Source organism: Myotis nattereri, assembly GCF_964212035.1.
Source record: "Myotis nattereri genome assembly, chromosome: 14".
NCBI lineage: Eukaryota > Metazoa > Chordata > Mammalia > Chiroptera > Vespertilionidae > Myotis > Myotis nattereri.
Genome location: NC_138089.1, coordinates 41,042,816 through 41,186,994, shown reverse-complemented (window position 1 = coordinate 41,186,994; position 144,179 = coordinate 41,042,816). Strand labels below are relative to the sequence as shown.

The 144,179-nt window shown below is 41.7% G+C and overlaps 2 protein-coding genes across 2 annotated transcripts; one reads left to right on the top strand and one right to left on the bottom strand.

Annotated features, from left to right (window-relative positions):
* Positions 1-32,205: 32,205 nt before the first annotated feature.
* SGO1 (shugoshin 1) lies at positions 32,206-45,825 on the top strand (the record flags this gene model as incomplete). Its single annotated transcript, XM_081106138.1, has 8 exons — positions 32,206-32,365; positions 34,616-34,764; positions 34,846-35,042; positions 37,553-37,629; positions 39,669-39,727; positions 40,832-41,635; positions 45,309-45,498; positions 45,717-45,825. Exons 2-8 carry the CDS (start codon positions 34,623-34,625, stop codon positions 45,823-45,825), a joined length of 1,578 nt encoding a protein of 525 aa, XP_080962264.1. The 5' UTR covers positions 32,206-32,365; positions 34,616-34,622.
* A 9,052-nt stretch (positions 45,826-54,877) lies between these two features.
* On the bottom strand, positions 54,878-143,486 carry KAT2B (lysine acetyltransferase 2B; the record flags this gene model as incomplete). Its single annotated transcript, XM_081106137.1, has 18 exons — positions 54,878-56,932; positions 60,702-60,786; positions 60,881-60,944; positions 61,190-61,226; positions 63,160-63,274; positions 66,082-66,225; positions 69,174-69,284; positions 75,972-76,098; positions 77,132-77,340; positions 77,687-77,823; positions 79,268-79,393; positions 83,695-83,801; positions 88,436-88,627; positions 94,151-94,332; positions 95,907-95,999; positions 100,110-100,255; positions 118,531-118,657; positions 143,172-143,486. The coding sequence occupies 18 exons, from the start codon at positions 143,484-143,486 to the stop codon at positions 56,739-56,741; spliced, it is 2,511 nt and encodes an 836-aa protein (XP_080962263.1). The 3' UTR covers positions 54,878-56,738.
* Between the last annotated feature and the right edge of the window lie 693 nt (positions 143,487-144,179).

Sequence of the window (144,179 nt, the reverse complement as noted above, 5' to 3'; positions counted from 1 at the left end):
AAATATATCTTACTAGCAACTGGCCAGTATCTTACACTTTCATCCTAAATTAACTTATTCTTCATTCAATTCCATGCTTGCTAATTCATTTTCAATTTTGTGCTTCACTGTGACCTCTATATTCTTTTCTTTTTTCACTCTTAAGTCAATATGAGCCATTCATGATAGAGTAATGTAGAATTCCATTCCAAATGGAAACAGATTTTTAGATGTTTTATGACCAGGTCTGCCTTTCTCTATGTACACATAATCATATTAGCTGTATATAAAATTCTGTTGTTTTGTTTAAAATAGTTTATCTAGAACCATATTTTTTATCATTTAAAAAGCTTTTTGGTACCATTTTATACTTGCAGAGTATTTTAATTGTTTTAACTGGCTTTTTAAAACAAGGTACTACACAGTACAGGATGATTTTTTTTTTATTTTTTTTTTGCCAAGGGGCAACTGGAGTTAGAAGCAGAATTGGCAGTAAAATCCTGTGCTATTAAATCACAACTTACCCATCTGTTCCTTAATCCACACAGCAGCATGGACACCCAAAGGTTTAAATAAGCAAGAGAACCAGATAGTCATCAAAGGGGTAAATTTCTCACTTAACTTTCCTCTTTGAATATGGCACATTATCACTGATGCATTGTACTGTTAGTCATATAGAAACATATGAAACTAAAATACAACAGCATTAATTTTAGAAAATACCTGGAAGTGAAATGCATAGTAGATTATGATGCTAAAACAATATGTTGGTGTGGATAGCTTTTCTTTAAATGCATTTTTAGAGTTTGGTCTACAGTGAGTAAAAGGATTATAGTAAGTAAATATTGACAGATTTTTTTTTTTTTTAGTTCTTATATAGATGTCGTAAAAGGGGAGGAGGCATTGGCATCATTGGATTAATATGTTTTTCTTTTAATTTGTTGCTAACATTTAACTATAAAAGAATTTACATAAAAATCCAGATTTCCAGAATCTTTTCCATTATAAGATCCAGTTACAATGAGCACCATACCCCACATAGCTGAGTATATGTTGTCCCCACTAGACAGAGAGCATATTTCCAATTTAGAGTCTCCCCTCACCTGCTTCACTAATTTATGCTACCAATTTGTGTCTAAGATAGAATTTGTCACTTTAGAAGAACTTAATGGGCTTCAAAAAGGTATCACAGAAATTTGAGTCAACACAGTGAAATATGCTGAGTCTGGTGATACATGGACTAATTACAAAATCTCAATAAAATCCATTATGCAAAATGTTTAGCCTACGCCCAGACTACTTAATGGTCTAAAAACATAATCCATGGAAATTCTATAAGAACAAGATTTGCCTGACCCAAGACAGGCTTTTTCCCCCCTTTAAAGGTATAAAAACAAGATCAAGATCAATTGAGAAATCATAGAGAATTTAGTTATTTAGCATGTCAATAAATTTTACCTGTTTTCCAATTAGGTCTGAAAATCTTCACTATATTATCAGCCTACAAAACTGAGTCATTTTAATACCTAGGGAAACTGCAAAATGCATCTATTCTTAACAGAGTCCCCTGAACTAAGGGTGACTGATGGAGTAAATATGGACTCCAACACTGTGCCCAAGAATTAGAAGGAAATCCCTAACTCTAATCCCAAACCAGATTATGTCCAGAGAGTTTCTCCAAGCAAAGGAGAGGAACAATATAAAAAGAAACTTCTAATAAAGAAAAATATTCTCATGTGTTTATTTTTATACCATTTGTGAAATAAGAAATATTCATTAGAAATAACTTTCTGGAGTCTTTGGTAGATACAATGCTGTATGAAACCTCAACATGATGTAAAATTGTCAAGAGTGAATAGGATTTGACCTAACTGAGCGAGAGGCTCTTTATCATGTTGGCACTGATTAAGGACTTAGTTTACATTTGGGGAATGCCCGCCTTTGAATGGCATTTCTATTAATCCATCCTATGTTGCTGACAGAAAAGCTCAGTCATAATGCATTGTCAGACAGTTGTATTTCATGCAAGAGCTGGCTCTCATGAGCAATTATAATCTAATTAAAGCCATTAATGTTTACTCCTCTGGGAAATAAAGTTATTCATAGATATCAGAATCTTTTTATGTTTTTCCATCTACCGTACAATTTATATTTTGTTTCTCACTTCTGAGACTCTTCAGGAGTTATTTTCCTGTCACCCTAAAATAGAAATGTACCCTGTGGCAATGTTTTCAATATAGCTATTTGCAGTTAAATTGAATAAAAAATGAATAATGTGTTTATTAAGAGTATCGGGAGCAGAGATGCACTTTTCTCATTATGTTATATTACTGTTTCTGCTGAGCTACAAGATATTAATAATTTTATAACATAAATAGTAGATTAAGCTTTGAAAAGTCATAACATCTACAGGAACATACCTGGACTAGAAATTCTTTCACATAGTGGCATTATCCGTTAAGTCAACGTGAAATATAAATATGATACAAACTTTTTAAATTTTATTTTCCTGGGAAGTGTTTTCATGTTTTTAAAACTAGAAAGGATTTTTATATTGATATTATAATATTGCTACGAACACATTTTCCAATATACCTAAGGGTTCTTAACCAAATAATATATGTATTAGAAAAGTAACACTTTGACTTAGCATCGCACACGCCACATACTCTATTTTAAAGGACAAAGAAACTTAAACATAAGTGGACAATATCGGCTTACACCTTTTCCAGGGTTTACTATGCATGGCACTGGTTTAAATGCCTTCTATTACATCTCATTAAATCCCCACACCTTATTATCTTGTCCTCTTTCAACAGAAGAGGAACTGAGGCACAGAAAGGTTAAGTAACTTGCCAAAAGTCAACCAGCTAGTAAATGATGGAGCCATGATACACACGCTGCCAGCTGATGTTGGTGCTGGACTTCAACTGTCCTTTCCTATGCTATACTCTCTCCTAACTTGAAGGCTTCTCCCTTTTCAAAGATGTAGTCATTTGAGTGGTATCTGTGAATGTCAAACCCCACTGCCTTCCTTCATGCTTCTATGACAATATTGCAAGATATATTTGTTTAAGTCTCTGTTTAGACACCAGGCCTGCCACTTAACAAACTGCATGGATCTAGGCTTATCATTTAAACTCTCAAAGCCTCAGTTTCTTCATCTGTAAAGTAGTACCTACTTTAATCCTGTTTTGAGGATTAAACAAAAAAATGCATGTAAAGCAATTAGCTAAGTGCCTGACTCCTAGCAAGCACTTGACAAACATTGACTATCACTATTACTGTGGTTTTAATGTTCAACAAAGGGAGGGATGCATAGGGTGCTCTATTCAGGAGTCAGGGAATTTCCCTACAGCATCAACCGAAAACAATTTCATATTTGAACAAGGCTGTGTTCATTTTGGTTTTTTACTTGAACACTAAAAGGGGAAGTCTTTCAATAACATAGATATGCTCCATAAAATAAATAATTTTACTGCTGTAGTTAGAAATCTTTTGGTAGATTAAGAATATAAATTAGCCTGGCTTGGCTCAGTGGTTGAGGAATGACCTATGAACCAGGAGATCACGGTTTGATTCCTGGTCAGGGCACATGCCCAGGTTGAGGGCTTGATCCCCAATGTGGGGCGTGCAAGAGGCAGCTGATCAAAGCTTCTCTCTCATCTTGATGTTTCTATCTCTCCATTCCTCTTTGAAATCAAGAAATATATATATATTTTAAAATAATATAAATTAAATAACAAGAGCCCTAACCGGTTTGGATCAGTGGATAGAGCGTCGGCCTGCGGACTCAGTGGTCCCAGGTTCAATTCCGGTCAAGGGCATGTACCTTGGTTGCGGGGACATCCCCAGTGGGAAGTGTGCAGGAGGCAGCTGATCGGTGTTTCTCTCTCATCGATGTTTCTAACTCTCTATTCTTCTCCCTTCCTCTCTGTAAAAAATCAATAAAATATATTTTAAAAAGTCATCCAACTTGAAATAAAGAAATTTAAAAATAAATAAATTAATTAATTAATTAAATAGCAAGAAAGTACATATGCCTTTTAAGCTATATTTTTAAATTATATTTTCTAATGGCATACCAGGTATAGAATGAGTGAATGATGGTGAATAAAAAGTTAAAGTCTTTATACCTTTATTTCCTTCAGTACTCTTTACTAAAACCAAGAAACAATTCTTAGAAAACTTCTTAAAGTAACATGCCCTATGTGTATGTTCTCCTCATTTAAACAAGAAATATTCTTTAAAATATTTTTACCTAAATTTACCATCCCTTCATTTGTGAGCATCCTTTGTGTTAGTGGTTTCCAACATTTTAGTCACCCTAAAGACAATGTCAGTTTTAACCAGGTGAGGTACATCATGATAGAATGATTTTTTTTAAAAAGGTAGCTTATGGAACTAATGAAGTTTACATTTCAGGACTCCTCATTTGCATAGGGCCTTTCCAGAGCCCTGGGATGTTGAGTTGGAGATACATTTAGTTTGAGTTTAGTGGGAGTTATTTATGTGGTTTGCAGTCACTACCCTGTTATTACTGGCATTCCTGAGATACAAGTGGATTCCAAAATATTCCCACTGTGCACTGTAGTAGATTATCCAGCACTGTTTTACTAAGGTGAGAGACAGAAGTCATATAATGATAAAATTGGAGTATATAGCCCTGACCAGTTTGGCTCAGTGGCTAGAGCGTCAGCCTGTGGACTGAAGAGTCCCAGGTTAGATTCCGGTCAAGGGCATGTACCTTGGTTTCAGGCACATCCCCAATGGGGGGTGTGCAGGAGGCAGCTGATGGATGTTTCTCTCTCATGGATGTTTCTAACTCTCTATCCCTCTCCCTTCCTCTCTGTAAAAAATCAATAAAATATATTCTAAATAAATAAATAAATAAATAAATAAAAAGAGGGGAAAAAATGGAGTATATAGATGTCTAATCACTATGTTGTATACCTGAAACTAACACAATATTGTATGTCAAATGTAATTGAAAAATAATTTTTTTAAAAAAGAAGTCCTCTAGTGACATGAACATGTCTATGGACTCCAACACTAAAATGATAGGGGTCATAGAGAAGAAACAGGATTGCAAATATATGGAGCAGAAGCTAGTCTGTGGAAAATTATTACGCAGATGTGTTAGCATTAAATTTAAAAACTATATTTCTCTGGATCCTGTGATGTTTTAGGATTCTTTTTAGCTTTTCTAAATTTTGAATTTGTTATTTTTTTCTCATTTCAAATAAATGTGGACATTTGTGCCTAATCTTGCATTTGTAATTTTGTGTCCTTTTACATACATGAGACCAAAACTTCATAGGGCTTCAAGGTCAAGTCCCACAAAACCTGAACTACCCTGACAATAATGTGTCACAGAAGGCTAATTCTCCAATTGTGAAAAAAGAAAAAATGAGAGTATAAGAGTTTTATAACCAAACTAAACTAAGAAATCTTTAAAACCCTCAATTATTCTTTTTCACATGTCATTGTAAGTGTCCATATCTACATTAATTTTATCGTTCTATTTGTATATTCAAGAAACATGTGTCTTAGCTAAGACCTCTTAAGTATGAAAAATATTAATCTTATTTTAGAATTGATCCTTCTGAAGTATGTCTACTATTTGAGAGGAAAAGTTGGTAAAATGTAACCTAATAAAGGGACAAAACTCTCCCTACCCACACATAAAGGTAAAAATAATAATCCGTCTTTGAATTTTCAATTTGGGGTACATCAGTATAAGGAAGGCTCTGATCCAGAATTTTCCAAGAGTTCAATTCATTCTCGGGAAAATTTTCTTAAGGCTATCATAGCCTTTATTTAATGACCACCCTAAAATTTCATCTTAAAGGTTTTGATCCATATTTGGAGTGACCCTAAAATCTCCAACCTTGCTAATGAATTCCAAAAGCTGGTATCTACCAACAAGCACCAGTGTAACATCATTTGGGTGTTTCTTCCCAGGCATCATAAAAGCCCACATTGATTTTACAGTATTTGATTTAGCAAGTGAAATGATTGTGGGCTTTTAGGTACCATGTAAAATATGCTAAGATAGCATTGAATCACTAAAGGATATACCTATTTAATGACTCCTGGGGGGTGAGTTTGTAGTATTGAATTCAGCTTGATGAAAATAAGTAAAAGATCTTTCTGCCCAACAAATTTGGCATTTATTTAAACTCTGGCACAATAATGAAGAAAGCCATAAAAATTGGTTTCCTCAAAGGCAGCTGGTATATTAGTCTTAAATTTTGCTATAAAATCATTTTTCTCAAGAAATCTGCTGAAAGAGTATAATGGAATTGCACAGTATTCTAGCTCCACCAAGTGACAGTTTTATTTTGTTGCTATGTTGCTGCAACTCATCTGCTAAACTGTGAGGAGACTACTAACAAAATAATATATTGTACATAAAACATGCTCGTCCATCTGATCTAACTTAAAAAGATTTCTCTCTATTCATTAATGGCTCCAAAAAAGAAACTGGCATTTAATCTTCTAAACTTCTATCTTTCCTAAAATATATCAGTTTGAAATAGAAAAATCATGTAATAGTATTTTTTGAAATTCATTATTCCACATTCTACTCTGAGTTTATGATTACTTTTGTTGAGAGAATAAAACATATGAAAATTTCTTATTCTACTCACATACTGTATTTTAGAAATTAAAGTTTATATAACAGTAGTCATTTTATTCTTTAAAAATTCTATCCAGCACATAAGAAAACATCTGGGAGAACCAAGATGGCGGCATAGGTTAACGCCGGAGTTTGCTGCTTTGAACAACTACTTCAAAAGTGAAACCAAAAAACGGAAGGGACATCACCTAGAACCACAGGAACGCTGGCTGAGTGGAAGTCCTACAACTAGGAGGAAAGAGAAACGCATACGGACACTCAGAGGAGGCGCAGTGCTGAAGTCAAATTCTGAGGTGCGGAGTGCGCGGAGCGGGCTGGCTGCGGAGGGCGCGGTTGGCGTTTTCAATCGGGAGGGAGTCGCAGACTCTGAGCTCCAGATACAGGCGAGTCTTTAGGGACCCAGACTCAAATGGGAGAAGCGGGACTGTCTGGCTTCGGTCAGAGCGAGTGCAGCTTTCTCTCCGAGCTTTGCAGCGGGTGCTGGGACTCAGAGAGACAGAGCCCCTGGGGACAGGACTGAGAGCCGCCATAACTGCTCTCTCCGGCCCACCCTGTTGATCCTGTGCGACCTGCCCCGCCCAAGCCCTGCATAGAGGCATTTGCCGGATAGCCTCAGGCAAAGGCTAGATTAGCACCTCCCTAGAGGACAGAAGTTCTCTCACTGCTGACACAGCTGATTCTCATAGCCACTTGGCCTGGAGGTCAAACCCTCCCTGGAATTAGCTACAACAATCAAGATTTAATTATAAGACTGCGAACAAAGACCACTAGGGGGTGCACCAAGAAAGCATAACAAAATGCGGAGACAAAGAAACAGGACAAAATTGTCAATGGAAGATATAGAGTTCAGAACCACACTTTTAAGGTCTCTCAAGAACTGTTTAGAAGCCGCCGATAAACTTAATGAGATCAACAAGAAAACTAATGAGACCCTCGATCTTATATTGGGGAACCAACTAGAAATTAAGCATACACGGACTGAAATAAAGGATAATATACAGACTCCCGACAGCAGACCAGAGGAGCGCAAGAATCAAGTCAATGATTTGAAATGCGAGGAAGCAAAAAACACCCAACCGGAAAAGCAAAATGAAAAAAGAATCCAAAAATGTGAGGATAGTGTAAGGAGCCTCTGGGACAGCTTCAAGCGTACCAACATCAGAATTATAGGGGTGTCAGAAGATGAGAGAGAGCAAGATATTGAAAACCTATTTGAAGAAATAATGACAGAAAACTTCCCCCACCTGGTGAAAGAAATGGACTTACAGGTCCAAGAAGCGCGGAGAACCCCAAACAAAAGGAATCCAAAGAGGACCACACCAAGACACATCATAATTAAAATGCCAAGAGCAAAAGACAAAGAGAGAATCTTAAAAACAGCAAGAGAAAGAAACTCAGTTACCTACAAGGGAATACCCATACGACTGTCAGCTGATTTCTCAACAGAAACTTTGCAGGCCAGAAGGGAGTGGCAAAAAATATTCAAAGTGATGAATACCAAGAACCTACAACCAAGATTACTTTATCCAGCAAAGCTATCATTCAGAATTGAAGGTCAGATAAAGAGCTTCACAGATAAGGAAAAGCTAAAGGAGTTCATCACCACCAAACCAGGATTACATGAAATGCTGAAAGGTATCCTTTAAGAAGAGGAAGAGGAAGAAAAAGGTAAAGATACAAATTATGAACAACAAATATGCATCTATCAACAAGTGAATCTAAGAATCAAGTGAATAAATAATCTGATGAACAGAATGAACTGGTGATTATAATAGAATCAGGGACATAGAAAGGGAATGGACTGACTATTCTTGGGGGGGAAAGGGGTGTGGGAGATGCGGGAAGAGACTGGACAAAAATCGTGCACCTATGGATGAAGACAGTGGGTGGGGAGTGAGGGCCGAGGGTGGGGCGGGAACTGGGAGGAGGGGAGTTATGGGGGGGGGAAAAAGAGGAACAAATGTAATAATCTGAACAATAAAGATTTAATTAAAAAATAAATAAAGAAAGAAAGAAAGAAAGAAAACATCTGGACATTTTTTAAATATAATTTTGAAGAACAATAGTATTTCTAGCTCAAAATTTCTATTTATAAACTACAGTATAATGGGGAAGGCTTTTTGTCAAATAAAAAGTATATTGTATTTCTATTAATAAAGGTAACACATGTTCATTAACTAAGGACACGGAAATGCTAATATGTTTTTAAAAGAGAACAAAAAGTAGTAACCATTCATAATTCCTCTACCCTAAAGTAACTAATATTTACACTCTGGTAGATAACATCAGGCTATTTGTTCTATACATATTCACATATGTATCTAGGGAGTACAAAAATAGTATCACTATAATACAAGTTATTTTCTAGTTTCCTTTTTTTCTAAAAGATTAGAAGATATAATATTATGTTATATAGATGCACTGTGTTCCAAATGTGAATATATTACCTTTTGTATATATCCAATATCCTAGTGTCAAACATTTCTGTTGCTGCCAATTTTTCTCTATAAAAGACAACTATAAATATAAAATTAGCAAAGTGCAGCTAGATTAATATCCAATAAAGGAATCTTTTAAAAAGTATTAGAAAAAAAAGAATGACTACTTCATGATTAAAAGGGTCATTTCAGCCTGGCCATTGTGAATCAGTGGTTGAGCGTCAACCCATGAACCATAAGGTTACAGTTCAGTTCCGGTCAGGGCACATGCCCGGGTTATGGGCTCAATCCCTAGTAGGGGTCATGCAGGAGATAGCCGATTGATGATGTTTCTCTCTCATAGATATTTATCTCTCTATCCCTCTCCCTTCCTTTCTCCCTAAAAAAAATCAATGAAAACATATATATTTTTTAAAGGGTCACTCCACTAAAATGATACACAGATTTTAAATTTGATCACAACTGAAACATCCTATCTAATAAAAGAGAAACATGGTAATTAGCGTACATCTGCTACCCTTCCCATTGGCTAATCAGCGAGATATGCAAATTAACTGCCAGCCAAGATGGCGGCCAGCAGCCAGACAGCTTGAAGCTAACATGAGGCTTGCTTGCTTCAGTGACGGAGGAAACCAACGTTCCGCGCCTGCCGCTGCTGGCCTCTGAGCTTGCAGTTTGAAACATTGTTACAAATATAGAAGCTAAACAAAACCCCAGAAACCTGCTTTCAGCCCGCCGGGATCTCAGAGCTGGAGTTGATACAGTGTTTCGATTATAGAACCCAAACAAACCAGATACCTGCTTTCAGCAGCAGAGGCCGCAGAGCTGGAGCCAGAGCTAAAGCTGGCCCAGAATAAAAAAAAAGAAAAAAAGGAGCAGTTGGAGCTTCAATCACCCGCCAGCCTGAAAACAGCCCTCAGCCCCTCACCCAGACTGGACAGGCACCCCAGTGGGGACCCCCACCCTGAAGGGTGTGTGACCAGCTGCAAACAGCCATCATCCCCTCACCCAGGCTGGCCAGGCACCCCAGTAGGGACCCCCACCCTGATCCAGGACAACCTTCAGGGCAAACCAGCCGGCCCCCACCTGTGCACCAGGCCTCTATCCTATATAGTAAAAGGGTAATATGCCTCCCAGCACTGGGATCAGCAGAGCTGAGAGGCCTCCTGGCACCAGGATCAGCGTGACAGGGGGCAGTGCCCAAACCCGATTGCCCTGCGGCTCTGTGTGTGACAGGGGACAGGGCCACAACCTCCCTATCCGCCCTGCTCTGTTCGTGACAGGGGAAGGCGCCCCAACCCCCTAATCGGCCCTGCTCTGTGCCTGATAGGGGGGAGCTCCCCAACCCCCTGATCACCTTGCAGCTCTGTGTGTGACAGGGTGCGGCACCCCAACCCTCCCCCCCCCACAGGCCCTGCTCTGTGTGTGACAGGGTAGAGCCATAACCTCCCCATCGGCCCTGCCGTGAGTGTGACAGTGGCGGCGCCCCAACCCCCTATCGGCCCTGCTCTGTGGGTAAGAGAGGGCGGCGCCCCAACCCCCTGATCTGCCCTGCTCTGTGCGTGACAGGGGGCAGCACCCCAAACCCGATTGGCCCTGCTCTGTGCGTGACAGGGGGTGGCGCCGCAACCTCCCCATTGACCCTGCCTTGAGTGTGACAGGGGGCGGTGCCCCAATGCCCCAATCGGCCCTACCCTGAGCGTGACTGAGGGTGGCATCGCAACCTCCCGATCCGCCCTGCTCTGTGCATGACAGGGGGCGGCGCCCCAACTCCCCAATCGGCCCTGCTCTGAGCCCGACCAGGGGCTGCACCTAGGGATTGGGCCTGCCCTCTGCCACCCGGGAGCAGGCGTAAGCCAGCAGGTTGTTATCTACTGAGGGGTCCCAGACTGCGAGAGGGCACAGGCTGGGCTGAGGGACTCCCCTCCCCCCCGAGTGCACAAATTTTTGTGCACCGGGCCTCTAGTAGCTTTATATTTAAAAACAAAACTTGACAGAAGAAAAATACATATGTTGACAATAGAGAAAGAATTTATATGAGAAGTTTAATAAAAGATAATGAACCTAACAATTAAAAAAATACCTACACTTGCCCTGGCCAGCTTGGCTCAGTGAATAGAGCATGGGCCTGTGGACTGAAGGGTCCTGGGTTCGATTACGGTCAAGGGCACATGCCCGGGTTGCAGGCTCGATGCCCAGTAGGGGGCGTGCAGGAGGCAGCCAATCAATGATTCTTTCTCATCATTGATGTTTCTATCTCTCCCTCTCCTTTATCTCTGAAATCAATAAAAAAAATATTTTTTTAAAAAAACCTACCCTTTTTGAGAACAAACAGTATATAAAAATTGACAATTTTCTACACATAAAGCAAAATTCAACAGTTTTTAATAATTATTTTCATATGGACAATAATGCAATTTTAAAAGGATGTTACAAAGAGAATTTTTAAAGTACATTTGGAAATTAAGAAATTTTCTTAAATTCAGACTAAAAGAAACCATCAAAATAAAAATTAGAGATTATGTGGAATTGAATTATAAAAAATAATAGTACCTGTAAAAAAATTATAATTTAGTTCATTAGGAAAGAAGAAAAGCTTAGCATTAATTCACTGAGCTTGCAACTTAAGATGTTAGAAAAAAACAAAATAATAAAGTAAAAAATAAAATGAAATAGAAACTAATTTACTAGGGAAAAAATAATCAGAGAAAAAAGATCAATGAACTACAAGTTGACTCTTGAAAAATACTAATAAAATAGACAAGCTTCTAGCAGTTGATTAAGAATAAAAGACAGACACCTTCCCCAAAAATGTTAAAATGAAAAAGTAAACAGCATGGTGATTACAAGAGGGAAGGGGGATGGAGGCAGATAGAAGAGGGTAAAGGGAGGAGAAATGGTGATGGAAAGAGACTTCACTTTGGATGGTGAACACACAATACAATATATGGGTGATGTAGAATAGAACTGTAAATTTGAAACATACATAATTTAATAAACAATCTCACCCCAATAAATTCAATAAAAACTTTAAAGAAAATTCAGCATTTATTTATTAATTTAAGATGCTTTAAAAACTCTTTTACCAAACTATAAAAATAAAATGTCACTGCATTAAAAAGAAGGCTTCAGGGGAATCACAGACGGCAGATGAACAGAAAATAAACCTCTTTACCTGAGAATTGACTACATTCAACCTCCTAAATCAACTAGAGATATGAAGAGCTATCAAGACACTTAAGGCCAGGAGACTGAAATCTGCAAGCACTAGTGAACGCCAGCTGGAACCACATTTTCTGAATCTCCATCATAGCTGCACCACATCAATCCCCCTGTCCCTTACTCACAAACGGATTGCCTCCCAAATGTGTTTTAGTCCATTCTTTGGAAATCAGGATACATTATTCTCATAGAAACAAGGTTATAGACAGTGTAGAATAGACCTCAGAAGTCCACTTATCCCATCTATAGATGAATTATGTTACTAATGGGCCCGCAGAATCTAACCATCATTGACAGTATTATTTCTCAGGGAAAACTTCTACCCCAAGCACCATAGTACTTGTTTCTTCTTAATGTTGCTCTGTCCAAAGCCACAGGGATGAGATTCTGGTGGCTCTATAAGCACCAGAAAGAAATTTTAATAAATAAAAAGCATCCACGGTCCTAGACCCCTTCCACCCTCTACCCATATCAAATCTCCAGTTAGACAGTCTCAGACATAACCAGTGACAGCATGAAAGAGTCCTGAGAACACCCAGAAGATACCGTGATTGGAACCTTTGATTCAATCCCAGCAAGCTTTGTAAAGTGGTCTTATGGCAGCCAGACTTAGAAATGAGTCCTCTGGTCAAGGTTCATGTCTAAGGTAAGTTTTTGAGTTCCATATTCAATCAAGAGCTGTCTGAACTGTAGCAAGTAAATATTATCAATAGGAGGTTAGGGGATAATAAGCACTCCCTTCCCTAAAGCAGAAGAAACCAAGAACATATTATTGAGCCAGAGAGGCCCATTGGCCCGTCAGTCACAGCACAGCACTGTGGATAAATGGACTTCCTGTAGATGCTCTACAACAACCTTGGGAGACAAATGGGTGACAGACACAGTTCCTTCCATTTTTCATGAAGAAGAAATGAAGCCCAGAAAGTATAAGTGGCAGACTTCCAGAAAGCTTTTAAAAAATAAGAAGCGAGGAAGACAACTTGACTTGCATTGTGAACATACAATGCAATATACAGATGACGTATTATAGAATTGTGCCCCTGGAACTTTTATAATTTTATTAACCAATGTCACCCCAATAAATTCAATTTTAAAATAGAAATAAGAAATGAACCTTTCAAAGTAAGCCACTTCCCCCCTAGGTGAAAAGACCTGCATCAAGTACAAGTATTTCCTGTTGAGACCTCCTAAAAAGTCTTTTGGGATTTGTTGATAAAGCATCACTCGGGTTTCATGGAGGAAAAAATTGTTAATTTATAACTGTGACATTTTGCAAATGTTTCAACTTCATAGCTAATTATGCTTCCTAGGACTTTTCCTAGATTTTTCTTGACTATTTGAATTAGTGATGAATTACTTGGCATATTTCTTCTGATTACATATGAAATTAAATCTTATTTCTAGTGGGTCCCTCCCCTTCTACTTCTTTTCTAATTATCTGGACTACTCAAAAAGAATATTTATGTCTACTCTCATTTCTCACAAATATGTGCTATATGTTTTATACATATATGTCAAACTTGCCAAATTCATCTTCCAACTCTAGAAAAGATAATCTTCTAGTCTACTTTATGCTCAAATTATCTTTATAAATTATATTTTATTATGCAAATCCATCTTTCCATCACAAATAAGACTTCTCAGAAATTTCTTTGGACTGAACGAGATGAAGGGTTTTGAAATACAGGGTTTTTTTAAAAAAAATGTGACAGATATACAATATAGAAAAGGAGAAAAACTGAACAGGCTGGTAACAATAGATGCCTCTTACTCTACAGTTACATAAGCCTCAAGAAATCCTTGTTACACTTTCATCAGGCATCTCAATTGAAGTTTTTCTTTAAGGCATTCGGCATGCCACCCTTCACAGACATTTTTCCCATTCTAATGAAAAGATTAATGTACTCTTCAGACGATTCATTTTTTAAAAATTCATTTCTGCAAATAGATGATACCAGCCTTCTCTGGCTTCATCTGTAGTCAAATGTAAGGCCCTTCACATTCACTGTCTCCCAGGATAATTAGCAAGAAAAAGTAATTTAAAACAACACAAATGCCAAAGAACAATAAGAAAGACTGGCCATCTTCCCTGCTTAAGTTATACTTCCTACTGTCTCTGCTGTCATTTGGGAGGCGTGAACCATACTGATAAATAGATGAAAAAGCTGTAGGTGGTCACACAATCACAATGGTCAGTGCAGGACAATGGATAAGGGAAAATGAGCCAGACCAAGGAACAAAAAAAGGGACTAGAGGCAAAATAGACTTCTTTCTTTCCATTAATCACAAGAGCCTTTGCTTCTGTCTTCCCCAGGACACACAATTCCCCTCCAAACCTGAAAATTATATCTAAGAATAAAAAGTGCATTTTAGTCTGGAGTCACCTTGTCATCAACCAAAGGAACAATCACCCACAGCAACTGGGCCAGAGACTAGATGGAAGGGAAGTTGCTGTTTTTATTCTCCTCCAGGGGAAAGGACAGCTGCTGTCACCGACATCTCCAAGTAGCAGCCACAGCACTGAGAATGGGACGACCCTACACAGAGCTAGAGAGAGATGCTACTATATACCAATGACAGATTACAAATAATTTATATTTTTTGTCAGTTTTATCAAGATATAATTGATATACATCACTGTATAAGTTTAGGGTGTACAGGATAATGGTTTAACTTACATATATTTTCTGTGTATTGATTACACAATTAAGAAAAGAAGTTATCATAGGGAACAATTTTAATAAAGTCTTAAAAGAAATCCAAGCTATCCTAACCCCTCCTCCTCCACCACAGCTATGAGGAGGTTATGCCTTGCAAGCCACAGTCCCCCTCCCATCAAGGAAGATAAAAGATAATTAACAGCATCATGCAATCCCAAGGTCAGAGCTCACACACAGCAGCCTGCTGTTTGTTAGAGCCAGTCTCTCCAGTGATTTGCTCCGGCAGATCCAGGGACTTGCCATCTAGACTTGTGAGTCCCTCCTGACTGATTTCCACCTTAGACACTACTCATCTCAACACTGACCAAGCACCCACTACCAGTGATGTAATCTCTGCCACTGTTAGTTCCTAGCCTAGGAGACTATTATTACAGTAAGCTGTAATAGGGATATAACCAATGTCAATACAGGGTGTCCCCAGAAGAATAGCATTGAGTATGTGGAAAGAAAGATAAGGAAGTCTTTCCAGGAGAAAGAGGAGGGGGGGTGGGCAGGAGAGGGGGAAGGACAGAGATGCCTGAGGTCAATCTTAAAGGATAAGTGGGACTGAGGCAGCAGGATGGGGAGGCAGACAACTTGACAGAGAAGATGGCTTCTGCAAAGACATAAAGGCAGGAGATACACATGGTGCTTCTCGGACAGTCAGGTGAACAGAAATCCCTGGAAAATCTTGTTAAAACGTAGGTTCTGATTCGGGAGGGCAGCGTGAGACCTGAGCTTCTGCATTTCTAACAAACTCTCAGGCGAGGCCAACGCTGCTGATGGGAGGACACATTTGCTGGGTGGAGAACCACACTTGGAGTAGCCAGGGGATACAGCAGTCCATTTCCAAACTCTGCTGCATATTGGAATCATCTGGAAATTCCAGAAAAGAACTGATGCCTCGCTCCACCCCCAGACATTGCTGATATAAAAGACTATGGGATGCAACCTGGGCATCAGGATTTTTTAAATCTCCCCCACATGTTTCTAATATTCAACAACATTTTGAAGTTTCTGGCATTCAAAGGGCCAAAAGAGGGCCCAATGTCTACGGAGAACTGGAGGGAAATGTAATGGGAGAGGTCAGCAGATGCCAATTATAAAGAACGCACCCCCCCCCCCTTCGAATTTCCACACTAAAAACTCTGGATATATATCGATATAAAGACAGATAAATAGATATAGAAAGAGACAGATAGATAGATAGATAGATGATAGATAGATAGATAGATAGATAGATAGACAGACATATCCCACTGCCTGTAAAGATGTCATTTTTTGAATAGCTAATAGACATGTCAAACTATTCTGTAAAAACCCAAACTCCTGATCCACTCTCACTCCCACCAAAAAAAAAGCTCTTTTCCACCTTTAGTCTTCCCCATCTCAGTCTCAGCTCCATCCTTCCTGGCACTCTAGAAATAACCCTTGAATCTCATACCCCATATATCTAAACTGACAGCAAATCCTATTGGTTTTACCTTCAAAATAGATCCAGAACTGTTTGGGATTTCTTCAAAATAAAATATTAGGGGAGAACTGAGTAGGTTATAGATGAAAAATAACTAGACCTAAGCTTATCATGTTTTAAAGTTGGAGGAATTGATTGTATTCTCTCAATATATAATATATTCAAAGGTTTCCACCATGAGAAGTTTGCATATAGCTTTTCACTGCCTTCATCACCACCTTAATGGTCTAAGCCAGCAGTTCTCAACCTGTGGGTCGCGACCCTTTAGGGGTCGAACAACCCTTTCACAGGGGTCCCCTAAGGCCATCGGAAAACACATATATAATTACATATTGTTTTTGTGATTAATCACTAGGCTTTAATTATGTCCAATTTGTAACAATGAAAATACATCCTGCATATCAGATATTTACATTACGATTCATAACAGTAGCAAAATTACAGTTATGAAGTAGCAACGAAAATAATTTTATGGTTGGGGGTCACCACAACATGAGGAACTGTATTAAAGGGTCGCGGCATTAGGAAGGTTGAGAACCACTGGTCTAAGCAATCACCAGCTCATACATGGATTATTATAAGTGCTCTTTAATTGCCTCCAAAGCCCTATCTAATTGATTTTTAGTCTTGCTCCATTTCCATCTAGTGTTCTCAACAAAGCAGCAGAGGCATCCAGTTAAGAAAGTTCATATTACTCCTCTGCTCAAAACTCTCCAACAGCTTCTCCCTCGCAGGAAAAATCAAAGACTTCATCGTGGCCCATGATCTGCACCATCCTGTCCCCATTTCTTCTTACCTGTTTGGTCTTATTTCCTACTTATTCCTCTCTGTAAACACATTCACCTTCTTACTTTTTCACCAAAACATGCTGCACAACCCCTCCTTACTGACTTTGCAGGTGTGTTCCCTCCACCTGCAAACCCTGTCCTCACCTCCTTTGGGTCCTCCCCTCCTTCGGGTCCTCACTCCAATGCCATTTCCTTTGTGAGGCTTCCCTGACTTCTCTGCTTTCCATTTAAAGATTTGCCTCCAGCCCTAACTGGTTTGGCTCAGTGGATAGAGCATTGGCCTGAGGACTGAGGGGTCCCAGGTTCGATTCCGGTCAAGGGCATGTACCTTGGTTGCGGACTCATCCCCAGTAGGGGGTGTGTAGGAGGCAGCTGGTTGATGTTTCTCTCTCATTGATGTTTCTAACTCTCTATCCCTCTCCCTTCATCTCTGTAAAAAATCAATAAAATATATATTTAAAAAATAAATAAATAAAAAATAAAAAAAAAATAAAGACCTGCCTCCAGCACTTCCCTGCTTTATTTTTCACACATACTTATCATGTGCTGACATATCTGTTACTTTCTATCTCCTCTGTATTGCCTTCTATCCTGCCTGCCCTACCATACCCAACTAGAATATAAGCTCAGTAAAAACAGTGATTTGTTTATTTGTTTACTACCTGATTCCAAGCCCCTTAAATAAGTTGTCTGGTCAGTGGTAGTTGCTCTATATATATTTGTTGACTGGCTGGATGATTCAATTAATCAACTAACATTCACCCTGGCCACATTAGATAAGAGGGGTTTTTTTTATAAGATTGTTTTTGTTGGATAAGATTTTTTTTTTTTTTTCACTCCACATAAAGTACTTGGTATAGTGTGCCACAATATCAGAAAGTGGTGATTCTTACATATTTCCCTATAGCAGCAGTTGGCAAATTTTTTTTCTATAAAGGACTAGCCTTTCCTTCGGAGTCATACAACCTCTGCTATAACTACTCAACTCTGCTATTATAGCAAAAAAGGAGCCATAGACTACAGAGAAGCACAGGGCATGGTTGTGCTCCAGTAAAACTTTACCTACAGATTTGGCCCATGGCTTGTGGTGTGCCAGCCCCACCTTGTAGCAGAGCTTCCCAGTTTTGTTACTGAGATTAGTGCAAAAGAATTGCCTATCTTATGTCAAACAATGAAACCAAAAGCAGTAGAAATAACCAATCACTCAAAATAAATGAAAACTTCAAAACAATAAGAGGCTAAAATAAGCAATCCACTCAAGATTCAGTAAGGTATTTTGGCATAGTTTGATAGCACTTTGAATTTCTTAGAAATAATGAGGCATCTGACAGTTGATAAAGTTTTTGGGGGTTTTTTTAATCCTCACCCAAGGATATTTTTCCATTGGTTTTTAGAGATAGTGGAAGAGAGAGGGAAAGACAGAGAGAAATAGCAATGTGAGAGAAACACATCAATTGGTTGCCTACTGCATGCACCCTGACCACGGCCCGAGCCAGGAAGGAGCCTGCAATCCAACCAAGATACATGCCCTTGACCAGAATCGGACCCAGGATCCCCTCGGGCTGCAGGCTGACTCCCCTCTGAGCCAAACCAGTTAGGACTGATAAAGTTTTGATGAAATATGGTAAATTCTTTTCCCCTTAAAATACCTACAATAGTTTCTAGTCCTTGCACCTTGACTAACATTATGCGCTTTTATCTAACTTGCCTAGAAGAATTTGTGTATATTCCGTCTATAACACTCTTTTGATCTATCAGTAAATTAGAAAGAAAGATAGATAGATAGAATAACTTGCTCTTTTGAAACAAGGTTAATTCCTGAGTTTCTTAATATAATCTACACTAATAAAAAACAAACATGTAAACTGACTGTACCTTTGCTACACCTTAAGCCATGCCTACCAGCCAATCAGAGCAACTATATGCAAATTAACCCAAACAAGATGGCAGCCGGCAGCCACAGAGCTGGAGCAAGCAGGAGGCTTGGTTGCCCCAATGATGGAGGAAGCCAACTTCCCACCTGCCGCGGCCAGCTCTGAGCTCCACTCAAAGCAACAAAGTTTCAATTATGGAAGCTAAATAAACCCCAGATACCTGCTTTCAGCCGGCCGTGGCCATGGAGCTGGAGCGAGCAGGAGGCTTCCCTCCCACCTGCCCTGGCCGGCTCTGAGCTCCTCTCAAGGCTAAAAAGTTTCAATTATAGAAGGTAAATAAATCCCAGAATAAAAAAAAGAAAAAAGAAAAAAAGGAGAGGCTGGGAGCTTCCGTCGCCAGGGGGGCTCAGCCTCTCACCCAGACTGGCCAGGCACTCCAGTGGGGACCCCCCACCCTGAAGGGGGTGTGACCAGCCTGCAAACACCCATCAGCACCTCACCCAGGCTGGCCAGGCACCCCAGCGGGACCCCCCACCCTGATCCGGACACCCTTCAGGACAAACTAGCCAACCCCCAACCATGCACCAGGCCTCTATTCTATATAATAAAAGGTAATATGCAAACTGACCCTAACAGCAGAACAACTGGGAATGACTGGTCACTATGACACACACTGACCACCAGGGGGCAGACGCTCAATGCAGGAGCTGCTCCCTGGTGATCAGTGCGCTCCCACAGGGGGAGCTCTGCTCAGCCACAAGCAAGGCTGACGGCTGCCAGTACAGCGGTGGTGGTGGGAGCCTCTCCCGCCTCCTCAACAGTGCTAAGGATGTCCGAATGCAGCTTAGGCCTGCTCCCCGCTGGCAAGTGGACATCCCCTGAGGGCTCCCGGGCTTCCAGAGGGATGTCTGATTGCCAGCTTAGGCCAAATCCCCCGGGGAGCGGGCCTAAGCCAGCAGGTGGTCATCCCCCAAAAGGTCCCAGACTGCGAGAGGGCCCAGGCCAGGCTGAGGGACGCCCCCCCACCCCACAGTGCACAAATTTTTGTGCACTGGGCCTCTAGTTGTTACTATAATTCTTAATGTAATTGTTTAAAATTACTTTATCTTGTTTAGAATCTTTTCAGGATAGTGAGAAAATTTACATTATCTATTTTTATAAAATCTGCTTTATCCACTTTTTTTAACCCCAGGACTAATTTGCCTATCTCTAGTTTTCTTATTTCCCTTCAGGATAACCAATACTGGCTCAGCGATCTAAACTAGAATTTTTCATAATATTGAAAGAAGCTGTAATTTAGATCACTGACAGCTTCGTTCAATATTATGAAAAATTATCCTTTATCAATAATAAAGCAGATTCATTTAGGATATTAGAGTATGCAACATGTAGGACTATCTCTCGCAAAATGGTCTACTCATAGCAATACATACTGAGAGGGGAAGAAGCCAGAAATGCATGAGATTTGTGCACTGAAGCAGAACAAGGGTTGAGGGAATAACTCAAAACAGGCTTTCACTTCAAATAACCAGCCAGATGTCCAAAGGCAAAATGAAAGTAACCACATCACAATTTCCAATTAAATCTATCTTCCAGTGTATTAATTCTGTCTTCAGAGGGGTCAAAGCTACTTTTCAATCTGTCCACTGAGTTTTTAATGTCAGGGCTATATTTTCCATTTCTAAAAGTTCTATTTGGTTGTATTTGTTTCTTTTTCTCAAGTCTTCTTGGTCTTTTTTGTGGGTTCTGCTTTTTGGGGTTTTTGTTCATGGTTTTTGTTCCAGTTACATCCTTAACTATTTCAAACACACTTATTTTTATCTTTACTACCCAGAGTTCTTTTATCTGAAGTTCTTGATAGTATATTACTGCTGCTTATTGTGTATGCTGACTCTCACTGGTGGCATATTGTTTTCTTCGTGCTTTGTAATTTTATACTGTGAACTCTTCAGCAACCTTCAGAACTCTACTGCTGGGAATTTTGTACTCTCTGGATTAAGGGAGTTCCTCCAGAGAAGTTTTACATTTACTTTGCCAAATGCCCAGGGTTTTCACAACCTCACACCTCTTTCATGTTAACTTATTGGCTGAAAGTTTCCAGAACCATATAGATAGAAATATTTTAATTTCAACTCAATAGGAATATAGTTATAGATTTTCAAGAAAGATTTTTTTCTATCTAAAATCTAAAGGAAGACATATAAATATTCTTCAGACACTATTCTGTACCAGTAACTAGATGGTTTTGCTGGAGTGACTCTTCAAAGGCCCCAGCTTTCTAAGGGGATGTCAAATGCAATCTTAAACTCATGGAATCCCACAGCATTATCTCCTATTCCTGTGTAGGCACTAAGATCTAAACATCTGTGTGATGGAGACAGGATTCCATCTCCCGCTCCTGAACCCGCTCCTCAGCTGTCACACCATCCAGCGTAGTTTGGCTCATGCTTTCTAGCAGAAAATTGTATTTCTTTTCTATTTTATCTAGCAGGTGTGTTTTATAACAGAAAGATTTCTGGGTAATCTGGTTTGCCATACTGCCAGAAATAGCAGTAGCGAATGTTAGCATGCTGCCATAAATAATAGTAGGATGCATTAAAACTAAGCATCTCAAACCTGAAGAAAAGCCATTACAATTTTTCAGGGATTGATAAAGTCATGCAACACTAAATATAGGATTTTACAAAGTGTCATGAAATGTGGTAATAAATATTTAGAAGCTTCTTTTGAGGTTTCTGATTTTAAAACAAAGGTAAAAAAGCACAGCCACGTCCATTGGGGAAACACTTGCTCTGTCACAGTTAAAATGGCTGAAATAACACCCCCAAAAAAACATACGGTGAGACCTAAAATATATATCTTTGTCAGGAAATATTGTTGGATGATATATGGAAAGCATTATAGAAGAGTGAAGAAACAAATGTTGGAACAAATTGCACAGTGTTGAAGGTTTGCTGTATATGTGGATGAAGAACTAATGTTTCTAACACATTTCACCTATGGTATTCTCTGGATTCTGTTTCCAATAATAAAATAAGAGCACAAGAGAGCAAAGTGCTCCAGAAGATCATGGGTGAGGTTAACTTTATAAAACAAGACATTTAAAAATATAGGGGGCTCCTTGCAGTCCTTCACAGAGGGCAAATTTCTTAGATCAGGTTCCCTGGAAAGCAGATGCTGAGGAGAGTTGCATATAGAAATTTTACTGGAGAGTGCTCTCAGGATCAACTATCTGAGAAGTAAAGTAGGCAGGATTAGGCAGAGGGGGAAATTGAACTGAGATACCACCATGTCCTCAATCGATCCCCTGGAGAGCTCTGGAGCTGGGGTAACCCTTCAGCATTGTCCCGCCTTGCAGCAAGCTGACCAGGCCTCCTTTATTCCAGCACCAACCAGTTATGGAATGAGAGTTGCACTGGGGTGAGGGAGGTGACCTTGGGTGAGGCATCTTTATTCCACTGAGTGCAATACCTAGAGAAGACCTATCAGCCACCAGCACAGTATGAAGGACTGTGAGCCGTGCATCACAGCCATCTGCTAAAGCAATGAATGACACAGAGGATTGCAGCTGAGACTGTGGCAAAGTCTTTAAAAGAACTGGCAGACTTAAAGATGAGTTCTTCATTTTTCCTGTATAAAAAATTAACTGACCCAAATGTGCTAACCTGTGCTATACTGACAATTAGCAAGAATGTGACACAATGAAAAAAAAATTCAATCTAATACACCTGTAGAGAACATAGTTAGGTTATCTGACTTGCTGAAACAATAGAGAACCCACCTCTATGGGGCATCTCACTGAGAAGTAATAGAAGGGACTTCTTATAGGATTTGTTAGGTGACTTGGGGAAGAGTTCAAGAAAGAGTTCAATCCAGGGTTTTGCTCTGGATTGGATGTTACTCTTATCTAGAAGGTGAGAAGAATGGAGTGAGACTAAAGCTGTCATTGGCAGAGAAGCAGCAGTCATTCATATCAGCCAGGATATGGGGAATGTTTGGTCATGTTTGTGGATTAGTCATCATTATCCTCATCTGGCTGCAGGCATAGATGTCTGCTAATGATGCAGAGTAATCATAGCTGGAATCAACTCATGCACCTATTTCCCGGGATACACCGCAGGGTTATTCATTAGCACCTTCACTGCATGAATGAGCAGGGCCAGGTTGACCTGCACCACATTCACATTCCCTTTTTGCCTCCTCTGTGACAGTTATAATTTTGACTTCAGGCCTGAGAGAAATGACAGGTTTTGAAAACAAGATGTCTGCCCCTTTTCCAAACACCATGCCTTGGAAAGCATTTATAAATCCCAGTCTCAAACTCTGCACTCAAGTACTGCTGTTCAGATCTACTACACCTGTTTCCTAACTCATATAACCTTGGGAGATATACACATATACATTTACACATATAATATACCTGATGCCAGAATTTTCATAAATATTCCAGCTACTGTAATAATTGGTTCCCCTTAATTGCTTTAGAAAATTCGTGCAATGTATTAAAATCAAGTGTTGGGAAACTCCATGGTCCCACCTACTTTTATTTTGGAATTGAATCTAACTCTGGACTACAATGTAATTATACTCAGTGCTTCTTAAACCTTCATAAAGCAATTCTCCCGTGCTTAAAAAAAAGTGAAAATATTTTGTTGTTGAAACCAGGGCTGTGAGTTCTGACCTTTCACTGACAAAAACCATAATAATCCCCTTTGGGTGCCCGCACTCCCACCTTGGTGTCTTATCTCTTGCCCTTTCTCCTCTGAGCCCATGCCCCTTGTTCCCAGGTGGAGACAGGAAAGTAGAACTCTCTCCAAAATGGGGTTTAGAACCTAAGTGGTCAAGAGGGTGAGTGGCCAAAGACCAGGTGTCCTACAATTGGTCACGTACTGCAGTGGTCCTCAGACTTCACTGCATGTTACAATGACCTGGAAGCTTTTAAAAATCCCTAGTATGTGGCTTCACTCCATCTACCTACTCACCAAATCAAGCTACCCAGGGATGGTACTAACAGTAATTTCTAAACTCCCCAGGTGATTCTAGTGCGCACAAAGTTTGAGAGTCACTGTCTTAGACAAGCAGCACTGGCAATACCTGGGAGCTGGTTAGAAAGACAGAATCTCGGGTTTACCCTCAAATCTGCTGAGTCAGAGTCTGCATTTTAACAAGACCCCCAGGTGACTGGCATGCACATAAAGGTCTGGTTAATATCAATCAGAATCCCCTGGTGAGCTAATAAAGAGGCGAGGCCAGGTTCAACGAGATAAGCTAAGACTTTTGCCTCAGTGTCTTTACCAAGTTCCCCAGTGAAAAAGTTTCAATATCTGACCACCCCAATCTGTCTCTTCAGTAAGGCAAAACTTACTTCCTCAGCACACATTTACATTCTCCCAGTCTGACAGAGTTAGCTGACCACTGTTAACAGGAATAATTCACTATTTAATGTTCTGCAACAAGTCAATTTAATTGTATGATCTACAGCTAGAGTTAACCATATTTTATTTTAATTACAACTCCATACTATATTGTGACCAAAAGCAGATGCTATTAATAAACACTGCATTTCGCCAAGCCAGTGTGTCTCAGAGGTTGAGTGTCGACCCATGAACCAGGAGGTCATGGTTTGATTCCCAGTCAGGGCACATGCCCAGGTTTCGGGCTCGATCCCCAGTGTGGGGCATGCAGGAGGCAGCCGGTCAATGTTTCTCTCTCATCATTGATGTTTCTATCTTTCTCCATCCCCCTTCCTCTCTGAAATCAATAAAAATATATTTTTTAAAACAGAAATATAAACACTGTATTTCTATTTGAGCAACGTAATATTTAAAACACAAAAATGCTGGAAAATAATAAATTCTCATTTTTTTCCTATTGTTACACACTGCACATGAAGCTGATACATTTCCTTTGTAACTAGCCATGCTAATATAATAGGACTGCCATAGAAAATCTAAAAATTAATTAGTTTGGGATTGTGCAACTGTGTGGGCACCTCTTGACTACTTCTAGAAATTATATTCTAGTTGTTGCACCTCCTTTGCAATTTGCCTCTTTCTCTGACACACAGTGCCATCTTAAGGCAAAACTTATCTTCTCTCAGTGCACATTTCCATTCTAGTCTTTCAGCAGTTCTAGGGTCAATAAAAATTCTGTTTATTTGAAGAAAGTTGTTCACAAAAGAAATTAGAAAATAATATCAAAAGGATAAACTACAAGGTAGATACTTGAGGATATCAGTATATATAAAAGCCTAATATGCAAAGTGTCCCCTTGGGAGTTCGACCGGGAGACCGGGAGTTAGATCAGTCGCTATGACGTATGCTGACCACCAGGGTGTGGCACGGAACAAAGGAAGGCCCGGCCTGATAGCTGGCCAGTCCTAGGGACCCTACCTATGCATGAATTTCATGCACCAGGCCTCTAATTTTGTATAACAGAAATGAACATAGAATAAATGTTTCTAAGCAAAATATATAATTGAGTGTCTATGATTCACAAAGTTTTTTTTTTAATTTAATGAAAAGCTGTATCAGAGTTTCGATTTTTGTATACTTACAATTAATTTGACTTAATTAAAAATGATGTGAGAGGATACTGGAAGAAGAGAGCAAATGAAACTTCAGACTCTGTTGTTTCTATCTCTCCTTTGTGCTAGAATAATTAGCCATACAGCTCTGTAATGAGTAGTTAAATTAGGTGAGGTAAGGTAGTTAATAAGGTGAGGCAGGAACATGTTGAGGGGGAGAGAATACAAGAAATCACTTCAAGAAACTGTGAGACTTTCAATAAATCACTTAACCTCCAAAATCTATAATTTGAAGGAGATTGAACTAAGCAAACTAATTTTATTCCAAGTTTAACATTCTTATTATTCCTTTAATGCTTTTAATTGTTTTACTGATACATAAGTGTTTACTAGTTCACTAGAGACCCACTGCATGAATTAGTGCACCAGTGGGGTCCCTCGGCCTGGCTGGCAATCAGGGCCGATCGGGGCTATCTTTCCCAGTCCCAATTGGGGCCGTCCAGCAAGGGAGTTGAGGGGAGGGACTGCTGGACGTTGGTCGGCTGTGGGAGGTTGGCTGTGGGAGCACACTAACCACCAGAGGGTAGCTCCTGCGTTAAGCGTCTGCCCCGTGGTGGTCAGTGCATGTCATAGCTACCAGCGGTCATTCAATTGTAAAGGTCACTTAGGCTTTTATATATATAGATTACATCAACACATAAAATCAAACTCAGCATTAAAATAGCATAACATTGCCCTGGCTGGCTTGGCTCAGTGGATAGAGCATCAGCCTGAGGATTGAAGGGTCCCAGGTTCGATTCCGGCCAAGGGCACATGCCTGGGTTGCAGGCTTGATCCCCAGTGGGGGGCGTGCAGGAGGCAGCCAATCAATGATTCTCTCTCATCATTGATGTTTCTATCTCTCTCTCCTTCTCCCTTCTTCTCTGAAATTAATAAAGAAATATATTTTAAAAAATAGCATAACATTATGTTCTGTGTTAATAGCATAAAGCTTTAATGGAAATGACCCATCTCTGGCATGTGTGTACTCCCTGCCCTATGGCATACCTATGACAGTCACAATAAATTGACAAGGACATTATTTCCCTTGAGATAGTACTAACTCAGAATCCTTCTCAACACAAAATTCAACAGTCAATACTTCATTCATTCATACAACAAATATTTATTTTGTGCCTCTTCAGGGATCCCATATAAAACAAAACAGACATGGGTCCTGTCCTCCTAGAACAGTGGTCGGCAAACTGGCCCCTTGAGTGTGGCTCTTCCACAAAATACCACGTGCGGGCGCACACATGCAGTGCGACTGAAACTTCGTGGCCCATGCCACAGGCAAAAGAGCCACATGTGGCTCACGAGCCACGGTTTACCGACCACTGTCCTAGAACTTATGCATTTTAGGAAAGACAGACACTGAAAAAAATAAGTTCAACATGATAAAATGTGGCATGAAAAATAAAACCTTTCTTTTTTTAATATATTTTATTGATTTTTTACAGAGAGGAAGGGAGAGAGATAGAGAGAGTTAGAAACATCGATGAGAGAGAAACATCGATCAGCTGCCTCCTGCACATCTCCTATTGGGGATGTGCCCGCAACCCAGGTATATGCCCTTGACCAGAATCAAACCTGGGACCTTTCAGTCCGCAGGCCGACGCTCTATCCACTGAGCCAAACCGGTTTTGGCATAAAACCTTTTTTTACTATAGTTGGTTTCAGACTTAGACTCTGCTTAAGCTCCAAGCTTAAGAAAATATGTCCTGGAATTTACATATTTTCCTATACAAGGCCTTCCATTTACATTAACCATTCCTGTGAAAAGGAGGTTTGAAATGTTTATTATAACCGAGCACATTGCTACCTTAACAATATAAAAATTCCATTATTAAGGGAAAAGAGAAGAAGGGATATCAGGTAGGCAAGAGTAGTCTCTATCTTAGTGTTAAAAAATGCATTTGTTCTGTGAATGAATAAAATCTTCATTAAAGTCACTCCACCACTTCAATTTCCTCACCTATCAACATTCATTTTCTTTTTTTTCTTCACCCAAGGAGTGAGAATATTTTTTTCCACTGATTTTTAGAGAGTGGAAGGGAGGAGGGAGGGGAAGCAAGAAAGAGAAACACCGATGTGTAAGATTCCTGGTCTAGGGGCGGGATCAAATCTATAAGCCAGGTAGGTGCCCCTGACCCGGAAATGAACCTGCAACCATCTGGTGCAAAGGCCAACCCTGTAACCACTGAGCCATGCCTGCCTGGGCAAAACATTCATTTTCTTTTATTTTTTTAAGTTCTGTGAAATAACTTTACTTTTTAAAATGTATCTTTATTGTTGAAAGTGTTACAGATTTCCCCCTTTTCCCCATTGACCCCTTCTAACTCACCCTCCCACCCCCCCACCCCCCCCCCTCCCTGCAACATTCATTTTCTAACTCTGTCTTAGCAATATTTATTTCCTTATTATCTTAGGTCATTAGCTTTTTTGACTATTAAATAATTGTTACATAACTTTCTGTTATGTAACAGTCTATACCTTGTTTTCTCAACTAAATTAAGTCCTATGTTTACCTTTTCCTCTTTACTTATGGAATATTATCAGTGTGCTATGAATAATTTCTCTTAATATGTGTGTTTGTTCATTCAGGCTACTATACCAAAATGCCACAGTGGCTTAAACAATAGAGATTTATTTCCCAGAGTTCTGAAGGCTGGGAATTCCAGGACCAAGGTGTTGACAGATTCAGTGCTTATTGAGAGCTTCCTGGTTCATAGATGGTGACTTCTTGCTGTGCCCTCACATGGTGGAAGGGAATAGGGAGCTCTGTGGAGTCTCTTTTATAAGCGCGTTAATCCCATTCATGAGGACTCTGCCTTCATGACCTAAGTACCTCCCAAATATCCGACCTCTTAATACCATCACATTGGGCATTAGGATTTTAACATGTGAATTTGGGGGGTGGGGTGAGGGTGGGGGACAACCATTCATACCATAGCAAGAAGTAATTTCCAATATTTAAAGAGAATAACATACTTCAGAAAAGAGATAAGGGGAATAACCACTTTCTATTGTGATGATTAATTTGATTGACTATATGTCTCAAATTGCTTTAAGTGTACTTCCACTATGGATTTTTTAAAGTATAGTAGTCCCCTTTAAGTGAAGTGGGGGAGATATGTTCTAAGACTCCCCAGTGGATGCCTGAAACCACAAATAGTACCAAACCATATATATATAGTTTTTTCCTATATATACATACCTTTAAGAGGTAGCATTGCAGATGAGCTTCCATCTAAGTAGAACTATGCAGTGTGAACATTCAGGTATTCTGTGGAAACAAGAGAAAAAGTGTTAATAGTTGCAGCAAATCATAAACTTCGTTTCCAGGTCTAAAGATCAATAGTCAAGAAATTTTCTAGGTTTGAGATCAAAGCATCTTTTTATTTTAATTTTACTTTTAGCCTATAGATTTTTTAAACTATCTTTTTTTTTTTTTTTTTTTTTAGATCAAAGCATCCATCTCTTCAGGTGGTAGAATGATGACAGTTTCAATCTGATGAATTTTCCTGGTTTGCAGTTTGAATGTCTGGTGATATCAGGGTGTTCTGGTGAACTCTCTGAGTGGCCTGCACAGACATAGGCATGAAGAAGGCACATATATGATCTGCTGTGGTGATGTCTCTGAAGTTTATATTGAGTGGTTCCCCTTTAGCTAGTTAGAATATGGAGAAAAGGATAGTTTTAGGTTTTAGTGATTCTAAGTCTAAAAGGTGGGAGAAATTTGGAAATGTTGGTTTGAAGAGTTGTAGCCAGATATTAGGGGAAACTAGAAGAATTCAGGATCCAGTCCAGTTTGCAGGTAGATAACAAAACCTCAAAGACAGTAAACAGGACTAGAATCTGATAATGGGTACACAATAGTTTTCTATTGCAATACAATTTTTCTCTCTACAGTCACCTCATTTTTACCAAAGATATTCACAGTAACACTATTTCATTTGTAAAATAAGTCCTAGTCTCATTAAATTTGGCCTAGTTTTAAACACATATAGCAGGAATAGTAATTTTATGCATGTTTTTAGAGATGATATTTCACTTAAAGTTTTGCTAATATCCAAAGAGCTTTATTGGCTCCATAAAGTCAACTTTAGTTTCTTAAAATTGTCTGGTATTAAAGAATCTCAGATTAGATTTTAATAGTTTCTTGAGGCTAAAAAGCATGAAAGTTCAATGGGATTCAAAAGTGAGTACACAGTTCAGCCCTGGCCAGTTTGGCTCAGCGGATAGAGCGTCGGCCAGCAGACTGAAGGGTCCCAGGTTCAATTCTGGCCAAGGGCACATGCCTGGGTTGTGGGCTTGATCCCCAGTGGGGGGCATGCAGGAGGCAGCCAATCAATGATTCTCTCTCATTATTGATGTTTCTATCTCTCTATTCCTCTCTCTTCCTCTCTGAAATCAATAAAAATATATAAAAACAAGTGAATACACAATTCAAAGATAAAACTGTTAAGAATTACAAGAAGGCCATAGACTATTAAACCAAGTGTGAAGCCCTTCTGAACACATGGCCCCAAGTACAAAGTAAGTGTATCATGGAAGCCATTTAGTGAGCATCCTGCACACTGTATGGCAATAAGGCAGCAAAAGGCAGTTACAGACACATACGCATCTCATATATTCATGTGCATGTTCTACTGTCTCATCAGACTTCACTTACAAGTCACAAGTTCAAGGATAAATGATTAAGCATTTCAAGATGGCAAGAGCAGAGCATTAAACCAACTGCAGGGCCTTTTGGGTGAAAACAGGTCATGCGCCCATGAATCCAGCCCTGCTCTCACCTTCCACTTCATACCCTCTGGCCTCAAGTAATTAAAAAACCTCTCTGCTCCTCCCTTCTTCTGCACATAGGCGTCACACTGCCCAGGTGTAGCAAACTGAGGACTAATGGAGGTAGTCTGGTGGATGACACTGGAGAACAGGTTGTTGTTGGATGTAGAGAAGGATATTCTAATCTCTTCCACTGAAACTAGGAAGGAATGAGGTGAGGCTTAGACTAGGGTGAGGGTGTAAATGTTATCTTTCTAAAAATTTCTTTTTACTTAGAAAATAAATAGTATACAATCTTATATTGGTTATGTCAGTGTGCGCTGTACAGATTTAATATTTTTATATCTTACAATGTGATTACCCCACTAATTAAATGTGGTTTTTTTTAACAAACAAAAAAAACCCTATAACTTTCATAAATTGAATGTCTAAATTCAAAGCACTTGATTAGGTTGTTTATCCATTGCTTTATTGTCCCAGTGAATATTTATCAACTTACTTCAAATTGCTAAACAGATGTTAAAGATTTAACTATGAACAGGTAGATAGAGTTCCTACCCTTATTCAACTTGAATAACCAGGCAATGGATGACAAGTCAGTGCCACAAGGTAACCCAGGGGAACATGCATGGCACTAAGGAAGCACAAAGCAGGGCACTTAATGGAGCTTTGAGGACAGATAAGGCTTCTGCAAGAATTTACCTCGACAATGACACCTGCAGCATGCATAAGAGTTAAATGTTACATGGGATGCGGGGGGGGGGGGGGGGAGGGGCGGGGGCGGGGAAACCCTTCTTGATGCACAGCACAGTGTGGGCAAAACCAGCAAGAGGAATTCCAAGGAAACGCAAGAAAATTCAGACAGGTGGAGCCAGGAATCATGGGGATCTTTCAGGACCAAACACCTAGGAGCTCTTAAATGCCGTGGGCAGCCTTAATTTACGAGTTTCCTAATCAATCATATCTGCTTGGTCCAAATGTCACCATGAAGAACATAAAGGAGTGGAGCCAGCGGTCAGAGTAGGCACCTGCGCGGCTCATGGAACGAGACCGGGTAGTGGGCTGGCTTAGGGGATGGGAAATAGCGACGTTTGGACGTGGGAAATATTTAGAAAATAGAACTGGGTGACTGGACGTTGAAAGGCTAAGGGAGAATAACGAATCAATCAGAAAGATTCCCCAGACTCCAGTGGGGAACTGGATGGACGCTGGTGCCATTTCCTGCCGGTTAAAGAGCCACAGGTAGCCGGGTTAAGAGAAAGAACCCGCCGCCGAATATCTCAGGTATCTGCAACTTCCCCAATAAGATCCTGTGAATCCAAAATGTGCTCCCTACTGTTCTTCCTAGAAGCTGCCTCGGTGCAGCAGTTCGACTGCCTGGGCGGGCAACCAAACAAGGAGCTTCTTCTCGCAAGAGGGAACCCTAGAGCACAGCCTCGAAGATGGGACGCCGCAAAACTAAAGTTAAAACAGGAAGCTTCTGAGCCCTGAAATACCCACCCTTCAAAGGACTGGGAGCGGCTCCACCCCCAGAAGCCAACAACTCAGAGCGCAAAAGTGCCGGCAGGTCCACCCGCTTGACAGCCGGCTCCGCCCTCCCGGGACTCGGGCGGAGAGTGCCCGGATGTGGATGCTTGACGACAGTGCGTCACGTGAGGACGCCCGAGGGGGCGGGGCTCTGCCTGCGTCGGCGAATGCGCCGCCGCCTCACGTGACCGCCACCCAGCCAGCCAATGGGCGAGAGCGGAGGCGAATTTCGAATGTGGCTGCGGTAGTCGGCGGGTGACGGGAGACGGGGCTGGCGGTCCGGGAGCTCGGAGCACGCTCCGCCGGGTGCTGTCGCGGAGCCTGGGGATGTGAGGAGGAAGACAGACGCGGCAGAGGTGGTGGCCAAGGTACGGCTGCGGGCGCGCCGGTGGGAGGCGGGTCTCCTGGCCCTTTTCCGGCAGCGCGCCCCCGCCCCCCTCCCCGCCCGCGGGCTTTCCGGAAGCCCCTCGGAGAAAGAGGAGGCCGCACAGCGTTCGCATGGGGATCGGAGGCGTCGTGACCCCGATTCCTCTTCCCGCTGGGTCTCTCTGCCGTTCTAAGTTCGGCGTCCAAAAACCGAGGCTGCGGAGTCAGACTCACCGGGTGCCTTTGTCCTGGCCACCCGACCCGCGCTTCCCGAGGATCCAGTTTCCTCTTCTGTGGAATAAACGGGGTCCGGAACCTCCTGCCCCGGAGAATTGTGTGAATCAGGCGATGTGTAAATAAAACACTTAACGATCGTTCAAAGCCAGGCTCGGCATAAAGCACAGAGCCAGGCAGCTGTGTTTTGTGCTTTTGCTTGGCCGGTTCCCCCGGAGAAGCCGGCCTGACAGTGTCCCGGTGCCCTACCTGGGCGGCTGGAATGATGGAGGAATTGAGATGCAGGTCAGATATTCTGCGTCCTTTTCAATCCAGAGCGCGACTGTCACCCCGCGCAGTGACTTGTTTTCATTCATTCTCTCCACCACGCTCCCTGCTGTGCCATCATCGGCCTAGACAGGAAATGAAACTGACACGGCATTGTTGTATGATTTTAAGTTGACTACGTGTGATAACTACATTTTTTTCCGGGGGGGGGAGGGGTTAAGATAACACTTGGTTTTTAAAATACCTTCACTAAACTAACTTGGTCCATTACTTAATCTGTAATCAAACGTCTCCAGCTCCAACTTCAAAAACGACACTGTGGTACCTTGTGTTATACAACCCACTTAACATAAGTGCTTCAAGAAATAGTTGTGCCTTCCCCGCTGGGGACATCCCAGGGTATATTTTAATTGATGTCGGCGGAAAGGAAATATGTCAGTGAGATCTACAGTATCTATACCTAAGACCCCGGACACTGCAAAGGGGGTGAAAAGTCCTCCAGAAAATGTAAGTTTCAGGAGTAGATGTGACAAAGGAGAGGAAGGTAGCCTCTGTAGTGAAATTGTTTGCCTGGATTGTTGTAGGAAAGAACTACTTTTTGCGATTTTAAGATCTGCACAAGTGCAGTCTGAGGTAAAAGATGTTCATGGGAAGTAGTGTGACAAGCTTAGTAGCAGAATGCTGAAGCCTGTCTGGTTTGCCTCAGTAGGTACACTTATGTGCTAATATACTCACTAGCATATTCCACTGTCGATGCACGTTTTGCTAATTTCTGCTTTGCTATATTCAGGATGTCCTGGGAGTTAGCAGGTCTGAGTTTTAGAAAACTTTGAGGACACTGGCCTGTTTCTGTGCGCCAGTTCCTGCTGGTTCTAGCTCTGTTGTTGTTCTAATAGCCTATGAAAATTGTATATAGTGCTGCATAGTTTAACTATAAACCTCAGGTCACTTTGACTTTAGTGAGAGTGTATGCATGTCTAAAGTAATATTGAGTTAAAAGAATGTGGAAGAGAAAGAATTAATCAAGCGACCTAATCGGATAAACAATAGAGAAAAACTGGAAAACAAAGCCCAGATGTCTGATTGCCTCTCATCTGATGCTGCAAGCCGAATAAACACTAAAAGCTGGTCGTAGGTATTGCCTGTAGGAGACATTAGTAATAATGACATCAAAATATAATATTAAGCCCTAACCGGTTTGGCTCAGTGGATAGAGCGTCGGCCTGCGGACTGAAAGGTCCCAGGTTCGATTCCCGTCAAAGGCATGTCCCTTGGTTGCAGGCACATTCCCCAGTAGGGGGGGTGCAGGAGGCAGCTGATCCATGTTTCTCTCTCATCGATGTTTCTAACTCTCTATCCCTCTCTCTTCCTCTCTGTAAAAAATCAATTAAAAAAATTTTATATATATATATATATATATTAAGCCTTTCCAGTAGTGCTTACTATATGGTAAGCCCCCAATGAGTATTTGTTAAAGAATAAATAAGTGGCATATTACAGTCTTTGGGTTGGAAATCCATATTAAACCTTGCCTATAAAGTACTTGAAGAGGATAATATGCCAAAAATATCAACAAGATTTGAAAGCTGCAAAATCTAGGTTATTACCAGGTGAGCTATGTACTTTGAGCTAATTTTTCAGTTACTAAATCTCTGTTTAATGATTCCTTATGAATAGCTTCTGTTTTCACGCTTGCTTTATATTTGATATTTTTTAAAAGTGAAATATTTTTTATTGTTTTAAATTCCTAGGCAGAAGATGGCCAAGGAAAGGAACCTCAAAAAGTCCTTTCAAGAAAGTCTTGAAGAAATAAAGAAACGAATGAAAGAGAAAAGGAATAAAAACTTGGCAGAGATTGGCAAACGAAAGTCTTTTGTAGTTGCACCATGCCAAATAATCAGTAAGATTTTCATGCTGTTCTTTTGCATCACTTTTTAAGTTTAAATTTAATAACTAATAAAAAAAATTTATCCTCTTTTAGCCAACACTTCTACACTGCTAAAAAACTACCAAGACAACAACAAAATGTTAGTTTTAGCTTTGGAAAATGAAAAATCCAAAGTGAGAGAAGCCCAAGACATCATCCTACAGCTGAGAAAAGAATGTTACTTCCTCACATACCAGTTATATGCATTGAAAGAAAAACTTACTTCACAACAAACAGAAGAACCTGCTCAGGTATTTTCATTACAAAAGCTCTTAGGGGGGAAAAATGGTAAAGCTATGAATTAGTAGTTTAAGTCACTTATGCTAGTTTAATTAATTACTGATAACTGTAAATCAGTACTATAAATCTTAGCTTTTTTATGTAGTTTTGCTACATCTAGTGGGGTTTTATAAAAACTGTTAATTTGCGGGTGGGGAGCATTTATGTGCTTCTAGAGAATCATTTTTATCTACTAGGTGGCTAAATAAAGAAGATTATTCATTAATTCCCAAACAAGAAATATCCTGAACATTTTTCTGTCCACATTTTTAATTGGATTCTGTTTGTATCCAAGGTTCTATAAAAGGATAAGCCAGACTATAACAGACATGGAAAAAGCTTGGTTTAGAATATTCTGTGTCTCATTGAAGGTTAATCCTGAGAAGAGTAATGATGAGCCAGTTTCTTCTTTTTCCCAGAAGCCACTGCCAGGGAAATGCATGGGGCAGAGACAGAGAAAAGCAGTGTTGAGGTTCTAGTGTTAACAATTACGTTCTTCCCTGGTGGCCGTTTGATTGCTATGCCAGTGGAGACAGTTGTGTTAGCAGGAGACCAGAGAAGAAAGCCAGACCATAGTGATTAGAGTAGGGACATGGACCTGAGAAAGGAATTAAGGTCACCTCTCTGTTGACAAGAGTCAGTGAAAGAGTTCTTGCTTCCCTGCAACTAAGGTGATTCCACATTTTTTCTATGTGTGATATATAGAATGTATGTGTATATTATATTCCTATCCAGTGTAGTAGAGAATTTTCCTTATAAAGGTAAAATATGATTTCTTTACCTTTATGTGAGGTTGGATTATTTAATTAAAATTTTTTTCCTTCAAAAATGCATCTTTTCTAATTTTTTTCTTTTCCCTTTTCTGGCAAATAGCTTTAAAATACTGCCTATCGCCAAAACCGGTTTGGCTCAGTGGATAGAGCGTCGGCTTGCGGACTGAAAGGTCCCAGGTTCGATTCCGGTCAAGGGCATGTACCTGGGTTGCGGGCACATCTCCAGTGGGAGATGTGCAGGAGGCAGCTGATCGATGTTTCTCTCTCATCGATGTTTCTGACTCTCTATCTCTCTCCCTTCCTCTCTGTAAAAAATCAATAAAATATATTTAAAAAAAAAAAAAAATTAAATAAAATACTGCCTATCTGCTAATAACTTACAAATTTATAGCTCAAGACCTACACATACACAGCACAACTATTTGACATAGCCACTTAAATATTTATAAAGGATTTCAAACATATTCTGTAGGGAACAAAACTCTATTTCCCACCCTATCAAAGATATTGTGTACTTCTACCTCCCTCCTTAAGTCACGCATCTCAATAAAACAACCTTCCCCATTTGTTCAACTCAAAACCTTCCACTTGGCTTTACCGCCATAGCCACAGAATTCCAGTCCTAGCTAATATCATGTCTTGTTTCGTTTACTATGATGACTTCCTAACTCCTTGGCCCTTTTCAATCCATGTTTCACAGTGGCCAGACTGATGTTTTTGTTGTCGTTGTTAATCCTCACTCGAGGCTGTTTTTTCCATTGATTTTTATAGAAAGGAAAGGAGGGAGAGAGAGAGAAACATTGATGTGAGAGAATGCCCTGACCAGGTCCTGGGATCGAGCCTGCAACCGAGGTACATGCCCTTAACTGAAATTGAACCTGAAATCCTTCAGTCCTCTGGCCAGTGCTTTACCACTGAGCCAAACCAACTAGGGTCAGACTGATCTTTTTAAAAATTGGGTCATTTGTACTTCCCTGCTTAATATTTAAGTGACTTTCCATCACACATAAACTAAAATTTAAACTCATGGTTCTCAGAGCCCTACATTATCTAGCCAATGGCTTTTTTCTAAACACACAAGGTTTTTTTGTATATCATGACCTTTGTATTTGCTATATCCATGGCTTTCTCTTCCCCCAGCTCTTTCAGTGGCTGGCTCCTTTGCATTCTTCAGATTTCAGATGAAAATCACCGTATCTAAAAGAGCCCTTCACCTCAATTACTTTCTGTCACTTCACTGTTTCCTTTGTAGCAATTAATACACTGAAATTATTTATATATCTGTCTTTTAAAAAAAAATTCCCTACACTAGAATGCAAGTTTTAAGAAGGTAGAACTAAAAAAATGTTTAGACCCATTTTCTGGAACAGTGCCTGGCACCATGATAGACTATCAATAAGTGTTTGTTATTTTTTTAATTATATTGTTATTGATTTCAGAGAGGAAGGGAGAGGGAGAGAGAGAGAGAAACATCAGTGAAAATCTTTGATTGGCTGCCTCCTGCACGCCCCCCACTGGGGATCAAGCCCGCAACCAGGGCATGTGCTGTTGACCAGAATCAAACCTGGGACCCTTCAGTTCGCAGGCTGACGCTCTATGCACTGAGCCAAACCAGCTAGAGCACTAAGTGTTTATTTTTTAATAAATTAATGTTTTGGGATGAATATTTCAGTTTTACTAATGTTTTCTTTCTTTTAATACATTCACAGAACCATGAAGTAAGTTCTTCTGGAATGAACTCCAGTGATGACAACAACTCTGAGGATTTATTTGTGAAGGATTTACCGTTAGTATCAAATTCATTGTTATGCTTATTGATATCAGAGGAGATGTAATTTTGTGATCCATTTATGGAAGGATATTTGCATCATATTGAGCCCTATTTTGAGCCTCATGTTCTCTCTACTGAGCATATAGTTAAAAAAACTGGATGTGTTAAAATTCTGTTATAAATAGCCAAACCAAATCTTTCTTATAGTTACTTTTTTGATGTCTAAGAATAAGAAGCTTTTCTAGAATTTTTAAATTACTCCCTTCAGTTGTATTTTTCTAATGCCAAGTTTTTATTCTAAGAAGGATTGGTTATTCAAATGATGGTATTTTGCTAGTACTACAGATAAGTCTGTTTTAGAAAAGAAATATAATAAAACATATTTAATACCACTGTCACATTGCCTTGTTAAACCAACTTATTCCTTAATACAATCAGATTCCATATATCCTCTTGTCCTCTTGGATCAAGTATACTTTGTTTATGAATTATTGTGATATAATTACATACAGTAAAATGCACAGTTGGTAATTATACAGTTCAATGAGTTTGACTAATGTATAGTCAAACCAAGATCTCAGTTAAGATACAGCCCTAGCTGGTTTGACTCAGTGGCTAGAGTGTCGGCCTGTGGACCATCAGGTCCCAGGTTCGATTCCGGTCAAGAGCATGTACCTTGGTTGCAGGATCCTCCCTGGCCCAGGCCCTTGTTGGGGCTCATGCAGGAGGCAACCAATCAATGTGTTTCTCTCACATTGATAATTTTCTCTGTCTTTCCCTCTCTCTTCTACTCTCTCTCTCTAAAAATCAATGGAAAAATATCCTCAGGTGAGGATTATAAAAAGAAAAAACAAGATACAGAGCATGGCCATAACTCGAGCCTGAAGTTTCTCAGTCTTAACACTATTGACTTTAAGCCAGGTCATTCTTTGTTTTAGAAGGCTGTCCTGCCGAAACCGGTTTTGCTCAGTGGATAGAGCGTCGGCCTGCGGACTGAAAGGTCCCAGGTTCGATTCCGGTCAAGGGCATGTACCTGGGTTGCGGGCATATCCCCAGTAGGAGATGTGCAGGAGGCAGCTGATCGATGTTTCTCTCTCATCGATGTTTCTAACTCTCTATCTCTCTCCCTTCCTCTCTGTAAAAAAATCAATAAAATATATTTTAAAAAAAAAAAAAAAAGAAGGCTGTCCTAAGCATTCTGGGTATTTAGCAACATCAAGTGGGAACTATTGCCATAAGCCATTTATTTCCTCATATCCCTTTGAGTCTGTGCCCCAGTCCTCATAGAGATAATCACTAATATGATTTCTATCCCCATATTAATTTTAATAATTAATTCTAAAACTGCTGAACTTTAACATCTGACAAAATATTTATGTAATGGGCAAAAAGTAAAATGAGATAATTGGGTCTTTATAAGATTTTTTAAATTGTTATTAGTTTGTTACCATGACTGTGTTTCCTAAACCTGTATTTAAATTTTGATGTCTAGAGGTGAAAAAATTATCTACACTAAATTAAAAACAAAGTTATAATTAAAATGAAACGGCCAATAATAGTATTAGAGCATAGAGAAAATTCTTTTTCCATGCACCAAAGAGGGACAGGATTTTTTATTTTTTTAATGAACAGTGTTAACTTCAGAGTAGTCAGTAGTTAAGCATCATAAAAGCCAGTACTACCAAAAACTCAGCTAATGATAAAGCAAGCTCCTAAAGAGTGGAATAATCACACCACATTCCTTTGGTATATTTTATGTCAATTCCGATTGGCTGTTTCTCCAGTTAAATGAAATTATGAGTTATGTCATGTTTTAAGAAAGAACTGTCCAATTTTATATATTAGTTAATCCAGTAAGAATTGAATGTCAGTCGTAACAAATCGGCCTCCATGTAATCAGTACAAATGTTGTTTGGTTTCCTTTGATGTAGAATAGATGTACAGACTTAGAATGAAATTATGAAATATAATATTCTACTTTCAAGAAAAATCTTAAATTTATTTTTATTTCATAATTGTTAATTAAATTTCTATTTTTCAATGGTATTTCTAAGGCAAGCTCCTCTTCAGGAAGATCACCTTCCAGAACAAGGAGAATCGTTCCAAATAGAAGGTAATTCAAGTGAAAATCTGAAAATATGATGTGAAGGGTAAGATGAGGTCTTTGAAAAAAAGTAACAATTAAATTTCTCTAATTTTCCTTTTTAACTTTTTAATCTTTTCGCCTGATATTCTTCTACTTAAAGCATATCTGTTTATTTTACAAAAAATAATAAGAGTTTTAAAGTATATCCATTTATTTTGCCAAATCTATAATTAGAAACCTTAGCTATAACTGTGGCTGCAATTTCCTGAACCTGACAACATATTAAGATCTGTGTTAGGCATTTTACATATATTATCTCAACCATCACAACAACCTTGCAATATAGGTACACTCAGTCCCATATTATATAGACTCAAAGAAGTAACCCAGATGGTAAGAATCAAGCTTTAAACTCAAAGCTAACCTCCAAAGCCATGCCCTTCTTTCTACTTTTAAATCATTGTGTCCCTATTCTCAAATATCAATCCTCTACTTAACTAAGTTCTAAAGAAGGGAAAGCATTTGAATAAGCAGCTCCAAATTTTCCCACTTTAAAATGCAGATTATATTTCCTACCTGAAATGCTTTCCAGTTATTCCAATTTTTCTCATTTTTCAAATAACAACTTAGTTTCACTTTCCTTGTGTATTTGTCCTACTTTGGAATATGAGATTCCTTTTCTCTCAATCCTATACACATAGATACATGTAAACTACTAGTTCTTCTTTAAATGAGGGGCACATAAAACCCCAGGTTAGAATATTTTTGAATATTATATAAGATTCTTCCACAGGTGATATATAAGCTATCAATTGATCACTGCCAAATAACCGGATGGTAATATTAATTTCTCTACATTTTTATTTACTTACTAGAGGCCCGATGCACGAAATTCGTGCAAGGGGCTTGGCCCTCGCAGCCCTAGCTTCATTCGGAAGGACGTCCAGAAGGTCATTTGGCTGTCCCATCTAATTAGCATGTTACGCTTTTTTACTATAGATAGGTTGTAAATGTGGAGAAACTACAGAATGACTTCACTTATTCCATTTTTAACTTTGACTCCTAAGATCCTTGAAATTAAAATTTCCATAAAGTAAAACTATTTTTCTCATTTGTTTTTTAAATTCTCAGAGCAAATGCCTACTATTCCTCAAGACAGTCTGGGATTTGATTTGGATTCAGGTGAAGATACATCTACTGATAATATCTTACCTAGAACTGTATCTCTCCGCCGCAACTTAAAGAAACATTTTAACAATTTAGGCCAATTCAACACCTTCGATAATTTTGAAATCAGTCATATGTCAGAGCAGTCTTCTGGGTTGGAAACAATTAGATTTGTAGACCCACTAGTAAACATGCACATAACTGAAAATGTAGAACAAAATATTTATCAGTGGAACAAGGATCAAATTAACATATCACCAAAGCTGACTCACCCTGGAGGATCTGCTAAAAGAAAAGAAAATATTTTAGAGTATAAATCTGAGCAAACTAAAAATAAACAAAGAAGAAAAAGAGGAGAGAAAAGAAAAGCTAACAGAAGGAGAAAATCAAAATATGTATGTAAGTATAAAGGAATCACAAGTAAAAATAGAAAACCTGTTTCCAAAAAAAAGGTGGATGATTTTATCACTTCCAATGATGCTTACAATTTTAATTTGGAAGAAGGTGTTCATCCTTCTCCTTTCCGACAAAAAATGAGCAATGATTCTAAAAAAGAAGAAGATGCCAATGTATCCGAAGTGAGCAGCTATGAATCAAGTAGTTCAGAAGAGGATTCTGATGACCTCTATTTGCCCACTTGCAAGGACAGTCCAAGTCTCACCAGCCAATCAGATAGGAGCCCAGCCACCAGGCCTCGATCTACAAGAGCACTACGACGTAGGGATGAAAAAGAGATGGAGAGTTCTCAGCCAACAAAAACTCCTACCAGTAAGTGATCTACTTGTTTGCCTGCATTTTTAATGTTTATGATAAATGATCACTCCTGATGCTTATATACTATACTTACCATCTGTTTCTCTGGGGGAGGTTAGAGACTTGCCATCTGTCTCTTTGGGAGAAATTAACAGTCTGATTAAATAATGGAGGGTCTAGGGGTGGAAATCACAGTACTATTGCTCTGAACTGCTTTAAGGTAATTTAGGTTCTCTTTAAGAACAAATATGGGGGGAAGTAGAAGAGGTTAAAATGGGGAATAAATGGTGACCAAAGGAGACTTGACTTTGGGTGGTGAACACACAATATACAAATGATGTATCATAAAATTATACACTTGAAACCTGTATAATTTTATTAACCAATGTCACCCCAATAAATTCAATAAAAATTTTAAATTAAAAGAACAAATACTACTTGTTGTGGAGGAAGCATTTCTACTTTTAGTAAATGAAGCTTTTCAAGGCAAGGAAAAACTTTTTGTGGAGTTAGGTTGAATTAAAACATCTTTCATAAACTCACCTGAAACACCCCTTAAAATGAAATCAACTTAAATCCAGGACCTGTCATTTTAATTGCTTCACTTTATATTTGATTTGACAGGACCTATGATTTTAAATTATTTTCTAGTTAGTGAATGTGGCCTAATAAGACCAAAAAACTCTTTCCTCAATTGATGGGCTTAGTATTCTTTTGTAAGACATCTAAAAACTGGCTTAGGCCCTAACTGGTTTGACTCCGTGGATAGAGCATCAGCCTGTGGACTGAGGGGTCCCAGTTTCAATTCCGGTCAAGGGCATGTACCTTGGTTGTGGGCACATCCCCAGTAGGGAGTGTGCAGGAGGCAGCTGATCGATGTTTCTCTCTCATTGATGTTTATAACTCTCTACCCATATCCCATCCTCTCTGTAAAAAAAATCAATAAAATATTAAAACATTAAAAAAAAAACTGGCTCGCCGAAACCGGTTTGGCTCAGTGGATAGAGCGTCAGCCTGCGGACTGAAAGGTCCCAGGTTCGATTCCGGTCAAGGGCATGTACCTGGGTTGCGGGCACATCCCCAGTAGGAGATGTGCAGGAGGCAGCTGATCGATGTTTCTCTCTCATCGATGTTTCTAACTCTCTATCTCTCTCCCTTCCTCTCTGTAAAAAATCAATAAAATATATTAAAAAAAAAAAAAAAAACTGGCTTAGAAGATCTTGCCATTGTTAGATCAAAAGTCAGCACGATTCAGAGGTTGAGGATATAGCCTGCACCTGCCCACAAAGATTCTCATCTGGGAATTTAATTAGTTTGGAAAAAATAACATACACAGTCAGGTTTTATCATTCTCAAAATTGATCCTAAGAACAACTCTGTGAAGTAAGGGTGTAATCATGCTTGCTTGTTTGTAAGGAAACTAAAGCCTAAAAGACTTCCCAAGGCCAACCAGTTAGGTGGGATAGCTTACAAATACCTTTTTTAAAAATATGCTATGACTCGAGGCCCGGTGCACAAATTCGTGCATAGGTGGGGTCCCTCTGGGTGGCCTGCAGGGATCAGGCCGAAACCCACAGTCCAACGCTGCCTTCAGCTCCTACCTGCTGCTCCTGCTCATCCCAGCCCCACTGTACCTGCCGCGGGCTCAGTCCCAATCAGGAGAGACTTGCGCTGCCGCAGCAGTGCTCACCAGCTATGAGCCCTGTGTCTGGCGCCCTCCCAAGGGGAGTGACCTGCAGAATCAAGCTGAAACCGGCTCTCTGACATCCCAAAGGGTTCCAGATTGCGAGAGGGCACAGGCCAGGCTGAGGGACCCCACCAGTGCATGATCGAGCTGGTGAGGGACTGCAGGAGGGCTCCAGGGCATGTCCAGCCCATCTCGCTCAGTCCCAAACAGCCAGACCCCAGCAGCAAGCTAACCTACTGATCAGAGCATCTGACCCCTGGTGGTCAGTGCATGTCATAGCAACTGGTCGACCAGTTGATTGTCTGCCCCCTGGTGGTCAGTGCATGTCATAGTGAGCTGTTGAGCAGTCTTAGCATATCATTAGCATATTATGCTTTCTTGGTTGTTCTGCCATTCGGTCTATTTGCATATTACCCTTTTATTATATAGGATGATGCTAGAGTCAATCACACAATTTTGGCAAAATGTTGATAATTATTAAAGCTTGGTAACTATACTATTGTCTCCATCTTTGTGTACATTTGAAAATTTCCATACATTTTTAAACGAAAACATGCACATTCTAAATAGTGTTACTCAGGGTGTGGTCCCTGGACCTTCAGCATGAGGGTTACCTGGAAATTTCTTACAATTGCAGAATTTCAGGCGATACTCCTTAATCTTGAGTCAGAATCTGCATCTTTTTTAAAAGTTCCCTGGGAGATTTATGTATACATTAAACTTTACAGAATATAACAGTTGATCTGATGTTTTTACTTAACCATATTTTCCAAAATGAAAATTAGAATAATTAGTATAGTACAGTATGCTCATGTGGGTACAAAAAAAAGAATATTTGTGCCCTAACGGGTTTGGCTCAGTGGATAGAGCATCAGCCTGTGGACTGAAGGGTCTCAGGTTCGATTCTGGTCAAGGGCATGTATCTTGGTTGCAGGCACATCTCCAATAGGGGGTGTGCAGGAGGCAGCCAATCGATGTTTCTCTCTCATCGATGTTTCTAACTCTCTATCCCTCTCCCTTCCTCTCTATAAAAAATCAATAAAATATATTTTTTTAAAAAAAAGAAGAATATTTGAAACCCAGATAATCCTAGAGAACAGGGTTACTAAGTATAAAGTCATTTTACAGTCACAATGTAGTTAGTCGTTCTCGGGAAATGATTTGCTTTTCAAAGCTATTTGAAAAGATTGTTTGTTTTGGTGTTTCCTTACTGTGTGCTAGGTATCTGTCCCCCAGTATAGATATTGTTCCAAAGTAGAATAATGTGGGTACGTATGATAGGAAAAACACTGGATAACTCTTTAACCTACTAGCTTTACTAGAGGAAACTCCATTTCTCCTGGTTTACACAGAGGCTGTGATTTAGAGTTCTCGTTTACATAAGAGAATGAGTTTAAGTGGCTTTATAAGAATATAGAAAGCCACTTGATGATAAGTTTTGGCACTGAAAGAGATAGAGGCCTTGATGACTCTAAAGAGCAAGATGTGACTAAAATGGCCCTGACCAGTTTGGCTCAGTGGCTAGAGCATCGGCCTGCGGACTGAAGGGTCCCGGGTTCAGTTTCGGGCAAGGGCATGTACCTTGGTTGTGGGCATATTCCCAGTGGGAGGTGTGCAGGAGGCAGCTGGTCGATGTTTCTCTCTTATCGATATTTCTAACTCTGTCTCTCCCTTCCTCTGTAAAAAAAAATCAATAAAATATATTAAAAAAAGATGTGACTAAAATGAAATTCCATAGTTAATTTTCAAGAATTTTAACTTTTAGTAAACTATCGTATCAGTTTTTCATATCTACAATACTTAGCATTTCAATGTCATCTGGGATGAAAACCTGATAAACAGGTTTAAAAATCTGTATTATAAAATGCTGGATTCTGTATATATTTCGGATATGTAATTGCATACAATTTTATTTCCTATGGGGTGTGTGTGTGTGTGTGTGTGTGTGTTTTGTTTTGTTGGGTTTTTTGGACTCATATTCAGTAAAAGTTGTTTTTGTAGGTGCAGTACCTGAAACTCACCAGTCACCTCATTTTAGCCTGAAGGATATCACCAATGTCCCCTTGTATACTGAAGTGAAAATTAGAAAACTTTCTCTTTCTCCACAACAGAAGAAAGAAAGCCCAGGAGGGTCTCTGCCTAAGCGTAGGTGCACAGTCAGTGTGAACTATAAGGAACCCACACTCGCTTCGTAAGTATTTAATGTGTGGGAACTCACTTTTAATGATACAGTTGGGGGACGGGGGGAATAGTAATGGAGCTTTGTACAAGAGTGAATCTTACTTGATATATAAAATTTTGATTAAAAAAACTGAAATGGGAATATTAACACTGGCCTATTTTACAGTAACTTTATCCTAAAGAGTAAGTCAGTATTGGGGTGCTGAAGAGCTCTTTTTATCTTTATAGGAAACTAAGAAGAGGAGACCCTTTTACAGATTTGTGTTTCTTGAATTCACCTGTTTTTAAGCAAAAAAAGGATTCCAGACGCAGTTCTAAAAAGAAAAAAAAAGTATGAAGCAAATACAGTAAAGCATTTGTTGGACATGGTTTAAATACATCCCGAAGAGAATAGAAAAAATAAATAAGTAAATTCATCCCGCAGCCCTTTCTATTGCTCCAAGAGAGAATCTATAAGATAGCACACAAGTGGGGTGGACTGTGCCATAGAATATTCTCTTGATGGGACTTTAGATCACAAATGTTTTTTAAAAACTATACTTCAAATGTGATCTTTTTGCTTAAGCCTTTAATAGATTTGGTTTATTTTTTATTTTAAATATAAACTGGACTGAAGCACTATTGTAGTTAGATTTCTTACACTGCCTAACACCTATAATTTTAGTCAAAATGTATCTTATGCCAACATTTTGGGAATTAATGATTATTCAAATAACATATTGTAATTAGAAGCTTCTGGCCCTTTTACTTTTCCCTTTAGTGGGGATTACGAGAATGACTTTTGAAAACAGGCTGAGGATCTTTTGAAACTCCTTATATAATATTTGAATAAAGTAAATTCTTGATATTCACAGTAGGGTATATTCTATTGTTTGTGTCTCCCTTATACCATTGTTGTATTTAATTTTTCAGATAAAATGTGCATGAGTTCATGACATTAATTTAAAGTAGAAAGAAGTGCATGGCTTTGGAGAAAATTGATATTAGAGTAAGGGACTAGTTAAGTAACTAATTGAACCCCAAGCTAAGCTCTGGATATATACTGTTCAAAGTGATACCTCAACAAAATCACAAATTATTATGTCATGGACTTTCAGGATAGTTACTTATTTAGTCAACTCATATGTTAAATGACTGAATGCCAAGGATTTGTTTGTATTTTTGATTAACCAATGATAGGGAATTAGTTCAGTTCTGAAAGTTTGAAGCCACTGCTTGTATATACCTCTTTAAACTTTAAAGTACTGTAGATTATCGATTTTTAAAGAGCAATAAAATTTATATAATATAGTGTTTGTATTTTTCTTATTTGTAAGATATTTTTCCTTTTTTGGCGGGGGGGGGGGGGCGGGTAATCCTCACCCAAGGATATTTTTCTATTGATTTTTAGAGAGAGTGGAAGGGAGAGAGAGAGACAAACATCGATGTGAGAGAGACACATCAATTGGTTGCCTCCTGTATGTGCCCTGACCAGGGCCAGCAATCAAGCCTGCAACTGAGGTACATGCCCTAGACCAGAATCGATCCCAGGACCCTTCAGTTCTATCCACTGAGCCAAACTGGCTAGGGCTGTTTTTCTTCTTTAAATAGCAGAGTATGCCTGTGATCATCTTACTTTCTAGCTTCACTGTTCTCATCCTTCTTGAACACTTCTCTTCCTACTTAAGTTTTTTTCTGTAGTCACTACCATGAAACTCTTAGCTCCCCCACCATACTCTCAACATTTCTCTCAACTTTTCATTGTGGAATCCCAACTTTTCATTGTGGAATGATCAACGAATTCTATTTTAGTGGAGGATTCTTCCAATCCTGACCGCCAGTTTTCTTGACTATCTCCATACCTCCCTGCATTCTGTATCAGGCACACCCCAAATCTTTTCATCAGCCAAAATTTTATTTCTGACCTCCAAAGCCATGCACTTCTTTCTACTTTTAATGTCCCTGTTCTCAGATACCAGTCCTCACTGATTTGAATGTTCTACTTTCCCATTACAATCTCTTCCCCCCCCCCCTTTATTTGTTCAACCAGTCCCCTTACACCTGTTCTTTAAATTCATAAAAACTCTTGAATGGCTGTCTTAATGTAATTAAGATTAAATCTAATTTAGAATTTTTCAATCATAGTAGCCACATTTCAAATGTTCAGTAGCCACTTATTGGGGACAATGCAGACAGAATATTTCCATCTCCACAGAAAGTTTTATAGGACAATGCTGCTCTGGGCCAGCAGTGGGCAAACTACAGCCTTTGGACCAAATACAGCCCTCTGCCCGCTTTTGTATGATCTGCAAGCTAAAAAATGTTTTTAAATGGGTGAAAAAAAATGAAATCCTGGCTATTGATTTAGTGGTAAAAACACTAAATTTGAACCCAGTAAAGCACTTACATAAAATCTTTGATTTCACCTTTTTGGCCTGCAACCTAAAATATTTATTTTCCAGCCTTTACCGAGAACATTTGCCAACTCCTGCTCTAGATATTTATTGCCTTTACTTTGGTAGATTGTTCTCTGTTGACATTTTCTGATCTAGTTTTGATCCTTCATCTTCAAAATCATCATTCCAAATTTGGTGTTTTTGTTCTTTTAATATTTCTACATTCTTGCTGTAATGTTTATCCATAGACTGTTAAGGATTGTTTTAACATTTTACATGAATGTTATATTGTATTTACCTCTTTGCAACTGACTTGTAACTTAACTGTGTGAGATTTATCCATGTTGGCAAAAGTAGGTTATTTTCATTGTACAATATTTTGTTATATAAATAAATCAGACATTCTTCTTTTGAGATATAATTTGCTTCCACTTTTTCATTACTACAAATTATTACTTCAGTGAATATTCTACATCCTTGTACACGTGTTAAGTTTCCATGGAGTTGATTATCTAGAAGTGGCTCTGCTCTCTAAAGTGGTTGTACCCATCCTCCTGACACCGGAAGTGTATCACTTTCCTAATACCTTAAGTTTCCAGTTTCCCCATCACTATCACTTGGTGTTACTGAACATTAAAAAATTAGCCAGACCAATAAATGTGAAACGGTTTATGTTTTAATTACTTAAAAGATTTTATTTTGAGAATTCATGTGTTTATTGGTCATTCTCATTCGTTCTATGAATTGCTTATATCTTTGGCCCACTTCTCTACTAGAATATCTTTTCTAGTACAGTTTCTTTATATATTCTAGCATTCTTTGTCTTTATTTACATGGGTTACTCCAGTTACTGGTTTATAATTTTCTTGTAATGTTTTTTTCTGGCTTTAGATTTAGGATATTTAGATTATTATACTAGCCTCATAACATGTTTTCTGAAAAATAACCTATTTTCTGTGTTTGTGTAGGATACTTTTTCCTTAAATATTCAACAAATTAGTGAAGCCATTTGTGCTTTGAGTTTTGTTTAAAAAAAAGGTTTTTCATTATAAATTTAGTTTAATTAATACGGGGATGTTTAGGTTTTATATTTCTTCTTTAGTCAGTTTTGCTAATCTATCACACAAGGTATTATTCATTTCATCTAATTATCAAATGAGTTGGCATGTTGTTGTTTATCCCCTTATCCTTTTAATATCTTATATACAAGAGCTCTAGTTATGTCCTCTCTCATTCCTGATACGTACTGGTAATTTGTACTTTCTCTTTTTTCTTGATAAGCCTAGCTAGAAGTTTATCTATTTTAAAGAACTGGTACTTACAGTGAGTTGACTTTCTGTTCATTCATTTCCTATTTCATTGATTTGTACCCCTTCATATTCTTCCTTCTACTTTGGGTTTAATTTGCTGTTTCTCTACTTTTTTAAGGTAGGCTGAATTCAGACCTCTCTTATTTTAATGAGTATTTTAATGCTATGTTTCCTCTTCAGCACTGTATAAGCTGTATCCCACAAGTGATATATTATTTTCACCTTCATTTAATGAAAGATATTTTCTAATTTTGCTGTGACTTTTTGTCTTTTTTACCTCTATGCATTCTGGATAGCTTGTAGTGCCATATCAAGTTTACTTATGTTTCCTTCTGCTATGTCAAATATATTGATCCCATCCAGTGAATTTTTCACCTCTGGAAACTCCCATTTGGTTCTTTTTAATATATGGGGTGGGCAAAAGTAGGCTTACAGTTATAATACAATAGATAATAAATATAAGGATACAGTATTTCACATACTCAACTGTAAACCTAATTTTGCCCCACTGTGTATCTTCTATTTTCCTCCACATTGTACTCGTGTCTTTTTTATATCCTTGAGCATACTTATGTTTATAAATGCTGTTATAATATCCTTGCCTGCTAATTCCACTATCTCATTCAGATCTGGATCAGTTTTTATTGGTCAATTTTCCTCTTATGTATACTTTTCTTAAGACATGACGTATCTACAGTCTCCACTGAATGTGCCATGTGTTTAAGAAGGTCTGTCTGCTCCAGTTTCTGGGTGTGAATGACTCCCAGCCCTGTGCAAGCTCTGAGAGTTGTGTGGCTTCTCGGTAATTATTCTTTACCTCACAGCTGTTCTTTCCCTAACTTCGTGAAGTTTCACCCTACACATGTGCAGGTTAGTATTTCACTAAGACTCAGGGACCCCTAAGCAGATTCTGGAGCTCTCTCTGCATAGCTCCTGTGCCTCCAGTACTCTGCTAGCAAATTCTAGCTTCCTCGAGGATTCTCTCTTCTCAACTCAGTGGTAGTACTGGACTCCGTTTGGATTCCCTCTTTTGAAACTGCCATGGGAAGAAGTATGAGCTCACTCTGCTGATTTTCCTTCTCTCTAGGATCATAGCCCTATTATACCTGTTGTCCAATTTCTGAAAACAGTTTATTAATATACCAAGTCAAATTTTCTCATATTCACTTCCAGTGTGTGAACAAGTGCCATAGTAGTTATACCTTCATGGGCAGAGGTGGAAGCCAATGATTTACAGTGAGGCCTTGACTTAGGAGTGTCCCGACTAATGAGTTTTTAGAGATACGAGCCATCTCTCTCTCTCTCGGCCGATTTTTTGCTTAGAGTTGCGAGCTAAAATTCGGGTTACAAGCCAGCTTTAGATACTCCACCGCTGGTTGGCGCAGCGAACGTCACAGTGAACGCCACAACATCAGCCCAGCGTCACGTGTCTCACTCGTTCACTTTTTGATTTGACATGCGAGTAATTTGAGTTACGAGCTCCGTCACAGAACGAATTAAACTCATAAGTCAAGGCCCCACTGTATTCTGCTTTGGAGTCACTGATTTTTATTAACAGTCATGCCTTCTATTGATTGCAAGAGAATTCTTAGTTTCTTGAATATTGCTTTTTCCTCTGTTCTCTCCTTACACAACTTCTAATAATTATTCGATTTTGACTTAACTAAATTCAGTACCAGGCACTGTCCTAGGCATTTGGGATACCTCGGTAAGCAAAACAAATATACTGCCTGAATGGAATTCACATCGTTTTACAGCCTAACCTCTGTCTCTTAAACCCTTTTCCCTAGTTCTTTACCTGTGTTCTTTGTTCCATTTCATCAGTTCTATGTTCCAGGTCACGCATTCTGTCCTTGGATGTATCATACATAGCCTATTTAGCCCATTTTGCTATTTTTAACAATTATACGCACTTATTTTCTTTCAGAGTACTGATGTTGTTTTCACATGAGGTGTCTAAACTTGGTATTTTTTTTGTTTGCTAAGTTTTATGATTTGTTTGCTCATGCTTACTAGTTTTCTATGAACTCATCCTTCATGGGACAAAAATTTGATCATGCTTAACAGCTTAACTTCCTACTAGTATTTCCCTTAGAGTCCAGTATTCTCAATATGACATATTATGGCACTATACCGTCTCAGACCATTCCTCTCCTGTTGGGTTAGCGCATTAACGTCATTCTTGACTGCTTCAGGGATTTCTCAGCCTACACTGTTTCTGCCTGCCTGCCTCCAAACTTTGCCTTAGTTAGTGCCCATTCACATTTGCAGCACACAGATTAAATCATTTCCTCTGGGAAGCTTTCCCTAAACTCCCACTTACCAGATTGTCCCTTTTTTTTTTCTTTTTCTCATATATGAGCGTTTATTCCAATACTGCCAGCAGCAGGGGAGAGCAGCAGATCATCCACAAGTATCTGCTCTGCAGCCCCCCGTTAGCCAGCTGCTTATGTAGGGCAGGATCGCCTCTTCCTTTTTATAGTCAGCACTATAGCCATGGAAGCTCCAGAATTCCCTTACAGACAAGATCCTGTGATGGTACTCGTTTGAGGTTGGGGAAGGGAACAAGGGAGTGCTTAGGCAAACTTGAAGCTACAGATAGTGGATAAGTATCTTAATTTAACTTGTATGCTGATGAAGCTACCCTTGGTACCACCACTGTAAGCTCTACCTTCCATTGTAGCCTTCTTCATAGTTGTAATTATTCAATGTCTGACCTCCCCATGAAAATGTATACGACTGTGATCATTTTTTACTAGCACACACTCTACGTTTCGGTAGCTCTTGTGGGCCTGTTAATAACGCCCAGGCTCCTTAGCAAGGTGTTTCCTGGCTTTCTGCAACCTGATCCCCACAACACATCACCAACCTTCACCCAACCTCATAGTAATCTCTCACCTCTGAATTCACAGGTGTTACCTTGTCACATGATTCACATTTCATTTCCAGTAATAGATTTAAGTCTTCAAAAGCTGGCAACTCATATTTATAAAATATTTTAAAAGATATAGGAGGGATATAGCACAACGCTACAACGGTGTGTGTTTGAGTGTTGAGAGGAGCAGTGCTGGCACACTTACTTAAAAGCAGTCTGTGGGAAAAAGATTTGAATTAGAGCTTGATTACAAGTTTATTATAAACCAAGTGTACTCTATCCAACTCTGAAACAGCCTACAGCAACCAAACCCGAGGACTTTCTTATAGCCCTTTGCCATTCTGTTGCAGATCTCTGTTCTTGCATATTTTAAAGCATAAATCAGATGCCCCTCTATTAACTGTAGAAAATGGGAGGTTAACGGAGAACAAATGAATTTTAGGAAGAGTCCAAGAACCAGGGTAACATGTAATGAAAAAGTGCACAAAGTGAACATGTGCATTATTTTAAGAAGGTCCTTAGCTTCCAAGTTCTCCAAGGGATTTCTTTTAAAGAACTTTAAACCTAGATACACTAAAACTGGCAACCTTTGGTTTAGCTCAGAAAATCACACACACACACAAATTACACATGTTGTTTCTCATCTTTTAAACTAACTGCCAAGATCATATTGGCCTTCCCAATAATAAGAGGGAGCAGGAAAGTTAACTTGCTTTTCTCTGCTCTGTTGAAATTATATTGCTCTTTAATAAACCCGAAGAAAACCTCCAGCTTTGTCACTGTTACAAGTTCCTTTTTGCACAAAACAAAAGATGCTCCCATGAAGAATCCAAGGCATAAATATCCATAAAATGCAACGGACTTTTCATGATGCAAGAGTGTTCTCACCTCCTCAGCACCTTCTGTTTACTTTATTAAAGCTCTTTCTCCAAATATAAATGAAAACCTGCTTGCTTTCTTTTCTTCTCTTTCAGTTCATTTTTCATCTCTTTACCTGTGACATTACTAACACTATATACGCTCTGCCAATCTCCATCTTAACTTGTACTAATAGCACTGATACACCCAAAGGAGAAAGTAAATAGCACCACACCACCAAGAGCCTTAAGACTCAAGTAGAGCCATTGATTTCAGTCCCTGCCACCACTTTCCTTACCCCCAACCACCACCCTCTACACACTCTCACCTTTTTCTGCCAGGGGGGGAAAAATGTTTAAATAGTCAAGAAATCTAAAAATGTCTCAATATGTGGGGGTTGGGGGGTGGGGCGGAGAAGCCAACTTAATTACTACCTCTTGCCGTTATGACTTTTGATATTCCAAAGTAGCTGCCCTCTTTTCTTTGGGGTTTTTGCTTTGCTAAAAGGAGAATGCTAGTTAAGGGGCAGAGCAGAACAGCTCAGAACATTATGGAAAATGCCAAGGGTTGCCACAAGGAACCCTTCCTTGTGCAGGTTTTAGACTCAAACACTGAGGGTTGGTCTGAAGAGTATCAGCTTAAAGGGGATGGATGACACATTAGTAACCTGCTCACAGTACCTCAGTCTGATCCTATTTCTACTTTTTAGGCTCCATAATTACAAATTTTGCTTCCAGGTAATATGAAGGCCTCAAAGTCTTCTTTCCACTACCTTCTTCTAATGAATACAACCAGTTCTTAATTGTGTATTGAATAATCAAAAAAATTAGAGCGATTTTTGACTATGAATATATGGGGTGGGGGTGAGAGAGAAACTCACCTCCACTGCAGACATTTCCTTTCCTGTAGAAGGACATCCTTCATCCCCTGGCTTCCTCTGCCCCTCACTCATTCCTCCTCAGGAGGGTCTTACCTAACTGGGGAGCCAGAGTGAAGCACTGGACTGGGTTGTTCTGTTCCTTCCTCACCTGCGCCTCTTCAGAATTGTTCTGCCTTCACACAGCACCATTGCTCTTGGCCGTGTACTGGGCTTAATGATAAAGGCCATGCCCTTGGATGGGGAAGTTGGTAGTGGTGCAGAGCTGTTGGCGATACTTGGTAAGAATGTCTACCGAGAAAATAAACTTCTACAAGATACCAAACAGTGCCTCAGTACAAAGCACTAAAGCCGGTCCAAGATACTTGTAACATCATTCTTCATTAGAAATCTAGATGCCAGTCAAGATTTTCTTACAGTTGAGGCATTTTTTTTCATTGTGAGCATTCTGAGCATCTCCTCACATTCTAGGATTCATTATCAGAAAGTCCACTATCCCCAGGTACATAAGCCATAATCTCCAATACACACTTTATTATTAATAAAGATATTTTGGCAATCATATATGCCTATGCTCTTGACTTCTCAGTTCAGAATTCAGAAGAGGAGAGCTCCTTGGTGGGTCCTCATATACCCCAACAGGACACAGTGTTATTTCCTACAGTCCGCTTTTTTTGTAATAGAAGCTCATATGGGAGAAACGTAAAAATCAGCTGTATTTGTATCTCTCTGCTCACTCCTCTGTTTCACTGATGCAAAGTAGAGGAGCTGGGGGGAATTTTTTATTTCTAAAGCAGTAACAGTCTTCTCTAGCTGGACTGTATTTTTTCTTATTTAATGAGTGACGGTGGGCAAAATGCAGTGGACAACTCAAGAGACACAGGTACAGTTAGCGTCCCTCCTCCTGAAAACCTCTCACTGATGAGCTGGAGATTTTCATGAAACTTCCCGCAAACGCAATGCTTCTAAACATCTTCACAAAATGCGTAAGAACTAAGAATGAAGGATACACTCCTTGGTCATCAACCAGATCTTTTTTCCCCTGTTAAAGTCAATCTGCTAGAAGAAGAAAACACACCACCCGATTTGAGAGCTTTTTAAAATATAATTTAAAACTATTTTGTACCAGTACAATATATTAATTTTACAAATGTAAAATTTTTATCAGCTGTTAAAGCATTTGCAAAAACCACACATTCTACTTCAGCTTTATTGCACAATATCTATAAGAAAATATTAATTTTTAAATTAGAAAACATAAAAATGCTTTCAATATAGAAGAGACCATCTGATTTTAAAGACAATACTCTATAAGAATGTCTACCCAGAAAATAACGAACTTTCACAGGATACCAAGTTGGACAGATGCTTCGGCAGATCCAGTACAAAGCGCGGTGTAAAACCGGTCCAGGATACTTTATCCAAATTGTATCATCATTCTTCATTAGAAATCTAGATGCCACTCAAGGTGGCTTCTTATACTTAAAAAAGTTGAGGCATTTTTTCATGTGAGCTTTCTGAACTTCTCTTGCCTTATTAACAAATAATACTTCCAATTTAACAGCCATTTGCAAGTTTTTTTCCCTTTATGCAGATGATCTCTGGCAATTGTTTTGAATGACTATGAACTGATCGTCTTTATTCGTTTATGCTGATAGAAAACATCAAGTGAAATACATTTTTAAAACCCAGTTCTTTACAAAAATCAGTTTATAAATGTGTGTCACAAAAATTAGTGTCGAGACATCAAGAATGGACTTCAATTGCTTTATGTTAGTTGGTTCTCCCAGAGTTGGGATGGCAGATGTCCCACTTATCTATGTAGTGTTGATCAGGAACAAAATCCAAGCACTAGGATGGAATCCCAAGACAGATTAATAAGGCTGTACGATGGGCTTTAGTGGGATATTACCCTGGGTCTATAAACCGATGTAGGTGTTAAAATACTGACAGCAAATCTTGGTGGTAATTTAAGTCACCTTAGACAATATACACAATCTGAAGATGCAAAGGGAAAAATGTCCATACATAACATTATCAGTGGGGTGTTGTGTAGAAAAGAAACCCCTATTTATTAGAACAAGAATCCAGCATGTTTGATACATATATAGATTATACCTCTTTTCTTATTAAAGCATGTTGATTCAATTAAAAGTGTTTTCAAATGTATGCCTTTGTGGCCCAGGAAATTGCCTTTTGGAACTTACGGCCTGCATAAGCAACGTCAAATATAATAGTATGCGTTTGTGTAGAGAAAATAATTATTAAAATAGTGGTTATGCACTCACAAGTTTTTTGCAGGTAGATAGAATTATCAAAATCCCAGGTGCTTATTAAAAAGTTTGCATTATTTAGAATTTCTTCCTTAGAAATCAAAGCAGTTACTTTTCTGGAACGGCATCTTTCAGAACTGCTCAAAGCACCTCATCTAGATGAGTGTTTTTAAAAAATATATAAAGTCTACAGTGAGACTTCAAACATCACATATTTCACCTTTTATGGGCTTTTTATCACATATCCCTTCCTTAGAAATCCTTCAGAAAAAAATAAAAATAAACTCTCACATTCTATTAGAAAAAAATGGGAACATTCATGGTCTGACTTTTCTGGATTCCCCCAAATCTTGGTACTATGTGCAATTTCCTCATATACAGGTTTTGAGGAAACCCCTGATCATCTCCTATTGAATATTCAGCTAATGGACATGCCATAGAAAATTGACATTAATAGTAGTAAATAGATTAAAATCTATTTCATAAAATAAAAATGTTCTATGACTTCCATTTAAATACGTATCTGAAAAGCTAAGAGGAGGTTTTTGTTTTTCCAAAGTGCTAATACATTTACAAACATCTTCAACACATTATGTCCAATTTTTTGTAAAACTAAACCACCTTGCTTTAGGCACTCTGCTTGATGAGTTTCTAAGAAGCGAGGGGTGGCGGGGGGAGAGAATCACTTGTCAATTAATCCAGCTTCCTTAATCTTACTGAAGAAGAATTTCTCCAGGATATTGGCACATTTGTAGTATTCACTCTCAGGGGGGTTGTACTCTTTGCAGTTGGTGAAGACTCGCTGTAAGTCTGCCATGAATAATTTCTTAGACACATAGTACCTATTCTTGAGGCGTTCACTCATGGTTTTCAGATCTGCACAGGAAAGAAAATAGGTTAGCAATCTTTGACCCCTTTTGAACACTAGCTGACAAAAGTGAGACTGGGAAGGAAATCTTTCATCTCTTTCATCACTTAGATTACAGTTTTACCAGTCCAATGCCTTTGTTTAAGAGAAATTCATATGATCAGGGAAAACAGTTCTTAAACCTTATGTTCTTCCTTTGTGAGAGTTTCTTGGATAAAATCACAGCATTTTAACATGGAAGGGACCATTATTAGTCATCTGGCCCAATCCCTTATTCAGCACAAGAAGCTAAGTAGATGAGCAGCAATAAGCATGATGAACTGAGTACTGTCAGTTATTCATTCAGATTTATACAGAAGAGGCTTTATCTACATGGAGTAAGACAGGTGGAACATGTGTATTGAGTCATTACTCAAAACAGAGTGAGTTTGTTTCACGAAAGTTGCAGTTGCCTTGGTGTTGCAGAGACAGAACTAAGTAGAGAAACTGATCATAAATACATCTGCAAATAAATACACCAGTGACCTTGCAGGTAAAATGGCTCAAATGAATATGGTTTCATGCTCCATCAATGGCATAAGAATGACAAACTTCATAATCTATTTTCTAAAGCAAACAAGCCTTGCAAGACTATTGTAAAAAGAATTATTTTCCCAATATGTCTACTTGCTTTAAACTGTATTATTTTTATAAATGAACACGGTGCTTCATCTAAACTTGTAAGAATACAATGGGGCTTCGCTAATCCTCGGTCTCAGGACTGATTTAAAGAATTCCATGCAGATTAGAAAACGCTAACATCTTCCACTTATTAACATTGCCTACTTATAGGTCCCTAGTTGTCTCTAAACCTGGTTCTATAATTAAAATTTACATTAACATGGAAAAATAAGTCAAATTCACTAAAGAAATACTTCTGAATATCAATAATCCAAATTCCCACTATATTATCAAATTTTCCAGAGGGAAAGAAGCTTATAACCAAATACACTGGGATTATCATTTAATAAAATAGATAGATTTATGTGCAACATCCCCAAACTGGGAGAAGTTAATTTGCATCAAAATCCTAAATCTACCAAAAAGAAAAAATGGGAAATAGCTACTTTTGCTTATTTCCTTTGACTCAATTAGAGTCATATCATCACATCTGAGTTCAACTTTCAATTTTTTTTCTTCTCTGACTGAAATAGTTTGGAAAGTGAGAAAAAAGAAGTATTAAGACACACAAAGGTTCAGCAAATATTCCACTAACTGTCTCATCCTAGTGTGATTGAACATATAAAGATGTCTTCTTGTTTAAGAAAGAAAGAGCAATTAAATTGTGCCTCTCTAGATAAAATTAGATGTTTGCCTTTCTTCCAACTAAATACCTGCCACTTAAGATATGCTGCCAGACATAATGTTTTAGAAGACATGTTTAACCAAAAGAATAAAAGGGGGAAAAGACAATGAAACTTCACAAAAAAAAGTTTATCTAAAAGCTTTTCAAATTATTTTTTGGAAGACAGAGGGTAAGAAGAGATGGGGAGAGCCTAAAATATAAAAGAAACAAAATAAGAACCATAGAAGTGTTTGGGCCTTTCTGAATAACAACAACCAATTCTGCATATTTCCACATTTCCTTTCTATTATAAAGTGATAATAGCATATTTCTCTAGCCTTTTTAGATTATTTCAGTTGACCAAACAGCATAAATTAAAAAAGGTGATTAAACATCAGTAATTCCAAACATGGAGACACCATTAAATTAATCAATTTTCATCCCCACCCGCCCCCCCACCACCACCAACTTGGGAATTCTGAATAAATCCAAAAACCCTGCCTAGAAACCCAGGTGTGATAAGAAGATATGCTTGGGTCAGACTCTTCTGACAATGTTCCCTACATAAAACAGGTTAGATCTCATTCACACGGAAGAAAAGAGTTTTTAGGGCACAGGGAAAGAGAAGAAATGTTTTAGGGAAGCGCCAAGAAGGAAATGAGGAAAAGTAAAATTACTGACTTGTCAGTCTTATCCTTAAACACATGACCATCCTAGGGGGCAAGACTGCATATTTTGCCCAGGACCTAAAGGCATCCCAACAAAATGACTGTAGCTCCACTAAAGAGCACCATCTACTGTGTTCGTTGACTTTGTCCAGCACACACCTTAGCCCACCACTGGTCTTACTCAGTGTGGTCAATTTCCTCCTCCCGATCATTCAGCTATACACACAAGTGGGAAGCAATTGCAGAGGCTCACATGCTTCTCGGACTTGGCCAAGCAAAAGCCTTCCAGAAAGCAGCTGTGAGTGGACGATGACAGGCGAGCCCGCTAGACCTACCACTAGGTCTGCAGGTCTGCAGAGTGCACGTGGATGGGCTGGAAGAAAACTATTCTCTGCAAATGCATACAACCTCCCATGAAGGTTTCACAAAAGAAGTGGAAATGATCCCGAAGATGAGGATGCAAAGGTCAGTTAACTTTTGAAGTGTACATAAAGGGTTTTCGCGTATTGTTTTACATCATGGAAAATATTAATTCCCAAATCACCTTTCCATTCAGTTTCCCAGTCAACCCTCACTTTGGTTTTCATGTACTGAAATACACAGAAGCAAGGCAGAGAGAGATATAAAAAAGAAAGAAAAGCATATGGGTGCATGTCTTCTTTAAGGAGTAGAGACTACTGAAATCATTACCAGGACTATATAAAATGTTCATGTGAAAATGAATGCTACAGAAAACATCTACAAATAACTCTGTTATCAGGGAGCTACTGCATCCCTTTAACTCCTCCTTTCACACTTCAATCCCTTCTTTGCACCAGAAATAGATGACAGGGCCCTAACTGGTTTGGCACAGTGGACAGAGCGTCGGCCTGTGGACTGAAGGGTCCCGGGTTCGATTCCAGTCAAGGGCATGTACCTTGGTTGCGGGCACATCCCCAGTGGGGAGTTTGCAGGAAGCAGCTGATCGATGTTTCTCATCGATGTTTCTAACTCTCTATCCCTCTCCCTTCCTCTCTGTAAAAAAACAATAAAATATATTTTTAAAAAAAGAAAGAAATGACAGGTAGAAAAGAGACAGAAGACACAGGCTCTCTCCAAAAAAATGGCCACACAACCGAATGAACACCAAATTGGTTTAATTTGGGGGTTCTCAATTCACTCAATCATTCCTTTTAGTACGCTGCAGGTACAGTGGCAATTTCCACAAGTCTACATCTCTAGTGGTGTTTTTGTTTGTTTGGTTTTGGATGTGGGACAAAGCTTAAAATAGGAGTATAAAGAGTGACATTAATAGTATTCATCAAGAGCCTAAAAAATCAAGGACTGTACTAACTAGGATTTCTCCCTCTGAAAGTACAGCAAACAGCTTCACCTAACTTCTCTTGCACTGTCTTCAAAAATTCTCAGACTCAAAATTTATCAAGAGGACAACCTGATGTTTATCCATTTGCCACGAGTAGAATATAAGCGAGGTTATGTCCAAACAGCCAGCTTCGGACCTAGTGCTGTCCACAGTCCCCACCTGGGCTTCTGCGTCTAATACGCTGGTGTGTGGGCTCTCAGATAGCTGCAGAGCGTTTCCCATGAACAGAGCCACCCACTCCTCCTTCGCCATCACTGTTCCTGACATCACCGCCCTCCCCGGGTACATGGGATCCCGCCGCCCATCACACACACCCTACCCTACGACTGAAGAGTACAAATTATCCTCAGTAACCATTTGTCCCCCACGCCACCATCCAGAGAGTTTTAAATCTATACTTAGAAAATGTTCAATGGCATTACCCATGGGGAACCTTATAACTTCATAATATCCCGGAGCTTCTGTTCTCTTCACAGGTTCCATGAAGGGCCAAGCGCTTTGATGGCTCTTGGGGAAAGAAAAAAAGTAAAGTATCAAATATGGAAATTCCATGTGAGACATCATTTCAAAATACTGGCGACAGGTGAATGAAAACGCCCACCTTCACCTGCTGGAGGATGCTCTTGAGTGTGCTGTAGAGCTGGTCAGAGTCTTTGGGCTCTTTACTTGAAAGGAAAAGAGTGAACAACAAGGGACAACGATTAGTTTCTTACCCTCTTGCCAGGTGATTCCTATTCAGCTCATTTTTACAAAAAAACTAAAACTGGATTCATTTCTGATTTTTTTTTTTAATGAAAACTGAAACCCAACAATTGTATGGATGATTACACTGGGTTTGCCCATTTTCTCTAAGTTGTTGGGGGGGGGGGGGGATCACTTCCATTATTATCTTCTCACCCATCACACTTACCTTTTCTCTTTTCCACTCTGTTTCCAGCCTGTCTCTCCTATATGACAATGAAATAAACAGTGAATGAGAACTGCTTTTGGCAAGAGAATAACAGTTAACACTTAACCAAAATGCAATAAATCGCAGCCATGCCTTCATACATCTGTCCCTGGGAAGACACTGAAATTAACTGCAGTCCGGTACTTTCTAATACGGCTATCAGCACAAAACGTTTCCAAGACTAACAACACTGCTCAATATGTTTTTTAAAGAAGGAACTCCAACCTTTCAAAGAAAATCACAAAAATGACAAATGCCCAGTACTGTGGGTATGCGTATTTTTTAAACTCTAACTCAATTTTTTGCCTTCACCATGTGAAAGAGTTAGGCGGTTATTTTCGGTCAGAACAAAGTCTGTCCTGGTCTCTGTTTTATTTGGCGCCTGCTTGTAATGCAAGACGGTTTGGTGTAGCAGAGAGAAAACACAGTCTAGAGTCCAGTAGACCTGGAGTGGATTTCTTTTTTATTTTTCCTAATGTAGTTTTATTGATTTCAGAGAGGAAGGGAGAGGGAGAAAGAGAAACATCAATGATGGGAGAGATTCATTGATTGGCTGACTCCTGCACGCCCCACAATGTGGATCCAGCCCACAACGTGAGCATGTACCCTGACTGGGAATCAAACTGTGATCTCCTGGTCCAGAGATCGATACTCAACCACTAAGCCATGCCGGCTGGGCTGGAGTTGATTTCTTGCTTTCTCCTTAAAAGCTGACTTACCCTAGGTAAGTTATTTAACCTTTTGGCTCTCAATGTATCAATCTATAAAACAGAACTCTAAAAATTAGGTGATATTATCCCATAGAAGAATGCCTGGCACAAAATGGCATTCAGTGATACGGTAGCTATTATTAATTGGGATAATATGGGAAAGTAAAATTTCTGGGTCTGGCAGTGAAAGCAAGATGTGCTGTGGAGTAGATTTTTGTAAAAAAGAAATAGATATGAATCATATCATGAAAAAACAAATAATGTGGCTTTCTTTAGTTTGCATGATTTTTTTTTTGCTTTATAAATCTTCAATATACCAGAAGACCTGGACTTACTTGAACCACATCAAAGTGCTGATATTTGATCTACCAAAAGAACTACTTTGGCCCTAGCCAAAAGGGTCCCAGGTTCGATTCTGGTCAAGGGCATGTACCTTGGTTGCAGGCACATCCCCAGTAGGGGGTGTGCAAGAGGCAGCTGATCGATGCTTCTCTCTCATCGATGTTTCTAACTCTCTATCCCTCTCCCTTCCTTGCTGTAAAAAAACAATAAAATATATTAAAAAAAAAAAAAGAATTACTTTGTACATTTTAGCTCAATACAACTCACTGCTAACATACTCTCAGATAAGAACCTTCAAGAAAACTGTTGTAAAATAGGGAACCGGAATCAAATTATGTGATTTCCAATCATCCTTTCTAGAAGTTTGGAAACACTAATTTACCCAAGCACAGATCTATATGCAGATTGCAACCATGATGGCAATGAGATATGGTGAGAACAGCAAGCTGTTTGGAGGAGATAAGAAATGGGCTGCTCCTCCCCAAGCCAGTTACTGACCATGTGCCATGTAAGGTTAAAGGACTTAACCAGCTGGAGACTGAATTTCCCCATTTGTAAAAAGCAGAATCCCCTACTTTCAAGGTCACATGTGGGTAGTGCCTAGCACTGTGCCACATATAGCAGTCTCTCAGTACATGATGGCTATTAACAGCTTCAACAAGGGGTCATCTACGCTCTCTTTAGTTTGTTTGCAATTTGCAGTAGAGAAAAGATATCAAAGGAAAGCATTGGCTGCCTTCTTAAAATACTAGAAATAACACAGATGGAGAAGGGCAGGGCAAAAAGCTTTTTCAAGTACTGCACTCCGGTAATAGTTTCCAACCCTTCTGGTGGCATTTCCAAAAGATTTTGCTTTTAAAAGAAGACCCATATACATACTAATTCCAGGAATGCTTTCTATGGGGATCTGTCGAACTCCATCTTTAAAACATGAAAGTCCAGGGTAGACTTTTCGAATCTGGGCTTGTTTTCTTTCTATCAGCTTTTTAATGATCTGTAAAGCACAGGAAGAAAGCGTGGTCAGTGACAGAAGTCCGTGGCTCCAGCCCAAGTCAGCCAACCTATGGAGCTATCCCCCTAGCAAAATCAAGTCTTTAGGAAACAAAAGGGGAGAAAGGGGTGAATTCTATTCAATAGGAGAGTCATGAAAGCATTCTATAACATCATGTCCATTCAGTAGCATTCACACAACCTCTTCAGTACTTGCCCCCTCGGAAAAGTCGAATTGAGAGAACACACTAGCCCCAGTGCCCACTGTCCTCTTTAGCACCAGAGCCAATTTTTTTGCTCTGTGTGTGCGAGGCGCCCCTGGCAGAGCTACAGCAAAGCAGCTGAGATCTGCTACCCAGACCAGCGCGTGAACCTCTTCACATCCATGACTAGGAACTGTTCCTTTGGACTAAAGGACTCGGAAAGTTCCCCAAGCCTGGGAGGGTGACCTTACTACTAGAATTTTTCAAGGCTTGAGCCACAACCTATGCTGTTTGCATGAAAAAAGCAGCTCTCAAGTCTACTAAGGCATCACAACCAAGATGTGACGCTTTTGAGAGAGATGTTTGTTTTATAAAATAGTTCCTAATATACAGAGGTAATTAGTTCTGAAATAATTCCCAAAAGAAGAAAAAAAGCACCAAAAAATCGCCAGGCTGCCCAGTTCAAAACACATCTCCCACAAAGCCATCTCAGATGACACAGGCCCTATGGATCCCACCATTCTCTTGGAGTCAACACTCAAGAAGTAGTACTCATCTCTCCACTCTGTGCCACCTGTCCAACGGCACTGGGTTTCTCTAACCACACCTACAATTTGATCTGCTAGAAAAGCCCACCATATATTTACAGTTTGTGTGCTCCCACCATTAGTCCCTATCTTCCTCGGGGGGGGGGGGGGGTAGGGGGGGGTTTCAAAGTTGGAATAAAAGACACGTGTAAAAATCATTTGATTTCAGTGGAAGAAGGTACTATGTGAATCCAAATATTTTACTATGGTGACCTGATATCTCTTCTAGAAGAGCTAGGTTAACAACTCCAAGACTGCATCATCCATCTACTCAACAGTGTGTGTTAGAGAAGGCTGGCGGTAGAGAAGGAAGGTGAGGAGAGAAGGATAAAAGATCCAAGAGAAGAGAAAGAGGAAGGGGGAAGGCGCTTTATCTTCTAAAAAGTTGACTGCTTTTGTTAGCTCTGTGCTTAGGGCTTTCCCGTTCACGGAGGAAGAGCCAGCAGATCTGGACGATGTGAATTTGCAGACCCAGCCAGGGGAATCCTGCTCTCCGCTTAGACTGAACTGGGAGATGAATTGGGCTGCTGGGAGGAGTGAGGAATGAGCAGCTAGCAGCAGCCTGGTGGCTTTAGTTGGCCAGCAGCCTCTATTGCTGAACAATGAGCTGCTGAATTCAGACCTGCTCACGAAGCCCCAAAGAGAACAATGAAGAAAGCCAGCTCTTCAGAGACAGACAGAGAGAGGAGCCTGCTGTGATTTTATTAACTCTCCAAGTACCTAATTTGGAATTCTCTCTTAGGCTGACATTTTGACCAAAAAAAAACCAACAACAAAGGTTGTTTTTATTTTCTAACTTAAAAGGCAAAACAAAACAATAAACACTTTTTGCTCACTTCCCTAAGAAGCATAAGAACAAATCTGAGCCACTTTAAGTAAAAGGGAAATATTTATGGAGCACCTCCTATGCACCAGACACTGTGTAATGTCTTTTATATTGGTGATAAAATAATTAATAACTGAGATTAAAGAAAATTAGTAGAAACCAGAAGAAAAAAATAGATCGAAGACAGAAGAACTTCTAAAAGTTACGTCCGGAGAAAAGAGTACTAAAATGAATAACAGAAGTATAAAGTGGGGGTGGGGGATGGGAGTGGGCTACAAGACATTAATGGGGGGATAGGAGGACCTATGTAATACTTTCAACAATAAAGCTTAAAAGGGAAAAAAGAAAAAGAAGTAAAAAGTGGAATTCTATAGAATGACACAGCTGCAAACTTCAGGTCTTTGAATCCAACAAACTAGAGGAGCAAGGCGGTGATCCTGGGCTTAACACACAGAGTTGATTCATTTATTAAATGGCCTCTGTGCACTCCCAAATTATGCTCTTTTTGCATTATCTTTTTCCTGTCTTAGAGATATAAAATTGCTACAGAGTCAAATTACCAATCTTTCCCTTTACTGCTTCTCTTTCCGTTCATACGCATAAAAAGACTTCACCCCAATATTAGATAACAAGTCAGTTAATACCTAGAAATGTAACCTTCAGAACTTGCAATGTGAGAGGAGAGATGAATACATGCTAAGATAAATGACTGTGTAAGATGATGAATAACTGCAATGAATGGATCAAACTAGTGCTGGAGACGTTCAAGGAAGGAATTGGTGCACAGGCTGAAGTGGTTCAATTTACGTCAGGAGAGGCAGGTGGGCAAAGGAGGACGACCTCAAGCAAGAAGGTTAAAGCATCAGTAATGGCCTTTGGAGAACAGTTTAGAAAAGAAAATTAAGAACTAAGTTTAGGAAAATGCTTGAGACCAGAATGTAAAAACCCTTGAAGGTGAAGTTAAGATAACTCATCATGTTTAATAAGTCTTGTTGTGTGTTTTTTATACCAATGTAACAACAGCTGATGCTCTCAGGAATGGTAACCTAGAGGAGACAGACCGAGGATCTAGACAAGCCACAGCAAACTGAGATGATGACAGCCAGTAAACCCATTTACACAGAGCCCAGTGATATGCAACTCACCCCAACTAAGACTGCCCTGTACAGAGGAACATGAGTCAATCTGTGCTTACCTCCTTCTGCTTCTTAATGATGACAGAAAATTCTGTGTATGGGATCTGTGGGTTTAGCTCACATCCCATTAAAGTGGCTCCTTCGTAGTCCTTGATATAGCCAACATATTTGGTTTTAGGTATTTTAATTTCTTTGGAGAAACCCTGCAAAGCAAATAATAAATTCATTCATGTGGGCATTGTGCACCAAATATATATTGAGTACTAACTATGTGCTAGGTACTGTGCTGGCATCAAGATATGCTTCTTTAGCCCTAGGTGGTTTGGCTCAGTGGATAGAGCATCAGCCTGCAGGCTGAAGGGTCCCGGGTTCAATTCCAGTCAAGGGCACATGCCCAGGTTGCGGGCTCAATCCCCAGTGCGGGGCATACAGGAGGCAGCCAATCAATGATTCTCTTACCATTGATGTTTCTATCTCTTTCTCCCTCTCCCTTCATCTCTGAAATCAATAAAAATATATTTTGAAAGAAAAAAAATGATTAAAAAACAAAAAGATATGCTTCTTTCAAGTTCTCATCATACTATTATTATGGGAAGGAAGAGCACGAAACCCTTCCATGAAATTCAAAAGCATCAAAAATCAAACATGCAGCCCTAGCTGGTTTGGCTCAGTGGACAGAGCGTCAGCCTGTGGACTGAGGGGATCCCGGGTTCGATTCGGTCAAGGGCACATACTTTGCAGGCTCCTCCCCGACCCGGGCCTGTGTGTGCAAGAGGCAACCAATAGATGTGTTTCTCTCACATCGATGTTTCTCTCTGTCTTTCCCTCTCTCTTCCACTCTCTCTAAAAAAATCAATGGAAAATGTCCTTGTATGAGGATTAACAACAACAAAAAAACGAAACAAAAAAAAAATCAAACATGCAAATAGGAAACAAGACAACATTTAAAAAAATAATTCTAGCAAAACACAATCATACTAACAAGTGTTGTGTTTGTTTGTTTTTTTAACAGAAATGAGTATTAAGTAAAATAAGGTTTAATTTTGCATTAAATTGCACAAATTCTCCCAAAGTGGGGGCGAGGGCCTCCAGGACTCTTAACAAATCAACAACTAGATTGACCTAAAGTCTGAAAGAAAAGCTTATCAAAAAAATACAGCTATTAAAATTCTGACGTTAAAAAAAATGAAACCCCAACTTTTCAGGCAAAAAACTTTCAGACCATCACAATGTGTGGTTGTGTCAGTGACATTAATGCTTTGCAACATGTTCATTTACATGCTTTAAGCTGTAATAACATAGTGCCACAGGGTATGTATTCATGTATATTTATAATATAAACATAATTTTCCTTACAGTGCCTATTTCAGGGTTTTTTGCAGAAAATTACTTGGGCTTCAGAACTATCACCGGCAGTTTCCTCCCTTCTCTTTCAGCAAAAACTTATTTTCCAAACAATTATTACCACCGCCTTCCAAGGGGACTATAGGCAAGTCATTTAAGGATAGTGGCTGAGATCTCACACTTTGCAATGTCCTTGCAACCTAGGAAAGCGGACTCTTAAGCCCTCAGTGAAGCAATCCCACTGAGTTCGGTCAGATAAGTTTAATTACAAAAGCCTCAAATGCATCCCCAAAAATGAGAAAAAAAATATATACAGGCCATTAATTACCTGACGTTGGAAGAAGGAATGCTTTCTACTCATATAAGAGCCTCTATTTTTTTTTTTTTTAAAAAAAGAAGTTAATAGACTTATGTCTTAAAATCTTTAAAATTGGGTAAATTAAAGAAAAAGCTATAAACAATGTTAAAACATGACATGCGACAGGAAATCATAAATAAAAGGTGAAACTCCTTATATACAAAGTTTTCATAAATCAATGTAAAAATAAATATTTTAATAGAAAAGAGGCAAAATACAATGAATTGGCAATTCAAAAGAAAAGAAAAATTAATATAAAGGAGTCAATGAACAAGGAAAAAAACGTTAAACCTTACTATGATCATCTAAATGCAAACAAATACAATTTGTTACCCAGGAAAGAGGTAAAAGCCTACTTTTCAATTATCACCCAATTTCCTGAGCCCCCTTATATACCACTGACAAGAAGAGAAATTGTTACAGTATTTGTCAATGCGTTACAAAGCCTTAACTATGTCTGGAAGCAACTCTACTTCTAGACATCTATTCAAAGCAAATTACCACAGGTAAGGGCAACATACACACACACACACACATACAGTCACTCATGTACACTTACATACAAAAAAAATACCTAAATGCACCCAAAATGTGGAATTGGTTTAATAAATTATTTTCTATTTATAAAACATTTCAGAGAACTATCAAAAGTCATATCAAAATTATCAGAATATATAAAGTAAAAAAAGCACGTAATTAAATTACAGAATGAGCCAATTTTTATATTTATATACACTCACAAACACACACAGGAAAAAATATTAGAAGGGTATATATCCAAACATCAACTAACATTAAATTTCTCTGGGTGGTAAAATTGCAAGCAATTTTTCCTCTTTTCTTTGTGTTTCACTACACTTTCTAAATTTTCTGCAATAACTGTACATGACTTCTGTAGTCATATTATGTAAAGAATGTACAAGGATTATAAAGCACTCTGAAAATAAGCGTGCAGCCAAAGAATAATCCTTTAAAGGCCAAGCTGAAACCTCTGATAAGGAAGGACTGAGGGCAACCAATCTCCCAGCCTGCTGTGCACGATGGAACCAGCAGCGTCTGGAGCTTTTCCTAAACATGGGAACTTCCTCTCTGCTCTAAAGAGAGGCTTTCCACAGATTGAATCTATGGCTCTCATACATGGAGAACTCGGCTCACCCACACTGGGATGAGATACCATAATTTAGAATGACAGGATGCAATATTATATTCACTCAGAGATGGCATTCATTCCCTCAACAAATATTTATCCAGTATGTACTCTGTGCTGGTCGTACCCTGTGAATCCAGTCTGAACCTTACTTAAGGCTTATAAAATAAATGTATGTCCTTCTTATAAGCAGAAAACAGTGAGTGAATGGGGACAAAGGAAAGACTTATTGGAATGAAGGCTACCTGAGTGCATATTTTAAAAAGGAACGACAAAACAGTGTTGCACAGTGAAAAACTTACCTGTTTCTTGAAATATCCGATTGCATATTCATCTGCATATGTGAGGAAGTTCAGGATGTCATGTTTTATATGAAATTCTTTCAAATGATTCATCAGGTGTGTTCCATAGCCCTATGTGGAAGGAAGTTAGTATGTAGACAAATATATTAGGTTCTGAAGAAAAAAAATGTCCTACAAATTCATCAACAAATACCGGTAAGTTTAGGAATTTGTACTTTAATATATCTTACCAATATAATACTAACACAATTTCTTGCATTTCTGGACGTTGAAATGAGTTACAAAACCAAAACATTCAAAATCCTTAAACTGAGATATAATCATTACTTAGAAATACAAGTTTCTGGTTCTTTGAGAAATAACACATGAAGGCTATAAGCTTCAAGTTCAACACTAAAGTTACTTGCTGAATATTAATAAAGTTTTAGGAGTAAATACAGATTATGAATTTCTGCTTATCCTCAAAGTATTTGAGAACCTCAGATGAAAGGAGCAATGTAAACAAACAGCGCTAATCTTTACTGGAATGTTAACTAATCCGAGTGTTTCCTGTGTACTGCAAATCAGCAGTTCTTCAACTGCATCATCTTATACACGGGATGTCAACTAGGTCTTATCCAAACAAGGTCCGAGAAGCCCAGAGTCTCTGAGAGAGCCTGAAGACATTAGAAATAACTAAAGCGAGTGAACAATGTTGAAAGAATGAATGATTGAAATATGAAAAACGAAACGCAATTACCAGGTTTCTCAGTGATGTATAAAACTTACGGGAAATCTATAAATTTAAAATGACTGTTTTAGAACCTCATAAAAAGAGACAAAATCCAAGCATCCAGACACAAATATCTTCACATGAGTATTTTAAAACTCGGTGACACGCTTTTATAAAGAACTCAAATGCGCTCACAGGTATGATCTCATGAAACTGTAGTAACTCAAGGGAGAGGGACCTCTAGAAGCCATCTGGTCTAGTTCTCTATCCCATGTGAGGCTGGAAGTCTACCTCTTCTGGAAATTATTCTCCTACTGATGTTACCCAAGGACATTTTAGCTTTTCCCAAACAAATCACATCGCTGACACACTGTGAGTTCAAATAAAACTCAAATAAAAGGATGAATGAAATCCCTCTCTTCTTGAGGACAAGAGAGTTAAGTGGGAAAGATAAACATATAAACACATAATTAGGGCACAGAGCTGCACTGTTCAATATGGCAGCTACAGGCCACAAGTGGCTTCCGAGCAACTGAAACATGACCAGTCCAAGCTGAGGTGCACTGGAGTGTAAAAGACACATCAGGAAAAAAATTCTTATTAATAACAATTTACACTTATTATATGTCAAAATGTCAATACTGTGGACATGGCCAGTTAAATGGACAATATGAAAATTAGTTTCACCTGTTTAATTTTACTTTTTTTTAAAGGTAATTTATTGTTAAATGAAGAAGTCACAAAATGGAGGGGGACAGAAGTCAAAGATAAATTTATAATTATACTTTTTAAAAATATAGACACTAGAGCCCCAGCCGGTTTGGCTCCATGGATAGAGTGTCGACCTGAGGACTGAAGGGTTCGATTCCCGTCAAAGGCACATGCTCAGGTTCCAGGCTCCTCCACGACCCAGGCCCTGATCAGAGTGTGTGCAGGAGGCAACCAATTGATGTGTTTCTCTCACATCAATATTTCTTTCTGTCTTTTCCTCTCCCACTCTCTCTAAAAATCAATGAAAAAATATTCTCAGGTGCGGATTTAATAAAAATAAACATATAGACACTAGAAATTTTAGAATTATATGTGTGGCTTGCATTTGAAGTTCACAATATATTTCTTTTGCGCAGCATTGATACAGAGGGATGTATCTGTACCTATAACAGAGAAAAAGGCTATAAGATCATTAAGGGAGAGAAGGAAGAGAGTACAGAAGGTAAGAATATGTGTGAGCTAGGCCTTAAAAGAGTTATATCATATGGAAAACAAGGTAAGGCAATAGATTGGCAATATAAATGTAAGGAAAAATAAACCTATACAAAAGATATAGAAAAGTGGGTTTACAACCTAGGGGTGCAAAGAAGCTTCTTTTAAAAAAACCTAAAATGCAAAAGCATAAAAGAAAGGACTAATTTACTAAGTAGACTACTTCAAATTTTAAAACCTTAAAGATATCATAAGATATCCTAAACAAAAGACAAGTGACGAATTTGGAAGGGTATAATTGTAACATATATTATAAAGATTTAATATCAAAAATACATAAATATTGCCGAAACCGGTTTGGCTCAGTGGATAGAGCGTCGGCCTGCGGACTGAGGGGTCCCAGGTTCGATTCCGGTCAAGGGCATGTACCTGGGTTGCGGGCACGTCCCCAGTGGGGGGTGTGCAGGAGGCAGCTGATCGATGTTTCTCTCTCATCGATGTTTCTGGCTCTCTATCTCTCTCCCTTCCTCTCTGTGGGAAATCAATAAAATATATTTAAAAAAAAAATACATAAATATCTTCTATAGGATCAATACCAGAAAAAGAGAGACAGCCTTAAAAATATTGTCAGAGGAAAGGAATAAGCAATAAATATTACTGACAAATATAAAAATGATATATGATCTCAATAGTAATCATAGCACTCCATCAGGAGAAGCAATATTTCACTCAATAGTATGAAAATTTCTTTTTTCTTTTTAATCCTCACCTGTTTTCATTGATTTTTTAGAGAGAGAAAGAGGAGAGAGATGCTTCGATCAACTGCCTCCCACATGTGCCTCAAACGGGGGTCAAACCCGCAACCTTTTGGTGTATGGGATGACACTCCACCCACTGAGGCACCCAGCCAGGGCAGTATACTCAAATATCTTTACAGCTCATAGTACCGAGTGTCAGTAATAGTAGGGGGACATGATACTCTCAACACCACTGGTGAAAATGTAAATTGGTAAACCCATGGAAAAGGGCAACCTGGGAACAATTTTTTTAATTTAGAGAAGCCACATTCATTCATGCAGCAATTCTACTTTTCAGTGTCCAGAAAAACATTTACAAACAGCATAAATATTGTCAATAGGGAAATGATTATATAAATTACGATGCATCCACATTATGAAATATAAAATAGCTCCCTATCTATACTGTTCAATGGAAATCTCTGCAATGATGGAATAGTTCTTTATCTATATGGTAGCCATTAGTTTCACTGTGGCTACTGAGTACTTGAGTGACTAAAAAACTGAATTTTACATTTTATTTCATTTTAACTGAATTAAATATAAATTTAAATAACTACATGTATGCAATGAATTTGAAGGATCCCTAAGACATAATGGGAAGTTTCTTTTTAGGTATGTACACTATGAATTCTATTTACAATGACTACAGAACACACAGTCACCTATTACATAGAGGTACATTCCCAAGCATGTAAATCAGTAGAGAAGCAACTGGAAGGATGCTCACCAAGCTGACAATAGTGAGGCGGCAGGGACTTGAAGGGGGAGTGGTATTTTTGTTTATCTGAAAATGTATTTGTGTATGAGCTGTCTAATTTTAAATTATTTCTAAAGAAAAATTTTTAAACTGGAGGAAAGAGAAGGATTGACTACTTGGAGGGAACTGCCTGTGCATACATATAGTAATGTCTAGAGATTAGTAGGAAATACGTTTTCTGATGAAATTCACTTTAAGATAGATGTGATTGATGCAAGAAAGCTAGGCTTTTGTTGTTTATACCATCTATCTAGTAAGGAATTAAGAGAACTATAAATTTCCCCCTTTCACCCACAATCCAATGATTTGCCTAAGAACAACAATAATTTTTTCTTTTGCAAACAGCTTCACAAAACCTACCTAAGATATGTCTCATCAGTGGTCACCTCTCCAAAGAAATTTTCCATAGTCCTAGTTGCTTGGGAGTATGGCTTGTGTCTTTTAACTTGAATCCTCTCTAGCACTGTGACTGGCATTAGGGGTAGCTCAAAGATTTCTTTGGTTAAAGAGGCATTGCCAACATTATACTATGAGAAGCAAATGTTTAGATTTCCACCCCAGAACTATTTCCCTTGTTTGTAGGCCTTTATCTTGAATTGCCATCAAAAGGATTCTTTTCCAAGTCTGCCTGGTAACTTCAGTGTTTATTTAAATATTTATTATAGTAAACAAGTATTCGGTATGTAACTTTCCAGTTGCATGTAATATCGAATCCAAATAATTCTTGGTTGAGGAGACAGTCTCAAGCCAGGTGAGGAACGTCTCAAATATCTTGTGTGTACTTTGAGCAAGGTAAATTCACATGCAAATCCCACTTCAAGCACTCGCAGGAATTTGGTGGTAAGCATAATACTCCAAAATGAGTGGACACAAATTCTAAAGTATCATTTAGCCAAGATTTTTAATGTATTAAAGAAACATTTAAAACCACTTATGAACACTCTGTTTTCACAAATGGGTGTTACCAAGCACTGGATTCTACCAAACTCATCCATTCTATCCAGTTTTAAGAGGATAATCTTTTTTTTGTTGTTCCTAAACTACCGTTAGTAAGTCACAAAAAGTTTTGGGGTTTTTTCTAGTTCTTCCTACTGAGTTTGTGATGTTTGGCCACCTTCCTTCAAGTCTTAAGAAAATTACATGGTTTGAGGGGAAAAAATAAAGTGCCCTTCTGGAAAGTAATAAGACAAAGCATCCAATTCATATTAAATACCTTTAGTTCCCCTCTGGTATCCCTAAAAGTGTCCAAGTCAACCTTAATCAACCTTTCCAAACAAAGTGGTTGGTGTAGCTTTCTTTGAAAACAGAAATTATGCAATCTTTTTTTCTGAAATTATAAACCAGGGATTGATTTGCCAGCTCCTCTCCCTACAAAAAGCCAAACAAAATTTTCTTTTTAAGTAAGTTCCTAAACTCTGGACATTTGGAATTGTTTCTCACTTTGGCTAGAGGAAAATAAAATTTAAAAAAAAAGTAATCGAAACAACAACAGCACCTTCTAAAGACACACAGTCAGAACCTCTTGAAAAAGAACTAGACGTCAGTTTCAAGCAAATCTGAGCCCTCACTTTTCTGGTCAGAATGACAAATATAAGACTAATGAATTTTGCCCTTTGATGCTCAGTACTCTGAGCCAAAAGCAAAAAGCCCCATTTGTGCTTTGTGAGTATAAATAAGCTCAGTGGCTATAATTGGCACCGTGAGCAGAGTAAGGCTGTTAATGAAAGCAAAGGTACCCACAGTACTAGCTGTAGCCTTCAAGCAGAGAATGATTGCTTCTAGAGACTTATTCTTGTTTTCTGCCAATGGCATTGCTTCTTTGTATCTGCATGAGGCAGCAATGCTTAGACCTGCACTGTCCAACACGGGAACCATGGGCCACATGTGCCCAGGCAGCATCTGAAATGTGGCTATAGTTCAAGCCAAGACAATCTCTAAGTGTAAAATACACACTTGATCTCAGAGACTTAATACAAAACAAAGCATGAAGACTGTCTCATTCATAATTCTTCATAGCATTGAGTACCTTTGCAATGACAATACTTTGGATATACTGGGTCAGATGAAACAGATTTTAAACATTAATTCCGCTGTCTTTTTAATGTGGCTGCTAGAATACGTAAGATCGCATGTATGCCTCACATTTGCCCAGCAAACTGCATTTCATTGGACAGCGCTGCCTCAGACGTTGGCTGATTTTTCTCAGCAGCCATCTAATCCTGAGCTGCTTATCTCTCCACCACCCGCCATACATTTGCATGATATTCTCTAGGGCTCCCCAAATACCAAATGAATAATCTTCTAAAGACACATTTCCTGCCTCCATTTCCCTAAGGGCAGCAGAATACAACACAATCTAACCCGGATCAGAGCTCTTACTGCCCATTGAGAGTCTAGTTTATTCCAGTCAGGCTGTGATACCAACCGTGATATCAATAAACCAGCAGAGTTCCTGGGGAGAAAAGGACCTAGGCCAAGAATACTCGGGAAAGTAAATTAGTCACACACACACACACACCACCCCCTAAAAACACTACATTCCAAACCCAGCATGAATACTTCTGAAACGTAGCCATAAATTTCAAATTTTTCACAGCTTCCCTTATGGAATTTCTTTAGTACCTGCCACCGATGAGGGACAAAGTCATAAGAAATCTTCCTGAAGTGTAAGCACCTAGATCATCTTCCTAATCCACATCACACCATGTCCTTGCTGATGGTTCCCTGTCTCTAGTTGTGTGTGTGTGTGTGTGTGTGTGTGTGTGTGTGTGTGTGAATCCATGAGTAAATTAACAATGAACACTATGATTTATTTTCAATCATCCTTCACTTGCCACAGACTATACCTGAGTTTGGGGCTGTGCAGTGTCCCTGTACTTTGTCCCAAGGTTCAACAGAGCCTTGGTAGAAGCACACCTGTTGGAATGTGGAACATTTATTCTCCTCAAGCATATACACATACACTCATCTGAGAGGATGCTTCTCAGAGAGTCCTGAACTCCACTTTGAACCTTCTCTGGACATGGCCCAGAGCCCTTCCCAATCTCTGCAGCTTTAGTTAAGAAATATCACATTCTGCCCTAGCCAGTTTGGCTCAGTAGATAAAGCATTGGCCTGCAGACTGAAGGGTCCCGGGTTCGATTCCAGTCAAGGGAATATGCCCGAGTTGCAGGCTCAATCCCCAGTAGGGGGCCTGAAAGAGGCAGCCAATCAATGATTCTCTCTCTTCATTGATGTTTCTATCTCTCCCTTCCTCTCTGAAATCAATATATATATATATATATATCACATTCTGCTTTTCTTCTAAGACCTTGGGTTACCCTTACCTTGACTTGCTCATTTGACGTTACAGCACAGAAAACAATCTCCGTGAATCCTTGGGATGGAAACATACGGAAACAGATACCACCAATAACACGGCCATCTTTAATTAAAGCAAGGGTTTTGTGTTTCCTGGAAAAATAAGATTATATCAAAGTTTTACCTATCTTGGTTATATAAATATACTTTTGAGGGGATGTTCCTTATTAACCAACCAGGAAGGAGTGGGCAGTGTTTTTCTTGCATTTCTACAGAAACCTCCTTTATCTAGTCACTATCTCGCCAGACCATTCCTTAATGTGGACTTTTAGAGCAAGCTTGCCCGTACAAGGCTTCATCGGAGATTCCACCAGAACAAAATGCCAGCCACCTAAGAATGCTCTGACGTTTACAAATAAAAAACAGAGTGCATGTTCCAGTACAGGAACAGGGGTACCCCCAATGCCAAGGGGTCCAGGGTTGGGGGCTAGGGAGAGAGTACAAAGTCATGGACAAAGTGGCATATGTTTCTGAAAATTAGTCTTACTCAGAAATATTATGGAAACATTATGGAAAAGAATACAAAAGCCACATGTACAACTTGCCAAACCTTGCATCATAGAACCCCGTCTTGACCTCTTTTCTGTCTAAAATGTCACTCTAATTGTCATATGCATAAATCACAGTCCCCACAGGCTATTGGGCTATATATATTAAAATACATTCAATTAGGGAAGTTTAGGTGTTGGGGGTTTTTTGAAGTCTTTTTTTAAAGAAATGAATTTTCAAAGTAAACTTGTCTGATAACCCAATAATTTCCCCAGACCCAGGCCACCATGGTACCTCGTTAAGGCACCAAAATCAAGAATGTTTTGACTATTAAAAAAGTGGGGCATCTTCTTAGTGTTTATATTCTTTCATTGCTACAATGAATGAAGCATAGGATAGTCAGCAGCCACTTAAAACACAAAGCTTCATGATTATTAACAAAAAAGTTTGTGAACTGTTGAAAAATTAATTTTAATGCCTTGGACAAGGCAATTAATTTAAGGGATCCCTGTATCCACCGTGTGACAAGAGGCAGCAGGATTCAGTGGTTGCCTATGGCTGACTTTCACTTTCTGAGTAGTTCCTCTTTCATTTAAAAAGGTAATAAGAAAAGAAGGAAGAGCAAAGCACCACTTACGGGTCAAAGACAAGCCGTGTGATGTACTCTTTGGGCATTCGGGGCAGCTGATGGGAGAACACGTTCTGTAGACCCACCAGCCACATCAGGATCTTCTTGTTGGGTTTCTGGTTCAGGGAATTGCCGACCACGTGAAACTCAATCACACCCCTGCGCTCTTCCATCCTGGCTGCCTCATCCCTGGCCGAATGTGCTGACAGAAGATTGTTCTGGGGTGCAGGAGACAGGAAAAAATTACACAGAGCTCTTCTCTGAAGAGAGTGGAGACAGGACAACTGTTATGGTTTAAATTTTTCAAGATAGAAAGTCTAGGAGAAGTGACTTGAACTGTGTGAGATTACTAGTAAGTTTCCCTGTGATGTGATATTCATCAAGGGGAAATCACCTCTCCAACCCGCCTTTCCTGCCCTTCCCTACCCCGACCACCAAGTTGAAAGCAAACCAGGGTAGCATAGCACGCTAATTCTCAGTGATTCTACCCCCATTTTGGACAGCTAGAGTGGCTAGGAGAGCAGAAGAGGTCTACCAGCTGGCTGCCGGGTTTACCCCGCTGACCTCTGGTCCAACCATCACTGCAGGGTCCGTGATGGTAGACATGACCTCGTGGATTAATTCCATTGGAATATCCCCCATAACTCGGGGTTTCTTGGCCTCCTCCAAAACGTGAGAGTCATTCATTTTCCTCTTTTCTCCTGTGATGACCAGAATAGAAGGGGAAACAATGGGTTATTTTAAACACAAAGCAGATAACATATGTTGACGAATCCAACCAATTTTCTAATAACACTAATAGGTATGAAAGTCAAATCTCCATTTACCCAGAGAAGAGGTGGCAGTGGAAGGTGGAAAAAGCAGGGAGAAGGTCACAATAACTGCCAACCATAGATCCATTCTGAACACTTTCTATTTTCTATGATAATTTTCAACTTGATATAGGAGTTATTAAAGCATTCATTTCTTCATTTGTAAATGCAAGGAGTTACTCCAGTTATCATTCATTATTAGTCTCTAACTTATTAGTCCCTTTGTGATCAGAGAACATACATAGTCTATGTAATAACAAAATGGCAACAATTTTTGAAGCTTGCTTTATGGCCTAAAACATGACCCATTATTTATAAATGCATTATTATAAATTCATAGTGTCTTCTTGGAATAAACGTGTATTTTCCAATTTTTAGAGCAATGATCTCTATATGTCCATTAGATTAAGTTTGTTGATCATGTTTTCAGGACTCCTATATTGTTATTGATAGTTTTGTCTGCTTGATCTATGAATTATTCAGACATGTTTCTTTGTTTTCAACTATTAGTTGATTTATTTCTCCTTATAATTCTGTTAATTCTCTCATATATATATATTTGTGTATATATGTGTATGTATATTATGTCTGTATATATTTGAAATATACTAGTGAAATGGTGTGTTGTTTTTTGGTTTTTTTTGGCTGGTGAATTTAATTTTTTCATTCTTTATCTCTCACAATGTTTTTTTGCCTTAAAATGATGGCTGACATAGTGAGCAGGGCCATTTTCAATGTGTCACACGCTGGGAAAGGCCAGGCAAAGACAAGAAAAACTTTCTCCCATTTTTCTTACTAAAGTGTACGGTGTCTTTTTGTCTTTTTCTACTATCACGTGTGGGGTTTTTTTCCTTATTTTTTTTTCTGTCATAGCCATGTACTTATTTTTACATACAAATTAAAATTTTCCTGTGATGTGATATGCATCAGTATGAACATGTTTTTAAAATGTATATGGTCTAATCTAATTGACTCTTCAGGAGTGAATCCCACTAAGACGTCTCCATATAGTAAGCTCCCTATCTTTAGTTAAAAAGGAAAAGAGCAACGTCGAGTACCTTGTCCAAAGGAGCTCAGCCACCAACCAAGCAACACACAGAATAAGTGACCTATTATAATAAACGATTATAGTTTTGTTTTAAGGTTCTGCATTTTGGGTTGATCTGTTAGACAGCAATAACTACCCAATACAGCTCAAAGTCATTTCCAGCCATCAAAATCCTGGCCATGAACAATCTGTAGTTGGTTTTAAGTCTACCTCTGGAACTTCTCATATTACAAAAGAACTTTTAGGGCAAATCACAGCCCTCTACTGTGCCCCCGACGTGCCTACCTGGGTTTGCCTCAAGCCCAGACGAGCCTTTGCCAGAAGGACTGCTGCTCCCACCATTCGGCTGCTCAAGGGAAGATGAGTTTGAAGTGTATGAAATCGTCCCAGCCACAGGAGGTGGGTTGATGACTGCCAAGAAAAGAAAAAGAAGGTATTAGATGACTCTTTTCTTGGGCAATGAGGAACCAAGTGCATGTGAGACCACCCCATTCCTGCCCAACACCACAAAGAAGTCATCTTTAAATAAAAGAAATAGGGTCAATGTGAGCATGATAATGAAGACAGTAATGGATTATAACCCACTGAAGAGAAGAGAAATATCTGAGTCCATACTGATAAAATCCGAAATGAACAGGCAAATAAATAAATGGGGAGAAGGTAAAGCTCTTCCTTACAGAAGAATGCCAACAAATAAATAAGAGAGGAATGATGGCAGCCAGCGTATAATTGATTCAGGGACAATCATCTGTGCAGGCTAAACCTTCTGAGTACAATTCTGATATGACAGGACAGTTTCTAAGTATCTCCCCACAAAAGTACTTTTTTTATTACAAAAGGAAAATGGTAGCATTGCAGTGGAGAAACCTTGCAAATACCACCTACAAACTTTAATGCCAACAATAATGGGAGAGGCCAACATCATGCACCTCCTGATATGATGCAAAATTGCCATAAACCACATCATTGAGGTAAGAGGCAAAAATGGAAAATAGCCTATAGATTAAATAATAAGGTGTAACCTTGCATCAAGGTTAAAGTTCCTTACTTTGATAACTATACTTGTTAAGTAAGAGAATGGCCTTGTTCTTGGAAGATACCCACTGAAGTCAGTAAGAAGGCATGATGTTTGCAAGAAAATCATAGATAGATAGATAGGTAGATAGATAGACAGACAGACATATAGATAGATACAGGGATATTTACAGAAACAAGGAGAGAGGGAGGGAGGGAGGGAGGGAGGGAGAGAGAGAGAGAGAGAGAGAGAGAGAGAGAGAGAGAGAGAAGAGATGATAAAGCAAATGTGGCAAAATTTTAACAACCAATGAATCTAGGTAAAGTAAACACAACATACAAAATTTTTATTCTAGTCTTTTAACTTTTCTGTACTTTTGAGACTATTTCCAAACAAAACCTTATTTTTAAAGCCTTTGTAAGGAATAGGATGTTGCTCTGCTGACTGGCTGCTGTGAGGGAGACAGACATTTTCAGTGACTCTGATCACATATAGGACCGAGCATGGCAGTGCAGACAGATGTCCAGAGAGAATGTTCATCTAAGTTTCAAGGGAGCCACAGTCCAGTGCGCAGAGTACATTCCCAGCAGCCAAGACAGTGATGGAATAAGTAACCCAAGCAACAGAGAGACACCAGTCCACAGCACTCTGAGCTGAACAGCAGTCCGCGTGCAAGGATGCAGAATATACTGAAGTGCCAGGCTACGTGGCGCTCCTTCCCGCACACCGGCCCCGTGGCTTGCAAAGTGCACGGGAGTGGTGCTACGCAAAGAGGAAGCTCTGACAATTCTGCAGACATCTGAGTACCTTGCAAACCTTCAGAGCCATCATTATGAATGGCATTTATCACACTTGCATAGATGTGCAGACGTGCCAATTAAGTCGATGATTGCACTCTTCTTTCCCCAAAGAGAACACATGGCAATTAAAGCAGAACAGGAGAAGACAGCCTGTCTCTGACGGCTCCGGGTAATGCTGAAGAGTACAATCCAGCTTAACTGGGTTACAACCTTAGCCACAGAAATAGACACGTAATTCCCAGAGGGATAGAGACAACTTCTGCCTTTTCCATCCTGTGCTACGATAGATAATTTGCTGGAAATGGAACAGACCAGGTAGTGTTTTGAGCAGGCAAGGGTCAGGGAGACTTTTGAGCAGGGAGGGTCTCTCCGGAAGACCCTCCACAAAAGAGCCAAGGTGACCCTGCTGGATAGCTTTGGTGTCCACACCCTGCCTGAAGGAGGAAACTGTTCATCACTCATTCCTTCCACAAGCATTGGCCTGCACATTCGCAACGCACAGCAAAGTAGCGGGATGTAGTGGTCAGAGCCCTGGCTCGTAATGCAGTCTGGTGTTTAGGAATTAGCCATTCCCGAGGGGCAAAACCCAGTTCTATCACTTAACGAGATCTGACCTTGGGCAACGCTCATCTATATAAAGGGGATAATAATAGCAAATTCCCAGGCTTTGTGCTAAGGCTTAAAGCAAACTTCACAGGCATGCACTTAATGGAAATATTGGTCGTTATTATTATTTTTATGACAAAACTGGGTCTCTGACCATCTAGGGTCACGCTCATAGAAAAGACCTACAGGAAAAAAGTGGGCCTCGGAAAGCAGGAGGTAAGCATGTATGAGCATGTACGACACCGTTATTCTCAAATACTGCTGCACATCAGAATCACCTGGGGAGCTTTTAAAATGTCCAGGCCACACCCTAGGCAAATTACACTGCACACTCTTGGGAAGGGACTCAGAAGTTAGAATTATTTTAAATCACCATGGGTGATGCCTTGTGCAGCCAAGTTTGAGACCCAAGGATAGGACATACTCAAGGCTCGGTGAAAGTGGGGAAGGAGGGAGATCCAGTCCTGGCTAGAAGGCACAGGAAAATCAGGAAGGGGTTTGTGGAGAGATGCCATTTGCAAGCTAGCAGAGAGAAAGACAGATCAAGGGGACAGCACAGGGCAATCCCGAGTCCATGCCCAGTCACCACAGAGAACACGCTTGGGAAATGCCGGTCTGAAGGGAGCATGTCCTACGCACAGATAGACCCCAAAGCGCTACAGGTTTTGGACCAGAGAGAGATGAGATCACATTCTATGACCTAAGGTTTAAAAAAAAAAAAAAAAGATGTTTTTGGTAACAAGAATGCAAACAGGACGGGTTTGACCCAAAACAAAATACCTCATTCTTTAAGTATTCTGCTTTGAATTTAAATATATTTATACTCAAACTTGGGCTCTAGATGAAAAAACACACACACATACACTTTTAACCACCTTCTCAAATGTGTGAATCTGAGGAAAAGAAGCCAGACTCAAAAAGTCCTGTGCTATGTGAGTGACCTTCTAGAAAAGACCCCCCAAAAAAAACTATAGGAAAAGAAAAAGCTGTGGTAGCCAGTGCTGGGGGTAGGGCAACGAATGGACACACAGAGTACAGCAAAATTTTCTGGGTGATGTTATGGTCTATATCCTGATGATCACACAACGATATGTATTTGTCAAAATTCACAGAACCATTTACTAAAAAGGGTGACTTAATTATTTATTTACCTTTTTTTTTTTTTTTAATCCTCACCCAAGGACATGCTTAGAGAGAGGAACAGGGTGGGAGGGAAGGAGAGAGAGAGAGAGAGAGAGAGAGAGAGAGAGAGAGAGAGAGAGAGAGAGAGAGAGAGAGAGAGAGAGAGAGAGAGAGAGAGAGAGAGAGAGAGAGAGAGAGAGAATCTCCATGAGAGAGAAATATCCATCAGTTGCCTTTCGTAGGTGCCGACCAGGGATCAAACCTGCAACCAAGGACTGTGCCCTGATCGAGAATCGGACTGGCAATCTTTGGGTGCCCAGGATGACACTCAATCCAACAGAGCCACTCGGCTGGCCAAAAAAAGGTGGCTTTTATTGTATGTAAAATTATGTTTGGAAAAGAACAGCAAGAGTAAAATTAACTTTCCTGGAAGCGATAGTCACCAGTCCCCACACTACACATTGAGCTAGAGCTGCTAAAATCTCTAAGTCAAAATTCTACATTCTGCCTTTCCCCGTGGCCACATATCAATGACTGCTTTGGCGTCTCCTGCCAACCTTCTCCGAATCCTCCTAGTATTGAAGGCAGAAATTCAGATCCTCTCTCTGGAATCAGCCTGACTCTCCAAGTCACATGTCTTCCAGCCTCACAAAATGCCAGGTGATGCCACTGGCTGACCCAAGGCAATGACAAGGATGTCCTGGCCCCACTGGGAAGTTCTTCATGTCCTGAGACTCAAGACCGCTGTCTTCCACTCATCCTGACAGTAACTTGATACACAAAGCAGACATCATGGATTCAGAAACTAGGCTGAAACCTGATTCCTGGGCATATCAGGCCGTTGACGGAGACTATGCGTGTCTTTAAAAAGAGCCAGCAGTGCCCTAGAGGGCCAAGCTGCCTGGTATTTTACACACACACACACACACACACACACACACCCCATAAACCTGTAATACGCAAGCTAAGCAAACCCAGTAGTAGGAGCAGTAGTTGTTTTCACTGATTTGCACCTGCTCTCCTCATTAATAGAGATGCAGATGCAAAATCTGCTGGCTCCCGTCTTCAATTTCTTGATTAAAAACACAAATAAATGCAGAGTGAGCTGAAAGTAACACTTCCTGGTTGTTCTCTGAATGCTGAAAAGAAAAAAAAATTTTTTTTTTTACCTGTTTGGATCCCTAGCTGGCTGGTTCTGGAAGAGGCCGACAGAAAGTCCTGATCCCAGATAGGAGAGTTTTGACTGTAAACTTCTTCTTCTAACATGGACAGAAACCTAGACACAAGAGTAAAAACAATAGTAAAATCAAAAACAAACATACTATACTGCCAGAGGGACCGCAGCTCTAACCCTCTATGGCAATCACCTGGACATCAGCATCGCACAATCAGCTCAGAGATATGCTAGGAAATTACAGCTCAAATGATGATTATTAGTTGGACGGTGCTGGCTTATTTAAACACCGAAATCCATTTCTACAAATTTATTTTCTTGGATTCTGTGTATCTTCTCAGCAAGACCTTGGTCCTGCAGGCAGCTGTCATTATCAGTCAAAACCGTAACAAAAGTTGCTACCATTTATCGAGTGCTTGCTATGTGCCTGCATTGTTCTAACTTCTTGAATCCTCACTGTCTAAAATACTTTACTTTAAAAAAAAAAATTTTAAAAAAATACTTTACTTTTATTTATCCCACACACATATAGCTCTTACTCTGACTCACCTAATTCTCATAACCTTACAGATGAAAAAACTTACAGCAGAGGGAGGTTAAATCACTGGTACAAAGTCCTACCACTAGTAAGTTCAGGACCAAGAGTGAATCAGTAATTAATTACTAGATTATACTTCCTGTCATGGTATAGACCAGTGGTCGGCAAACTCATTAGTCAACAGAGCCAAATATCAACAGTACAACGATTGAAATTTCTTTTGAGAGCCAAATTTTTTAAACTTAAACTATATAGGTAGGTACATTCTGATTAACTTAATTAGAGTACTCCTAAGGCTTAGGAAGAGCCACACTCAAGGGGCCAAAGAGCCGCATGTGACTCGAGAGCCGCAGTTTGCCGACCACGGGAAACCAAATGGATCTCAAGTTTTGGGGGCCCACAGAAATTACCTGGAGACCTTGTCTGAAACACAGCTACCCAAACCCCACCTAGACTTACTGAATCCAAGACTGTGAGAAGGGGACTACATTCTGCTTAAATACCTTAGACAATTCTTATGCACATCAACACTGAAGAACTGCAGTAAAAATACCAACACAAATCTACACGTCTGGTACTGGAACGTCCTTCTGCAGGCCACTTTTAAAGCACATGAATTCTAGTGGAAGAACATAGAATACTGGCTGAGAGCTTGGGTTCCAGACTCCATTTACAAAGCTCACCACTTACTATTTGTAGGATCTTGAAACAAGTTCTTAACTCTCATCTTTCCTAGTTTTCTCTTTTATAAAATGGAAATATCAACAACAATTCCTGCATAGGGTGGTAATGGGGGATAAGCTAATGTTTATGCCTAAAATGGCATCTAACCTCAGTGGTCCATTCATTCAACAAATATCGACTGCCCCCCTTCTATGTGCCAGGCACTGGGTTAGGTGCTGGAAGGACAGGGTGAACGAGACAACCACGTGCCCTCATGAAGTGTAACGGTGTAATTAAGGTTAGCTAGTATAAGCCATCTGTATCCCTCTGCTGAAATTGTAAAATCCAAAAGCCCTTAAAAAAGATTTTCCATGACCCATTTGGCAACAAAATCTGACCTTAACATACATAAGACTATTTATAGTCTTTATAATTATAAATGATTTAATTTGAGGGAATTAACCTCAGCCCTAGAGCTGTGGCATACAGCACATGTGTTATATTCATTACCTTTATAAAATGTTTAAACTTTTGAATTGTAAAACTTATCTAGTACTACGATTTTAGATAACTGATCAAAGACCTGTTCCGGTCGTCGTCGTCATCATCATCATCATCATCATCATCATCACTATAACTAAAAGTACCAGTATTCTTCGCATGTATCAATGCCTGCAAGATTTTAGATGGTTTCAGGAGAGAGGGAGGTTGGTTTCTTGGAAGTGAAAACAAGACAGGAAAAGGTCTGGGGGGGGGGGGGGATGGGAGGGAGTGTCTTCTGACTTACTGTTCATAGAAGATTTAAAAACAAGGTAGCATTTGAGTGAATACCTAGCCTCACTCGATGGTGTAATTCGTGAGTCACTCCTTGCTAAGCAAGCCACCAGGAAGGCATGTTTTAAAACACTTCAGCATAATTCTTACCAAACACATTCAGACAGACAGCAACAGGAGCTAAATTCCTTACTAAGATCACTGGTGGTCTCCCAGAGGAGAGCAGGTTCCTGATCCTTTTCCCCTTTTCCTAAGCAGACCTGCCTTCCCCTTACACAGCCCTCAAGGTTTCCCAACTGCCCTGTCACAGAAGTAAATTTCCTTTCCTTTTCTAGGCTCCTTCTTTGTTCAGTAATTATATGATCAGCACGCTCTTCACAAAGCTGGGCACAGACTCACCAAAGAAATATGCCATTAACTTAGGAAAATAATTATAGGTGTGTTATGTATGTATACACATGTGTAGTTATTTCATTATAATAAAAAACAGTCTCATATAATGACACAGGAAAGTGCTTGTTTTATAAACACAGGAACACAAAATTGTATGGAGAGTAAAAGAACACAATACATGGAGAATATATAGAAATATCTAAAAGTCCTGAAGATAGGGCTGTGGCTCATGTTTTGCTTCTTAAGAAAATTTTCATCAATATCGCTTTTAGAATGAAATATAGATACTAAACCTTTTTGACAACAACCTTGTAAGCAGGTCGATGGGGGGGGCGGGGGGGGGGGGAAGGCACAAGTTAAAGCCAAGTGGAAGAAAGGGCAGCATATGAAGAGGAGGCAGGCAAGGAGGAAGACCCTGAAAATGCCTCTGAGAACCCCGCGACCTCCCTGGGTGGTGTGGAGGGGCTGCAGCTCTCACTTGGCGACGGTGCCCAAGACTCAACCAGCACCTCAGGCTTCAACATATGTGTGGTTCTGCTGCCAAACCTGTAGGTATAAATGCCTAACAGCCTCGAATGTTGTCCTAGCCCGTGAATAGAGATTTAAAAGGAGAAGAGGGTGGTAGTTTTACCCTACCATTAGTAAAAGAAAAGAGAAAGCAGCATTGATTAGCTCCATCGCAGGAGCATGCCAGAACTACAGGCTGAAGGAACAAAACACCCTATAATTAGCAAATATCTGCAAGAAGCGAAATGCATTTGCTATGGGGGGAAAATTGTTACTCAGCAAGGTAATTAAAATTTCTCTTTAAGCACCATCAAGTGCATCAAGTGCAGGGGGGGGGGGGGGGGGCGGTCCTCTTTGTCCCTTGGCTTAGAGACCGAATGACAACTATAATCTGAAGACATAAAATGCTGCTTCTGTGGCAAACGTAACAGAGACATCGGTAGGACAGTTGCTTTAAGCTCTAAGGAGAGGCTCTTAGACTAGTTAAAAGGCAGCCCCTGACAGAGATGAGCATGCCCAGAGTTCATAAACCAATGAGGGGCAACATCCACACTGCAGATTAAGTGCTTCTGAATCTTCCCCTCTGGAGGAAGCCAAATTGTTCATGTCATGCCTCATTCTCAGCTGCCGGTTTCCTCAAAAAAAAAAAAGACTGAAAATCAGGATGCTAGGAGCTACTGCGAACATTGGATGTTCAGCAAAATCTCATCAGACTCACCCATGACATCCTTTACCTAGGGCTTAGGAATGGTCTTAAGCAACAAAGGAATTTCCCGTCAATTTCTACCTAAAAACCATTTTTGTTGTTGGGTTGGACCTAACTTATTTTTTAAAATGATCTTTCCTAAGACACAAACTGGGTAATCCAGTAATAATAACTTAATAACAAAAAACCCAGTTTCGCCACTTTGGTCAAACTCTGCACCAGCAGTTCTCAATAGTGTGGAGGAGGAAGGCTCTGTCATACCTAGAAAGCCTCTGCACATGGTAACTTCTACCCCTCCGCTCCCTCCAAGCGCTGCTCTAGGCAGACTGACACCCACAGAATGCGCCGTCTGCTCCTGTCTTGCTGTCATGGCTCCATGACAAGTCATCCGCTGCACACCCAGCCCTTCTCACCAGCAGCCAGTCTCTGAGCTGAAGTATTTGGTTCTCAGACTGGAAAACGCATTTCCCGGGTCTTTAACACATTGCCTTCATTTGAAAATAATGTTTAAGTGATTACTCTTATGTTGGAGCTCTGGCAGGTGCACAAGAGTATGTATATTCTACGTGAAACTGAGCATGGAGGCACAAAGAGCATTGTGAAGGAGGCCCCTCTTTTCCTGTCCAGCTCCACCCTTAGGGTCTAGTTTACAAAGAGCGAGGGGGCAGGCCCACTGACTAGCGGAGGCAGGAGGCATTCAGCAGTCTTAGAACGGGTTGGGGAGCTAGGATGGAAAAACAAAACAAAAACAAAACAGCCGCTTAAGCTCTCTTGCACCACTTCTGAGTAGATGGAAACTGCTTCTACACACTCCCCCTCCACCCCCCATCCCCCTCTAGCTTCCTGGCAGCTGACTTCACAAAACAAAGCACCACCCCATTCTGTGAAGCTCAGAGACAGTGACACCCAGGTGGGATGAGGTGGGGCTAAGGGGGCTATGGCTGCAGTCAACACAAACTCAAGCTGGTGATGGATGGACTGTGCCATCCGAAGAGGACGCGAGGAGGGGGCTGAGGAGAGGGTCCCTTTGTCCCTCCCGGATGCTTCTCAGATCATTCCTGATCTTGTTATTGATGCAGGCTTTGGCAGGCATCTATCAGTTTCAAGCGCCCAGATGACGAGAAGACTTGCAAGAGTGCCCCACGCCTCCCTTACTTTGGGAAATGGGTGAGGATTAGAGTTCGTTTCTCAAGTGGCAATTTGTCTTTTTCCTGTCTTGCTTGTTCCAGGAGCTGTCGTCTCATAACGGTGAAGACTGAGCGAAGCAGTGTTCTCCCAAACACCTGGGTGGTTTCATATCGAGGTAGACTGTCACAGAACTGTGGTACGTTGCAATAACACAGCCACCTGTGACGAGAGGAGACAAGCGCCATCAATATCTCTTAACCCCCCCAGATCAGCTGAGATATCCAGTTATGGTTACTCTCAAACCATTCACCGCAGCAGAAGACACTGGGGCTGCAATGACAAGCAACGGTATCACCACCAGCTAGTGAAACTTGCAAATAAGATTAGCTTGCCCTAATACCACCACTTGGGTCCAATTCTATGAAAACTGTTCCATTCTGTAGTACTGTGCAGTGAGTCCTACAGCCGGACAGCCCGGGATCAAATCCCTGCTTTGTCACTTAACTGGTTGCATGACTTTGGAAATTGAATTATGCTCTGAAGTCTCCATTTCCTTACCTGTAAAATGGGGACAACAACCCTACTTCACTGGGTTGTTTTGAGCATTACATGAGCTCCTGTATGGAAAGTGCAATTAGAGTTCCTGGCACATAAATAGCAGTTTAGATAAAAGAAGAAATTACAGGGGAAGCTTTTGTGACAGAATCAGATTTCCAATATCTAGTCCTCTGAATAAAATTTAAGGTTTCTTTAAAATGCCTACATAGCATGCAACACACCCCTCTCGAAGCTTTGGTGGGAAGATAAAGATCTTCAAGACTGTTCACAAGTCAGAGTGCAGGAAGTAATAAGCTTCCACCATCTGTTGCTTAGGTACATTTTCAATGACTCAGACGCAAGGTCAAAATCACACTGGAGCATTGCACGAGGCTGGAGGAGTGCCCAGGCCCAGAGGGGAGCCAGGGGCTTCCTGCTGATCTGACCACAGTTCTGGGGTTCACTGGCTATGTAGGGCATACCCTGCAGACAGCACGTTCAGCCCAGGGAAGCTATTCAAAATCAACCCTCTTTCTTTGTGGTCTCCCAGAGCTGCAAAATCTCATTCCCAGGACCCAGCAACATGAGTGTACAGAGGGCGGGCGGCCCCAGACCAGAGGAGGGTCAGAAACTTCACTGCAGGTCCTTAGTCCTTGGCAGCAGATCTAAACATCCTCTGCCAGGGCAGGCCTGCTTTCTAACAATTAAAACCTAGCCATCCTGGGTGTCTTCCTGATCTCCTTTAAAGTGAGGGGAAGACCTCGAATGTGCCCCAGCAGCTCTGGGAAGCTCCCCAGGAATTCTCAGCCCCTTACTAAAGAGTGGAATATTTATTATTCATTTACTTGTGCTTACTGGCTTGTGTTGTGTGATTTTTTTCTTACTCTGTATAGCTTCATATTTCGTGTGTGTGTGTGTGTGTGTGTGTGTGTGTGTGTGTGGTTTTTCATCTTTGGAAAAGAGAACTTTCATTAGTGTTAGCCTGTCTGCTTATATTTAAAATTAACCTTAAAACCCTGCTATCTTTTATAATCTTCACTCAACTTTTCTGTCTTAATAATTTGTACTCAAATGCCATTCTACAATTACAATACCAAAATGGGGATCTTAAGTGTTGTGTTGCATTTTGTCAAGTCAGAAACAGTGATCTTGGTGGGTGTAGCAGAAAAAAAAATCTGTCATAAAATCCTAACATGTTATCCAGAACTTACTAGGTCATTTCATCTTCCCAGGGTCGAGGAAGAGAACACAGACTGTTATTTTCTAGAAACATTTTTCCAATAATAAGTTTCCATTCATGTCCTTGATAATGTTTTACAGACCTCAGTTTATACATTTTAGTTTAGTTTTGCTTTGGTTTTACTTTCAAGATGGGTCTGATTTTATAAATCTGGAAAGTGCACAGTATGACAAGACAAAGAGACTGAGTCTGAGTGTGGTGTTCCGGTGCCGTTTTAATAAATGACATGGGCATCGCATGTAGTGAGATGGAAAGGAGAAAATGGGAGTTTGTGTGCCTTGTCTCTGCACACACATTCCTCCAAAGACTTCACCGGAGAAACGATTTTGCCTAAATGACTGCTTTCAGGTCTTCTAAACAGAAGTAAAAGGCGAGCTCATTCATTTTTGCATGCCTAATAGAGATGGCATGCGTATGCTATTTACTAATTGTTCAAATAACTCAGATTTTTTTTTTAACAACATCATGATGATTTGCAACCACCTTGCTTTTCTTAACACATGACTAGACGTGGAGAGTTTGAGGGCAGGAGACTCTACTTACTTGCTGACTGAAAGCCCTAAGGATTTAAGTGGCCTCTCCCAGTTCACCGGAACTCACAGCTGGTTACTATTTGAGTTCAGACTAGAAGCTAGGTCTCCTATTCCCTAGTCCTGTGGTCGGCAAACCGTAGCTCGCGAGCCACATGCAGCTCTTTGACCCCTTGAGTGTGGCTCTTCCACAAAATACCAACTTCTGCACATGGGCCACGAAGTTTCAATTGCACTGTATGTGCGCGCCCGCACGTGGTATTTTGTGGAAGAGCCACACTCAAGGAGCCAAAGAGCTGCATGTGGCTCGCGAGCCGCGGTTTGCCGAGCTGCAGTTTGCCAACCACTGCCCTAGTCCACTGTTCTTTCCATGCCTATTGATAAATACTGTCCTAGACTTACATGCCTAATTATGAATACTCCTTAAGCATGGTGGCTGGCTATGCTTCATAGAGCAACCATTACCTAAAACTGTTTCACAAAATCAACTTAAGTTCTAACTTGCCCTATAGTCTCACGAAACATCTCCCCCCTTTCAAAAGTTCTGCAAAACTCAGAATCTAAGACAAACTATTTGCCACTTTCCTTTAGCAGATTCTGTTGGTCAGATATATTTTAATGTATCATATTTTTCTGGCACTTGCATTTTCAGTTATTTCTTCTTGGAGTTATATTTGTGTACCATCATGAAATTCAGGGTATTTCAAAATTTTGCACCAGATTTTTTTTCTAAAACCACAGTGATTTCGGGGGGATATGTATAATGTATATTTGATATGTACCTATATTAATTATTAAATAGACCTTAACATCAATATCAAAGAGTTTCAACACATAATATAGTTTTCTTTTAATCAGAACAGAAAATATAAACCATTTAAGCAGTTCTGTTCAATCTACACATAAATTTCTCCTGGATAAAACGTCAAGAGTTAGCTCTGTAATGACCGTAATCATTTTCTGAGCCCAGTCTTTTCCACAGAGAATCCTAGTTCACCCCATTTTCATGCTGCTGTGAGCACCAGAAGTTTTCAGCCCCTTTGTTCTAATCGCAGCAATTGCTGTAAATTATATGCTGAGCCAGCGGTACAGGTCCCAAGGCTCGCTTACACATCAAGATAAAGTCTAGTGGTGCCTGCAGCCTGTAATATTACCCATTTTTTTAGGAGATTGGTATCAGTGAGACACCATGTCGCAGTAGTGTGTGGTTTTTTTCAATTCCCAAGTAGTCGTGACAGTGAGGTTTACTCCGAAGCAATTCTTCTCATCATTTTCACAGGTTCTCTACTTCCCTTTCTTTGTCAACATGGCGTGATGGTGGGGAAGCGGGGGAGGTGTTGTCTACCTTCATTTCCTTATTTATTATTAACAGAAACTCTTGGTCTACATTCTACCTAGAAATCAGCAGGTTTCAGAACTCATCAGGGCATATTCATTTCAGCCTCTCAGCGGTTCCCCTTGGTCGCTGTTGGACTCCGCTCCTCTGCCTCAGCTGTTGGCTCAGGATGCTGGGCTGGAGAGGCCCCTGCTGCTGCCTTTCTCCTTATCACCTTAGCTTCTAAAGTGATATTCCAACAAGCGCACTCATTCAATTGTACGTGCTCTAGCTTAATAAGAGGTCCATGTTGGCAGGGCCTGACTGAGTTTTAGGCAACAACACGTGTGGGAGGAAATCGATGACGAGCATCTTTCCAGCACCTGTTCTGAGTGCCAGACACTACGCACAAACCACCTCATGGAACACGCACAACACGTCTGACACTTGGACAGAGGAAGCAGCTGAAGGTCAAGGAGGTGAAGTGACTGGTCTAGAGCACCCAAAACCAGGAAGCAATGGAGCCATGATTCAAACCCATCACTCATTCCAAGCTTAATTTCTATTTGTACTACTCCTTCAGTATTCCTAAACTCTACCCATTTCTTGGTAAATCCTAAGTGCTAACACATTTATATTCTGCGTTTTAAAATACTGTAATATCTCCCATGCTACTTCGCCTTTAATTCTTCTCTTTTTTTTTTTTTAAATTCTCCTTCTTGATGAAGCAACTTTCCTCTGTTCAGAGTGGTCAATACTTTCAGGGGTTCAGCGTTGACAAACATTCAGCTCTGTCAATGGCCCACAGATGAGTTTAAAAGATATTTATGTTTTAGAAATTTATTATCTCAGCTCTTATTTTAAACAACAATTACAACAAATAGAGGAATTGTTGTTCATGTAAAATTCTGAAATGGAGGTGCAGATATGAAGATATAATTTAAAAATTGAGTTTGGTGAAATCTGTAATCCCTCTAAAAGTCAATAATTAGGAGAAAATATTTTATAATTCAAACTGTATATACTGTAAAAGGGAGGAAGGAAGGGATAAGGCGTATTTATCTTGAAATCAGGCCAGTTATCAGAAAGCAAGGCTTATCTTAAATTATATCCATTCCTGCATGTCATCTGCTATTATAGAAAATAACCTGGGACAAGGGGTCTTTACAGGCTATCAAAAAGCACTCCGTACTCTAAATCAGAAACACATATATGCTCCATAATACCCCCTGAAGCAAGCTTGCTGTGCCTATAAAATCTATGGCAAAAGGTATAAAAAAGGTGAATAGAATGGATAATCCAAGTCACCTTCTTACTTTAATGAAAACAAATGTAGGTCATTCTATTTTGTATGGCCCATGTTTAAGATTTTCAAAGGCAATTTTATTATTTTGCAGATCATAAGCAATAAAAATAAATTCCCACTTTAGGAAAAAAATGTGCAAAAGAATACTGGCAGAGTTTGATGCCAAAAAATAGGGAAATGATTAGGTAAATTATTGTACATCAATTCAACGGACTGTAATGTAACCAGTAAAATGTGTGAGATGATGTTAAGTGGGGAGACAAAAGGATGAGAACTCTGTATTTTCTTTCATTCTAACAAATACGAAATATTTACTTAAAGGGGCAAAGACTGGAAGACAATATATTTAATGATATTAGTTCTGTCATGATGCTGGGACTAGGGTGATCTTTCCTTTAAAAAAAATTCTTTAACTCTATTATATTCATGGTATGGTCATTGTTTTTTTTTTTGTTTGTTTGTTTCATTGATATCAGAGAGAAAAAGGGAGAGGGAGAGATAGAAACACTGATGATGAGAGAGAATCATTGCTCGGCTGCCTCCTGCATGCCCCCTACCCGCAACCCAGGAATGTGCCCTGAAACATCATCATTGATGTTTCTATTCTTCTCTCCCTCTCCCTTCCTCTCTCTGAAACCAATAAAAAAATAAAAATGAAATAAAAACATTAAAAGAAAAGTAGGAGCCTGCAGACATTCTCTCTGAGTTGATGTCACCATAACTGGACAACCCTAGCTTGCAGAGACAAGCAGCAATTTTACGTCCCCAATGTGCTCCACAGGGCCCAAAGGAAAAGAGCTGGTCGCCCGATTACCTTGTGTAGTTCTCTTTGTATCCAGAAATATCATCATTGGGAGATCGCAGTCTTCGTTGAGATGGTGCCTCCAGATGCCAATAGTTGATGCGGTTTAGGAACATTTTTGCCAACTCCACTATTGTCTGCCTTTCTTTGGATGGCAGGTGACTGAATTTGTACTGTACAAAGTTATTCACACCCTTAAAAGGAAGGAAGGCAATTTATTCAGGTAACTGTGCAATCACACTAATTCTGAACACCCACAGAGTCGGCACCCTAGGTGATGTCTTAGCAAAAGAGGACATTTCTCTCGTCACAAAAATCTTCCTTTTCCCTATTAGAAAAAAGAACTGCCCAGAGGGAATCATACCTCAGATCACAGCGAATGAAAAGTGACAAGACAGAGAGGCTGTGAGTTGTAATTCTATGCCTGCTGCTATCCTGACAGGTTAAAAAGAAAACCGAAATCACAGGCTGAAAAGGTCAAAACCCCTTCAACAATAAAATAGGAACTATTTTTTAGAATAATTCTTGCTGTAGTCTCAACACAGTGACTCGCCTATGATGATCTTGGATAGATATAATGTTTTTGCCTTAGCAAAATTTTAATGAAAAGGTTACCAGTACACCTTCCATTGAATTTAAACTCCACTAGAATTTAAGCTCTTTACTATCATTCTCAGTTTCAGAAAGCTTGCCCATCCCTCCCCCAAAAAATTATTCAAAATCATGAGCTTTCGAAAAAAAAAAAATCTGTGGATTAATTTAATCTTTTCGTAGAACATTCCCATTTACTCTAATGTCAAATAAAAGGACAATGAATTCTTATTTAATACAGTTTGGAGACAAAAATTCCTTCGTCTGGAAACTGACTGATAAAATTACATTTATTTGTAAGGACTCTGATATCACCACAATCTTCTGTAATCATCCTCATCAAGAAATGCAGTCCAGTATGAGATTTAGTCAGCCGGAAAATGACAGGCTAAAAAAGTGATGCTGATGAGAGATACTGACAACACCTAACACAAAAAGTCTACACATGTCAACAGATTCCCTGAGTAAATCGACTTCCTTCCAGGAATCACAATGGAGCAGGAAGTCAATTTCTGGACATAAAAATCTCACCTCTGTATTGCATTTTTTTTTTTAATATATTTTATTGCTTTTTTACAGAGAGGAAGGGAGAGAGCTAGAGAGTTAGAAACATCGATGAGAGAGAAACATCGATCAGCTGCCTCCTGCACATCTCCTACTGGGGATATGCCTGCAACCCAGGTACATGCCCTTGGCCGGAATCGAACCTGGGACCCTTCAGTCCGCAGGCCGACGCTCTATCCGCTGAGCCAAACCGGTTTTGGCTGTATTGCATTTTTTGCTGGATTTACAATGCTTTTCACATTGCTACTGAACTCCTTCACCTCAATAGTCTTTTTCAGACAGTGCCGAGCAAAAGGACCAAGACTCAATTTTCAAACATCAACAGCAGGAAAAAGCACATTTCATGTGTTTTTACGAACAACACGTTCTACTTAATAGTTCTCTTCCTCAAGCACACAGTGAAGTCTGAGTACACAGCAGCCCTAAAAGACAAAAACTAGATCATTTACTAAATTAAGTATTCGCTGCTGAGCCAAAGGGTCCAAGACAGTTTCCACAGCCTTGGTGAACATCTCTGGATCAGGTATGGAGGACTGAAGAAAGGCGTGAAAGGAAGATTAAGAGGCTTGTTCAACCTTAAAGCAAGAAAGGGGCTTCTCTTTTTTCTTTTTACCTGTTCAATGCTAGGTTTTTCAAATGGGGGTTTCTTCTCCAAAGAGCCTTCAACCACAGGTTTTCCTCTTTGTAAAATAGACTTTCTCAAGAGCTGCAAAGAAATAATTTTGAAAAATCAATCAAAGCCTCTCTCTCTGTCTCTCTCTCTGTCTCTCTCTCTCTCTCTCTCTCTCTCTCTCTCACACACACACACACACACACACACACACACACACAGCCTTTGAAGGGAAGTCACCATATTCTATTTATCTCAACAACATGTAAATAAACACTTAAGTCAATAAAATGGGTGACTACCAGGTAACCCAGGTTTACCTTCACACCCATGACCAGAGCTATGAGGAACTGGACACATTTCACGTTCTGGGCATCCTAGAGTTCCCAGCAGTGGCCACCAGACACCTCTATCTATGCCCTTTCCCCTCTCCCCACTCTGTTTCTGGCTTTCCACTGACCCGGAGGCCTGTGTACACCATGCAAACTTGGCACAGGCCCATCTAGAACACTGCAGGTGGGCTGCCACTCCAGAGGGTCTTGTTTAAGCCCCTGGAAGGCTGAGGTCCATTTTGCACAAAGGAGGTGGGGTGGGGTAGGGTAGGGGTGGGGTAGGGGCAGGCTGTAGCAGCTGTATGTCATAGGCATAATCTATGGGGCCCAGCGTCTTTAGGAAGGAATTTTGCAGGGCTCTCAACTGGCAACTTTCACTGTTGCGGTCTTTTTTCATTTCCTCTCCATCCACAGAATGCAGGCCAAGCATTCTGGCATCTCAATACCCACTAAACAAAACACTGCTCTTAATCCCTGCCCCTGGAATGTCAAGCCCTCAAGAGCACACAGCAGAGAGAAAGGGAGCAGAGAGCCACTAATCAAGACCTAATTTAAAAATAAATTTACTATTGAAATTCTCTACCTTCCACCTTTGCTTGAATCTTCTGTAACTTTTACATGTGGGTCTGTTACGATATATGACCCTGAATCTATTTAAGTTACTTTTTACCCTCCTTTCTCTGCTTACCAGTGCTGCCTTTTCAACAGAAACAAAACAAGGCAATCAATCTCCCTGGGGTTAATGAAAATGAACCCCCAATGTTGAAGGTCACCATGTGTCCCCATTGGGTGTGTCCTACAAGGGCCATGTACGTTATTAGGGTACATCATTTGTTCATCCTGAGGATGTATCATGTCCATCTTTACCAAGAAAAATGTGCAGTAAGTGATTTTAACAACATATATAAACTGATCATGAAATTTAAATACAAATAATTCTGGTTGCCTACTTTTTTTTTTTTTTTTTGGCCCAGTGAAAATAAGACCATTTGGGAACTTGGCACATTGGGGGTTTCAATTGAGAGATAAACTGGTGGGTTGGGGAGATGTTGAATCTCATTTCCTACAAAAGAATGAAGCTGGGATAAATGGGCATATAAAAAACATTTAATAATAGCAGCAAGCATTTGCATCCTTAATTTTGCCAGGCACTCTTTGTAGTTCTTTGTATATATTTTCTAATTTAATAGTCATAGCAATCTTTCTTTTTAAATTTTTTTCTGTATTGATTAAGGTATTACATGTGTGTCCTTATCCCCACATTGTCCCTCACCCCCTCCCCGACTCATGCCCTCACCCCACTGGTGTCTGTGTCCATTGGTTAGGCTTATATGCATACAAGTCCTTTGGTTGATCTCTCCACACCTTACCCCCACCCTCCCCTACTTTCCATCTGAGGTTTGATGGTCTGATCGATGCTTCTCTGTCTCTGGATCTGTTTTTGTTCATCAGTTTATGTTATTCATTATATTCCACAAATGAGTGAGATCATGTGAGATTTATCTTTCTCTGGTCATAGCAATCTTTTGATGTAGGTGCTATTATTGTTTGTATTTTACAGATAAGGAAACTGAGGGAAAATGACTTGCCCAAGGTCACATGTAGTAAGTGCTTGGGCTGGTTTTGAACTCAGATAGCTGGGCTCCAGAGCCCCATTCACAGGCACTAGGATACACTGAGCCTTAGAAAGCAGCTTCTCACTGAGTCTATTTTCAACATCTAAGACTGAAGGTTTTCCACTGCTACTAAAATACATAATACATTTTAATTTCATTATTGAGACATATAAGACACAGGAACTGCCTTTCAAAAGCTAAGGAAGGGTGATTTAGAACTTACTCTGCCCAAAGAATGATTGCGGGGGGGGCGGGTGTTGGGGGGGGGGGGGATAATACTGACTATTTTGGATTTGCTTTCTCAAGCAAATATATTTGGGAGGTAAGAAGGAGAGAGAAAATGTACTTCTAAGCAGAGCAGTGCTTTCCAGCCTATTTGGTTGGTTATAAACAGAATCGAGAGGAGGCTGACAGGATGGAAACGTTGATACCACCTTCACTTCCAACAGGGCAGCGGGGGACTGCCAGGGAGCTTAGTTCCAAGGCAAATAATAGCTGCAGTCAAGCAGGCGTTGTTTTTCTTCAACGAAGATCTTTTTCCAAAGAAGCTCTAAACAGTACGAACCTGCCAGGGTTCAATCTGATGACTCAGGCCTCACAGCCATGTCAACAAGCTGTCACCTGGAGTAGCCTAGTGCCTGCTAAAGGCTCTGGGGAATTCAGGTATTCATTCATATATTCTCTCTCTCTCCCTCCCTCCCTCCCTTCCTCCCTCCCTCCCTCCTTCCCTCATCTTCTTCTCTCTTTCTCCTTCCAATTAACCTTTTTAGAGTTAATATCTCCACATGACCCCAAAATTTAAAAATATAATTCTCCCTCCCACTATCCCCTATCTATCCCAAACACACTATTAGTTAATAAAAAGGGAGAAGAAAAATTACATATCAAGTAAATTCAGCCCGAAAAAAAAAAAAGCTATAGAAATTGGACACAAAATTTTCACTGAGATTCCTAGCAACCAAAGCAAAAGAGGGGACTCAATGGAAAATGTATCTGTCCTTCTCATATACAATGAAGCCCAGCACTCATTAGAAGAAGCAAGTGTGTCCTGGCTGTGAGCTCTGAGTGGAGTGTTTTGGTTTTTGTATTTGTTTTTAAAGATCCTTATAAAGATTACACACTTACAACATAATTCAGTGGTTGCCAACCGGTGGTCCGTGAGGTCCGAAAGGTTGGTGACCGCTGACATAGTTAACAGTGCCTTCAATAACCAGTGTTTTTAAAAATCATTCCTCTATCAGCCTTCTTTCTGAATCTATGTTTAGCAACCTGAAGTTTTTCTATCTGTTCCCACCACGAGTTTCCCTCCCACATCTGTCAGTCCTGACTGCAATCAGAAACCTGGGGAGAAGGGTATCTGTGGAGAGGAAGGGACACGACCCAAAGGAGCCAAGGCAGAGCCACAGAGAGGCAGCTATGGGGAGTGGGAGTGATAATCAGTGACTAGTGTCAACAAGGCACAGCGCACAGTGGTAAGATGTCACAACAAATGTGGAAACTCGATTGTTCCCCTTGCAGCATAAGAGTCAAGGCCCTCGGGCCACCCTCTAACCCCAGCCTCCCCCTGCCCACTGGGCTCCACACGCTGGCTTCCTTGCTGTTCCCACATCACATCAAGCTCACTGGGTGCACAGTCTACGTACTGTTCTCTCCGGCGCCTGGAAGGCTCTTCCCCCAGCCCCTTTCAGGGATGGCTCCTGCCGCCCCATTTGCGTTTCCGCTCAACCGCCATCTCAGAGAGGCCTTCGCTAACTGCCCTTCCTCACTACTGTAGCCCCCCACCCGCTACCATCCCTGCCATTCTGATTCCACTTACCCTACTTTGTTTGTCTTCACAGCACTTAGCACCACCTGCAAATATATTATTGACTTGTTGGTTGTCTGCCTCTTCTACTGAAATGTCAACTCCACGAGGGCAAAGACTTTGTTCTGCCCACTGATCTATCCCTCATGCCTACATGAGTGCCATGCACAGAGCAGGTGTGCGAGAAACATTTGTTGGACGGATGAATGGGTGGGTGGATGGAAAGAAATCTGGAAGCATAAGCAAATAAAGGCACACACGCACAAAGGCTCTCAAGCACAGTCATGTGTCCAACGTACGGTGCGTCATGAAGAAACGCATGCTTCAGCAAACCCTGAGGGCAAAATGTATCATGAGCTGAGAGCCTTCCCACCCGTGGCCTGGGGTACAGAAACGAAGCACATTCGGACAATGAGAGGAAGAAGAAAAGCCTTTTAAAATGTTAAAACCGCACCTTGAATAGGTAGAAATAAACTTGTTTGGTGTCTGCATCCTCTTCCTTATGGACACAGGTAAAGAGGTACTCCACATCCAACACAATTCCCAGGAGTCTGTTCATTTCTTCCTCCGACACATTCTCCAAGTGGGAAACATGAGCAGCTGAAGACAAAGATCAAAGGAACGTAGGCGATACGTTGGTTGGAAATGGCAAACAATCTTGACTGCAAAATAGAAGGTTCTCTCTCGCGAACCTTCCAGGATACCAGTCCATTAGATTGCATGGTAAGTGGAGGATATTTCTGAACCCCTGTAAGACCTAAGTCTTCTCACAAAACGACTTGTAATTAAGAGACTGACACCTTCTTGAGCCTTAGCCTCAAAAATGGACCAGGGGCTGTTTTCTAAGTCTGGTCGTGATGGTGCTAAGTTCTTAATAGATTTCCATATAAGCAAATTATCCACCACATCAAGAGGGTTTGTGGTGCTAGAGGTGGATCCAGGATTTGAGAGTCTACAGTTGAAGGTCATTAAAACTAAACTCCCTGAAAGTTTAGTTCTAGATCCTGTGAATAGTTACGTGGGTCAAGAATATCATATCACTGTAACGACTGAATGAAGGCCCTTTCCCTCAGCCTTTCTGAGACACACTGAAACCTCCGTCTCTGAAGCAAAGTTCCTACTGGAGCTTGAGATTCAACATCCTCGATGATCAAGCCTCCAAAACCATTTTTCCTACCTCTGCTGTGACCTAGCCACTGACCTTCCTCTCTCCCATGCCTCTCGTCTACCCAAATGTAATCCATTTTTCAAGGTTATCTTGTTTAATCCTCAATCCCATAAAGTAGATTATCAGTAATCCCACTTTACAGCTGAGGAAACTGAGGCTCAGAGAAATGGGATGCTGTTTCATCCAATGTCACTCAGCCAATAAGGAAGAACCAGGTTCTAAAAGGGAAGAATGTTGGACCCAAATTCTAAAGCACCCACAAATTTTTTATGATTAGTTGATTCACTTCAAGTCCTTTCCCACTTGAAAAGGCCATCTAGGTAAGCCATCCAATACTCACCCCCTAGCCCTCGAGTTCCTGTGGGCCGGGATCATGTCTCTCATTTCTGTGTCCCCAGCACCTACGACTATGCTTGCCCCTTAATGGGCACAGTCCTCTTAGGGATTGTTCTTGGTGTGCTGGTTTAAAACGCTTAGACATGCGCCCTGGCTAGTGTTTCTAATGGTTACAGCATCAGCCCAAGCACCAAAGAGTCTCTGGTTTGATTCCAGGTCAAGAGCACATACCTTGGTTGCAGGTGCAATTGTGGCCCCCCAATGGGGCATGTGCAAGAGGCAACCAATCAATGTGTCTCTCACATTGATGTTTCTCTCTCTTTCTCTCTCTCTCTCTCCCCCTCACTCCCCTCCCCCCTTCCTCCTCCTCTCCCTACCTTTTCCTTCCAATCTCTCTAAAAATCAATGGGGAAAAATATCCTCAGGTGAGGATTAACCAAAAAAAAAAAGCTTAGACATAGAAGTGCTTGAGATGATCTAGAACAGCTGTTCTCAACCTGTGGGTCGCAACCCCTTTGGAAGTCGAACGACCCTTTCACAGGGGTTGCCTAAGACCATCGGAAAACACATATATAATTACATATTGTTTTTGTGATTAATCACTATGCTTTAATTATGTTCAATTTGTAACAATGAAATTGGGGGTCACCACAACATGAGGAACTGTATTAAAAGGGTCGCGGCATTAGGAAGTTTGAGAACCACTGATCTAGAAAGACTAAATATGGACAAGAGTGATAGGCTTTTTCTTGACTTTTTAAAGGAAGATGGACCTGAAGGTTATTGAGAAATACTTCGAGGTGACAGCATGGGTCAGTCTACTCCAAAAACCACAGTGCTCTTGTCATTAAACCACAATCTCAATCAGGAGCCTAGAATAGAAAATGCTGGGAGTACCCTACCCATAATCCCTTCCCTACTACTCCAGGGCACACCTCCTGGCTTCCTGTCCCTATTAGCTCTGCCACCCTCTTGCCCCTCAAGAGCAGCCTTCAACCAAGACTAGAGAAGTTAGAATATAAACTGCCCTCCCTCACCCCTCAGATGGAATACCTGTGAGGTAACCATTCTACACTGGCTCCCGCATTTTCCCCCAGACTTAAGCACTGGCTGCCCACAGTGAGAGCTGGCTTAGTAACTCACTCTTTAGTGACCACCTTATCCTCCTTATCTCACTTTTCCACTCCCTACCTTCATCCCAAATAAACTATTTGCACTCAAATCCTTGTCTTGCAGTCTGCTTCTGCAAGGACTCGAACTAAGATATCTGATCAAAAGCAACTTTAGAGAGTGAAGAGGATTAAATACCCAAGAGAGGGGGCCTTCAAAGGTCCATGAGGAAACCAGGTGAATGAAGTTAAAATGCCACGGGCAGAGGCCACCCAACTTAAATTCCTTTCTAATGTGGAAAAGTAATGGGAAGGCAGAGTCATGGGCCCAAGGTCACAGGCCATTGCCAATGAGTGTGCGTGTACACACACCTACACGTAGATGGATATAACCCCTATAGAGCATTTTTTGAAGGTAAGAGGGAGGAAGGAAATCTTGGTGATCTGTCTGCCTAGGATACTGCAGAGAAAATCTAATAATTCATCTAAATCTGAAAATCCCAACAATGTATCATTACATTATCAAACAGAACAGGAGTAATAGACTGAAGTGTTTCTAAGAACTTAAATAATTTACATGGTGGAAAAATTACAAGTATATATGTGTTTGAACACGAAAGTCACTATTAAAATCGATTAGTTTACACTTGGCTATGCAATATGTGGCTTCCTCGCTATCTAACAGAGGCCTGAAATTAGGCTTCGTTTTAAGTAGTGCATTTGCCAGGTCATTCTTTTCTGAAGACTGCAAAATTTCCCTTGAGGTCAGCCTGAAGCCTTGGGAGACAGGCGTCATTCTGAAGACAAGTAGGTCAAGATTTTTATGTCAGTTATTTACAGAAATCACTTTATTTTAAACTATTTTCACCCTGTAATGTTTTCATCTCTTTCTAGTGATAAGTTATAAAAGTAAACAGTCTGCAATATAACATAAATTCCTTCAGATTCTCCATGTTATGAGACACTTTAAGGTGCTAACATATAGTGCGTTTAACTCATAGAAGAATGTGCCATGAGTTACTGTTAAAACCAGTGACTCACAAAACATTTTAACCCACAAAACACTTTACCAAACAAATTCTTTTTTTTTTAACACCTTTCGTACCGCATAGAAATCTCTAAGACATACACCAGGGACCGCATGTTTTGGGGCAAACTGCACGTTATTTAAATCATCATAATGCACTTTAGGTATTGTTTTTCAACAATTATAACATTTTTATTTACAAAAACAATTAAACAATTAAAGTTCCTAGTACTTTTTTAACGTATGGTACTGCGTAAAACATTTTCTAAAAGCACCAGGAACTTGAAGACGAAGACTATTAGAATGCCCATAATACAAGTAACTGCAATGCTTTATGGGTTCGTGCAATTATATAGTTTTTCGTAGATTGACCTGCACGGTTTCCACCAATGAGATCACTTCATTCCATGTGGACAAGACAGTGTGTTGACATCTAAGGTCCATAACAGATGGCACGTGAAAAACGAGAAAACTCGTGAGCGGTCCTTAACAGATGGCGCGTGAAACATGAGAAAGCTCGTGAGCGGTACAAAAGGTGTTAATATATTTTTATTGATTTCAGAGAAGAAAGGAGAGGGAGAGAGAGATAGAAAAATCAATGATGAGAGAGAATCATTGACTAGCTGCCTCCTGCACGACCCCGACTGGGGATCGAACCCACAACCCGGGCATGTGCCCTTGACAGGAATCGAACCCGGGACCTTTCAGTCCCCAAGCCGACATTCTATGCCAGGGGTGGGCAAACTTTTTGACTCAAGGGCCACAATGGGTTCTTAAACTGGACCGGAGGGCCGGAACAAAAGCATGGATGGAGTGTTTGTGTGAACTAATATAAATTCAAAGTAAACATCATTACACAAAAGGGTATGGTCTTTTTTTATTTTTTTAGTTTTATTCATTTCAAACGGGCCGGATCCGGCCCGCGGGCCGTAGTTTGCCCACGGCTGTTCTATGCCCTGAGCCAAACCAGCCAGGGCTACCAAACGAATTCTTAATCAGAGTTATAAGGAGCTAGACACCCCTATTTTCAGAAGGCAGGGGATGGGGAGAGGTAGGGCATCCCCATCCTTGTTGGATTCCATGGTTTGAAAACTAGTTCAGAACTATCTCCTTACATATTTTGAAGAGGAGAGAAGATAAACATTAAAATGCGTAAGAAGTGAGACCTGCAGAGGTTCATTCCCCTCTGACTCTGCTGAGGAGGAACTCCAGGACCTCTCCTCACATCTCCGAGGGGGGCGGGGGGGGGAATGTAAAGGAAGCAGCAAGTTTCCCAGGAGGGAGGGAGGTGAGGCTCTTCTGGACAAATGAGGGCAACCCTTACAGCAGAGATGGTATCTCTTCCTCTGAGAATGAAGGAAAGGTGGGCTGGGCTGGGCTGGCCTGGAAGGGGGCGCTGAGGCAGAAGGATGACGCTGTATGGAAAGGGTTAAGCTTCCTAGAATGAATGATGGTAGAGGGAAGATCAGAGGAAAGTAGAGGGAGTAAACCATCTGCCTGAGAAGGAAAGAATAAGGTGGAGAAGTTGCTATGAAAGAGAAGCTTCCCTCTGATAAGAAAGCCAGATAAGGCCAGTTATGACTACACTATAAATACTTAAGTCTCCTGGCTGCCATGCTCCCAGACTCTCCCACTCTGGGCTCCTTTTGACCAAGACTCCTTTTTGATCTCTGAGCATCGAACTCTGCTTTTTTCCTTTCACCGAATCCGCATCACCAGCTAACTTCTCCTCAAGCTCAGATCTCCAACACACCTCGCCTCACAGTCTTCCCATCCCAACACGGTGAGTGGATCACCATCGTGGCAAACGGCTCGAGGAGTAAAAGTCTCATGGCCCTCCTCTAAGTGGGGACTCCCTCTTGCCAGCCCTGTTTCTGCCAGGAGCCTGTCATCCATTCCTTCACTGTCCTGTACCTCCCACATATTAGCTTCCAGTCACCAGATTCAGCCGAGCTTGCTCATTCTCTCAGAGCCATCACTTTTCCCCACTCCTCCCTCTGTGGTCATTGGGATCTCAAGTCCACAAAACCAAAATAGTCTCCAGGCTGTCCTCCCTGCTATCATATCCCTCCAACCACCCCATCTCTTCCAAAGCTGAAGACTGCCCCTGACTCTTGGGGGCTGCTGACCAGAATTAGGTAGGACTTACTCAGGAGCCCACAACCAACCCCAACCCATGCCAACACCCAGGTGCACTTCACATTAACTGTAAACTACTTACTTTACTGAAAGTCAACTCATATTTAACCAAAACAAAGGTCACTCATTCGTGAAAGAAATCCTTCTCTTAATCTTTTCTAAAGAAGCCCTTTGGATGCAAAAGGTTCCCTTCAATGATCTAAAAGCATGTTTTTCTTAAAAAGATATGTCTATTATTTACAAGTGTAGGGATTTAGAAAATGCCTCCTCAAAATGTTCCTCTTTGGCATGTGAATTATTTTGAGCTGAAGGGAGTCAAGAACCTGAGACTCATGAGAAACTTTTACCTCTCCCTTAAAGAATTTAAATTAGGGGCCTTGCCCATAATAAGAATTATCACCAGAAATAACTGTGTTGACCAATCTATATGGCAGGGCAAACTACTTATTACTGAACATCTGTTAACATCCGCAACGACCTTCCTCCTCTCTGAAGCCCCTAAGTGCCTTACCTCATCCTTAGCCCAAAATGTCACATACACCTCATTTTAACTTTGTCTTGGAACCTCTAGTGTATGTGAGATTCCCATGTGTATGGATGTAATTAAATTTGTTATCTTCTCTTGTTAATTTGTCTCACGTCAATTTAAGTATTAGACCAGCCAAAAGAACCTAGGAGGCTAAAGTTTCCTCTTCGACACAAAATTGGGAGCATTATTAAAAATAAAGTGAAATAAAAACCTTTAAACTACCATGCACAAATCTACCGCAGTTAATCTGCCACGGAGCTCATAACACTGAGTCTTTGTTACTTAAAGCTTTTATATGTTCCCTAACTCCCCCCACCCCCAATAAAGTTTGCTTCAATGTACATTGTATCATCAGCGTGAGAGACTACCCCTTACCCCACCCTTGCAGACAGTGGAGAATCATTCCTAGTAATTTAATCCAACTTTAAAAAAAAAAAAATGAATGCAGGTCCCCCACTGTCTTGATCTACATTCACTTGAATGCCCTTAGAGTTGTTTGATTTCATGTTAGTGGCTATTTGTACTTGTTCTTTTGTGCAATGCCTATTCATGTCCTATGGCTGCTTTTATAAAATGTTGGGGGTTTTGTTGTTTGTTTGCCTCGAAAAAGCTTTATGTCTGTCATCTTCAGGGCAAATGTTCCTGGATTTGGTTGGGATTCATTTGGTTGGTTGGTTGGTTGGTTGGTTGGTTTGGTTGTATAGGATTTTTAAATTTTTTAGAAAGTCAAATCTATGGTTGGAATTTCTTTAAGATCTTTTTTGCAAAAGTCCTTACATAAACAAAAGATAACATGTATTTTCTCCCAGCTCTTTAATAGGTTTTTTTAATTTAAAACATCCCTCCATGTAACTGTCAAAGTCATAAAAGAAAAAGGCTGAGGAACTAACTGTTCCAGATTATAGGAGACTAAAGAGACCTGCTACAATACGTGATTTAGAAGAAGAAATATATGTATTTGGTCTTCTTTCCTGGCCCAGTGCTTCTAAAACCACTGCAACTCCATAAGTAATGAGAGCAATAAAGGTGAAATGAGTGTTTTTTGTTATGCATAACAAATCCCTTTCAATCAAACCAGAGTTTATGTTAATTAAAATGACTTTTGGGAAACCCCTAAGGATTAGGGGAGAGGGGGTTTGGTTACCAGGGGAACCAAGAGAGTGATTAGAGAGTTGGAATTTTCAGGCCATGCCCTCCATCTCCAGGAGGGGAGAGGTTCTGGAGGTTGAGTCCATCACTGAAATAGCCAATGGTTTCATCACCCATGCCTGCATAATGAGGCCTCCACTATAACCCTAACTGAAAGGGCTGGGAGAGCTCCCGGGTCAGTGTACATGTGAGGTGCTGGAAGGGTGACACACGTGGAGAGGCACAGAAGCTCCCAGCTCCTTCCCCCACAACTGCCCCTGTGCGTCCCTTGCATCCAGCTGTCCCTGAGTTGCATCCTTATATAATACACTGGTCATCTAGCCCATTTGGCTCAGTGGATAGCACATTGGCCTGCAGACTGAAGGGTCCCAGGTTCGATTCTGGTCAAGGGCACATGCCGGGGTTGCAGGCTCCATCCCCAGTAGGGGCGTGCAGGAGGCAACCAATCAATGATTCTCTCTCATCATTGATGTTTCTATCTCTCCCTCTTCCTTCCTCTCTGAAATCAATAAAAATCTTTAAAAAAAAATACACTGGTCATCTAGAAAGTAAACTGTATTCCCGAGTTCTGTGAGCCACTCCAGAAAATTATCAAACTTGAAGAGGGAGCCATGGGAACCTCAAATTTATAGCAGGTCAGTCAGTAGCATAACTTGAGATTGGCACCTGGAGTGGGAAGAGGAAGGGGGACTGAGCCCTTAGCCTGTGGGTCTGCACTAACTACAAGCAATCAGTGTCAGAACTGAGTTAAACTGTAGGACATCCATTTGATGTCCACCAGAGAGCTGGAGACTTGCTTGGTGTGGACAAACCCACACTCTGGATGTCAGAATTGTTGAGTGTGAATAGACTTACTGTTTTCCTTTCATACAACAACTGAATATAGATGTGATTCCAGACTAGATGTTTAATGAGAGGAAAATATGCTGTAAAGAACATTTTGGGGGTCAACTGGTAAGACTGGAATACAAACATCAGATTAAATAAAGTATTACATTGATGTTAAAGTTTACTGAAGTTGGTAACTGAACTGAGGTCATTTAAAATAATAAACTTGCTTTTAGGAAATACATATTTAAGTATTTAGGAGAAAAGAGTCATGATGTATATACAACTTATTCTTATATAGTCCAGGAAAAAAGAAGTATATACATATAAATACAAACACACAACACGTACAGACTCATATATATATCGCATGTCATATATGAGTCTGTGTATATGTGTGTATATATGTGTGTGTGTGCAAAAGAGAGAGAGAGAGAGAGGACATGATAAAACAAATAGGGCAAAAAGTTACTAGTAGTGTTAGCATAGGTAGCTAGTTAGGTATTGAAAAAGAGAAGCTAAACTGGCTAAGCCTGACTAACTAGGAAGCTACAGCTTCACAGACACACCAGTGGACACATGGGACTTAATCCTCGAGTAGCCAGGAAAGACCAGCTTTCCAATCTCCAGGGGAATGACTGCCATTAGCCAGATTTGGGGGTGGGGGGACAACAAACAATAAGGGAAATTCCTTTGTTGGACACATGCACGGTAGAAGCCAAGATGGAGCATTCGGGGCGGGGGATGGGGGGGTGTTATACTAAGCACATGAGTAGTGGAAGCCAGATGATGAAGCAGAACTTTGAGGCAGAATAGGAGCAAAAATAGTGGCCATAAAGAGGAGTCGCCCCAGCCCTAACCGGTTTGGTCAGCGGATAGAGCATCGGCCTGCGGACTCAAGGGTCCCAGGTTCAATTCCGGTCATGGGCATGTACCTTGCTTGCGGGCACATCTCCCGTGGGGAGTGTGCAGGAGGCAGCTGATCGATGATTGATGTTTCTAACTCTCTATCCCTCTCCCTTCCTCTCTATAAAAAAATCAATAAAATATATTTTAAAAAAAAAAAAGAGGAGTCGCCCCTGGGAAAATCTGTGAAAAGGATCGGATAGGTTAAGGGCACAAAACCCAAAAGACTAAGGAAAGGGATTGGATAGGGGGAGGCACCAACATAGACCCAGGAAGAGCCAAGAAAGACGTTGGATAATTTGAAAGAAAGCTTACCCCTTCCCAAACCAAGGCATTAAAATCAAAGTTTAACAAAGGCCTGAGGTGCACCATGGCAGCTGCGTGGGATGAAACACAGAATCGAAAGTGGGCCAGAGGAGAACAGGGACTGAGCAAGACTACTGAAGGTCTGGATGCCAATGTGGGGGGTGATGGCAGAGCATCTCCAGGCCCCTGGCCCTCCTCCTGGGCCTGGCGTGGCCCCAGAGGCTGGACTCCTTCCACAGTGAGATGGAGCTAAGCCACCTGGTCATGGCTGAGGCAGTGTGGCAGCCTCTTCAGGGGCATCTGTGCCCTCAGCACCCTTCCACTTCCAATAAATCTGACCACTGTACCTCAAATCCTCCTATGCGCGCACTCCTGGAATCCTTTTCTAACGACTTCGCAGGAATCCTATTTCCGGACGGGTCTTGCGACCTGCCTTGGTCCCAGTCCACATCCGACAACAGTAGGTAAGTATGGGCAAGAGATATACAGGATGCTCTTCCTTCCTTATTCTCATGACTTTTCTGAAATCTGAAATTCTTTCCAAATAAAAAGGTTTTGAAAAATCTTTCCTCCACCTGGAATTTGACCATCAAGTGGAAACAACCCTGCTTTCATTTCAGTCTTTCGAGAGGCTGGTACAAAGCATCGACATCATTACCCAAGAATCTTGGGGAAAGCTCCCTCTCAGGCTGTGTGGAGGACAGCGGGGAGGGGAAGGGGGGTCAGAGGACGGGGGGAGGCTCTGCTGTCTTGACATCTCAGCAGGAGGCTGTAAGGTGGCCCCTCTCAGTGCTGTGTCAGACTTGCAAATACCCAGGGGGCCACAGAGTGAACCGCCAAAAGCCTGCTGCTAGGAATCGAGGCGCAGCTGTTGCCTGGCTGGGAACAGGAAGCACCGTGTCACCGTGTGCTGTGACCCTCACTGAGCTCTGGTGCCATGTATCACTGGCCGGCACTTCGCTGAGGACAGCCTGCCCAGTTCCCACAGGCCCGGCAGGGTGAGCGGGCAGCAGCTGCGCAGGCAGCTACCGTGTCTCTGGCTCCTTTCGCTGCAGCCACAGCAAATGGCATGGCAACCATAGGATCTGAAAGCTGCTCAAACACGTTTTTGGTTCGTGGCCATTGGCGGTCAAGGCGAAAAGAGGTGAAACAAATTCCTTCAATGAAACCTTCTGAATTGACACTGTGCAAAAGGCTTAGAGTTTAAAAGTGGTCTCACCTATTGTCATCTCAGCTCTGGAATGGAGAACCAGAGAAGTTTCAGCTTACTAGTCAGAGCCCTTTCAGTGAGTTCATTCCAGTAAAAATATAGTGCAAACCACATATGTCCATTTAAATATTCCAGTAGCCACTTTAAAAGAATTAAATAAATTGGTGAAATTAATCTTAATAATAAGTCATATTTAACCTAATGCATACCAGATTATTCATTTCAACAAGTAGTCGATATAAAAACATTATTAACATTTCACATTCTTTTGTCACACACAGTCTTTAAAATCCGTGTGCATTTAGCATTTGCAACACATTTCAATTCCGCTTGCCACACTTCAAGTGCTCATGGCCACACGCGTCTAGTGGCTTTGGTGTTGGCCGGTGCAGGTACAGATGACAAACTATAAAAGCCTCATGCGAATAAAAACAACCAGTCACCTTGTGACTTACTATTGCTGAATCTAACGAATATTTATTGATGAAGGAATAAACCCAATTTTGCCCAAGGAACGAAATATATTAGGAACTAGAGCAAACGTCAGCCTGGTCTAGAAAACCAACAAGGAGATAGATAATTACAGCTATCCACGAAGGTGCATTGCAACTGAGTCCCGAGAAGGTCTTTATTTTCTCTAGCCAGTTCTCTAGTAGTGAAACCTTGATGGTGAGTAGGGATCCCCTGGCAGAAAATGAAGGAAAGGCATTGCAGTGGTGGGGCCTCCACATCTAGGCAGAGGTGGGAGAAAGAGGGAAGAACCTTCAGAGAACAGCCAACCCAGGTAGTGGGGGGGAGGGCCGGACAGTAGAAGCCTGAATACTCCGGCAGGCTCAGCTAAAGTTGGACATCATTCTGAGGATAATGGGAAGCTCAGAGGGGTTAAGCTGGAGAATGTGATCAGAGTAGGTCACTACTTCCTCGGGAAGATGGGTGCACAAGAATGGAGGTAAGGACTCCCAGCGCTGGTGCAGGTACAACCAAAGAATACAGAGAACAAGCCTGAATTTGGGCAGTGCTGGCGGGGGAGGGGGGGGGGGTTGCAGGGAAAGAAGCTCAACAGGACTTCATGACCAGAGGAAAGTAGGGAAAAGTAACTTCTATCAAGCAGGACAAATATTATCAGTGTATCCCCTTCACTCCTGCTGCCCCAGACTCACAGGTCCCGACAACTCCGAAACCTGTGTGTGAAAGGCGGCATTAGAAAAACAGAGGACACCCAGCCAAGAGAAGCACGCTGACTCAGGTGGCTGTGTCATCGTGCTGGCTGAGCACCATGTCATTTGGCATCTGCACAGTATGATGTGTAAATGGGAGCTAGGGGGTGATTAAGTGGCAGAGGTCTATGCAAATGTGAGGTCTATGCAAATGTGGGAAGGCCAAAGAAACTGTATTGGGTCAAATGACTTGCCTATGATCTAAATGTCTGAAATAGTCCATGAAAATAAAACTGGTCGTCCCTTCAGACTTCATACTACTTAAGAAACAAGTTCTAGCGTAATTGTTAATGCTAGCTCTTTATTTTCCTTGGAAAATTTCTACTGTAAATAAGCAGGTAAGCAGAGGTAACCATAGTAATAAACAACTGCCACTTTCCCCTACTGTAATGTTTAAATGTGTGTGTGTGTGTAATATGTGCCTAGAATATATATTAAGTATAAATCAGAAAAAAAACTGATGGCATTGAAAAATAATCAAGACCTTCTACATAAAACTGCAAAATATATATATATATATATATATTACTAGTCAAATGTAATAATCAGTTTGTTCTGGCACAGTTCAGAACAATAGCCCCAAAAATGTCAACAAACATTCCAATCGTGTTTTGATTACAATAGTGTTTCCTCTTTTCCTGGTCACAGAAGCAGGTTGCTATTTAAACAAGCAGGCTCAAAATCAGGAATTTTTATTGCTACTAATATAAGGAGAAATGTTTGGGCCAACTGAAGTGCTTTGTTAGAACACTTTGTCAAATTTTTATAAATAAGTTTGATTGTACTAGTCCCAAAGATCAAATGATTTCAAAAAAGGGACTAGAATATTCTAGGCCAGCACTATGCAATAGAAATAAAATGTGAGCTATAGACATATTTTTAAGTTTAAAAAACAAGTGAAATTAATTTTAATAATAAATGTTATTAACATAATCTCTCCAAAATATCACTTCACTATGTAATCAATATTAATCAGATAGCTCACTTTTTTTCATAATAACCTTTCAAAATCTCCCATATAGCCCTGGCTGGGTGGCTCCATTGGTTGGAGCATCATCTTGTACACCAAAAGGTTTTGGGCACATTACCCAGGCAGGGCACATACCTAGGTTGCAGGTTCAATCCCCTGGGCACATATAAGAAGCAGCCAATCAATGTTTTTCTCTTACATATATGTTTTTCTCTCTCTCCTTCCCTTCCTCTCTCTCTAAGGTCAGTAAAAGCATATCCTCGGGCCCTGGCCAGTGTGGCTCAGTTGGTTGAGCATTTTCCCATGCACCAAGAGGTCACCAGTTCGATTCCAGATCAGGGCACATGCCTGGGTTGTGGGCTCCATCCCTGGTAGGGGGAATGCAAGAGGCAGCTGATGGATGTTTCTCTCTCTCTCTCTCTCTCTCAAAAATAAATAAATAAATAAATAAATAAATAAATAAATAAATAAAATTGATCACTAAAAATCTTTTTAAAAAATTTAAAAAAGCATATCCTTGGGTGAGGAAGGAAAAAAATTTTGCATGTATGCTACACTTACAGCACATCTCACATTGGAGTAGCTACATTTCAAGTGTTCATTAGCCCCATTTATCAAGAGGCTACAATATCAGACAGTAGGTCTAGACCAGTGGTCGGCAAACTCATTAGTCAACAGAGCCAAATATCAACAGTACAACGACTGAAATTTGAGAGCCAAATTTTTTAAACTTAAACTATATAGGTAGGTACATTATTAACTTAATTAGGGTACTCCTAAGGCTTAGGAAGAGCCACACTCAAGGGGCCAAAGAGCCGCATGAGGCTTGCGAGCCGCAGTTTGCCGACCACGGGTCTAGACTAACCATTTCATTATGTGGACAAAGATACTGAATTGCAAAGAGGTTAAGGGACTTGGTAAACTGCTGAGCCAGGCCTAGAATTCTTGCTTCCTAACTCCCAGTTGAATGTTCTTTCCACGTGATCAGACTATTGTCAGTCCTGTGTTTCATACCCAGGAGACAATAATGAGTATCAAATTATAGCAGGCCAAGGATGCCTGGGATAGAAGTGACTGTCAGGAGACAACAGGAAACCAGAGCTTGCTGTCAAAAGAACATGTATAGCTGAGCCAAGAGATGCCCAACAGCAAATCAATAGACTAGACATCATCTCAATCGATGAGCCTGAATGTTTTGTTTTGACAAGTCCAGCAGCATTACACATTGACACATGTACATTACTGGGGACTAAATTAACCATGCTCAGAATAGTGCCGGTGAAAATAGAACAGCATACACAAGGTATTTGAGAATTAAGGCTTGCATGATGCTTAAAAGAATTCCCTAGACCCCAACTTCTACTTTGTGGGTAACGATTGAGAAGTAATCTGCATGTAAGTGAAACAAGTCAGTCATAGAAAGACAAATACCACATGTTTTCACTTATATGTGGTATCTACAGAACAATATAAACAAACAAAACAGATACACATTTACTGATACACAGAACAGACTGATGACTGGAAGAGGGGAGGGGGTTTGAGGACTGGGTGGAAAAAAGATGAAGGGATTAAGAAGGCCAAATTTGTAGTTACAAAATAGTCACAGATATGTGAAGTATAGCATAGACAATATAGTCAATAATATTGTAATAACTATAAATGGTGCCAGATGGGTACTAGAACTATTTGGGGGGGGGAGGTGGTGGAGGGAGAACACTTTGTAAAGTATATAAAAACAAATAAATGAATAAATAAAATATCCATCTTTAAAAAAAAAGTAATTTGAATGAATAAGAAAAGATGTCTAGCAACTTGCTTAAAATACTCTGGCAATAAAAGAGGAAGGGGAAATGGCAGAAGTAAATAAGGTGATGGGTAGAAACTAGTTCATTAAACTGCTCTTTCTACTTCACATATGTGAAACTTTCATAATAAAAAGCTTCTTAACGGGGAAAAAAGTTTTTCTATATTCTTGATACTGTGCTTTCTACCTTTACATACGTTTGAAACTTTCCATAATAAAAAGTTTTTAAAAGAGCAGAGGTAGGTTGGAGGAAGCATAATCTCAGAAAAAGGTTTTCTACAGCCTTGATATTAAGATCCAATGGCATTCTGGAAGTAATTCCAAGAGTACTTGAAAAGGTGCAGATATGTTAATTTTAAGAAAGCAGACTGAAGTGGGGGAAAGAGGGAGAAAGGAAGAAGGGGAAAATATTTTGAAAGTATCTGTATATATAAAAGCCACGGAACCGGAACAACCAGGATGACTGGTTGCTATGACATGCACTGCAGTGGCCAACTAGCCTGATCAGCACCCCCCAACCTCCTGCGGTCCCTCCCCGCAGCTGTCCCTGCCCCCAATCGGCATCCCCCACCCCGATCAGGGGCAGGGCCAGCCAGCCAACCTCCCACATCCCCTCCCCACACTGGCCTGACCCCAATCAGTTCCCATCAGGGCACGGGCCAGACCCCACCCGTGCACAAATTCATGCACCAGGCCTCTAGTCTATAATAACCCCAAAACCCTAAGCAAATCACTGTCAGAACTCAACATACATCCTTCCAGATCTTTTCCTGTTTATATATATTAAAATGTCATATTTTCTAAGCTAATAAAATGAGATTATACTCATGATGCTGTTCTTGAGTCAATATCCATGCATTTTGGAATGACACCCTGAGAGACAGGCATGTGGCAGTCACCACACCAATCAGATCCCCTTCTCTGAACTAATACCCACAGGGATGGAAGCAGCCAGAAAAGGATCATCCAACAGGACAGAAGGCCCACAAATTGCTGCAGCTGAGATCCTCCACTGAAACCTAATTTCCCTTTGTTTTCAGCTTCTGAGAGCTCCGGGTACCTGTCTTACAAACACTGTTTTCTTATTTAAACTGCACAGAATTTATATCTGTTGTTTGAAGTGGAAGAAGGGCTCATAATAATACATTAATTTGCCAGGCGCTTGCCGAAACCGGTTTGGCGTAGTGGATAGAGCGTCGGCCTGCGGACTGAAAGGTCCCAGGTTCGATTCCGGTCAAGGGCATGTACCTGGGTTGCGGGCACATCCCCAGTGGGAGATGTGCAGGAGGCAGCTGATCGATGTTTCTCGCTCATCGATGTTTCTAACTCTCTATCTCTCTCCCTTCCTCTCTGTGAAAAATCAATAAAATATATTTAAAAAAAAAAAAATTTGCCAGGCACCGTTCTAAAATCTTTACATGTATTAGCGCACTTAATCCTCCAAACAACCTTATGCAGTAGATGCTCCATTTCTGAAGAGAGAAAACAGGCCCAGGCAGATGAAATAAAATGCTCCAACTCACAACTATTGGTTGTACAGCCCGCATTTGAACTCGGGCTGGCTGACCCTCTAATTCCTAAACTATAAAACCTCCAATTAAGCTGCCTTATGACCTGCTTTGTTTTGGTTAAGAATATGTTAAGAATATCTTTCTATGTAGTCAAATACATCTTTTTCTAAAGGCCATATTAAATTTCCTAACATAGATTTTCCTAATTTAACCAATGACCTCCTACATTGGGAAGTTTAAGTTATTTTCCGTTTTTTAGCATCATGAGTAAGTATATAGTAACTGTCCTCTTGGTTAAACTTGAAGGTACATCTTAACTTACAAATAGGTCAAATTTTTGCAATGGATTTGTCAGGTAAAGGGATCTACACCTTTTTTGCCCCCCATTCTATTATGTATTGTCAAATAATGATATTTGTTTTCAGAGCCTGATAAGAAATATGAAAGGGCGCCCAGCCGGCATGGCTCAGTGGTTGAGCATCGACCTCTGAACCAGGAGGTCACAGTTCGATCCTCGGTCAGGGCACATGCCTGGGTTGTGGGCTCCATCCCCAGTGTGGGGCATGCAGAAGGCAGCCGATCCATGAGTCTCTCTCATCACTGATGTTTCCATCCCTTTCTCCCTCTCCCTTCCTCTCTGAAATCAATAAAAATATATATCAAAAAAAGAAATATGAAAGGGACAAAGTTGGCTTTTCTTTATAATAAAGACTATTTCTGCCTTTGAGTATCCATGTGTGTTTACATACTCAGAGTAGAGACAATCTGCTCAGCTAAGAGGCTTTAAAAGAACCAAAAAGAGCCGAACCGGTTTGGCTCAGTGGAGAGAGCATCGGCCTGCGGACTGAGGGGTCCCGGGTTCGGTTCCGGTCAAGGGCATGTACCTTGGTTGCGGGCACATCCCCAGTGGGGGGCGTGCAGGAGGCAGCTGATCGATCTCTCTCATCGATGTTTCTAACTCTCTATCCCTCTCCCTTATTCTCTGTAAAAAAATCAATAAAATATATTTAAAAAAAAAAAAAAAGAAAAGGAAGGCAAAAAGACTCTGTTTTTCAATGTTAACTGGTGTAGGATAATCGAATTTTCCCAATCAATAGCAAACACAGTTCAAGCCCAATGCGTAAGGAGCTCCTGAGCCCAGCTTCTTATTGCATCATGTTTTCTGAGGCAATTCTAAAGGGCACTCACTCAGGGATCAATTGTGAAAAAAGTGAGTGATAAGCAAAGTTGTTTCTGTAACTTCTGAAGCCTTTCCTTTGCACTGGGCTGCTTCAAAAATCAGCACCCACATTATGTTAGACACCAGTTAAATCGACACAAATGATGGAATTATTTGTGTGTTTACTTCTTTTGTCAGACCGACGTTCTCAGCTTCCTTTTTCAGAAGATGACTCCAGTACAGTAACTTCCTGGGAAGATCAGGCTATCTACTGTTTTGCTCTGTGAGTACCAAGATACTCCCCAGCTGAGTACAAAATAAAACCGCAGGCCACGCTGACCTGGAAGGCTGATGCTGTACCATTTCATGTCAGCTGGAAGCTTGTGAGAAAGATGATGTCCTAAAGAAGCCACCTGCGTATAAATGGTCAGGCGGAAAATGTCCCTTTAGTGAGAATGCTCTGCCCAGTATGTCCTTGCAATAGTTGACAGTAAACTGAACATAAAGACATTCTTTTGGGCACTGGATAACTGAAGACAAAAACATAAGTATAATCTTCCAAGATCCCTTATGAACTGGAATTTTAATATCTAATAGGGAAAACTACCCCTTAACTTTGATCTACTCAAACAAAATACGGTTTTTAAAAAATATTTATCTTAAAACTATTTACAGGACAAGAACATATTAGCACAGTCCAGTTGAGTAACCCTGGCAGGGTCTATCTTGCCACGGTGACAATGATTATCTCACAGGGACAGATAAAGTTGAAAGGGAAAACACGAGTAAACATTTACTGAACACAAGCCCTATGAAGAAAGAGCTACCAGATGAAGGAAACTACAGAATATGGAGATAAAATGAAGCATTTCCAGAAAGTCCAGGGAATCAGAAAATAATAACAACAAGAAGACAACAAATCAGCCCTAGCCGGTTTGGCTCAGTGGATAGAGCGTCAGCCTGTAAACTGAAGGGTCCTGGGTTTGATTCCGGTCAGGGGCACATGCCCGAGTTGTGGGCTGGATCCCCAGTGTGGGGCATGAAGGAGGCAGCCGATCAATGATTCTCTCTCATCATTGATGTTTCTCTCTCTCTCCCTCTCCCTTCCTCTCTGAAATCAATAAGGTATTTAAAAAAAAAAAAAAAAAGACAACAAATCAGTTGGTTGAGGTTTCAACCTAAGGGGTCGAAGACCCTCAGGTCCCCATCAGAATGAATCAGGACACAACACACATCACTCTACCTCGGTCGCCCGGCGTTCATCTTATCTGGCGATAATCCCCAAGTCCAAGGCAGCTCTTGAGGGGAGGGGGAAGAGGCAGTGCAAACAGTACAGGGCTTGTCTCTCACTGAAGCCCTCCCCAGCAAATTCATGGGACTCAAGAGACTCTTTTGTTGTTGCCTCATACAGAGCAAGTTTGGTTAACCCACGGAATTCATGTAAGTTAGGCCTTTCTGGCAACAATGACATGGGTCGAGTTTCCTGGAAGATTGAGGAACTCACCTAGGGCATGGCTACAACTCCGGCAGGATTCTGTTAGGCTGACAATCATCTGCTGCAGATCGGTTCTGGGGGGAGTGGGAGAAGGGTTGGGGTTTTTCCAGCCATTGCATTTACAAGACTCCTCGGCCTAAAAAAGAGAATAGAGAGAGAGAGACAATATTATGCTACAGGCAGGACCAGACTGAATGTTTTACGCGAGAACAATACACGCTGGCTCTGTGACACCTACCCTCTCCACTCCTGACTTTATAATTTTCTAAATATGCACAGGCAACAAAAAGAGAAAAGACAAAGAGGGTGTCCGAATCAAGCATTTTGGGTTTTGTTGTTATTTTGTGGGTTTTCTGCTGGCTGGAATTTGAGTACCGCAGCTCAGACAGCAAACCCAGACACTTAGTACCAATGGCCCAAGCAAATGCCCATGGAGTGGGCCATTCCAAGGGCGTCCATCCAAAAAGTTTCCCAAAGCAACAAGCCAGACTCCTGAGGTCCCTGAACACAGCTGGGGCCCAGGCCATGGTGAATCTTGCTGGCTCCACGGCTCCAGCTGCAGGTCTGTCCCAGGGACCAGAAGAAAAACCCATGGGAATGAAATTAGCAATCTAAGGGACACGAAGAGGGACACATCCAGCTGAAGCCACACTTGCAGGCTCTTCCAAGTCCTCTGAGGGCTCCTACCTTTAGGAATGGAGAGGGCCTCGTTATGTAGTCTGGGATTTCTACCCGTGTCTATTTTCCAGGTGTCCTGTATAGAACACTCTTATTTTAGCAACACTTGCTAGAAACATTCCTTCACATTTCCCACTAACTCTTCACACTTCCCTGCCCTCTTAGAGAACAGTGAATGTGATTCAGCCTTTTTGTGGTGACTTGGGTTATGGAGTGGAGGACAAGCATGGAAAGATATCAATTCTTTTCCATTGCTCTACCAAGCTACCACATTGAGAACGTCTGGGGTCCTAAGGATTGACAGGCTAGCATGCTTGCATTGAGTGATTCCAGCCATTTATAACTCTTCTACCCATTAGCACTCCACTGCTCTCCCGTTTACTTACTACTTCAATTCTGCTGTGGTTGGGAAACCAGGAAATGTTAGAGTAACATGTAACATGTGCTGATTCATTCTGGGTGAGAGCCTTCTATGTACACTGTCCCATAAGGTAGCCACTAGCCACATAAGTCTATTGAGTACTTGAAATGTGGCTGGCCCAAGCTGAAATGTACTGTAGATGTAAAATACATACCAGACTCAGAAGCCTAATGCAAAGATGAAATAAAATACCTCATTAATAATCTTCACATTAATTATATGTGGAAACATCGGTATTTTTGATACATAGCGTTAAGCAAAGATATTAAAGTTCATTTGACCCGTTTGTTTTTGCTTTTTTAATGTGGCTACCGGAACACTTAAAATTACACATATGGTTCACATTATACTTCTACTGGACAGCACTGGCCTGTAAAACAAATTGCATAGATGCTTGTGCTTGGGCTTTGTGTTAGATCTTTGTACCCTCAGAGGTCTTTTCTCCCTGCACTGGTTCCCCACCCAACCCCCTGCTGTACACCAGATTGCTGAAGTTAGCAGAAGTCTGACTTGTAGAAAATTACAGAACGGCTGCTGCCTTGACCTCATACAGACAGTTCTCCCAAAACAGGGACTGTTTCTGAAGTGTGTAGATGTGTGAAGCGTAAAAAGAATAAATAATTGGCAAGACAAGAAGGGTCAAGGTGGAAGAAGGAAAATCCTTCCCAGTGGGCCCTGGGAATCTAGCCAGCCTAACCTGATTGCTTTTCACAGTTCATCACAGTGAACACGGACAGGCAGGACCAAAAGGAGGACCTTACATCAGCAACCACAGCAGCACAACCTCTGATGCGCAATTCACCCTCTTTTGTTTGGCCAGGCATCAGGCAGGACCTGGCTGCTACCCCCATTGCTCGGTTACTAGGTTGAACTGGGCCTTGAGATTCTCTGCAAGGAGCCAGCCCTCCACCTCTGCTGTGACTGGAAGGATCTCAGCGGCCGTGTGCTTGAGGAAGACTCTCGTGTGAACTTACACCACAGAAAGCAGCCCCACGATCCTTCTAGAAATAAAGGAAACCAGCCCCACTATGGACCACTCCCTTCGTAATCGTGGAATAACTACTTCAAGGGCCTCCCAAAGCCTCCAGCATTCCTGAGCAGCTGGCTTGATCTGAGTGCCCTTTCCAGAAGGCCTTTGGTTAGAGAAAGAAAAATGATGACAAAACAGCCCCAACAAATCAATTAAGTACAGCAGGTCAAACCTCAAAGGAAAACATTGTAATAGCCAGAGACTTTGAGTTTGGAGAACAGCACTCTAAGCCAGAGAACTCCTATGCATGTGGAGTTATGAGCTGTGAGACCAGTGTGACTCACCAGAAGCGGTGTGACCGAGGGGAAAGGTGGGGGAGGGGGGTAATAATTACCCTTTCCTTTTTTTTTATGATATTTATCTTAAAAATTCAACCAAGCCCAGCTAGTGTGGTTCAGTGGTTGAGCTTCGACCTATGAACCAGGAGGTCATGGTTCAATTCCAGGTCAGGGCACATGCCCAGGTTGCAGGCTCAATCCCAAGTAGGGGGTATGCAGGAGGCAGCCGATCCGTGATTCTCTCTCATCATTGATGTTTCTATCTCTCTCTCCTTCTCCCTTTCCCTTCCTCTCTGAAATCAATAAAAATATATTCTTTAAAAAAATTACGTAGATTGGTACCACAGACTATTATGCCATCTTTATGGAGAATGAGGCTATTTGTACTGACATGGACAATTCACAGTCTTTGTGAATGGCAGAAAAGCAAGCTATAGAACAATACATAGCATAAAGTAATTATGCTTTTTAAAAAATACTTGAGTAAACAATTTAAATATATATGTATGTGGATATATAGAGGAACTAGACAGATACATACTTATGTGGGAGGCAAGACTGGGGTAGGGGAAGGGACATTCACATTGTACTATGTATTCTTCTCTATGATACTCATATTCACAGGCTGTTTGCTAATTTTCTTTAACATGGATTCATCTGAAGAAAAAAATTCCGATGACAGTAACACAGCTCAGCATAAATCAGTTGGTGCGAGGGATGGTAGAAACCACATCCTATCACAAACCACATTTAAGAATTTAAGGATCCGAAACATTTCTCCCTGTGGAGTTGCTTATAAAGCCTCTATCCCCTCACTGAGGTCCAAGCCAAAAAATGACAAGCTTGCAATTCTTGGAGAGACAACACAGATTTTTTTAAAGATTTATAAATTTTAATTTCATTATTGCAACAGACTTACAGCAATCAGCCCAGAAAGAAATTTATGCCATTTCTTGTCTTAACTTGGCAGAGAATAATGGCGGCGTTGGTGGGGGCAGATGAATGGGTGGGTGTAGGGAGCTGATATAGGGTTAAGCCTCGGGACTGACCTGTGGGCAAAGTCACAAACAATTCCCAGCTTAGAGGGCACAGTCCTCTTAGCATAATTAGGCTTGACCTTATGAGGCTCCCTAGATCTTATCTGGGAAGCTAATGGGCTGAGGAAGTGCCGGAAGTATAACCATGCTGTAAACAAGTGAAACTCACAAGAACAGTGTAACTTTGGAAACCACTACCTTGTTTACCTCTCACTATAAAATAAAGGCTCAGCTTGCCTTGGGATCTCTGAGGCCTCAGCCAGGCACAGGGAAGATCCACGGAGACTAAAGAGAGCTAGAGAGTTCTGAATGCTGTCTCCGTGTAAAACATTCTTCGCTGACTCCGTCCACACCTTTGGGAACCCCTGGACTGCTGGGGGACCCCAGCAGGTGGGTCACGAATCTCCTGGCAGGGAGACTTGTAATAATAAAGCCTTGTATTTCCCCTACTCAATATAAAAATGTTACATCCCAAACATCAACCACACTTAACTGATGTGTTTGATGAATTCTACCAACAATAAACACTTAGGCTTAAAAATGTAACTGAATACTTTTCTTTCAAAACTGGCTAACTTGGCTTCCTCCACTGAGTCTTGGGATCCCAGTAGCTTTTACAAAGTAGATTTTTACTTGTTTTGTTCAGAAAGATGGAGACTTTTCCCAAATGAACAGAAAATTCCCTAAAAACAAAGAGGAGGATGAGGGAGAGAGAGAGGAAAAGAGTGAGGGAGCAACCACAGGGCAGATACTGAGGAGTACAAAAGCTCTGTCAGACACACAGCACTCCAACTGTGTTGGCCAATACATGGCAGCCAGCCACATGTGGATACCAAGCCTTTGAAAGGTGGTAGGCCCAAGTTCAGATGTGCTGTAAGTGTAAGATACTGGATATCAAAGACTTAGAACCAAAAAAGGGGAATGCTAAAATATCTCATTAAAAATTCTTTTACAGCCGAAACCCGTTTGGCTCAGTGGATAGAGCGTCAGCCTGCGGACTCAAGGGTCCCAGGTTCGATTCCGGTCAAGGGCATGTACGTGGGTTGCGAGCACATCCCCAGTGGGGGATATGCAGGAGGCAGCTGGTCGATGTTTCTCTCTCATCGATGTTTCTAGCTCTCTATCTCTCTCCCTTCCTCTCTGTAAAAAATCAATAAAATATATTTTAAAAAAAAAATTCTTTTATAGCCCTAGCCGGCTTGGTTCAGTGGATAGAGCATCGGCCTGCAGACTGAAGGGTCCCAGGTTCGATTCCAATCAAGGGCACATGCCTGGGTTGCGGGCTCGATGCACGGTAGGGGGCGTACCGGAGGCAGCTGATCAATGATTCTCTCTCATCATTTATGTTTCTCTCTCTTCCCTCTCCCTTCCTCTCTGAAATCAATAAAGAAATGTATTTTTTTAAAAAATTCTTTTACAGTGATTACATGTTATAATGCTATTTTGATATTGGGTTAAATAAAAGATGAAATTACTTAAATTTAACTGTTGGTTTTTCTCATTTTTTTAAATGTGTAGTGGGTTCAACAGTGTCCCCCAAAGTTCATGTCCATCTGGAACCTCAGGATGGGACCTGATTTGGAAACAGATATGATTACTTAGGGTTCTTTTTTAAAAAAATATATATTTTTATTAATTTCAGAGAGGAAAGGAAAGGGAGCGAGAGATGGAAACATCAATGATGAGAGAGAATCATTGATCGGCTGCCTCCTGCATGCCCTCTACTGGGGATCGAGCCACAACCTGGGCGTGTGCCCCTTGACCAGAATCGAACCGGGACCCTTCAGTCTGCAGACCAGCGCTCTATCCACTCAGCCAAACTGACTAGGGCTACTTAGGGTTCTTGAGATGACATTATCCTGGATTTAGACTGGGCCCTAAAACCAGTAACTGATGTTTTTCTAAGAGAAAGGAGAGGGAGATTTGGACACCTCAAGTCACAGACACTCATGGAAGGCAGCCATGTGAAGCAGAGGCGGAGACTGGAGCGCTACATCTACGAGGAACTGCAAGGATGGCCAGGAGCCACCAGATACTAGGAAAACGCAAGGAAGGATTCTCCCCAGAGCCTTCAGGGGGAGCAGGCCCTGCTGACACCTTGACTTCAGACCGCTGGCCTCCAAATCTGTGAATAAAGGAACTTTCTGTTGCTTCATCCACCCTGTTTATGATCATTTGTTATGGTGGCCCCAGAAAACTAATATATCTGGCTACTGGAAAATGTGGTTTATATTATAATCCTATTGGACACCACCATACTAGAGTTTAGAAGGAATCCACGCCCCAAACCCAAGTCTTCGCTAGGGACCCCAACAACTTAGATATAAAACAGTCCCAACAGTTCTTAAGTGGTTCTAAGTGGTTAAAGATATTCCCCACTGAGATAGTTGAAAGTCCCTGGGGCTTTGCTCACTTGTTTAAGAATGTTTTTGGGTAGGATATGAAAAGTACTTCCTACAAGTGTACATATGTCATGCAACACTTCAAAACCCAGGTGCACAACATTTTTAATGCATGTGGGACTTATTGCCCAATTTACTAAAGAGGACACACTTAGTCCTTTAGAAAGCATTCGAACGTTATCCTTTAACTGCCAGCGAAGCATTTCCCACCAGATGTTCCATGTTGCTGCCACCATGCCCTTGGCCTTGGCCTTCCTATCTCCTGTCCATATGTTCAGGCCTGGCCACTGTTCTTTGAGATAAGAGGTCTCCCTTCAAAACACCTTTCCCATGTCTCTCCTTAATGAGGCAAGACAGCTGCTGTCTCAATGAACTCCCAAGGGGAATGGCCTTGCTGTGTAATAAAGTACCAGCTGAAGGACGGCCTTTTAGGGAGTATGCTGCCAAGCCAATTACTGCAGCAGCTAGCACCCCGGGCACAAGGAGGGGAAGGCTGCCCTGATGACTTCACCTACCCCCAGAGCAAGTCCCTGTACACGTGGCAGAACCACACAAGAAAAAGCCACCGCACTGCTTTCGAGGGGGCCAGGATTAAAATGTTTATGCCACCACGGGATCCAGGGTGAGGGGTCCAGAGAATGCAACAGACGCTGTCATAGCAGGCAGAAGCCAGGATGGATGGTGAGAAGGCAGCTAAACTGGATAAACAAGTGATCGTGACCCAGATGACAGACAGGGGAGCAGGGCGCCTGCAGTTCACTCGGTGTGAATGAGTAAGATGGGTGTGAAGATATTTGGGTAACATCCAGAACAAAAGAAAGACAGCCAAGCTGTCTAGTAAGATTCTGTCATGCTTCACATACTGGGAAGTCATTATTTACTGGAATACTTAAGTCGGTGACAGGGATGTCTCACAGCAAGAATACACCAACAGGAAATTTATGGAGTAGAACTGTGAGTTCAACATTTAGTAAGCACCTAAAATGAGAAATGCGCTTGAATATTTGTGTGAGGAAGGTATTAATTATTCCCATCATTCAGAAGACCTAAGATTCTGAGGATATAAGAGATGTGCCTGAGCTTATTCAGTGCACCCTGCAGAAGCACTGAGTGCAGGCAGATAACTGGACCTGGGGTGGTGTATGGTCCTCACTCCATTTTACTACCTCTCTGCTCCAGGCCAGACAATGGCAGAATGCTTAAAAGTCAGGGACCAAAACAACAGTGAGATACAACTTCACACTGATGAATGATGTTGCTGGGGACATCTGTGTGTAACCACTGTGTGGATGCATGTTTTCATTTCTCTTGGGTTAGAAACTAGGAGTGGGTTTGCCAGGTCATGTGGTAAATTTACATTTAACATTAAAATACATTTTATTTGAGCTGAAACCGGTTTGGCTCAGTGGATAGAGCGTCGGCCTGCGGGCTGAAGGGTCCCAGGTTCGATTCCGGTCAAGGGCATGTACCTGGGTTGCGGGCACATCCCCAGTGGGAAATGTGCAGGAGGCAGCTGATCGATGTTTCTCTCTCATCGATGTTTCTAACTATCTCTCTCCCTTCCTCTCTGTAAAAAATCAATAAAATATATTTTTAAAATAAAATACATTTTATTTGAGTTGTAAAATACACATCGTGTCCAACCTGGAGCAGAGAGTTAGTGGAAACAACCTGATTGTCCATCAACGGGTGAATGCATAAACAAAATGCAGCATATCCACATATTGGAATATCACTTGGCAATAAAAAAAGAATGAAATGCTGATACGTGCTACAACGTGGATGAATCTCAGAAAACATTATGCGAGGGTAGGGGAGGCCAGGGGATTGTCAAGGGCGAGGGGAAAAAAAAGAACACATATGTAATACTTTAAGCAATAAAAAAAAAAAATTTAAAAAGTAAAATAAAAATAAAATAAAAAACATTATGCTAAGTGTAAGAAGCCAGTCACAAAAGACCACATACTGTACAACTCCATTCATATGATTGTCCAGAAAAGGTCAATTTATAGAGATAGAAAGTAGATTAGCAGACTGGAGCTGGGCCACAAATGGGGTTGACCACGAATGAACGCAAACACATTTTGGGGGTGACAGAAACTTTCCAAAGCTGGATTATCATAATTATACAACTTAGTCAATTTCCTAAAAACCACTTAACTGTACACTTAAAATCGGAGAATTTTATGGCATAGAAATTATACCTTAGTGAAGCTGTCCTTTAACAAGGCAAGAACTGCCCAGCCAGCATGGCTCAGTGGTTGAGCATCGACCTATGAACCAGGAGATCATGGTTTGGGCATGGTCAGGGCACATGCCTGGGTTTCGGGTTCAAACCCCAGTGGGGAATGTGCAGGAGGCAGCCTGCACATTCAAATATCAATGCTTCTCTCTCACCATTGTTATTTCTAACTCTCTCTCCCTTCCTTTCTGAAATCAATAAAAATATATTTTAAAAAATAAATAAATAAAAAAGCAAGAATTTCCCTAACGGTTTGGCTCAGTGGAGAGAGTGTCAGCCTGAGGACTAAAGAGTCCCAGGTTTGGTTCTGGTCAAGGGTACAGAAGGAGAATGGAGGTGAAGAAATGGCCTGGGGCAAAACAAACTGGGTAAAACACCCCATTTGGTTGCAGGCTCGATCCCCAGTAGGGTGCATGCAGGAGTCAGCTGATCAGTATGTCTCTCTCTCATTGATGTTTCTAACTCTCTATCCCTCTCCCTTCCCCTCTGTAAAATGCAATAAAAAAAAAAAATGAAAAGGCAAGAATGGCAAGCAACTGTATCAGCACTTCAAATATGGATCTTCTGCCAAGTGGTCCCAAAGTGCATCCCAAAATTAAGGGTTAATTTCTCCTCACAAATTGAGCTTAATTAATCACATTTGAAAAGGAAAAGAAAAAAAGACCAGCTCGTAGGGATCCTGTCTGTCCTTTTCTGATCTAAAAACGTATCATAAGTTCCAGTGTCTAGGTGGCCATACCTCCGCTGTCAAAATTTACCTGGGCCAGAGAGAAATAGCAAATAAGAGGCATAAGTGAGTCATAAAGTAGGTTGCCCTGTTTTTAAAATTAGTGGAGAGTCTGAAACAATTAAAACTCGCTAAGAATAAGGCCGTGTGGCTGGTGTTCCTTTTGGGCGCCCTCCCTCAACATCTTTGACTTGCTGACATCCAACTTTCTGGCATGTTCGCAAATTCACTCGAGCTCAGTTGGAATCTAACGTGGATTTCTGTACAGTGACCTGAGTTCCCCTCCTTGAATTGCAGTGTAAAATATAAGCTACAGCTCAGGGTGAGGGAGGGGAGACTAATAATTTCGGGAAATGATTAAAAGGGGGTGAGGAGTGAGACTGGGATGGAGAGGACTGGGGTAAGAGGGTTTACATTTTCACATGCTACCACCTGGATTTTCCTCTTAGTGGAGTTGCCTGAATTTTCCTCTTAGTGGAGTGCATATATTATAAAAATCTTTTAATCCTATGTTAAAAGCACACCACCACCTGGAGTCTGTCCTATGCAGTTGTGATTGCAATAAATTTTCTCTTTGCAAGTGAACTGCTTTGGAAGCAGTGTGAGTAAGGCTCTTGAGATTTGCAACCCTGCTTCTCGAACTTGAACCCACTCAGGAATGCCCTAGGAAATCTTGTGGAAATGCAGATTCAGGTTCAGCCGGTTCAGGGTGGGGCCTGAGATTCTGAAACACTGTGAGGAGCAAAGATGTGAAGGGGAAGAAAATGGTCTGGTGGGTGTGAGTATCAATACTGCTGCCCTCTCCCCACATTATCCTTCCATTGAAAGGACCAAGTCATCCTTTCCAGGACATAAACCCCATTTCCTTCTCCACTGGGTGACAATCCTTCCAGGTCACCCAGTTGTACATGTAAGGCCAGCAGGCACCATCAAACTACGATTTGAAACTGGGGTTTTAGAAATCCGGGGACTTTTGGCACAAGTGAAAAGAAGAAAGTGGGAGTGGGGGAGGAGGTCTGACCTCGGGAGATCAGATATGCCTGGAATTGAAAGTGAAAACAGACTCCAAGGGAAGAAAAGATCACCCTTTTCTAATTCAGTAGCAGAGACGTCTCTGAATAGCTTAATTACAAGTGCCATTTGGGTCTGGAAAGCCACAAGAAACAAAAATAATTGAACAGAGTGGTCAAGGATAAAGAAAGAGAATGGAGGTGAAGAAATGACCTGGGGCAAAACAAACTGGGTAAAACACCCCATTTGAGAGCTTCCCCATGCTAAGATTAGTCCAACATCAAAGCAACAGAAAACCATGGGGACAGCCCTGCTTGGAGGAAGTCCTAATGCCTAAGCTGGAGGTGAATAAGGAGCTGTCCTTTTTATGCTAAACTAGAGGACCGGTGCACAAAATTCGTGCACTGGGAGGGGAGGGGGGTCCCTCAGCCTGGCCTGCGCCCTCTTGCAGTCCAGGAGCCCTACCCCTGAGCTCACCAGCCATGATAAGCAGCACTCCCCCTGTGGGAGCACACTGACCACCAGGAGGCAGCTCCTGTGTTGAGCATCTTCCTCCTGGTGGTCAGAGCGCATCATAGCGACCGGTCGTTCCACCATTCAGTCGATTTGCATATTAGCCTTTCATTATCTACACTAATAAAAGAGAAAAATAGGAATTGGCATACGGCGCTACCCTTTTCATTGGCTAATCAGGGCTATATGCAAATTAACTGCCAACTAAGATTGGCAGTTAAGTGCCAACAAGATGGCGGTTAATTTGCATATGTAGGCACAATGCAGGGAGGCGAAAGGGAAAGCAGGAAGAAGCCCTCTGCCACTGACAGTAATCGGAAACCCAGGGGGGAGCTAAGAGCTGGGGGGCAGGGCAAAGGCGGCCCTGGGGCCGCCTTAGCCCTGCCCCCCAGCCATGATTGGAGAATCAGGTGCCTTTGCCGCCCTGGCCAGTGATAGCAGGAAGTAGGGGTGGAGCCAGCGATGGGAGCTGGGCATGGTCGAAGCTGGCAGCCCCAGGAGCTAGGGGTCCCTTGCCTGGGCCTAAAGCAGAGCCCACGATCGCAGGGCCGCTGCAGCTGTGGGTCCTGCTGCCCGGGCCGGACACCTAGGCCAGAGGCGTTAGGCCTGGGCAGGGGCGGAGCCTGCAACCGCGGGGAGCTGGGGGGGGGGGGCGCGGAGCCGGGGATTGGGGGGATATGATGGTCCCCTTGCCCAGGCCTGAAGCTTGGGTCAGAGGTGTCAGGCTTGGGCGGGGGGTGGAGCAAGCGATCAGAGGGAGATGGGGGTCCCCTGCCCAGGCATGATTCCTGGGCCAGAGGCCTCAGGCCTGGGCGGGGGTCAGAGCCAGTGATCGGGGGGGAGATGGGGGTCCCCTGTCCAAGACTGACACCTCTGGCGGAGGCGTCAGGCCTGGTCAAGGGGCCGATCAGGCGATCGGAGGGTGATGGGGGTCTACGCCTCTGGCCGAGGCATCAGGCCTGGGCAAGGGGCAGAGCCAGCAATCGGAGGGGCCTGGGGGTCCCATGCCCAGGCCTGACGCCTGGGCCAGAGGCATCAGGCCTGGGCTGGGGGCAGAACCAGTGATGGGGAAAATGAGGGTCCCCTGCCCAGGCCTGACGCCTCTGTCAGAGGCGTCAGGCCTGGGCAAGGGGCCGATCCTGTGATTGGAGGGTAATGGGAGTCAACGCCTGAGGGCTCCCAGTATGTGAGAGGGGGCAGGCTGGGCTGAGGGACACTCCACACACACACACACACACACACACACACACACACCCAGTGCACGAATTTCGTGCACCAGGCCCCTAGTATAGTATAATCAGGTCAGACTGAATCAATGACCCAGGGCCCTCAGGCATTATCTAGAAGGTGCTAGAATGACTCCAGTGCTACTAAATGTCCTAGGGGTGGGCCAGACCCTTCATTATATCTGAGTCACCTCTCCAGGACCAAACCCAAACATGCACCAACTCTGAAAGAGCCTGAGAAGGCCCTGAGTGACAGCAGGGCCAAGAAACTAATGACCCAGAACTCTAAATCCAAGGCAATTCCTGGGCCCTGGTGGTGTTTCTCCCTGGTTAGAGCATCGGCCCTCTCATCCAAGGGTTGCAGGTTCAATTTCCAGTCAAGGGCATGTATCTGGGTTGCAGGTTCAAACCCCAGCCCTGGTTGGGGCACAAGTGGAAGGCAACCAATCGATGTGTCTCTCACATTAAGGTTTCTCTCTTTCTCCCTCCCTTCCTTCCACTCTCTCTAAAAGTCAATGGAAAAAATGTCGTTGGATGAGAATTATCAACAACAATAAAAAAAGAATTCCTGGAATCTCTTTAAACACACACGCACATCTAATCTCAAGACTTTATCGGTGAACTTGCCAAAGCAGTCAGCTCAGTCTGGCACACTGGAAAGATTTGTCAAACTATTTGGCTGGCACCGAGCAGCCCAGACAACCAGCTGACCAACAGGATTTTTCACTCGTCAGCCTGCTGTTTTGGCACCAAGTCACCCGGGATGAGCAAAATAAACAACACCATATATGTTGCTTCCTTGGGCAGCTCACCATCTATCTCATGGTATCAGTCATTATCTGGGCTGATGACTCGCAACTACACATAACCAGTCCAACCTGAAAAACAGACCCTCCAGTCCACATTCCCAACTGCCTGCCTCTGGCATGTGTGCCCAGGAAGTTTTACACTGAGGCCTGCCCTCAACCCCAACCACCTCCTTTGCAACTATCTTGTTCTTTTTACTGGCATCACTGTTCTCCCAGCTCCTGAGGCCCAACTCATCTGCATTCAGTACCTTCATCCTGATTCTTCTTTCAGAGTCTCTCCCAGATAGATACCTTCTCCATTCGCACAGGGACCCAGGTTAGGCCCTAATCGCCCCTTTAAAGGCACAGCTTCCTCCCCACTGGCAATGCATTGCCACGCCCAGCCCTCCTTCTAGCACCCACTGTCTAACACAGTGATGGCGAACCTATGACACGCGTGTCAGAGGTGACACACGAACTCATTTTTTTGGTTGATTTTTCTTTGTTAAATGGCATTTAAATATATAAAATATCAAAAATATAAATCTTTGTTTTACTATGGTTGCAAATATCAAAAAATTTCTATATGTGACACGGCACCAGAGTTAAGTTAGGGTTTTTCAAAATGCTGACATGCCGAGCTCAAAAGGTTCGCCATCACTAGTCTAACACATCACTCAGCTTGGTGGGGGGGGGGGGGGGGGGGGGAGCATTTAAGAATGTTGTGCATTTCTGTTTGATACTTTCCAAGGAAATTTCAGCCTGCATCATCTTATTTTCTCCTCCCCGCAAGCCCATAGGACAAGTAATTCAATGCTTGGAGAAGGGGTGTGGCTTGCCTGAGTTCACCCAGCTGGCAAAGGAGCAAGGAGCCAAAACCTAGAACTCCTCACTGGCACTCTAAATATCTTGTGCCTCCTCCTTCTTAAAGTGCAAAGACACGTTATTCTCAAGTGGATTCGGTTCAAAATTTTCTACCTAAAATTCAAAACCTTCTATCAGTTGATTTATTTCTTCCTTACCTAGTGGATCTTATGTCTCACTATTCCTATTTACTCATTTTTTCCCCCATTTTTCTTTAGCTTGGCTAGTCTCTTTTGTAAGCTCAATAATTATGATTTAGCACTGCTTTTTTTTAGCACTGCTTTTAACTGTAGTAATAGCTACCATGTCTTGAGCATTTAGAATGTTCTAGATACTATACCAAACTGCTAAATAATCTCATTTTATCGTCAAAACAACAGCTGACTACTAAGAGACCTACCTAATTTAACACATCCCAAATAGAACTCTTGATCCCCACCCACCTCAAACTTGCTTCCCCCGTGGTCTTGCTCATCTTGGTAAATGGAACTATCATCCTTTCTGTTGCTCAGGCCAGCAACTTAGACATTTGTTCATGTCTGTCTTCTATTCACACGTCATCCTCTAACTGCCCGTTGCCACTACACTTACAATATAGGCCCAAATTGTGTGCTTCTCACCCCTCCACTCCTGCCACCCTCAGCCAAGCACCATTATCCATGTATACCCAGACTGCCATAACTCCAACTGGCCTGCTTCCACTCTTTCTCTTGTATACTTTATTCTTCCCAAAGCAGCTAACGGGGATGCTTTAAAAATGCAGATTTAATCTGAATCCATTGGAAACAGCCCGGATGTCCCTAACAGGTGAATGGATAAACTAACTGTGGTACATCCATACAGTGAAATACTCCTGAGCAACAAAAATTTTAAAAATTAAGTACATGCGACAGCATGGATGAATCTCAAAAACACTATGCTGAGTGAAGAAGAAAATAACGTACCATGTGATATCATTTATATGAAATTATAGAATATCAAAACTAACTTAGGGTGACACAAATTAGCCCAGTGGCTGCCTCTGGGAGAGAGGGATTTGAATGGCAAGGAGCAGGAAGGAACTTTCTAGGGCAATGAAAATATTTTTTTGTCTTGCTATGCATTTGTCAAAATGGATCAGAATTAAAGGTCAGATTACTTCACAGTGTTAAAAATTACACTTTGGCAACCTGGCCCCCATTGACCTCTTCCAACTCTTCTCCTACACTTGCCCTCCCACCCCGCTCCCCGACCCATCTAGCCACCATGGTTGCCGGGCAGCTCTTGAACATACCAAGCCCTTTCTGACCCTGAGTCTTTGCACGCCCCACCTGGCACCCTCCCTCTGAGCTTCATGCAGGCCCCAGGCCCTGTCCCCTCCGCAGAGGGAGCTTTCTGGCACTCCTCCGAAAGCACTCTCATTTACTTCTCTGTTTCCATCCTGTGGGTGGCACTTACCACTTTCTGTTATTTTCTTATTTACTGTCTGCTTCTGCTCCCAGAAAGCAAGCTCTGCAAGAGTAAGGACCCATCTGTCACTGTATCCCCCGCATCTACATCAACGCCTGGCACATTACATAACAGTTTGTCGAATGAATGGGAAAAGTTGACAACTGTCACCATCTCCATTTTGCAGCTTTGCGATCTGAGGCTGGCCAAGGGTCAGTCATCTCCCCCGGGGTCCCACACCAGGATTCACACCCAGGCCGTCTGTCACCCAGGCCTGCATCTCAACCATTCTGAGGTCTTACTTCTGTTTTTGCTTCTTCGTTTTTGTACTGTTCACTCGCCCTGGCCTGGGCCTCTCCCCGACACTTCCACCTGCCCCAAGCTCATGATGGCTTCTCTCTCCATTGACTTCATGCTTGATCATTCACTTCATGTTTTTCTTTCTTTCTGTATCTGTCTCCCCAGCAAATGAGGGGCCCCTAGTGACTTTCCCTTCCTTTTGTCACTCACCACACACCTAGGACAGAGCTGGGCACAGGTACCTAACCAATACTCATGAACGTGATCCCTTGGAGGTGGGGGTGAGTCAGGTAGCCCTGTGGGTATGTGCAAATCCTGAGTTACATGACTCACTTTGCTATTTCAAAGTATGCTGACCTTAGCTTCCTTGGCATCCGGCCATTCAGTTTCAACACCAGCTTGTTAGGGCCGATGCAAATTAGAGCTGCCACCATCAGGCACCATGATATTACTCAGGTCTCCGTGCTGTACTTCTGGAATCTCCTGCATACCGCAGAAGCCTCACAGAAGGCTGCACAGGCTGAGCACGCAGTGAATGGGGACTGATCAGGATGGTGTGGGATTAATGGAAGCATCCTCGCGTCTTCCCCTGAGGTCACTTAAGGGATTACTCAAAGCTTTCTCCTAAGGTTAGGTGGTGTGTTATACCAAGTGGATCATTAGAGATATTATTCACACTTTTTTCCCCAAAGTATATGCATTCATCTCCTGATTAAAATAGTAAGCCCTGTGTCTGGGCCTCTGAATGCAAACAGAAGAAACAATTAAAGAAAGCCTTTAGTTAAAGCAGGCAGCAAAGCAACAAGAAATATAGTTAGAAAACATGACTGGATAGGCAATTGGTATTTTTTTTCTAGTTCACTACCATAAGGTGGACTTTTAGAATACAGCGTAAGTTTTAACTTCACAGGTTTTAACTCGCTGGTCTCACAATACTCATGGATTTCCTTGTGAGGATTTAATTCTCATTTGAGGAAGAGGAAATGGTGGTCAGAGAAGGTCGCCTCATTTGCTCAGACAAGGATTCAAAGTGGGTGTGACGTCACCTTGCTCCACCTTACAGCAGAAGTCCAAGCCATTAGACAAAGCACTGCCTGTCATCAGGCCCACGGGAGTTCATGGGAACCCCACTCAGCTACTCAGGGCTACCCTGCTTCTGACCACACAGCCTTGGACAAGTTACTCAACCTCTCTGAAAATCCTCTTTAAGACAAGATTTTCCTCCCTCCAATCTCACAGGTGAATATGAAATTCACTGTGAGTGTGAAATGACACATCCATTTAGTAAATACTGAGCATCTACTATGGATAAGGCTCGGTCCATGGACCTGGGATACGGAGTGAGCCAAAGTCCCTGCTTCATGGAGCTTCTATGGCCATAAAAGAAAACAGACAGGAAATGATTTAAAATGTACATGTGAGGGCTTGCTTTAGCAGCACATATACTAAAATTGGAACGATGTAGAAATTAGAGGAAATTAATTAAAAAAATAAAATAAAATGCACGTGTGATTTCCAAGGATTGGTAAATGCAGTAAAGGAAAACAAAACAAGATAAGATTATAGAGATGAGATGCTATTTTAGATCCAGGGCAGGGGATGGGCTAGTCAGGAAGGCTTCTCTGAGAAACTGGCCCTTGAGAACAGACTGAAATGAGATTTGACTACAAGCCATGTGAATACCTGGAGAAGAAAAGTGTGCGGCACAGGGGGTACCAGCATGCACAATTACATGCCAGAGATGAAAGCAATTCAATGTTGCGAAGGATTCAATTCCATTTCAATTACCACTAGGTGATGAACTGTCATAAGGAGTTTGGACAGGAGCTACCTGAGCAGAAATCTTCTGAAGCAGCCCATGGAAATACATGTCAAATGAACAAATAAATGGCAATGGGTATAATGCCCCTGTGTACGTGCACACACAAGTAAAAAAGATGAAAATTCAACCGTGTTAAATCTATCGATTATGGCAACATTGATCAGTGGATGGTCCATATGATTCCACTAACTAAGAAGTTTATCTCATATTTTAATACAAGTTTTCTCGGATACACTGTCACTATCACAGAGGTATTCATGGCCACTAGAGTTTTATATACTAGGTTCTGCCCAGTCTTCCAGAAACGCTGGCCCAGGTCCCAACATGTGTGGTTCTGCCAGCCCTGCAAGACACCATGGATAACTACAGTCACCTTCCAGAGTCAGGATGGTGACAGCGGAACTTCACATGGATATTTACCAGCAAGGACTCACGGGTACAGACACCAGGGGACAAGAACTCTGCAGTCTGAGCACGCCACCGGCTGTGTCATCACAGGCCCCCTGCACCCACCTTCCCCACATTCTGCCGCTCCTCCTGCTTGGCCAGAGACACCTCCCTGATTTCTTGTCCTGGCCTCGTGGGTTCTTCCCAGTGTCTCTGAATTTCAAATTCCCATCTTTTCTTTCAAAGGCCTCATTAAAATTCATCTTATCAAGTTGTCCCTATCCAATGCTTTCCATCCTGGGGCAGGGGAAGGCTTCCATCCTGAAAATGGCTGACCACTTTGAACTTGTTTTTCCATTTTTAAAATGTGTCTTTACACACTACTGCTGGATGCCACAACACAGCTGCAGCTCACAGACATGATCAAGTGGAGTGACAGAAGCCAGATACAAAAGAGTTCATACCGTGTGATTCCAGGTATAGGGCGTTTAAGAAAGTCAAGACTACTCTCTGGTAATGACATCAGAATAGGGGTTCCCAGGGATGGGGAGGGGGCACAAAGGAACCCTCTGAGGTGCTAGGAACGCTCCGTAGCTTTTTCCAGGGGGCAGTGGCATGGATGCATGCGCATGTAAAAATTCACCACCTTACTGTCTGATAGTAAGATTAAAAGTTAAAAAGGGCAGTCTTAGGAAGAGCTGACTTCAAAAAAATCCCAACAGGCGTTTCCTTACCTCTCTGGTATTTCTGGCACCTTCTACAACCTGAGTGGGGATCTCTTTCATCTTCCTTCCTTCCTGCAGGAAATTCTACTGGGCCATTCTCGATGGCCAGCTTTAAAACAATCAAGGGCATGAGTCTGTCCGTCTGCCCTGGGCCAGTAATAAAGAAGCTTATTTTGCTTTATGGCTTCCACAAACTAGAAAAGCCTTTGAACGTCCCTCTCAATAGGGGGACAATAAACATCAAGTGAGAGCAGGAGAAAGAACAAATGAAATCCTCTCTGAAGACCATTTGGAGGAACGGCAGCCCCTCCGTGGGTTATGCATACACCCTACGCGTTCTTTGATCCAAACCCCATGAGGAAGTTTGGGAAGAGAACACAGGATGGTGCACTGGAAAGAGAGCCCCCCGTGGGCCAGCTCTTCCCTGGGCAACCACCGCAGCTTGAGAAAGTTGCTAAGCCTCTGCAGGTCTCCGGTCCCTGCTAGTCAGGTGACCTTCCTTACCTTGCTCTTAACCCCAGGGAGGAGAATCAAGTGACATGAGGCCTACACTCTGGCAAAACGCGAACAGCTGAGACCAATGGAAAGTTTTTAAAACTGAAATAAAAGAGACGGTCTGTGAAAAGCCTCTGTTCCAAGAGCACTTTCACATCTGCTAAATGATTCGTCTTCACAAGAAGTCGAGGAGGTGGCACCTGGACTCCCGCGTCACCCAAGAGGAAGCTGAAACACAAGGCAGCAAGTGGGTGCCCAAGGGCGCTCGGCATGCAGAGAGAGAGAATGGCAGAGGCTCCAGGTTTTCACCAAGTAGCAGGGTCGTCAGCGCCTGCTATTCTGCCACCACAGGTGCCTGCGGGTTTGAAACCCATCAGGAGTAGGAAACCATTAAGAGTACAAGACCACTGAGCACTGTTCCTAAAGAGCAACCTTTCTCTCACTTAGAGACAAATGAGCTAAATCAGAAGCCACTGAGCCTTGGGAATGCGTGTTTCATGGGCACTGTATTGAGGATCCAGATCTTTCATCTGAGAAGCAGATGTTCTGATTGTTTCAAGGTACCTCCCATGTAACTACATTTTATCCTCAAGACTCCCTAGGGTGGGTCTAACGCTGTGGATTTACCTGAGAGACACAGGAGAAAATCCTGCCCTGGCGGACAGGTAACTAGATTTCTTAGGAGTAAAAAAAAAAAAAAAATTAACAAGAAACGAACAACACACACACACACACACACACACAAAAAACCCCACCAGCGCCACATCACAAAATGTTATTTGGAAGCATATGCTTCCTAAAACAAAACAGTCCTCAGCAGATTTTGGGCTGTTTTGCCCTATAAACTACTTTCTTGGTTACATAAAACTGCAAATTGCCATCTGAAGGCTTTGCAGGCTTGAATTTCCATCTTCCCTGGAAGTTTATGAGCAAACAGAATTAAACTTGGTCCTCTTTCTCTCAGACTTTTTGTACTGTGCCTGCCAAAGGAAACATTTTTCCTCTGTGTGTTGGCTCCACGATACCGCCTTTTAGAGAAGTCACCGCACATGAAATAACTGTGTGCTATAGACTTATGTGGCTAAAGACTGACTTCAAAAAAAAAACCAAAACATTTTCTTTACCCCCTCCGTGTTTTGTGCTTTGCTGTAGCAATACTACAGATCTAAAGAATCTCGGAAGAGATTTATTTTTTTAAATTAAATCTTCATCGTTGCAAGTATTACATATGTCCCCTCCCCTCCCCCCCCCATTGACCCCTCCTCTCCTGCCCCCACTGCCGGGCCCCAGGCCGTCACCACCCTATAGTCTGTGTCCACGGGTTATGCATATATGCATACAAGTTCTCTGATCCAAAGAGATACTTTTAATTGTTTGTGTTTGCAAACCCACAATCAATGGATATAAATACCTCCTTAAAAAAACAAACTCACGGCAGGAGATGGAAGAGTTATTACTGGACTGCAGTGAGGGATGCACAACTGCATGCATTTACTCAAAAGCAACTGACTGCACACTTAAGGGTGTGAGTTTTATGGCCTATAACATATACCGCAATAAAGCCGTTGAAAAGTGTGCCCATGATTCACAAAGTGAGAGGTTTCAGATTTTGAGTGTGATTCAAGTTAACATTAGGAGCATTGATTTTTCGATGCTGCCCATGTATTTATGGTACTATGGGACAACACAGTGTTCCTCTACAGCCGCTTTCTCAACTCTGGTGCTCCTGTCATCTGGGGCCAGACAATTCTTTGTTGTGGAGGGCTGCCCTGTGCATCATGGGATGTTTAGAATCACTAGTTGCCAGAAGCACTCCCCTCCCCCCCATTACAGTGGCCAAAAATGTCTCCCAATATCCCTGGGGGGATAGAACAGCTCCTGGGGGACAGTCACTGCTCTAGATGTTGACAAGCTGGAAAAGAAATTTGCTCTCTGAAAAAGTGGCTGACAAATAAATACAAAGTGCTGGGGGGTGCCTCCCCCTCCCCCGCCCAGCTACAAGAGGCTTGCTCAGGTGCCCCATTCACCCCGCCCAGGACAACACAGGACACTTCTCTCCCCGTGGCACTGCTGCCCCCACTCTGCAAATTATAGTCAGTGTTCTATCTAGACTATAAACCATTATTTTTTAAATTAAGGCTAATTGTATAGCCCTGTGCCCGTGTGACTCTCTAGGTATGGCACTCAGCCAAGAAACGAAGTCACTGCATTTTCCATAAATGCTTTGTGGCCACTGATTCCGAGACAATGAGTAAAGCACCAGACAATTCAACTCAGCCAGCGTTACCCCAGCAATTTCAGGTCCCAGGAACTTTGGGAACCTTCTCTCTTTTCATTTCAAGAGGGAAGTTCCCATTTTATAGATGAACTATTCAAGGCTCAGAGAAAAACTGAGTTGTGCCCAAGATCACACAAGTGGCAGAGCTGAACTTTTTCTTGACTTCCGAGTTAAAAATGTATCCCCTACTCCGAGCTTTAAGGGCTCACCATGGGCCAGACACCCTGCTGGCTGGTTGCCTCATACATATTAGCCCATTTTAAATCCTCATTGTTGAGCCATAAGGGGGCATTATTATTCCTACTTTACAGACAAAGAAATGGAGGCTGAGGTGAAGTCCTTGTCCAAGGTCACACAGCTGGATAGCCTGAAATTTGGAACTCCAATTACTTTGAACTCTGTAGTCCGGCCACTCCTCAAGTATAAATGGCCTATTTCATTAAGAATCGGTCAATACACTTTCATAGATAAATTACAACTGTAACTCAAGGAGATTTGTATTTGGGCTCATACTTTCACTTAGGGTTTCTTTTATAACACCATAAGCTCCGTCCTATGAACATCTGTGAGCTTCCTAGAACTGCATGAAACATTCCCTCTACCCAATTGTCAAAAAGCAGTCAAGCTAAAATTTCACTACTGCTACCCTAACAGTTAATAATTTCTCCAGTTTTTTCTTCTCTAGCTCATTCAGTCAGTCAATAATGACTTCACTTAAAATCTATTCAAACATATCAAATAATTTAATCACAATTAACATCCATGGTAGAAGCACCAGGAAGTAAAAGCAAGTACAGAAGGGTTCAGAAAACATGTAATGAGACGGCAGGACAAAGCGATAAAGGAAATGCAAGGAACCTGAGATTTGCCAGAAAAGTTGGGAGTTCATTTAAAAGTGATGTGGAAGACCTTTGGCCCTGGCGAACAGTATGTGCAAAGGCCCTGAGCAAGAAGGAAACCATGCTCGAATGACCCTAAGAAGGGGCCAGAGATAGCAATGGCCAGGCCCTACAGGGCCCTGTGGACTCCAATACAGAGAAATTAAAGGGTTCTAAGCAGAGGCAACACATGGACAGATCTACATTATTAATGATCACTCTGGCTGTGTCACAGGCCAGCCAAGTGGCTCTGAAGCAACCTTTGCCAGAAGACAGTTCAAAATACTCTACCCTGGATCCTGAAAAACAAGTTTTTCTTTTCTTTTTTTTTTTCCCCCTCTCCCCAGGGTGTGGCGCACCACCCTGGCTGTCAATTAGCTCACTTCTTTTTCTGTTTCACTTGTGGAGTTTAAAGGCCAGATCTTTTATGAGGTCTGGGACCTGTTTTTCTTTCAATAGCCCTTAGTAAAGTACCTCATCTCTTTCCAGGTCCCTCCTCATTCCCTAACCTCTCTACCCTCTCTGACCTTCCAAGGGGCTAGTCAATACCAAAAGGTAGGGTAAAATCTGGCCTTTATACAAAATGTAGAGACATGCTGAGGGAAAAAACCACGAATTCTGCTCTCTTTGCATCCTCTCACACCCAGTTAAGCAGTTAAAATGAATAAATAAATAAAAGCAAATCTGAGATAAAGTCACTCCCGGGGTGGTAAGATTCCTGGATTCCCCAGTGCCCTCTTGGCCACACACACACCCCGCAATCTGGAGGCCCCAGCCAATGGAGCGCCAGCTCCTGCAGGCACAGTTCCAACCTACAACTGCTTTCAGTTTCTCCACTACCAGAAGCCTCATGTCACCCCACTGACACTTCCTCCAGGAAGCCGTTCCTACCCCAACGCTGCTCCAGCTCAAGAACTGCCCTGCTCTGACTCCCAGCATCACTCTAAGAAAGCAGTTTGGTTTTGTGATGTCATTGTAATGAGTTCACTGCCCACTTCGCCAGGCCCCCGACACATGCACACATGGGCACATACACAGAATCTGGGTATCACAGCCAGGCATCTATCTAGCACAATGCCTGGCCACCCAGTTGAGACCCCTGTAAATATTTACTGAATGAATGAGCAAATACAAATGGACGCTTTCAGAGTCTTCCCAGGAGCAGGAAGAGAGGCCTTTATTGATAGGATTTTCCCTTCCTATAAATATGATTGTTAATGTGAACACGAAACACACAAATCTTAGGAAAGATGCTACATCTCACTCTTGGAAATCTGAAGGGCACATATGCTCATACATAGCTTCAGATAGGACCAACACGTCAGGAAAGTGTTCAGATACCAACGCAATAGCAGGCAACAGGGAGAGAAGGCTCATGACGGGAACCCAATAAGAAGCCAGGACAGACACAACGAGCCGACAAAGTTCCTACATGAGCCCACTCCGGTTGCTAAACAGCCAAGTCCACCAAGTAACTGACCTTGTTCTTGACCTTGCTCTTGATTAGACTAATGTCCTTCATAACCAACTCCTGGCCCTTCACCTTTCTTAGGAGCACGCCCCCCACTTTTTTTTGCATCCCTTCTTCAGAAATGCCAATCATGAGACATTATTGTATCACAGTTCCAGTTTCCTTGGATGAATTCAAAAAGGATGAATAATATACTAGTATTACCCAGGCCTGAACTAGGGTCTTGCTACTTGGAGTGTGGTCAACAAACTAGCATCACATCACCTGAGAGCTGGTCAGAAATCTCAGCCCTTCTCCCCCAGACCTAGTGATTTACAATCAACCTTCTAACCAGCTCCCCAGGTGACTCCTGGGCACATTCAAGTTTGAGAAGCACTGAGCTGGATCTTACATTCATTCAACAAACATTTATTGACCCAGTGCAGGGCACACAGAAAGTGGTCAACCTATACATGAGAATGTGAAAGGTGTGGGGAAAAGGTACACAGACGTTCCACTGTGGTTGAGAAGCTCCTGTAAAATACTAAAAACAGCATGGACCCGGGAGAGAGGTTCTCGCAGGATTAATCATCTTTGCACCAAAATTCAGAAGTGGCCAGGGCGGCTCGGCTACGGGAATCTGGAATCTGGGAACTTGACCCTGTGTGTGCAGCGAGCGAGAGAAGACGTGGGAGGTGTGTGACGGTGGCTCTTCCCCGACTCAGCCACAGGCCGCAGGAGCTGACAAGGCCAAGTCCCCGCCCCCCTCAGCTGTCACCCTGTCAAAACAAAGCCGCTGCTGACAGCGCCGGGCCAGGCTGCCCCGCGGCCTCGGGCCGTCCTCCCGCCGCGGGAGCACGACGCCCACATCTGGATCTGCAGCGGAGGGACTCCGGGGTGCCGAGAGCTGGGACGGAAAGCAACGTGTGTCCTCGAACGGAGCAGCAGCGCCCGCCGCGCTGGGCTGTCACCTTGCCAAATCCTGTTTACACCCCGAGCAGCTGGGACAGCGTTTTAACTAAACAAGTAACAAGACAATCATGACGGGGCTGTCACCGCGCGCCGCAGCGCCTCCGCCCTCCACGGAGAGCGCCTCGGGCTCCGGGACCCTCGCCTCGGGCTATACCCACCTCCCTCTGGGCGCGTTCCGCCCCTTCTATCTCCCAAAAGGCGCAGGGGGTTCCGGGAGCCTATCCCACCCTTCCTCCCTCCCTCCCCCAGCTCCTCCCAAGGGGACACGGGGAGAGGACGAGCGAAGAAGGGGCGCTCAGATCCCTCCTCCCCAAAGATGTTCCCTTGGCCCTGGGGGCGCGCGCCACACAGTGAGCACCGTTCCCCTCTCGGGAAGGCGCCCGCGGCGAGCTCCTACAGAGCAACAAAGCCCCAGGGCAGCCCGGGAGCGCGGGCACCGAGGCAACTCCTTCCTAGGCGACGGAATGCAAGGCTCTCCGTCTTGGGGAGTCCCCCCGCCACCCCCGCCGCCCCTTCTTGCAACTCAACAGCACCCGTGTCCGAGAAGAAGCTAATTGGGCGCGGAGGACAACAGCACTTCCGCGGTGCAGCGGCCCCAGGCGGGAGGCGGGAGGCGGGGCGCGCGGGGCAGGGAGGGGGCGGGGGTCCCGCGGGCTGGGCCCGAGCCCCTCGGGCGGCCGGGAGCGGCGAGCGCGTACCTTGCAGGCGGAGTACACGCCGAGTTTCTCCAGTTTCTTGGCCCGCGGAGCGGAGCGCAGCTGCGCCTTCTTCAAGGCGATTCGGGCCGAGCCGCCGCCTCCGGGTCCTTCGGCCGTGCCCGCCGCCGCCACCGCCGTCGCCGGTCCGCAGGCGCCCGAGCCCCCAGCGGCGGCGGCGCACGGGGAGCCCTGCGGCGGCAGCGGCGGCGGCGCGGGGGGCTGCGGGGGCAGCGCCCCGAGCCCGGCCCCGGCCCCTGCCCCGGCTCCTGCCCCGGCTCCGCCGCCGCCCGGCCCGGCCCCGCCAGCCTCGGACATGCCGCCCGCAGCACCGCAGGAGGTGCCGAGTGTCAGGCGCCGCCGCCGCCGCCAGGGTCTCCCTCTCGGGCTCTGGTCTCAAGGAGAGCGAGACCCTCCCCCCACGCCCTCCCGCCCCTGCGCCCACCCCCCTCCCCGCCCCCGCCTCCCCCGCGCGCCGCTCGCCCCGCTCGCTCCGGCCGCGGCCCGCGCTGGTGGCGGCGGCGGCGGCAGCTGCTCCCCCAGGAGGGAGGGGACTAGCGGCTCCGCGGCCGCCGCCGCCACTGCACACGCCCTCCCCGGGTTCCCCTCCCCGGGGCGCCGCTCTGCGCCCCGGCTGCGGACATGTTCCTCGGGACGAGGGTGCGTGCGGGCGCGGCCAACCTCTCGGGGATGCGGAGCCGGCAGCACCCCTTCGGCCTCTTTCCCGCAGCCCGCGGGGTTTGCGCGCCCCCCCCCCCCTCCCCGCACCTCTACACCTAGCGCTCCCCCGCCAGGGGGCGAGGCCAAGCGCGGGTGGGGTGGAGGGATGGGGGGCGGGGGATCGGGGGCTGGAGCCCAGGCACCTGCTGCCCGCCTGTGTCTCCGCGCCCCCCATAGCCGACCCCCGCGGTCCCCAGCAGGGGGGCGGGGGGCGGGGGGGCCTGGGGGGTGGTAGCGGCGGGAGGGAGGGGAGACTCCCATTTGTTCTTCCACTTTGTTCCACCCTCTCAG